Source organism: Vidua chalybeata, chromosome 9 (assembly GCF_026979565.1).
Source record: "Vidua chalybeata isolate OUT-0048 chromosome 9, bVidCha1 merged haplotype, whole genome shotgun sequence".
Lineage (NCBI taxonomy): Eukaryota > Metazoa > Chordata > Aves > Passeriformes > Viduidae > Vidua > Vidua chalybeata.
Genome location: NC_071538.1, coordinates 21,891,368 through 22,035,546, shown reverse-complemented (window position 1 = coordinate 22,035,546; position 144,179 = coordinate 21,891,368). Strand labels below are relative to the sequence as shown.

At 38.6% G+C, this 144,179-nt stretch overlaps 4 protein-coding genes and 1 long non-coding RNA gene across 6 annotated transcripts in view; 2 read left to right on the top strand and 3 right to left on the bottom strand.

Annotated features, from left to right (window-relative positions):
- Positions 1–1,562, top strand: part of CNN3 (calponin 3) — a 23,750-nt gene extending 22,188 nt beyond the window's left edge. The window contains exon 7 of the mRNA XM_053950919.1: positions 454–1,562. Within this exon, the coding sequence (XP_053806894.1) occupies positions 454–801 (348 nt within the window). The 3' untranslated portion in view covers positions 802–1,562. The remainder of the gene's footprint in view (positions 1–453) is intronic.
- Positions 1,563–5,167: 3,605 nt separating this feature from the next.
- On the bottom strand, positions 5,168–45,765 carry SLC44A3 (solute carrier family 44 member 3). The gene is made up of 16 exons (XM_053950545.1): positions 45,646–45,765; positions 45,435–45,542; positions 42,797–42,939; positions 42,231–42,367; positions 40,718–40,811; positions 39,177–39,346; positions 38,608–38,697; positions 37,853–37,977; positions 35,973–36,159; positions 27,657–27,822; positions 21,556–21,712; positions 19,223–19,300; positions 9,083–9,220; positions 8,383–8,619; positions 6,496–6,591; positions 5,168–5,422 (listed from the first exon to the last, which is right to left on the bottom strand). Exons 1-16 carry the CDS (start codon positions 45,763–45,765, stop codon positions 5,417–5,419), a joined length of 2,052 nt encoding a protein of 683 aa, XP_053806520.1. The 3' UTR covers positions 5,168–5,416.
- Positions 45,766–89,805: 44,040 nt separating this feature from the next.
- On the bottom strand, positions 89,806–99,956 carry LOC128792528 (uncharacterized). The gene is made up of 3 exons (XR_008432440.1): positions 99,872–99,956; positions 99,374–99,485; positions 89,806–89,898 (listed from the first exon to the last, which is right to left on the bottom strand). It is a non-coding gene; the product is annotated as an uncharacterized LOC128792528 (long non-coding RNA).
- F3 (coagulation factor III, tissue factor) lies at positions 99,880–107,283 on the top strand. The gene is made up of 6 exons (XM_053951006.1): positions 99,880–100,085; positions 101,020–101,134; positions 103,170–103,354; positions 103,751–103,932; positions 104,044–104,203; positions 105,315–107,283. The coding sequence occupies exons 1-6, from the start codon at positions 99,980–99,982 to the stop codon at positions 105,461–105,463; spliced, it is 897 nt and encodes a 298-aa protein (XP_053806981.1). The 5' UTR covers positions 99,880–99,979; the 3' UTR covers positions 105,464–107,283.
- An 8,027-nt stretch (positions 107,284–115,310) lies between these two features.
- ABCD3 (ATP binding cassette subfamily D member 3) lies at positions 115,311–143,919 on the bottom strand. Of its 2 annotated transcripts, none has more exons than XM_053950870.1 (23): positions 143,382–143,919; positions 133,494–133,530; positions 131,323–131,424; positions 129,788–129,876; positions 128,848–128,917; positions 127,979–128,076; positions 127,288–127,411; positions 126,278–126,334; positions 125,003–125,145; positions 124,601–124,670; positions 124,106–124,175; positions 123,885–123,982; positions 123,715–123,806; positions 123,169–123,257; positions 123,021–123,093; positions 121,977–122,040; positions 121,526–121,603; positions 121,368–121,433; positions 121,184–121,273; positions 120,878–120,997; positions 120,329–120,433; positions 118,895–118,951; positions 115,311–118,155 (listed from the first exon to the last, which is right to left on the bottom strand). In XM_053950870.1, exons 1-23 carry the CDS (start codon positions 143,492–143,494, stop codon positions 118,078–118,080), a joined length of 1,983 nt encoding a protein of 660 aa, XP_053806845.1. In that variant the 5' UTR covers positions 143,495–143,919; the 3' UTR covers positions 115,311–118,077. The 2 variants fall into 2 exon arrangements, with proteins under 2 accessions (XP_053806845.1, XP_053806846.1); XM_053950871.1 differs by having other exon boundaries at positions 131,323–131,421.
- Positions 143,920–144,179: the final 260 nt, after the last annotated feature.

The window sequence follows — 144,179 nt, the reverse complement described above, 5'->3', positions numbered from 1 at the left end:
AGTGAGTGGGTACAGTTCAGCTCTGCTCTTACGCAGTAATTGAGGAACTTGAATCTCTTATCTTAACCAGTGTGTTCTGTGCTGAGAGTCTTAAGGCATAAAAATGTCCCAGTGCTTCTAGAATTTCCTGCTGGCAGTGTTATCCCAGGAGAAAACAGTAACTTGATTATAAGTATTAACTAAACAGAGGCAAAAAAGAAATTGCTTACTGGCACTACCTTAGTCAGAATACTTAGAATATTCTTCCCAAAGAGGAACATAAACTGGACCTTTCTGCGAGGACTTTCTTCTGTGACTCACCTACTAGTGAGCAGATGTTACTGCGCTGATGTTTTGTTACATTTTAATTCCTACTTTTCAGCACTTTCAGTGAGGCATACTAGTTGAAATCATAAATCTAGTAATCACAGCTCTTGACCTTCTTACTGAACCTCTACAATCCTGTTTTATTAGGCTGGTATGCTGGCACCAGGTACCAGGAGAGACATCTACGATCAGAAGCACATATTACAGCCTGTGGATAACTCAACTATTTCGTTACAAATGGGTACCAACAAAGTAGCTTCACAGAAGGGAATGAGTGTGTATGGGCTTGGACGGCAAGTGTATGACCCCAAGTACTGTGCTGCACCCACAGAACCGGTCATTCATAACGGCAGCCAAGGAACAGGAACTAACGGGTCAGAAATCAGCGATAGCGATTATCAGGCAGAGTACCCAGATGACTACCACGGAGAGTACCAAGATGACTATCAAAGAGATTACCATGGTCAGTACAGTGACCAGGGCATTGATTACTAGCTTTGCATCGAAAGTTCAGTATTAGTCGATTATTTTATTCAGTAAGAACGAAACTAGCCTTGTGGAATTGTTACCTGTCTTTCCTACACACTACGCTTAATGTACCTAAAGAAATACTGCCTTACATACATTCCTTTCTCCTTTCTCTGCCCTTTCCCTGTCTAGTTGCCTTTAGTGCTGTAACAGTTGTAGTCTACAGCATAAACAATAACTGCATATGAAGTAAAAGGAATACTGTGAAAGGGGGAGTGCTCTCATACAGCCAGGTTGTTTCGTAAGGAGCTATGCATTCTCACAATCTCTACTTAAGTAGGTTTTTACATACCAAGTTAAGCCTTCATTTTACATATTTACAGCTTTTCTCCAGAGGAGATAAAAGAATCTCATGCTTAAAGTTACATGTGGTCTTTGCCAATTAAATTTAAGATATCTCATTAGTGATTTAATATCATTGCTATGTTTTTAAGGTGTTGTTTGCGAATGTTAAGTCCTGCATTAGACATAAGTGTGCATTCGTGATTGTGTATTCATTCCATTATCAACACTGACCAAACTTAGAAATAGTTGTCTTACTAAAAAGGGAGCTTGTACAAAGTCTTGAGCCAACAGAAGTTCCATGATTGATGGTGCATTTACCTTTTATTGTGCCATAATATATCCATGTAGAAATGCTTTTTTCTTCCTTGAACTGTATTTATTGCCACACTTCTGAAACTGATCCCATTGTATTTTTATAAATAAATATTTTTTTCTTAAAGGTACATAGGTGATCTTGTCTCATTTGTTATGCTACCAGTCTTAAAGATGAGATGTCATAAGAATTACTCCCAGATAAGCATCACCTTTGCCTATTTTAAGGGTAATTTAGAACTCTGTTCTGTTGCAGTTTGGGTTCATTTTTTTCCATGGGATTTAATCTAACAATCTTTTAAAAATCTCTCAGGAATGAGTGTCACTGACTTAATAGGAGAGGAATGTAGGTCCTTCACAGCTGGGTTCACTTCCCCTCTTCATGACTCTGAGGTTATGACTAGAGATCCTTAGCTGTTCACTAAATCCCTGCCATTTTCTTAAGGCAAACAAGGATCACAGATATTTATTGTTGCTTCTGCTCCAGCCTGTTGCCTTCATACCATCACTTGGAGAATGCAAAACACTTTTGCTTTAGATTATGTAAAGACACACACAGTCTGTGCCTGCTGAGTACCTGCAATCCTAGGTACTCAGTTACTGATAGCAGAGCTTTATTCCTAAATGGAGGATGCTTTCTTCCTCAGCATGGAGTGCAGAGAAGCTACACTAATCTACCTGCACTGTTTTTAAAAGGAGAAAAAAGAGCATGTGTCGATGGGGGCCAATGTTGCAGTTTCTAACTTAAGTAAAATAATTCAAGGTTATCTTAAAAGTGTTCCCTGCAGTTTAAACTTATTACATTCACATATTAAATGTTTTACATTTGCAAGTTCTGGATTTATGAAGGATTTTTTCCTCAAGACTGGAAATTATTTATGCGTGCTCCATTAGTTTCTGTCGTCTTTGAATGTGATGTGGTGATCTGACTTTCAGCTGACCTATTTGTTGTGTAAGTCTTAAGCTTATTTATTTTAGAGAATTTAAATTAGAAAGGCTCTCTAAGAGGTCACTGGTCCAAGCCCTGCATCTGAGGCAAGAGAATTATTAGCAACAGATCTGTTAAGACCCGTTCTTCCTGAATGATACTGTTTCTTCCCCTTCAAAATAATAGTTTTTAATTATTTAGAACTGTTGTATTGAATGCTGAAAAGCAGTTCTACAATCAACAGCAAAAGCTTTTTTGTTTTTATAGTTTGGGTGAAAGCAATCTGTTTTTGAAAGCCTGACCATGCCCTCCTTCCTTCTGAATCCAAAACTTAGGCTTTAAACTACTTTCCCCTTACTGTGTTCTTAAACAGAAGAAACAAACAACACACAAGCTGTTGTTGGTATGCATATTTCATCCAGAGAGATCCAGTGGAATCACAACTGAATTCAGAGTTTGAAGTAGACACCAAGCAAGACTAAAATCGAGCTGCTTTGCTTAAAACAATAGGCTGCAATACTTAGCCATTTTCTGGTTAGCAGACACCAGTAGTCCCTGTCTCCTGTTTTTAAGGAACATAGTTATAAAAGTACCTTTCATTCTGCTGAATCTAATCTTCCATAGCTGCAGGAAAGAGGAGTCCACACTTACTGGGCTGCAGGGCAGATGTCAAATTATTGGAAGTAGCTTAGCCCACCCTCAGAACCAGCTGTGTTCCCAGGAGCTGTGCCTCCATACAGCCTCCTTTACTACCTGACTAGAGTACCCTGCAGGGGAAGGCAGCCCTGAGAAGCAAGCACTAAATAGCATCAGCTTCTGTACGAGTGTCTTATCCCTCTAACTCAGGTGGAGGCTCCTGCCACACAGGAATGCTACAGTTGACACACTTGCCAGTGCAATATATATATAAGATTGGGAGGTCTTGAGTTGTAAATGAAAGCTATAAAGCTATGCTTTCTGTACAAATGTAATTAAAAGCTATATGTTTGGAAGTCTTCTCTAAAAATAGACACAGTTCTCAAAACTTATTTTACAATGTAATTTCTGGACTAATGACAATACAGTATTCCTTTAACAGAATACACTCAAATACAGCTTAACTGGCATTTTCCAGTACTTTCTTTCTTTAAAAGCTAACTCAGAATTTGTAGGAAGTGTATGAATCCTTTCTCCACTCTGGAGCTGCAGTGAAGGCAATGACACTGCATCATAATTGCAATGAGCAGAACCACAGAGCTGTTGAGATTTGAAGGGACCTCTGAAGGTCATCTAGGGATTTTCTAAAAACAAGGACATGCTTAGATAAAAATTTCCCTCCCTTTTTTCCATCAGAGTTCCTGAGTCAAAGGCCAAACTTGCAGTGTGAGTACCAAATACAAACAGGAAAAAAAAACCTGAATGTGTAATAAGAACTGGGTTTTTTTTTAACTTCAAAGCAAACCTCTTACGCTTTGTAAATTGGTAAATATGTTTACATTGTGAAGACACTGCTTCTTGGAAGCAATCTTGGCAAACCCATGGCAGAGGAAAAGTTTTGCCCCTTTGTAAGTACCATATCTGCACACTTCCTCAGGGTTAGAGAGCTATTGCTTATTCAGGACTTTTCAGAAGTTCCCACAGTATCCACAAGCTGAGCACAAAAAGTATCCAAGGGTACAGATTTAAATAAGGAGAGGTGGTGAGTTACAGCCAGTACATTATCATCTTCACCTGCCAGGCAGAAAGTAATTAATCTATTTCTTTCCCTTTTCATCATTTATCCTATATTCCACAACTTCTTGAAGTGGCTCATATTAAAGTAGACTGAAGTTAATTAACTGATGGATAAAAAGCAAGTATTTCTTGGTATCTCTAGGTAACTAGTTTCCTTTCAACAACAGGAGACCAGATACAGTATTTAAATGAAATGGATTTCTTATTCAGGCATCAATGAGCTTTTCTGTACATCATTTCCAAGCTGTGACTAATCAAGGGTTTATCAATCTATTCATTAAGACAGTTCTGAGTCACTTACCTGCAGTGATGTCTCACTTCCTGTATTGATACTTTACTGAAATCCTTGGCTGGCATCATTTTCCCACCACAAACCTCTCCTCAAATAAAATTTGAACAAAGAGAATAAAATGTGCCACCGAGTAAAATCTGAAACTACTCCATACTCAGAACAAGGTGGAGACTAAAAAGTGTATTACAGTCAGGATCCAGGTAGAAAGTTTAAACAAGCTTTAAAATTGCCCACAAGAAAGTGCTGGCAGACTGTTACCAAGTTAATTTTTTATAAAGTGCCTACACTCGTGTTCCTCTTCTGACTAGAGCCCTGACAGTTGCTCCATTTCCTCCATGATGTATTTCACACCAATGCTACAGCTAACATTTCTATAAAGTATTATTTATAACATTTTTATCTCTGTCATCTGCTACTTTGCCAAGCTCTAAATAGAGATGCAAATTTTTCTGCTTCATCTTTTCAATTGCAGAAAGAAGGAAGGAAGGAAGGAAGGACTATTCCTCATCTGCCCTTTGGAGAGGAGCTGGACAGTTTATGATACGAACTTATCTTGACTAATTATCTTGACTACAGAGAATTTCTATCAAGGGTAATTTCCATCAGTGAGCTTAGTCTGTTCCTTAATTGGCTGTTCAGGTATGCAGAATGAATCAGGACACAGTCATCTCAGAGTGCCTCCTCTACAAATGTTTCTGCATTTACTGTTCTAGGGATGACTGGCACAGCATTCCCAGAGAAGCCTGAAAAAATCGTGTTAACTCCATGACCTTTTTGACTTACTAATTTAGTCTGACAACATAGAAATTTACAAAGAGTGAGTTTATTATCAACTTTCAGACCATCATAACAAATGTAGTAATAAAAATTAGATGTGATGACACACAAAATATTTTATTCATACAAACAGATTGTGTGTCATTTTACCAGTGCAGAAGATACAACAGATTTAGAGAGCTAATACTTAGTCCTGGGCTATTTGGTAACCTTTACTGATAAGACAATTTTTGCTATTGCTGCTCTGCTTCCACTCTTCCTGGTGTACTTCACATTCAAGTCTACAAAGAGAGAAAAAAGGAGTCAAATAATGTTTCTGCATTTAAATGTCGTAAGAGTAAACTGGGAAAATGATTAAGGTTCTTTTGTATTTCAAATCCACAATGTTCTTGCAGGGAATAACACCCACCCAGCCTCTGGTTTCTGTGCTCAGCAAAAAATTACTGAAGAATGCAATAACAGACCCAAACAATGAAAATATTTAGTACTATCCCTCACTGTAGTAATAAACTGGAGGAGTGCTCTGCCTGTAGCAGAATGTCCACAGGATTGAGTGAGAGGTCACTAGAGCCTGGTACCTTTTGAAGAAGAAAAATCACCAAGGTCTGTTATTACACTTGTGTAAGTAGCTGTGACAGCAGAGGACTTGTGATAGTACCCAGCAAGCGTGGGTGCCAGAGGAGCTGTTCCTGCAGAATCTTCCTCTAGCAGCCCTAGCTTGTCTCCCACAATAAACTTGCTGGGGCAGCTTCGCAGGCCGGGCAATTTGCAGTATTTTTTCAGATGTCAGTGAGTGAGTGTTGACTCTGAGGACTTTCCCAAGCCTGGGTGTGGGGAAACACTCCCTTCTGGCATGTCAGCTTTGTTACCCCATCATAAAACAGAATAAATAAATATATATACTGATAAAAAAGGAAGAGAGGAGAAGAGGAGAGAAGAGAAAGGGAGTGAGGGGGAGAGGAAAAGACTCTAAGCTCTGGTCTTAAAGGTCTGGAACTTTAGCAGTTCTGGCATGAAATTAAGCAGCCTACCACTCTTCTGAATTTGATACAGCAGGCAGGTGAAAGACTATCTGAATATGTTTTATCTCCCACCCCTCTGGCACTGTCCAAATTTTCTTTTCTTCTTCTGGGCACAATGGGGAATGTGAAGAAAAAAGAGAATTATTATTTGATCCATCCATTTTGTACTAGCAGAGGGTTTCCTGAGGAGGGAAAGCAATAGAAGAACAGGATACAGGGTACAGCATGTTGGTTGGTGTGAGATGTCAGGAGACACGTGCTAACCTCCATCCCTTCTTGGAACATAAAGGCAAACACATTAGCTGGCAGGTAAATACATATCCCACACTCACCATAGGCTGGAGCTCTGTCCCGTCATTATCATGGAATGGTCTTGTGTTTCTGTGTTTTCGCCCCTCTGTTAACTTGTTACTCTGACTCACAAAGGTCTACAAGCAAAAACCAGGGTAAGATAGTTTGTAAAAGGAAACTATTATGCTAATAAAAATACCTGGTGAAGGAAGATGGTTAACCCAGGGCTAAGAAACTGTAGCTGGTTCCTGGCTGCGTGACAGTGATACTGCGAGGGACTGCAGAGGCAGCAAAAGTGATGAATGCAACTGAGAAAGATGAATTAAAAATCTCTGTTATGTCTCCTACTGCAGGATGAGGTTTCCAGCTGTATGAAATCCCTCCCCCAGCTCTCCGCCCACTGCTGCCTATTGTCCTGAGGGCCACAGAACCTCCCTTCCACCCCCGGGATGTTTGTAACCTGATTGTAGAACAGACAAGTCAAATGCCTTCATGTGTTGGGAAACTCCAAATTCTTGTCTGTATTAGCAAACTTACTCTTGATCATACAATGAGGAGGAGTTTGGATGTGCTGCCCACAGTTTTTCCATAGAAGGGTACAGAGCCTGTCCTGCTTGGAAGACTCCTTGTCCCTGTGGGAAATCCTCTCTTCACCCACAGCTCTAGGGCATGGCTAATTACACAGAATTAAGAGCAGAGTTAAAGAGAAACTACCACAAAGTTTGGAAGTGGAGAAAGGAGAGACTCTGTTTCATGAAGGAAAATTGGCTTAAGAAGTATTTTAGAATTTGGCAAAGCAGAGAGGGAAGAACAGAGGTCAAGGCTCCAGAGTTTTCCATTCGGTTTTATATTCCTAGCCAGGCGATGTGCTTAAGTACTATTCTGAACCAAAGCCAAAGAATATATGTATCTGGTTTCTTCTGTACAAAGGGTTAAGCCTGTCTTTAGGCTGCCTTTTTGTCTTTTTGTTGTGCTGTTGTTGTTCTCAACAAAATTCTATGAATATTACAGAAACTCTTAACAGCAGCATTAAAAAAATAAATAAAATCCAAAACTCCAAAACAGTTCTGACATTGTCCTGAAGAAAGCCATCCAGAACATTTGTGTCATATGAGCTACTCTGGCTGCTGGTTATTAGTTTTCATGGATTGCTAAGATTTTCTCTGTTGTGTAGTTTGTGAAGGAAAAGACAGAAGTGTCAAAAATAGCACAAAAGGAAAAAAATATCTGCATCTTCAGATATTCTCTTAATCAGAAAGGGGTGACACATATATATTCAAAGGCTCCAGTTACAGCACTACATCACTATTAGCTAAGTACTGAAGGTAATACAATACAGTAATTACAAGGGTAAAGATGCAGAACAACCTGTCCAGAGGCAGAAGAGTTTAATCAGGAGATAGAAGACAAGGTTTTGGCAAAAGAATTTGTAAAGGTATGAAGAAGAGCAACTCGGATTTGCATTAAATACGTTTAGAACTACAGCATCTGTAGGATGTGGAATGGATCCCTGAACCTGCTGCTTGTTAATTTTTTCTCATCAGTGTACAGTCAGTCACAAGAAATATAAGCATTAATCTTAGGGCACCCCATGGATCAATTTCTGCAGCTAGCTCACCTATTTATTTATATCTTTTAATTACGAACAATATATTGAAGATATATCTAATTAGGCCTAAATAGCCATTACTTACAGAATATGATCTAAAAGAAGGCAGCAGGTCATAGCTAAGACACAGGAGTCAGAGGAAGCCATTTAGTTCAGTTTATAAATTAAGGTGCTTGTATCCCTGAGTCCATCCTGTTCTAAGGTGTTGGAAAGGAAATAGCATGGGTTGTGGGTTCAGATTACTAGGTCTTGGGGAAAGAAAAAGTGCTTAAAAGCTTAGAATGTCTCAAATATCTTTGCTGTAATCAGGGGGATTTACCAGCAGCTCCGGATCCACAAAGTATGGCTTCTCTGCAGTTCCATCATTTGTTTCCATATCAATAGCAAAGCAAAGGAACATGGCATCTGCTGTCACTTCAAACACAGACAGAAAGCTGTGGGACATCAGGTAGGCAAAAAATCCAACCAGCATCAGAGGAACTACCCAAGCTTGCAACTCCCGGTGGTAGTTAAATGCCATCAATCCTCCAAAAACAGTAAAGCATACAACAAACACCTGCAAAGGGCAGTGAGAGAGAAGTGCAGAATTAATCATGCAGAAATGTTTCCCATAAAAAAAACAATCCCCTCCAAACCCTGAGGCAAATATATTACAGCCAGTATTTTAAGAGTACATCTCATCTGGGAGATAGCTAAGCAATTTCCAGCATCACGTAGTTGTGCCACTTTGTGTTCAATTCCATGTGTAAATACCACAGGGCAGAGGAAACCTCTTGCCACGTATTTACCAAAGACTTGATGCAACTGGAGCTGCCAGAGTGGGTCCAAGGACACTGCTATCTTACAACAAAATAACTCTGCAAAGTTCAGTTCCTCAGACATTCTCTCCCAAGCTTTACTGAATTGACAACACTGAATTTAATGAAGACAAACTTTATTTACTTTAGGTATATGAAAAGATAATCAAACCTGATTTTTCACTTCATTTTTACAGAACAAATATTTTTATTTACTCTTACCTTTCCTAGAAATAGGAGAAAATCTCCAAAGCAGCTAATGGATGCAAGTTTAGCAGAATTCCTTGCCAAAATACTGACAGCATCCTTTGCTGATGTACAAAAATTTGTCCCATTTATGGCTGTAGTTGTGTATGCATGCTGAAATGACATAAGATAATAATACAGTGAGAGAGGAAACTCATAATCTAGATTTCACTTCAGCAAAACACAAAGCCTTAAACTCTATTTGGAATTACTGACTTTATGAATATAAAGAGTTATTTTGCATAATATGGCAATTTTATTTTAACTTACTATAATAGTCATGCTTCTAAATTCAAAGAGATTTTCAACATAATTTCCACCATTAGCAAATATTACAATAGTAACTAAATAAATTCTGAAACCACATTTATCCAGTTTATTTTAAAACACTGAAGTTCTCTACCCCAAAATTTGTGAATGAATACGGCACAATTATCAGACAACACCTGGAGTCTCGCTGTCCAAACTTACTGGCTATCTTCAACATTGCTGGCCAACTATGTAAGGGGAAAAATGAAGTTATGTATTTACTGGGTCATTAAAGGTTGATTATTAAAAAGCTTTTATACATGGCTCTTTCAAACACTTTAGTGAAATTCAAGCTTATAGTCACAGACATAAAACAAACCTTTTTTTGAAGGATTCTGGACTAGACCAGTGACTGCATCACGTGCCCCACCCCATTCAGAACAACAGATAATTGGGGCACTCCCAGTTTTTCGCTGTATTGAGAATTTTACATTATATCACTTAGTGGAAACTTGCCTGGACAGGTGGGGAGGACAGAATAATTACCTTCAAGGATTTGATTATTTTTGCACTTCTGCATAAATTAACATGTATGTCCCATTTATGGAAGTCCTCAGCAAGGTTTTGAAACTATGTCCAAAATATCAGCTAAGAAAAGCAGCACTCATGATACATTAATTACTGGGCATTACAGCAATTCTTACGAGTAGTTTCCCTTTACTCAAACAATTAGAAGGCAGATTACACCACAAAAGCTTTAGTCACATCTGATATGGTCAGTAAGAGCTGCAGTGTGCAAGGGATTACTGTTCTAAAGGAATTTATAAACCCAAACACATACATGGTGGTTACAATTGCTTTCTGCTTCACCTGGAAATGAAAAAGAACCAACTCATAAGGGGTTTGCTGAAAGTGAATTATACTGGCCTACTGAAAACCCATCCTGTTAAAAAATCTGGTTTTTTTCTTACTTAAAATTCAAAATATAAAACAATTTCAGGTATCTGAAGCAAAGAAAATTTATTTCTGTATAGTTCAGTTTTACCTCTGAACAATTTCTGTAGCGTAGAAAAGTTACAGAAAGGGAAGGGGGGGAAGGGAAGGAAATGAAGGAAGGAAGTAAAGGAAATGAAGGAAGGAAAGGAGGGAGGGAGGAAGGAAGGAAAGGAAGGGAAGGGAAGAAAGGGAAGGGAAGGGAAGGGAAGGGAAGGGAAGGGAAGGGAAGGGAAGGGAAGGGAAGGGGAGGAAGGGAGGGAGGGAGGAAGGAAGGAAGGGAGGAAGGGAGGGAGGGAGGGAGGGAGGGAGGGAGGAAGGAAGGGAAGGAAGGAAGGAAGGAAGGAAGGAAGGAAGGAAGGAAGGAAGGAAGGAGGAAGGAAGGAAGGAAGGAAGGAAGGAAGGAAGGAAGGAAGGAAGGAAGGAAGGAAGGAAGGAAGGAAGGAAGGAAGGAAGGAAGGAAGGAAGGAAGGAAGGAAGGAAGGAAGGAAGGAAGGAAGGAAGGAAGGAAGGAAGGAAGGAAGGAAGGAAGGAAGGAAGGAAGGAAGGAAGGAAGGAAGGAAGGAAGGAAGGAAGGAAGGAAGGAAGGAAGGAAGGAAGGAAGGAAGGAAGGAAGGAAGGAAGGAAGGAAGGAAGGAAGGAAGGGAAGGAAGGAAGGAAGGGAAGGAAGGAAGGAAGGAAGGAAGGAAGGAAGGAAGGAAGGAAGGAAGGAAGGAAGGAAGGAAGGAAGGAAGGAAGGAAGGAAGGAAGGAAGGAAGGAAGGAAGGAAGGAAGGAAGGAAGGAAGGAAGGAAGGGAAGGAAGGAAGGAAGGAAGGAAGGAAGGAAGGAAGGAAGGAAGGAAGGAAGGAAGGAAGGAAGGGAAGGAAGGAAGGAAGGAAGGAAGGAAGGAAGGAAGGAAGGAAGGAAGGAAGGAAGGAAGGAAGGAAGGAAGGAAGGAGTTTTTGCCTCTTTATTGTGGATATTATTTATATAAAAATAGGGTTTTTTTACTATGATAGTAAGAAAAAAACCAGTGACATTATGTAAATACTGTACTGTACATATTAACAAACACATCCATAGATGTAAAAAGTATACATAAAGACCATGGATTTATTGCCTACTCTATGAAAACATGAGAGACACCAATGAACTCTACAGAAACTCAAAGAGTATCTGCATAAAAATATGTTTAAACAAGCAAGTTCACTTAATTCCTAAATAGGAAAGAATGCTTTCTGTTCTAACTTTCATTTATCCTGAGGGTGTTCCCTTCCTGGCAGGGTGCCATTACACCAGAGCATCCCAGGATGCGGTGGCAGGAGAGCTGCCAGTGCCAGCCCTGCTGGCCCAGGACACAGGCAGAGATGGCCTCACATCACACTCCCTGCCTGCCATCCATAGCTGTCACTGCATATTTCAGAAATGGGCAGATTTCTCTTTATAACATGCTGTGAGTTCAGTCTGTTTCATCATTCCCAGGGAACTGAGACACAAAGTAGAAAAGTGATTTCTAAGTTTATTTTTGTCCTTTAAGAGCTAAATTCACAGAGCAGATCCTGATCTGGTGAGGTCAGTATAAATTTTGCCAATAAATTAAACAGAAATTCTGTATTCATTATAAATTGCAAAAAATGTGTTTTAAAAATAAAGAAGAATGTTGAAAAAGCACGTGAGCTTGTACAAACATTGTTTCCAAACTTAAAATAAACACCCATTTACTTGCACTCTCAAAATAACCACTTTGGTATTCAAAGAATGTGCAATGAAAAGAATTTCTGATATTTATTAACTAGAATGGTTACCTTGGAAAGACTGAAAATGACACTGGAGACAGTACACTATCTGAACAGGCATTTGTTGTGTTACAAACCAGCTGATAAAAAATTACATTTATAGCAATTACAACTTAAACAAATAATGTAAGTATTACCTAATGAGAATACTCAAGAAATAAAGGCAACCAGGTAATAATCTAACATTCTAGAATGAATAGAAGACAGAAATTAATGAACTGCTGAAGGCTACAACTAGTCAGACATATGTGAAGCAAGAATATTACCAGCACAATTGGAAGATTTAGCCAAGTGATCTCTACCTTTTAGCAAAAAAATACATTTCTGAGGAAAAAAAATACTTGAAGGGTTTCTTGTTCAGCCTAGAATCTTTTTCCATACACTTGCCTCACAATTCTCAAGTTTCTCATACAGACCCCATGCCCTGATCCCATCCAGACACATAGAAATCTACAATCTCACTAACAAAACACATCAAACATTTAAGCTAACCTACATTTCCATGAAACTCAGCATTGCATGGGAATGAGCTCAAGTGATTTTTTATTCTTACTCATCAAGGAATACCTAACACACACAAGTTATTACCTATATTTACAAATAATTTTGGACTTTGAACTAAAAAGCTTATATAACCCATTAATTTTAAAATTGCAGGATATGTGCAATAATCCAAAGCCTTTCAAATTAAAGATTGTTGTGAAGGCTAAGATGGTAGACCATGGCCAGTTAAGAACCTGCTAACATTTAGAAACAGGTTATTTACATATGTGTTTCTACAGACTATATTTTTCCATGCACAAAAGCTTTAGCGGACTTGAAAATGTTTGAGAGAAGAGCAGCAGGAGTGATCCAAAAGGCATGGAATGTCTTCTGTCTGGGGAACGTGAGGCTCTTCTGTCTGGAAGAGACATGACTGAAGGAGGATGCAGCAAGAGGGCTGTGGACTCATGAGAAATGCAGAGAGGCTGTGTAGGGTTAGATGGCTCACTGTTTCTTCCAGAACAAAGGCCAGGCAGGGGCAGCACAGTATGAAGTAGTAGGAGACAAATTTGAAAACAGACTGTATTCCTTCTCACCATAAAGCTGTAAACTCTGAACTGCTGGGCAAAGGATGCTTTAGCTGCTAAAAGTTCACATGAGCTCAACCGAGACAGGGAATTTCAGGGAAGAGGAATCTGTTGAGAGTTGTTAAACACATAGAAAACACACAGCTCAATAAGTCCCTAGGTTGAAAACAGATTCAGAAACAGCACAGAGGCAGGGAAATACCCTTTTGTTCTAGCTTAGGATTTACTCACAGTCACTAATGAAGATGGGATACTGAGCTAGAAAGAGATTCAGTCTGATCCTTATATACCCATTATAACTCGTATATTTTTATCTTTGCCTAATGAATTGATCTTTTACAATGGTAGTCTCTGCTCTGATGACAAGCAAGTAATGATGGCATTGATAACATAGAAAGCACAGGGGATAGTGGATTGGAATCAGCATTTATCCTTGCACCAGCAAGTTGATCTCATATCACCACCTCTCTGAAGAACACAAGCCTCTTCTGGCTTGGGGCCTGGGAACTAGACACTGATTTCTCAGTGTCACGATGAATAAATAGGGAATGTGAATGTTTACATATTTCCAAATACCACAGTATGCAAAAAAAAATCTATTTAAAGAATATATCCTTCTGTGCCTCACAACACAGAATGTCAAAGGTCTTGGAAAAAGTGACCTGGTAGTTTCATGAGAAAGGCGCTGTGGCTCGGATCCAGGCTGTAAGTTCCCCGATTGTTGAGAATAATTGCTACTTTGTGTAACAGCTGAATTCAGTCCTCCATTCTAGGGCTTGCTTTCATAAAATGAGCTTTGGGAAGAGAAAATTGCCATAGCAACAAAATCTTCTTAAAAAGGAAGAAGGAGACATACTGATCTCTCATCCTGGTTCAGCTTTTTCTGCTCTGCTGGTGTTTTCATCCCAATCTGATTTTATTGCTGCCAACTCTCTTAGGGGCTGCCCTGGTCAGCTACCCCCAGTGCAGTGCAGTGCAGCTCAGGCTGGGCCTTAAAGTGTCTTAGCCTGCAAGTGTCACTGATGCCAGTGGAAGCCCTTCAGAAAACAAAATCCAGTGGTAGCAAGAGGCAATGTGTGGCTGCTGTGCAGCACTTAGTGGTCTGATGAGAGAGCTGTATCATGACTCTCAGATGGTGGGAAATGAGAGCAAGATGGGCCTTGTGAGGCCCCACTGAAGAGATGAGGACATACAAGACTGGAAGGGACTTTCAGCCACTCCAGTGCCTATTTCAGATTAACATATTATGCAAATTTTCTCTTAAGTGGAAAACCCCTTCTTTAAATCACTTAGGACTTCCCCTCTCCTGTGCCCTACATTTGGAGCTGCTCCAGACCGTTGTCCCGCTGGTCCTTAGAAACCTTCTTCCAACTTCCAGATGACATTTATTCATGAACAATTTATATCTACTCATTTTTCTGCTGATCTTGTCAGGTTTTTACCTCTCCCTGCTGTCTCATAGATGGCTAATGGGCTTGCTCTTACCCTTCATTTGTCACAGGATATTCCAGTCCCCTCCATGAGATAAGCCCGAGCACAAAACCAACAACTTGTACAATGGCATTTATCCCCTTCTTTCCAATGCAAGTGTTTCATCTCGTAGATTCCAGGACTGACTCTGTGCTTCCTGCAGCCTTGTTAGAAAAAGACTATTGTCCTGTGGCTGACAAATACATGGAGAATATTTGTCTCCTCCACTTCTAATCAATAAGCACACAGCTAATACAGAAATGGTTATTTTTGCTCCTAGGCTAATTGCTATCTATAAGAAACCTTCAATAACCTCCCAAATTTTCCCAAGCAGTCCAAAAAGCACAACTTTCATTTATTTCAATTTCACCTTATATTTTCAATCTGGAGTTATTGGAGAAAATTTTCAGGTTTCCTTGCTTCCTTCTCTCTGTGTTATCTACTCCCTCCATGGCTGTCATCCAGTGGGTAGGACCAACACAGCTTTCTTCTTGGAGGGTAGTTGGGTGTCCTCTCCTGCTGCATCACAGTGTTACATGTGGGCTCCATTTCCATGATAGGGTTGGATCAAAAGGATCCTGCTTTATGTGTGCACTGCATGATGATTACATCGTTACTGGGGTTGCTTTCAGTGCTTCTGCACTTAATGAGAAAGTGTTCTTATTTGGGATTTCTGAAATAAATAAAACTGAAGATTTCCAGAGAGTTGTTAATAAATTTCTCTCCTTAAAAGCACAGAATTACCTGTCACTTGCTTAATTGCCTTGCATTTTCTCTCTCTCTTTTTTCCTCCTATTGTTTTTTCTTTATAGGATAGGGAAGAAGAGAAAAGTATCAAAGCAAGAATTAGTCAATTTTGTTCAACTCTATTCCCTACATGGTTCATCCTACAGAATGAGTTCAAGATATAAAGATTTTTGTTTCCTATTATCATATACATAAAGTCTGTAGAGGGGAGATAAACTTAATTAAAATATTATTTCACTGCAGAAGAACATTTTATCCTTGTATTTTCAAGAGGGTTGAAAAATTAGCTCTATATCTAGAAGCAACATTGCCAGTAACATTAAAATGCATTATTGTTTTTGGGAGGAAAAAGAAGTACTTGATGGGGTGAGGCACAATGTGTTTGGCGTGGAGAGAATTGTGCTTTACAATAGCATGCATGAATTTTGGTTTTATCTAGGTGAATTCTCCACAAGGCATTTAACTGAAACCTCCTGATAGGCTTCCATCCAAAGTTTAAGATTCAACCAACTGCTCTGGATATACAGCCATTAGACAGACTTGCTTTTGGTTTATTACACTGGATGATTGCTGGCTTTCAGTCCCCAGGGAGGGTCTCTGTCCCAGGAAATGGGCTCACACCCTGCTGAATTCACTGACAGCCCAGGAGGCTGCACTGCAGCAACCATGCTGATGAACACAGAAACCACACCCTGCTCAGCAACCCCTTTGGAAACCCAGGCACTGTACTTTGGAGAAGTCACTTTGCCAACTGGCTGCAGATGGACCTAAAGCAGACACAGAAAAGCAAAACTGTCCAGTTGTATTGTTTTTAAAAAGTCACTGCAATAAGGCTGTAAAAGGGAGAACATGTGAGCACTTCGATGTATCTGAAGTTAAGGCTGCCATTACAACTTAAGAAAGCAGGAGAGACACAGACCTCATAATTCCCAAATCACATTAAAGGCCAGTATATTTTTTACAGAAGAAAAGATTCAATCTCCTATTTGAGATGATTGGATATGTTTATCTGGAACATACTGAAACCATCAGAGCCAGATGAAAAATCTGGTAATTCTGACAAGTGTTGGCAAACAGAACTGTCAAGTAAGGATAGTGATTTTATATTCAGAAAGCACTTTTCAGCCACAGAACCCTGAGTGCTTTACAATTGTTGCTAATGGATTATACACACACATGAATCACTTTGCCCATGACTGAAGTGGAACAGTTTAAGGAGTGAACTGTTTTACAGCACATAGCAACACTACACCACAGCTTAGCACAGGATCCAGTTGCAAATCCAAGAGAAATTTAGGAAGGCTGAATGTAATTGTCTATATTGCAATCTGCACAGGACACTGGGCTTACCTTACCCCTCCTCCAACAACCCCCCCTGCAAATATGACAATTGCCAGCATCTAGCACAGCACTCTGTCATGATGGGAAGATGACAGGGTAACTCTGGCTTGTTCCACTTAAATTCCAGGAGAGCTGAACAAAACATAACTGAGCCTGCAGAGAATGAGTCACTTCAGGGATGCTTGCAATTATTAAAGTCAGTATTAAATATCACATGCAGGGTGGTACTGCAGCCCAAAAAGTACCCTTAGATAACATAATAGAGCACTTGGTTGATTCTGCATGAGAAGAAAGAAGCTTGCATTCTTTCACCAGGGTTACTTTCCTCAGCACCTGTTTCTCATCTGCCAAGTTCTCAGAGGGAAAACAAAGTATTTTGTTTAATCCTGATTAAACTTGTGAATGAAGGAACAGAAAGAATTTCAATTACCTAAGCAGTTTAACAACAGGTTGAAGAAAATAGTGCAGAAGTTATTGGATCTTCTATTTGCTTTTTTTTAGGGCTTCAGGTAATTATATGCTTTTCATTATAGTGAAAATAATGCTGGAATAAAAAGCAAAAGAATAGGAAATAGTAAGGAATGCTAATGTACACAATGATCTTTGGACCAACTTTTACAACAGCTGTTCCACATTTAGGTTACAAAAAAAAAATCAAAATCTGAACTTAAAGAATACTTCTTTAAGAAAATATTAGAAACACAGGTACAATTTTTTAACCCCTCCCAAGTCCTACTCTCAGGTCTGTGTTCAACATATGTGGGAAATTTCTACGTTGCTCCCAGCAGCTTCCACCAATCTCAGTAGGAGCTCTTAAGAGCTCACTACTTCTGTTAATCAAGAAATATGTCAAAGCTGCTTAAAACTGCAGACATTTTTTCCTTCTTTTTTTCCTTTTCTCTTCTACATATGGCCACAGATTTTACAGAATCAAAGACTATGACTTTCAATCATAGTCAAATATTTTTTTAAATAGCCTTGAACAGATTAGTTATAGGGGGGAAAATGAAATAAATAATTAGACCCACAAATTACTCTATGAAATGCAATAACTCAAAAACAATGTTTAAATTTGGTACAGATAGAAGTTCTATTAAAATCTTGCAGCCTGTTCTTCCTTTTTTTCTTCTCTAATTGTTCCCCAAATTGCCCTGGATTTGGAACATGTGTACTACCATTACCTTTGCTAAAAATCTATTTAAAAAACAAAACAAAGTGAACACTTTATTATGATCATTAGATTAAAAATCACAACTCATATAAACCCAGAAATTTGCCAACAATAGAATAGGAAACAGGAACTCTTTAAAGGGGAAAAGAGCTACAATACAGCCTTCTGAAACAAAAGGAAGAACATTACAGTAATTAATTCTTTTAACAAACACATAGCAGAAAACAGCTGGAGAAAGTAAACACTAGGATGCTGGATATCTCTTTGAAAGGCAGGAAGCCAAGCCAAGCCAAGGGGAAAGGGTGACCACAAATGGAAAGCCTGGAAGCAAAATGAACTCTGATATTCCTCACCAAGTCACTGACTATAAGACCTACCTAGAAAATGTAAGCCTTGAAAATTCAGAAATTTTACTGCACAAGTATTTAATCTAGGCTGAACTAAATGGAAAACTTTCTCTTCATAACTGTCCAAGATTAAACCTAATTTATGCACCTACTCAAGAGAAGAAGTCAGACCCTTTATCAGAATTATCTTGTTTAGTTCACTACTACCCTCAGCAATGAGAACGAAGAATTCAGCAGAGGGTGGAATCAGCATGAACATATGATTCCCTTTCACATTAGGAATACCACAGTTCCCAGAGATAGAACAAGGCAATGACAAAGACAAAAACTAACTATTTACAATTATATATGTAACTCTGGAACGCATCTGGAGAAAAGAATTGTGAAGGTAAAAAGAGGTGTCAAGTATCTGTAAATCTGCTGTATGTCAGAAATCATCCATTTCCAATTAAAACATCTTTTAAACAAGACTGCTATCATCATGGTTTGTATTTCCAGATCTACTGATACTGGCAATCACTAGGAATTTAAGTTTCTTTATTCAGGACTTCCAGTGGGAAAACACTGTAACTAGTTAATGTCACATCTCCAGGTATGTTTCCTAATTCTTCATTGCTTCCTCCTACCTGGACTCTCTGTGTTTCAGAAGTCTGTCTGGCACAACTCAACAAAATGTTAAGTCTTCTTACCTACAGAAATAGGAAGCGGCCCTCTGAAAGAGCTGACCGGCTCAAGGTGTATTTACAAGTTTTCTAAAATCTAGTACCTTGCATATTTATCAGTTCCCTGTTTCTTCCCACCGAGCACTTGGAGGCTTTTTTGTTTATTTAATTTAGGTGGCCAGCAGGAAACTTTGGCCTGCATGCCATGCTAAGCCATTTTTAGCCATGGTTGGTCAGGCACCAACCACGGTATCCAGACTAGGCTGAGGGACAGAGATGACAGAGCATACCTGGTTAAAGCATCTTAAGCAACTTTTCTGGAAGCAAACCCAGCAGAAACAGCAGTTGAACAGGTGCTTTGCATTCTTCTGCAACAAAATGAGATGCTTGGTTATTGGGCACATAATTAGCCTCAAACAAAACCACCGTTCTAAAAAAACTTGTTTTACAGGTGACTGACTCTTCTAATAAAATCTTCACTTAGGCAGCAGATACTTCCATTAGGATTTTAGGAATTGTTTTTAATTCAGACTGTTCAATATTAATGACTGCAGCGCTGTGCATTTTTTTTTCTTCCTATGGATTGAAGATTCTTCTGTGGGAAAAAAAAAAATAAGTGCTGCAAGCAGCTTTGTGAGCTAATAGCTGCTGTGGGAGAAAAACAGGCAGGCAAGTCAGTAATCCTTAAAGCACTTCATAGTGATCAGGGAGTACAGAGACAGATTTTTAACTTGATTATTAAAAACCATTCACAGTTCTGAAATGACTGGTATCCTACTGAACAAAAATAAAAGAATGGGTAGAAGGGCTTATATGAACATACATGTGTTTTGATTCAAAGCATTACATTCATTTTTCAGGTCAGGAAGAAAAATCTTGTATTAGAACAGGTTATTTATAGACTACTGAGCTATATTAATTCCATAACAAAAACTTAGGAGTAAAGCTTAAGGTTTGTTCCATGCTCCCCCATCACATCATGAGCTCAGAACACCTCAGCACGGACATGATGCAAGATAAGAACAAGACATCTTGGTATGCACAGTAGCCTTCCAAAATTAAGTGCCTGTTTTTCTCAACAAAAGGAAATTCAGTTCAGGGATACTTGGTCTTTTTAATCTTATTTTTCCAGAGGTCAGAATGTTTTTATCTTGTTTGGGAAAGCAGAAATCTTCCAGTCCCTATAGAAAACTCAAGTCCCAACAACTACTATTGTTCAAGCAGAAACCACAAACCTCACAACTTTTTCCAAAAAGGTTAATGAAAATATTCTAGGAATAACTCCTTCAAAGCAGTGACTGTAGATGCAAACTCCTGACAGAGAATAATTTACTCTTGCTATGTATTGCTGGAGAGATGATTTTACTAAAGCTATGTTACCTCAGTAAGGACTGTTTGCTAAAAGCCTAGAGCAAGGGATCTCACCTACAATCTCCTCTCTGATTCTGCTTGAAGACTGCAGTGTAGAAAACATCTGTAAATTTACCTGCAAGCTTGCAGGCCCCTGACTTCTTCTCTGTTCATAGAGAAAGCAACATTTTTTGCAAGGGTGGGGAAATCTTTGTGAGCTCTGCAGGAATGCAGGGTCACTTCTCCATCCTTTAGTCCAACTACTCTGGCCCTCAGTGAAAGGGGCCATAGCCTGTCCTCTCTGCCATGTGAAGGAGCAAGGTTACTCTTGAAGGGATCTTTCCAAGGACTGAGCACAGGAGCTGGCCAGAGCACTTTCAAGTCTCCTTAGCAGCAGTTACAGCTGTGGGCCATGTCACTGAATGCTTGGGAACTGGACCAAAAGGAGCCTGAAGCACAGGACTGCAGACACAAATAATCTTTCTTTGCTAATTAAATCTACAGTCATTCAGATTATAAGACCATGTAAGAAGCAAGCCCACTTATCCTGCTTTCTCTAAAGGCAGAAAATATTCTAACTCATCCTACCTACTGTCTTTATACAATGTTCTTAGTTAACACAACTCACCAAGTTTTATAACCAAAACTTTCATATGAAAGCAACATAAATCCTGACCACACCTTTCAAGTGTTTTATTACAAGGATTTTTTATTTAAGCATTCATAACCTATACCCAACACATGCCTCATAGCAAATACCCTGTCAATGTAAATGTAAATACCCTGTCATAACTATACATATCATGCTTCAAGGCCAATGTAAACCCTAGAGGAAAAGACCTGCATTTAAAACCTTTTCTTAAATCTTCTCCTAAAATCAGAACTCTGCATTCCTAACAGTCCTCCCTCCTTGCAAAGTGCCAGAATTTCCTACAGTGGTGTGCTTCCAGCAGAAGATAATATGTGGAGATGCATGAAAGGAAAAAAGAAGGCAATAAATATTCAAAACAGCCCAGATCTATGGTTTATGTGTCTTAAAAGATGTTGGATACTACACAACTCCCAGGAACAGCTCTTATTCCATATATTCTTTCTTTAGAAGCATATTACAAGGCAGTGATAAAATATAAAATCCATCTATTAATAATAGACAGTAATAATCAGTAATAGTAATACCATCTATTTTTAAGCAAGAATATATTCTTTACTTCTTTGCCCCATGATCTCATCTTTAAACTACTATTTTTATAGTGTTACAGAAGTATTTACCTACCTTTTGGTTTAGGATATTGTAAAGGTACAAAAGAACAATCCTTGGTATTCTCAGTATTGTGATTATAAATGAGCCTTTAACAGCAGTTCCTAGATGATAGCAGAAAAGAACTGATATGGAAGACAGGACTGGGTGAGGTGGTGGGTTATTTTTATTTCTAGAAAGAGAAACAAACAATTTAAAAAATTGTTTAGCACCTTATTTAAGAAGATAAGTCTTTTCAATATTTGGAAATTTTAAGACTTAAGTTGTTATCTCCTTTCCCAATTGAACTATTCCAGTTTTTCTACTGACTTCATCTGAATGTTCACCTTAGTCCAAAGAAAAGCAGCCAAATTTATAACTTCTGGGCTAGTTTAATTCTTAAGAAACTACTGTTTTCTGTATTGGAAAAATATCTAGGGAAAAAACTACAATGGAAAATAGAAGAAGTAAGTGAACAATATCTGAGAATACTCCTTGAACACCTCTTCCCAGTTTCTGTCACTTCTCTTATTCTCTGCAATCTTTTATTTAGCTCTTGGTTCTGCAAGATTTTAGTCTGAGGGAATGAATCCACTATTTCTTCTTCAGTGGTAAAATTAAAACTAGAAAATAAAATAAGTTCTCACATACAAAATTGGGAGCTACCATCTACTTTTATAATTGCAATTTGGCCAAATTTGGTTTAAAATTATTAATTTTTTTCTATAGAGTAGGTTTTCTTTTAAAATGGAATAAAGCAAAAAGGAATCTCATACTATATGTTTAGGATTATAATCTGAACTAAAAAACTTGCAGTTCTAGTGCACACTAACCTGTATTGTTTTGGAAAAATAATGTCTGCCAAAATCAGAAAGCAAAGACAAAAAAACATTGCCTAAATACAAGTTTTATTACTTTGCTTCCTTTATAAAGGTCAGTTTAATGTCAGTCATTTACAGACAGTAATATGACACAGCTCTCAAGAATTTATATAAACCTCAGGAAATCAGCTTAAAGACACTCCCTCACCCCTTGTCAAATGCCGAAAAAAAATCAACTAGATTAACAATCTAAGTACATTTAAAAATGTTTCATAGGAAAAAAAACCCATACGGATCAATAGTCATAATTAGACCTTCCATAAAGTAACTCTTAAGCAACTGGCCCAACCCTGAAATATTTAGTTAGGCAACAGAACCAGCAGCAGTTTGACTAAGTAGCAACATAAAGATCAGATATAATATCACAAATAAGAAGCCCTGTTTTAAGAATTGATTTCTTCAAAACCTCTGTTATCTTGAAAAATCAGTAGTTTGCACAAGAAATTAAAAAAGACAAAGACACCCATAAGAGAGTGACTGGTTTGGGCTAAGAAGCTCTAAAAATATAATTTTATTAAATCCTCACTTCAGCAAGGATTTAAATCATACACACTATATTCAGGAGTGGGACTATAGTTCTGCAAGAATCCTGAAAGTATCACTGCAGTTCATTCAAAACACAAAAAACTTTGCACTGGAGAAGTTGTATTTAAATATGTGGATATACCACATTATTTGAAATAGGAAATTCCAGCAAAGCAGTTGCTACATTTATTATTTTTGTCTTATAACCAGGGGAACAGCTTGGGGGATAGTGGAATTTTATACTGAATAAGGCAGTTTGGGGTTTTTTTAGAGTCATCAGGTTTCTGTGTTAAAAACATATGCATTGTAGTGTGGATGAATTATTCTATTCATATTGAGCCATTGTTTTTTTTTTGTCCCCAAAACACTTCCTTACATATGACAGTGTCAGCTTGATCTCAGAACACAAATTATTAAGTTTCTGCAAGTTAAAGGTTAACTAGTAATAAGAAACACAGAAAGGAAAAAGTTTATTCCTGTGCTAATAATGTACTTGTTACTGAAGAGAAAAATGAAGAAGGGTTTTAATATTTTTAACATGACTAAACAATGACCAGGAATGTAAAAAAAAAAAAAAAAACAAAAACAAACCACAAACTAAAGTTTAAAACTTAGTTTAGATAATTTTTTACATATTTGGATGTTTTTCCACACCTCCTTTTCCCAGCAAAGGAATTAGCACAAGAACAGGGTCTGACAAGGATTTTGCTTTGCCTCCAAATAGATTAGAAAAAGAACAGATTTTCCTTGTAAATCTGGTTCAGAGGGGAAACAAGAAAGAAACTAAACACAGCAACAGGTGATGGTTATGAGTGTAAACAAGCTCAAGACTGGCTCAAACCTACTCCCATTGCTGAAGTTCCCCTACTTCCCAAGGCTGAAGGTTCACCCACCTTTGTGCATTATGTGGCTGCAATCCTGAAGTGGCTTTAGCACAAGCATACAATCATTATGCAGTGGATTCTGTGCATGTGAACTCCACTGCATGTGCTCAAGATATCAGGGAAATCTGGGAATCTGCCTGATTGGTTATAAGACTGAATAGAGCCACAGCTTGCTTTTCCTCTTTGGTATTTCTGTTTTATATTATCACAAGATTGTTTGATTTACATACAACACTACTATTCCAAACTCCTGTGGACCTCTATTCAATACCACATTATCTTTTGATAATTTTATTTCTTCACTACTGTCAATTGCCTTAATTTACTTGTGAGCTCTGTGACACTCAGTATCTTTCTTTTAACATTAAGTTCCTTGAATCAAATCATCACACATGCATCTTTGTTTTCCTTTGAAAAACATTTTTTGTGAGAAGAAAAAAATGTCATCTTGACACACTCAACAGACATAGACATTTGAATGGGAGAAAAGGGTATTTCTTAATTTCTTTAAAATTCTCTTCTCTTATGAGCTATGCTTACAGTTTTCTTCACTCATGTCCCACCAATTTCAAAGACTGTCTAAAAATAAATTTAGTATAAAATACTTCAGAAATGTTAAGGAATGAATCTTCTATTCTTCAAGTAAATATGAATCTCAGTTTTTAAACAAACCCAATAAATTACAAGATTTGTAACAAAACAGACATTATGAGACTAACAGAGACCACACAAACTGTACTGCCCTTTTATCTTATCTCAAAGCCACATGGAACAGGTCTGACTATGTACATGCTGGTGGCTCTTTTAGGTCAAGTACATAAGTAGGGCAAAGGATGTCCATAAATATTGCAGATACATTTGAAGAGGAAGCCTTTAAAAGTTTGTTCTAGTTCATCTCTCAATGACTTTGGTGCACATCCATAAACCTTCATTTTTGACTTACAGGTAGAGATATGTATTTCACTTCTCTTGGAAACTGTGGTACTCAACACCTTAGTCAGGTAGATAACCCCAGTCCTTAATTTCAAATCTGTGCAGTGATATATGTGCACTGGAGCTACTAAAGAAGCTCAGACATGGACAGAACCGTGATGCTTGTGACAAATCGAGTTACCATATCACCTTCCTTAACTCCCAGAGAGGGGGAAAGGCTCATCTCCCTGCAAAGGTGAATAAATACATAACACCTAAGCATATCAAGGTGAGAATAAACCCTCATGTAAAACACCAATTATAACAAAGAAGGTTTTTTAAAAGACCAAGCCCTTTCCACAAGTTGTAAAATGTAATCATTAAGCAAGAAAATCTACTTATTTTTATTAAATTAATGAAATCTTTTGTGTATTCATATTTCATCTAAAAAAAAGAAGGCCAAATCCATTTTCAGTCATGGTATTACAGGCCAAATATACATAACCTGTAAAGCTAATCCAGGTAGAATGACCCCCTGCCCACCCCATTTGCAGCTCAGCCATGGTTGCTGGCTGTGCAGCGCATTGCTGAGTGTGCTGTGGAAGGAGATTTCCGCATGGGACGGCCGTGCCATTTCCTCGGAGCACTTACAGGACAAGAAGAAAGCCTGTCTGTAAGATCCCATAAACAAACTCTTGTGACATGCCTTTATGATGCAGCCCCAGGGAATACATTAAAAACACACAGCAGACAAGCTCAGAGTTGCTGGAACAGCTCGAGATAACCCTTGCCCTTGCTGGTGTGGCTGCTCCTGCAGCTAACCACCCTCTCCCCATTCCTGCACTGCTCTGCATCTCCGTGGATCTGTGCTGACAGCCTAAAGGCCAGAACAAGGAATTACCCCCACTGAAAAGTTGCATTTCCCCTTGCAAACACAACTCTCTCAACACAGTACAGGTCATCTGGCAAGCAAGAGGAGAGCTTAATGGTATTGTCCAAAATGATATCAATACAATTGGGAGCAGGAACCTTCTGTACTTGGCAGCCAGTTCCTGCAGCAGTAAAAAATAGCTGGAGAGCGGAAGCCCCTAGCAGAGCAGTAAATGTCATCACAGCAGTTTCTACAGGTGCTTCCCTGCTCTGCATGAACAAGATATGGACAGTGCCTTTGCCTTGGGGATTTACGTGGTGTACTGCACCAAAATGCACTGCAGCACACAGCCCAGGAACTCAGCAGAACTACTTTACTTCTCAGGAACTCAGCAGAACTACTTCACTTTCCTGTGCTTTCTCAAGCCAATTTAAATGAACCTTTAGTGCCTCAGCATTCAGTACTAAAATTGAGGTACATCAATGTGCTTACAAGAGAAGAGCAGCTCATTATCCACAGCAGCACAGCCAAGGGAGCTCCAGAGCTTCAGTAGGAAAAAAAAAATTACATCAGAAATGAGAGTTCCTCCCTTTCCAGGTCTTATTATAGCATGTAAAATAGAATGGTGAGACTATGTCACTCTTTCAAAACTATTTCAATGCTTTAAAAAGCAATATTTTAGGTTTTATTTGCTCTTACTTAAGCACCAGTTCAGTGGCACAGCTCTTGTGTTGTTAATCCTCTCAGGGACAGGCTCCTGATACACATGTTAAACCTTGTCCTGTCTTGGCTTTTTGGATGGGATGATAAAAGATTGCTTAAACCAGGGGTGGAAACTTGCTCTTCCTCGATCTTCCAGCCTTGCTGCTTTGGCTGGAACAGCACAGCTCCATTAGGTGCTGCAGGAAAACCCTATGGAGCCAGTCCTGCAAGCAGAGCCTGCGCTGGTGTCTCTGCTGGGCACTGGGGAGCACACCATTTGGAGACCTTCCAGCAGCAGCCTCTTGATCACTGAGTGAAACACCCAAGGACACATCCTGGAGACGATCCACAGAACCCTGCTTTCTAAGTTTTGGAGAAGGCTAGAGCCATCCTTCCCAGCTGCCCTAGCCATATGGCCCTAGGCAGCAGCACCCCCACTCCAAGGGCCCCAGGCTCTCTCCACCCAGGCTCCCCATCTCAATCTCATGTCACCTTCCTCAAGGGTTAATTTTCCAACAAATTGAGGTTATCATTATATTCTTCTAATACAAAATGAAGAAATGCCTTAAAATGCCATAGTTTTTCACAGAGCAGAAAATTCTCATCACTGGCCATAGAAGAACAGAGCACTGAAGATGAGATAGCTGATAAAATACTCATGAGGAAAAATTTTAATCAGGAAAATGCTCTCTTCATTGTCCAAAATCTCAACAACATATTGTGAGATTTAAATCTTCCCCTGCAATGAGTGTATCAACCCAATTTTATTTCATTTTACTTTTCCTTGTTTCATCTACATTTGCATTCCAGGGTATATAATAGCCAAGGAAGTTTGTTTGCATATATCTAAACCTTTACCATCTTAAAGCATTTATAGTTAACTGAAAATATCTGCACAGAATGAAAAAAAAATATTAGACCAGCAGTTATGCAGGCAGAACAAATGGAAACCCGAAGCAGGGATGAACACTTACAAAGAGGTCAAACTGCCCATGAATACATGAAATTACCAAGGAACAATATATTGCTTCTCATTAGGAGCTAATGCAGTCTCCTGGAAAAGGGTGCAATGCAACCTGTGCCTTCCAAATGGTAATTCCCCTAGAACCAACAGAGCTCCAATGGCTTATATCAAGGCCCAGTTTGGCCCAGCATCTCTAGGAGCAGGGGTGAGTCACATTAATATCATGCACTTTGTAAAATCTTACTCAAGATCTTGCAACAAGCAACATTATTCTATATTAAATTGGATTCCTGATATCGACATAAATTGCATTCTAATTAAGACTATTTTGCCTAGAAAAAGATTGAAAGTAAATGCTGGAAAATCCCCCAAACTATCAGGGGCAACTCTGCACTCACCTGTTGAAATAACAAGCAACCACTGCCCCAGCAATCACCATTTGCTGACAGGCAAGAATGAATTCACTAGTCCAGATAAGGCCAACGAAATGATACCATGCCATGTAGCAAATTCCAGACAGAGCTCTGTATTCTACTTGTCCTCCCGAAGTGGACTGTGCAGTACCTGAAGTTGGGATCACACCACTGTGTTATTATAACATGCCAGACAAGGGGGGAAAGGAAAAAGGGAGACAGGGACAAAGAAGTACATGGAAGTGCTTCTGTGCATGTTCTCTTAACTTCTCTTCAGTAAAGTTAAAAAAAAAAAACCTAATTTGATGCTATTTAATTCTGTCTATTCTAACAAAGTTAGAGAAACAACATTTTATAATTCAACTTGGATTTTGAAAAATAAAATCTCATGAAAAGCAAAAGACTGTGTTTAAATTGGGATTGAGACACAGCTACCAACAAAGGAAAGAGGAAAGGTACATATTAGTAAAGATATCAGAGAACACATTACTCAAGAATTGAGTAATCAAATAAGTCAGAAGTAAATGAAACCCCGATTTTCATTATTCAAATTTGAAATAACTGCATAATTATGAAATGCTTTAGTGGTTTTTTTGTAAGAAGCAGAAAGAAAGACTGCAGAAAAATATTAAGGATACAAAACATAACGTTGCAGCAAAACAAACCAAATATTTTAATTGCTATTACTAATCAGATCCATGGCCATTAGTTTTCTGTTCTCTATACTTTGCAGTTGCTATGCAAAACACAGGCAGATAAACGTAGGTTTTCTGTCGGGGAAAAAAGCAGACATCTGTATGGTAGTACATGCTCCAATGCTACTACTGTATCTAGGAGCATGGATAAATTAACTTATCCAAGCTAAAAACATTCCTTCCACTTCTGTTACCAACAAAGAATTTGTTCCGTATTCATAGATGGCTTTTCACAAAAGGTGGGGGCAACTCAGATTCCTCAACAATCAGACCTTTTTTCTGTGCAATCCTTTTGTGGCACTTGACTCTGGAGGGTAGTCAGGGGATAATGGCATTAGGACAACTTGGTCCTAGTAAAAGGTCTCTAGGTTCCCAACATGTTATTTTAAAAAATATTTTATTTTACCAAGATTTAAGTCTACTAACCTTAAAGAGAAACATGTTCACCAAATAAAACAATCTCTGGAGGTGAGTAGTTTCTTATTCCAACTCCATGAAGGAATAACAAAGTGAGACAGAATTGGCTACTACTGCTCAAACAGCAATATAACTTAAGCTTCAATACTTCATGTATTCATTTTGTGGACTTGGCAGTGTTAGGTTTACAGCTGGACTTGATGATCTTAAAGGTCTTTCCAAGCTAAATGATTCTTTGACTCTGTGTTCTCCTACAGGACAACACATCACATTCAAGTTCAAAACCACCACATATACAAAGCTATCTAGGAAATGGTTCCTTTCTGGCCTGTTTTTCCACAGCCACAGACTTCTTACTCAAGAATAACTAAAAGTAGAAACAGTAAAGATTTGTTTCAGCAATACCATCAGGTTTAAACAAGCTTTTTTTAAGTTTTCAGAAGCAAGGTCTTTTAGCCTGTAAATTAAGAAAAATATCCATCTACCCCACAGTAGCACTGCAACATTATTGTAAAGTTCTTTGAAAGATAAAAAAATGCTGTATGGATATATAAATACAGACATATGTTCTAGATATTTTCTTTTCAGAGAGGTTAACAATATTGGCTGAACAGTGCTCTATGGCTGGCCATTCATAGAAATACTGTTGTGCCTCCAATATATTCAAACAAATTTTAAGTCTGTGAAGATATTTGATGGTTTGAAAAAGCTACTACTCAGATCTCTTCTCACAAACTCTCCCTCATTCCTCCCCATCCTGTGCTTCACTGGTTTTAAGTTTGCAAAAGTGAGGATTTTTTAAGGGGAGTTTTTGAAGATATAATCATTTACTTAAGTCATTAAAACAAGTGAGGCACCATATAATTCTGAATTCAAGAGATTTTTCATTTCCCATATTTCTTCCACTGGCTCTAGACTGCCTTTTCCTGAGGCACTCACAACTAGCCAAATACACTCATTATCCACAGCCTGCAGCCTTCACTAAGGGAACTTAGGCAAAGAAGATGTCAGTGAGACACAAGGTGTCCTACCTCTCCATTTTCATGCAGAGACATTACACCATTTGGTAGCAGAATTAAGGACATTTTCCACCATACAATCCACCTGAACATTTCTTTTTCCAAAATAGACCTGTTCAGGCTTTGTTTCAGTGGTGTTGTCATGAAGACTGATAAATGCTCATATGGCAAGCTAATCCTGTTTGCTTTTTACCAGCCTACTGAAATAACCACCTGCAGTAATAACAGTAATGGCTTTGTATTTCCTGGATAACCTTGTACTTGTACATGTGCATGGTGCTGTGCTCAGCTGCACAGAAATCAGGCAGAGCCACCTGTGACTTGACCTTCGATCACTTTGCTGGTCAGGTAGGGTAAACTAGTTTTGTTATTTCACAAAAATCTGTTTAATTATATAAACATCTCTGTTTGATTTCCTGTCTTCTGGGCCAACCAGACATAGCTGATTTTGTCAACAGAACTACATGCAAGGCTATTTTTCTATATCAGTATTTCAGATAAATTTTAAAGCTATCCTCAATAACCTGTCAAGAAAAGTATATGCCATTTTCCTCATCACTGTACTATGATCCATCTGTTGATACAAACAAACTTTTTCAACACAGCCCTGAAATATAGTTTAGTCTGTCAAAAGAATATTTTTCACCAACTACACAATCACGAATCTTCCCAGCGTACCATACACTGTTAGCGATGATATTAACAACTCAATAAAGAACTGAAGTCCCTACATCTGACTCACCAAATCTGGAAGCCTTTGATCAGTGTAAGTGTTGATCTGCTGCCAATACTTCAAAAGAAGTGATGTTAACAATGCAAACAGGCCAAGTGTTTGCAGCAGAACCCAGGAGAATTTCTCTGTGGGACTCGCAGCCCAGCGCTGCTCTGGCAGCCAGCACAGCAGTGCATTGGGACCCCAGTCAGTGGTGGGTGTGTGCGGTACCTTCAGCTACATTTTGGGACTGACAGACTCAGGTCAGATGTCCTTGTTCAGCAGCTGCTGCTCTGAGGTTTTGCTGATGCCTGCAGCAACAGGCTGTTGTAAGAGACAAAAATTCCTGGGAAGTCTAGTCCAGCAATTTCCTTATCACAAACAAAGAGCCACTGACAAGAAAATACTGAGAGCCTGTTTATCAGTTCCTGTTAACATGAAAATATGCTGTGCCCCTCCCACTGTGAGGAAAGGTTCTGGAATCAAACACTGGATCTTAGGGCTTCCTGCAATACAATCTATTGTGTTATCTTATTTTGTGCTTTTTCATGTAAAGGTATTTACAGGTAAGCTACCTGACTGTAATTGGAATGTCAAGGCCCCTGCAGGAAATACATTTTTATTGCTCATATTGCTGTTGCATGGCTTTATGTGGCAGCTTTGCTGCTCACTTGCCTCACAATGCACCTTCATTACACAAAAAAAAAAAAAAAAAATCACACCACCTTCTCATCCTACATTCACAGTATTTACACCATGTGGACTTCACAGCCCCTGCACTCTGGCAAGTGCAAACAATAAAACTCAATAACCCTAGGACATATCAGCTTTTCCAAAGAACAGCTGAATTCCATTCCTAGCCAGCTAATGGTTCTAACTGGTGCCACTGCTTGTGCTACCTAAAGTCTCATGAAGTCTTGGCATTTCTCCTAGTTTTCTAGGTCTGGAATTCACTGAGTCTCTGCTGCTCTTACAGATTCTGAATTACCAAGGTACTTAGGCAGGTGCCTACCCTAAAATGCATAAGTAGTCCCACTGATTTTAATAGGATTATTCATGTGTTTCAAATTAGTCATGTGCATAAGTACCTTTCCAGTGTGGGCTATAGCTTTCAATAGCTCCCAAGAAGTTAGGTTTGTGGTTTTTTTTTTTCTCTCACAGTAACACTAACTTTTGGAGGAGATGTAAATAAGGTGACTGCATGGTCGCATAATGATCAGGTGTGCCACAGCTGAAGCAAGGATCAAGTGCTCCATAGCTGTTAAGATGCAGTGACACCATAAATATTATATAACTAGTGCAGATTCAAAGAAAATGTTAAGAACAGGTGCAGCACAGCAGCAAGCCAATTTCATTTACCCATCTTTCTGTATTAGACAAAAGACTAGTGTCTCTGTAAGCATTTTATTTTTTCAGCTTTCTTGGTATATTTGCATTTAAAATACAGCCTGCACAGCCCCAGAAAATATATTTGTGAGAAGAAAATGTCCAAGTGTCAAACCCAAGAAAATCACCACCTATATTTTACAAGCTGAATCCTAGACAGGCAGCTATTTCTCAATAAGAAATATTACAAATTGCTCTGTAAGAGAAAGCATCTCTTTGGAGATCTTCAGAGAAGTACTCTCAAGTGGTGGAAAAAGTCCCCAAAACTCAAAATAAAACATACAATCAAAATAAAAAGAAATGTCTTCCACTTACAGGACAATTGTAGAAAACTAATAAATAATCCAAAGGTGTCCTGTCACTACATTATTAACCGGACGGTACTGGGTGTATTTGTCATTATATGTGGCTATGCCATCCTAGAACAGCAGAACCACCCCCAGCTTATCGGATGGTGAGCTGCTTTAACAGACAGCATTTCAGAGGACTCATACTTGGGCTGAAAATTTGAGCTATAGCCTAACGGAATATTCTTAATACCAAATCTCGTTTAGTGCTCGTCGTCCAAGATTTGAATCACAGAACACATCTGAGGCAGCGTAAGGGACTGGAAATGCAAACAGCAATCCTGCTGACACGGAGCTGTCCGTGCGCTCAGCCCGCGGGCCAGGTCAGGCGCGGCGCTGCCCGTCCCCGGAGCACGGCGGGCCGGCTCAGGCGCGGCGCTGCCCGTCCCGGAGCACGGCGGGCGGCTCAGGCGCGGCGCTGGCCGAGCCCTGGAGCACGGCGGGCGGCTCAGGCGCGGCGCTGGCCGCTCCCGGAGCACGGCGGGCCGGCTCAGGCGCGGCGCTGGCCGCTCCCGGAGCACGGCGGGCCGGCTCAGGCGCGGCGCTGCCCGTCCCGGAGCACGGCGGGCCGGCTCAGGCGCGGCGCTGCCCGTCCCCGGAGCACGGCGGGCCGGCTCAGGCGCGGCGCTGCCCGTCCCCGGAGCACGGCGGGCCAGGTCAGGCGCGGCGCTGGCCGCTCCCGGAGCACGGCGGGCCGGCTCAGGCGCGGCGCTGCCCGTCCCCGGAGCACGGCGGGCCAGGTCAGGCGCGGCGCTGGCCGCTCCCGGAGCACGGCGGGCCGAGCCGCCCTTTGTTCCCCCCGGCTCCCGGGAGCGGCTCCCCCGCCGGGCGGGCCTGAGGCGCTCCCCGCGGGCTGCGGCGCCCCCTGGCGGGTGCGGGCGCTGCTGCGGGGACAGCGGCAGACGGCGAGCGCCCGACCGCTCCCGAAACTGCGTCCATGGGCACGGCCGGGACACAGCGCCCAGCCACGCAGAGACACAACCCGGCACAGAGCGGCGTCTTCCCATCTGCATTCAGCTCGGGTTTTAACGGAGAAGTGATTTGGGTTATTTATCAAATGCACACGTACTCTTCTAAACATGAACATGCTACTAACAGGAAGATCTTATAAGGACTGACATCTGCACTAAAAATACCCTGCCAAAATACCTCCGTCAAAATCTATGTTTTACTAGGTTGCTCATAAAAGCAATATATTGACCTTCCCTTCTTATGCAAAGTCTGAGAAAAGTCAATTCTTTCAAAACTGAAACTTTATCCTCACTCTGCTGTGCAGTAAGTTTATGCTGTCCTCTATACAGTTTATATCACTTGCTGGAAATATCAGCATTCCTTTTAAGCTAGAGAGAAGACAAAAAATACCTTTGAGTCAGGAGTTGTGTGCTGCACTATGAATGTAACAGCAGGTCATAAACTGTTTGAATCCTACTCTCCAAGCAGACAGAGGAAAAAGAAAAAAAGTTGAATGAAAATGCCTAGCAAGAAACACAGAACATAACCAATGAAGGAAAATGGCACAACATGAAAAAAGCATAAAAAGCATCTCAAAAGTAGTTTTCATTGGGTTTTATTCCCTTGTGAATATATGTGGAATTTGCTTTTGGATATAATGTGCAAGTCACTATTTTCCTGCAAAGTCTGTAAAAGCATCCAGAAAATACCAAATGGTTTCCTATCCTGCTCTTATAATCTCTTAGAAGTTTCTTCTGTTAAATGAGCTAAAATATTTCTACCTTTCTAATGACTGCTTCATTTCCAAAAGCTTTTGAATATAACAGACTCAGCTGGCATTTTCTAAATGTAGATATAATAAGGGCAAGATTTACATCCTTATGTGTGCATATTAAGATCAAGTCAGCTTGATTTAACACCAAGGATGTAATATTTGCTCTCATAGTTCTTGTTAATTATATATTTAGAAAATCCATGTGTTATAATTAATTCTATTGTCCTATTACTAAATTTACTACAGTTAATGTTTACCTTAAATTGTATCTGATCCAAGCAGGTACATGAAATTAACAGTTGGTTGATAGCTCAGGAGATGCTCCTTTCTATAAAGCCTGGTCTGAAGCAGGGATAACGTATCCCATAAGGCCAGTTTCAAAATTAGTGCTGCCTGGCTGATCCATACATAAATGGCATAAAGATTTTGCAGAAAAACAAACACAGAACTGTGTTCAGCACACAATGCTGCTTCTATATTGGGAAAATCTAACTCAAAGCAGTGTGGAGAAGGAATATGCATGACATCTAAAGCAAAGGGCACCAGCTTGACTGTTTAATGAGGAGGAACAATTCACAAAGAGACTGCAGCTCAGATATTTGGCCATGCTAGATCTGATCCTTTTGCAGGAGAAGCAGGTCAGCAGCTGCTCCAAGCAGCCATTCCTAACAGACATGAGCTACTCCAGGCAGCAGAAACAGGGACTGGGAAATCTGCACAACTCTCCAATGAAAGCTGGAGGGAAACAGATGCCAGACTAGCCTAAGCAATGGGTGTGATTTGCAATGCCAGCATGGACTCAGACAGCTTCTCATGTTAGAAGTGAAGTGGGTCCTGTAAAGAGCCAGAATCAACTGAGATGGAAGCATTTATGATGGAAGAGGAATGAAGTATCTGATCCATAGAGGTAGGGAATACATCCAGCTTTGCCAAATGGGATCAGCTATGGCAAGGCTGGAGGCTTTCCTGGCCTAGTAGGGATCTGTAAGCCTGTCCTAAGGAGTTACTGCAGCCACGGTCTCAAGCAGTGGTGGAAACACAAAGTAAAACAGTAACACCCAAGCATTTGAAGAATTACACTGCATTTGGTTTTCCACACAGAAATCACTGCCAAGTTTGTGAAAAGAGAAAACCCATAAACAATGGTCTCTGTTGACATTAATTCTACATCAGCTTTGACCCAAAAGATAGCAATTGGCTCCTAACAGTGGCCCTAGAAATTTAAAATGAAAAAATACCAGCCCCCACATCCTAATTCTTTTCATGGACAGGGGCTGATGTGTATATGAGGAGTTACACCCAGAGCTACAGAGAGTTTAGCTTCACTTCTTTGAGTGCTGTTCCACAGAAGGACAACCTGTCTTTCACTTGGATGGCATGGTGCTGGGCCAAGGAACAGCATCCAAATTACCCTGGTTCAATCAGTGACAGATCTTACAGTGATATATCCCTCAGTAACACCATTTCCATACTAAAAACCTGTTCTGCCAGATCTTTTATAGTGCTTGACTCTTTCCACAGAGCACCTCCTCTGCAGCTGCAAGAACCACTGGATTAATCCAAGTACTGTTGCACTAGTCCAAATAATAGCAATTGTCACTGAACTACTGCTCCAAAGTAATGTTCTGCCTCTGTGACAATTCAACATTGTTTATAGTCAGAGGAGATGAACATCCTCATTTTGTAACATTTGCACTAGAAGCTGTCTCTTCCTTCCTGTTACTTTCTTCATTTAAGTACACCAAACATACACTGTACCTACAACCATCTATTAACAAGTAAATGAGGAAGAACAAAACTCAAGTCAACATCTGGAAACAAAAGGCCAAGGAAAAAGACTCCAACAAGTGGAAAATAAAACAAAACAAAAACATGTATCTCAGCTGTGTAACAATGCTAGCCCACATTTTGTACATCAGCACCAGGAGGTCCCACATTTAAAAAGAGAACTTAGGAAATGGATAGCACTCAGTCAAAAACATGAAAAGCATATACTTACCTGCAGTTCCTAAGCTAAGCAGTACAGCAACCCAAAATACCCAGAACACAATGAGAATCAGAAAGGTCCAGAGTGGTTGGAACAGGAGGAAAGGAATTCTGCCAATGATTTTACCAACAATTCGAAAGAGCTGTACAGAGAACGGAAGCCTCTTTCTTAGTACAAATATAAGGCAGAGCAGAACAACCTGTTTCAGGAAATAAAAAGACAAATTGTTAGGGGTTTTACCTCAAGAAAATTATCAGAGTTGTCAAATGTAGGATCAGAGGATACAGATTTCACAAAGACATGACAACAAAGCAATTTATACATCTTCCATGTCAAACCACGACAACTACACATTAGAAAGTCCTTCCAAGACATTGCCTATGTTCTCAAAGAGCCTGTGCATTAAAATCTATTTTCCTACAATAATTGTTGCTGATTTTTTTTGAACAAAATAGGATTCATAAGACTTTAATTCATCTAATGGAAACTGTCTGTTTTGCTTTATAGCAAACATAAACGTACGTTATACACTACACATTGCTTTCACATACCCTGCATGTCATGAAATTTTAAACTTTCTACTCAGGCCAGCTTGCCACTGTTCACTTTCACAATGGTAGGAGAACCAGTCCTTTCCTGCAGTCCACAACCAAACTAATTTTTGAGCTATGTGTGTATAGGAGCAAAGCAGACATAAAATGAAAACTTATTTAAATAAATTATTATCTTCCCAAAGTAAAAAACCCAACCTGCCAATAACAAAACCCCAAGTCAAAAATCCCAAAATTTCCCCAATTCTTTGTATGTGACAAAGAACTATGAACAGCAATTAAAAGAGAGGTTGGAATCTTTAAAACAATAAATACAATCAGTGGCAGTTTCTTCACTGGTTTTCTTGCCTGCTCTGGAAAGAAGCCACCAGCTCTGACGAGAAGCATAACCTGCAGCAGTGGGTGTTCCCACAGTTCTGCAAACAAGAGTAAGTTGTACTGGAACACACAAGCATTCAAAGAAACTTTTTCTTACCTCTTTAGTATCAGCAGATGTAAAAAGGTCATAACTTATAGAGGATATAAAAAAAAATCTGATCTGTGACACATTTATATTTGTCACTGTAAACTGCCAGATTGTTCAGATCTGGCAAATTCCATATGGATCTTACTCATCTCTAAGACAACAGGACAACTGCTTTCACAAATGTCTCATGAAGTACAAATTGACTGTAGCCTCAAATTGAGCAATGGCTCCTTTTAACATTGCAACATCAGAGTGAAAAAATCACTTCAGAAGTTGCCAGCCACACTCTGATTTTCTGTTGTAAAACAAGGTCAATGAGAGAAAAACTGGATTTTACCCCATAACTTGAGGACTAGACACTGCTGCCTGCGTTTCACTATCCCTTTCATTGTCTCAAAGAGCTGCCACCCCTTTCTCCTGCTGACAGGGTGGGGTGAATCCACAGATCTCATGTCCATACTCAGCCAGTGCCCCTGTGTATATTCAGCATGATTCTCCACTGAACTGATGCAGCACAAAATGGGGATGGAACACAATTCTTGCATTTTTACACCAACAACACTAACACAGTTTTATAGGTTTGAAGTATGGCAAGGCTGACAAACAAGTTTCACAATGAATTTATAAAATTATTTTTGTAATTGTGATGGGGGCCTAAAAATCTAGTTGGAACTAGGGACTTTTAAAGTCCCTTCAAACCCAAGCCATTCTATTAGTTTATGATTATATGTGAATGAGTGTAAGATGATCTCAGAATTTATTCTCATTTTCCAATTTGAAAATAATTAGGAGTTATTTTTATTGTTGCAGAACCACTGTAGTTCAAGTGTTCAAATTACAGCCTCTGCCATTGCTTAGGGCAAAATGCTACTTACAGTGACAATTGTTGAGAAGATGGCATATCCAAGAAGGAACTTTACATTTTCCTTTTCTGTTTCCAGTTCAGTGCTGGGGTCATTCCTGTAGTCATAATGGAGCCACCAGAGAACACCTGAGACAACTGAGCAGAGCAGAGCAGCGTGAGGGCAGGCAGGGCACGCTGTTGCTGGCAGGCTCACGCCTGCCTGGCCTCCCTTCCCATCCCCTGCCCTCCCCACCATCCCACAGGGCTTGGGAATGCTGCCAGTTAGCAAAGTGAGGCACAGGATCAGTGAGCACAGAGAATCTTCCCATAATGGCCTGTCAGTCTGAGGTAAAACCGCAGCAGAACATTTGGATTGCTTGCACTTATCCTAAGGCTCAGGCATGTAATTTCATTGTGGAGATACAATGCTAACTTTGATGGAATGACAAGCTTTAGCCAGACACATTCCTATGGTTCTGCCTTCCTAAAGCAGGCAGTGTAAGAGTTCACTGAGCGTTCTTTGAAACAGTAGCATTTTCATAACTGCATTCATCTGCCAAAAGAAATGTTGTTTCTAGGCATCTATAAAAACAATAAACATCACCATCATCCTAACACTCAGCAGCTGGAACAGCATAGCCAGACCTTGGCACCAAAAGGCAAGCAGGCCTCAGCTTGGAAATGACCATGGTAAGCTGAAGGTTACTGAGATGGCCACGGAAATAAAGGATAGCTGTTTGTTCAGCTGCTAATCCTTCAGTACAGTGAAACAGTAAATATACTTACACAACAACCCGAATACAACCAGTGCAATCAGAGTATGGATGAGGAGGGTCTGAATGAATCTGAAGGCTAAAACCACTATCAAAGAGAAGGCTGAAAAATACATAAAGTTTGAGTGTTACAACCCTTTTTATTTTAAATATAAATAGCAACAGCATTTAGTAAAGCTGGCAACCTTTTTAACATTTAAAGCACACAGTTACCTCTAACTTAAATAATAAGAAACTTATAGCTGATATATTTCACCATGGGAAATACTACCTTTTATGTAACATTTTATGTAAGAGTTAAGTTCAAGTATTCATGCTGATGTCATCTTTTTCATCAACAATTTCTTACAGTCCCCCAAAATGAGGTATATAACCATGTAATGGAACACAGAATCTGATAGAGATCTGCATTTCACCAATCTATGAAATGCCTCCGATAAAATCTGATCACTCTCCCTTAAAAAATAACTGTGCCCAGAAAATATGAAAAAAGTCCACTTTTGAATTAAACATATAGAGTTATAAGAAACATTTTAACCTTTTAATTGAATATCATTATTCACTTTTTACTTATAACCTTACCTAGTGCAAGGACACTCAGTCCTATCACAGTATCTCTTCTTGCCAATATTCCACTCAGAATTCGATGAAAAACATCCATTTCATTAACCATTCTTATTAGGACAGATGCATATTTGGAATAGCATTCAGGATTTTGTGGAACACAGCGATGAAATAATGGAAAGGATTTACTGAAAGGTTGAAAACAAAAGTGGTAAAAAGTATTAATTACTGGACAGTTTAAAATCCACAGAGATCCATGCTGCCATTCTCCACAGAGAGCACTCTGCTATAAAGAGTAGTTTTATGTGTCATCTGCAAAATAAACTCCTAATAGTGTCAAGCCTGTATCACTATACCAGAACAGATCCATTCAAGATCAGCCTGGGGAAAGAAAAACAACTCTCTCATTAACTATCACCATCAGCACATAGCTCCTATTCCCATCCTAGTCTGGCTTCACCTGCTTTGCTCCCATGTGTTTATGTAAAAATGAAGTTCATGCTAACATAGCTGTAACCTATGCTGTTGTAGATAATTCTAGATCATAAATACTTTGTATTGTTTTTATGATATTTAAGCACTCTAAAAGCCACACCAAAACAATGTTTGCAAGGTACAATTAACAGCACCAAATATTTATACAAAATTATTTGGCACTCCCAGCCAAGCTTCTTGCATATATTTATTGTACCACTTTGGCAGTGCTGCCCTACAACAGTCAATGGCAAAGTCATACCTGAAAATAAGAGGTTTTTTTATCAACAGCTAAAAATGTCACTAACTCACTTGGCTTCTACCATGTAATATTACTATGCAAGATGAATAACTTTGCTGAATTCCTTGACAAACCAAAAAAGGCCTAGAAAGTTGAGGAAATAAGTGAAACATGCCATATTTTTTCATCAATTTACACACTGTCCTTTGATCCACTGTATGTAATGTTTTTACATGTCTCCTGCTCTTTTCTCATCACTTTGTCCTTCTATTTTCTGCTGTTCAGAGCAGATGAATTAGCTCTGCAAACACAGAGATTCCAATTCTTTGCTGTATTTTCATTACACAATGGAACTTAAAATCATGGCTTTAAGAATTTTGACTCACAAATGCCAGATTTGACAAAGACAGCAACATCCACAGATCCATCCTTCAAGCCATCTGGCTATAAAATTATTCTGATGGAAATTTCTGGGCTCAGGAGAAGAAGCAAGGCCAAAGACCACATCCTTGGCATTGAGGGAGAAAGCAAAATCTGTGCAGGAGCTAAGTTGTTCCTCATATGGAATGCTTTTTCCTAATTTGGAAAAGGAAGAGGAATGGAAGGGTAGAGGAATAAAGAGTAGAGGAATGGAAGGAATGCAGTCCTTGTTTATTCTGTGGGACAGGACACTGGCATGTTCACAGGCACATAAAAGAACTTGTAAGGATACATGGACAAAAATAAATAAAGCAAAACCCTCCTGACTGTGAAGCATCAAGTCAAATACAAAATGTGAGAAAGTAACAATCTGTAAGAAGCTGTTTGGACTGAAGGAGGTTGTAAAGCACCCAGTCATTCTTACCTTGGTGGAACTGGCAGTGTGGGACACAGCTGAGCTGCCTTTGGATTTAGTGTGTAACTGGAAATATTCAGGTTGTAAACACAAAGAAAAGAACCTAAAAAAAAAACCAAAAAAAGTGACATAAGATTAGTAAAAATTTGAGAGAAAAAACAGCTAAGTTTTGTTTGCACTTCTGGTTTGATCCCTTACCAGGCCATTTTCATCCCTGATATTCCAGTGGGAATGTGAATAGCAAATTAGGTAGTTGAGTAAATCTAAACCAATCTCTGAAGAATATTTTGCCTTCTCAATTTAACTACAGCTACCACTTATGTTCCTGGAGGGCAAGCACACTGTTTACTCCACAGTGCCATTCCTGGCTATTAATCCTTGCTCACTAGGACTAGAGAAAAACTTGAAATGATGGAAGCTACAACAGAACTAGGTCCTCCTGAGTTAGAATAGACTATATCTGTATCCAGAACATGTGGTGGGATCTAGGTGAAATATTTCCAGGTACTCTGCTAACAACACTGCTCCATTAGATAGCACTTCTGGGAAAGAAAGGCTGGGTACCTCCAAGCCACTCAAAATGCAAGACTTCTCCCTGCCTTGACATAAACATGCAAGCAGTTTTAGCTGGAATTTGAGGCAATTATGTTTAGTTAGACTGAAAATACTTCTATAATCTCACATGTGTTTACAGCTTTCTGCAGATACAAAATTATGTCAAACTACCTCAAAATTAAATTAAAACAAATATTGCCTATTTAAATAGCAATCCCTGCCAAATAAAACAGCAAAACAAAAATAGAATGGGATACTGGCCTCCAGCAATAATAGCCATTAATATTCATATGGTCTGAAGTATATATACCCCATGAAATAAGGCTTAGGCTACAGATTATTTTATTTAAATGTTGGACATGAATAAATGGGAGCTTCTTTCACACAACAGCTACTTCTGACAGCATTTCATCTTGGACACCAGAATCAAATAAAATTTCAAGGTGTGTCCTGGTTTTGCTGGGGAGTGAGTGGCTGTGGGGTACTTAGTTGCCATCAGGGGTTAAACTAAACAAAATGGAAAAACAAACATTGGGATCTGATGCCTAGAGGGATAAATCCACTTGTGTCTTCATGGAATTAATAATTCCACCATAGTTTTAATTACATTTAAAGGAACCAGTTGGACAAGAGTCACAAGCAACATATGAACTCTGGTCACCTACTGGCACCCCTACCAAACTTCACTAGTTCATTAGCAACAGTCAGTTTTCTGCTACATAATCTCAGCACTCTGCAGGAATTAATGAACAACTTTCTAATTTACATAAGAGAGCTGTAACATTTCTGGAAACTATGGTTCTGAAATAAAGCAGAAACAAGACATTTTATTTTCTGTTACCATGAATGTTCAGAAAATCAATGGTAAGATATGCTTCCCTAGTGTAAGAGTCATAACTAAAACAAAGTGGGAGCTGCTCAACTGTTCTACAGATACACTGAGGTACTCATATTCCCTGTGGCACACCATTATTCCTTGCAAAACTCTGTAGATCTTCCAAAGAGTTGAGTTGCTGTTGTGGACAACTTGACACGCACAAGGAAAGTGGAGTGACTTTGAGGCTTTGTATTTCCAGGCTGCATGAATTCAGAAAGAACACATACCTAGAAAGAAAAAAAGATCCTCTTCTGAAAAAACAAGCTTTCTTGTTTTTTCATAAGTTTAAATTCTGATCCTTTTTTAAAAGTGCTACAAAGCAAGTGACACTTTTTCCAAATGAGTCAGTGGAATGACTGAGAACTTCAACGTGCAACACCTTAAGTAGAAAGATTTGCCATATAGAATGACTGCCTTTTTGGCTGATATCCCATTTAAGATCCTCTTTAAGAAGGCAGCTGCATAAAGCATAACAATGCAGCATATTTTCAAATTCTCTCTTAGCTTTTTAATTTCACTCACTCTTCTGCACTTTTTTTGCCTTTCAATACAACAGTGTATAGATTCACAGATGTATATGACTGACAACTAGAAGATGTGTATTTTACTAAGTTCTCAAACAGTTGATTTATTTAGACATTATCTGATGCACTTACTTTTTATTAGTCATGTCCAATCCAGAAAGATTTGCCCCTTCTACAGGAGTGTTCTTCCGACCACATATGTTCCCAAAACTGTCATATCCAAGCACAAGTCTTTCTGCAGCACCAGCCACCACAGCATAGCCACTTATAAACATCTGTTAAAATATTTTTTTAAATGTGAAAGCATGCTACTATGGCTTTTCCTTCCCATTCAATAAATATTTCTTTTAAGTCATACATTTTTGCCTGCTGGTTGCAAACATTTAAATCTAAAATTCACCCCTCTGCACAAGGCCAGAGCAAGTCACATGGGCAACTTTAGACCTATTGCTTCCTTAGAGTTTCCCTTCATCTATTGTTGAAAGTATATAAATTAAGCAGAATAACACAGGAGAAGAAAGAGGTCCTGATTAAAATAAGAGGAAAGCATTACTAAGGTACTAAACACTGTCCCTAGTGATGTTCATGTGTGTCACTAGGCAAGATCACTCAAATGGTAATTTTTCATGTGCTCACTGCATCTCATGTTACAGGCTGACCTTCAAGACACACTTGGATAACAGAACTGCTGCCATGATGGGCCCTTGAAGCTGCTAGTGAATTTAATCAGAGGTATTTCTAAACACAAAATACATTTAAAATGGAGATTACCTGAAATTTCAGGAAGGAGCACTCTTTAACACATGTGAAATACCTGGAGAAAGTCACACTGTGCACTTAGGTGACACTGCCCTGACCTTTTAGTTCTGCTGCTGGATCAAAGTTCCAGTAGATCATCTTCTTCTAAACCCAAGAGGGAGCTAAGTGCTTCTGCTGGCCAAGTAGCAGCAATCTTTAGTTAAAATGAAACACCTTGTCCAGCAATGCAGCTTAAACCCTCCCGTATATCGTGAGGGCCAAAACAATCATTGGAAAGAACATTTGCAAGTGCCAAGAAGCAGGAGTTCTTCTGTGAAAATGAAGTTCTGAGTACTGCTTTACCCAAGGCTTATCTCCCCATCACTCCAGCTACTGAAGAACTCAGTGATGCAAGCCTCTCCTCTGTCCCATGGGGTGCAAGTCACATTTCACACACACCAAGGACAATCACTGAGCTCTGTGGCTATGTGCCAACTGCTGGCTGCAGAAAGGCTTCCCAGTCCCACATGAAGCACTGCTGCTCTGAATGAATACAGCTGAGTATCAGCTGTGCTTGAGACATTGCACAGACCAGCACAACTGCCTTCTAACTTCAGCTTTGGAGCCTTTATCTGTTTTTCTATTTTTAGTACTTGTGACTAAAGATTGGATCTGGGCAAAAACATGTCTCATACACAAACATGTACCAATGTGCTTCTTAGTTCTGAGAGCAATCTCATTTTTGCTTATAGTAGACTCTTATTTTGCAGTCTTAACTAGTTCAGATTTTTTAAAAAATTATGATGGCATGCTAATGCTGTCTCAATGTGGACATCTTTGTAGAGATTCCTCAATTCAAGCTAACATGTGATGTTAGTGGATATTTGTGGACGTGATTTGTTACAATAACAAAATATATCCAGATCCAGTTTGTTTACTGAGCAAGTATTTTTTAATAATTAAAATGTTCTCAGAAGGAAAACAAGAAATAAACTGGCACTGTAACTCAACTGAAAAAGGCTTTTAGAAAAATTCTGGTTCAAGGTGAAATGCCCTCTAAATATGGGCATTACAGGTCTACTGTGTAGGTGACTTTTTTTTTTAATGCGGAATGCTGGATAAAAGCAATAAATATTGTTGAGTAACAGAGTAATAGCTGCAGGGGCACATGGCCATGATACCCATATCCACAGAGCTGTTAAGGTGATTCCAATTTTTTTCACTATGTGAACAGATTAATGTCATTATATTTTTTTAAACATTTTTCAAAATAGGATCAAATACAAGAAAACAAATACAAGCATGCGATAAGCTATTTCATAGAAAGTGAGCAATAAAAGCAGTGAGAGAAACAAAAAAAAAAATCCTAAATCCTTACCATTTGACTGGTTTCATTTGTGGCATCCCCTCCACTGATCAAAGCAGTAAGCATTAGACAGCAGGTAAAAACCCCCTATCCTGCTCACAAAGTTCACCTTCCATTTATGCAGTACGCAAAATATGTAGGTAGGTAATATTCTGCATTAGCTTCCATTTAAAAAGTTATTATGCATGGAATTAAAAAGTGTATTTATGAGACTCCTGAGTAGACTGAGGCATATCATTAAAAAACCCATTCCTTCTTCAGAAAGACAAAGCCTTCTCCCAAAAGCTTGCATACTGCTCTAAAATAGTGACTTAATGTAGCATCAGATGGACACATGTTGCAAGATATCAAGGCTACAATGAATAAGTAGGGAAAAAAAGCCCAGTCAGAGCCTGGAGTGATTTACAAAAAAAAAAAAAAAAAAAAGCGAATTCTAAATAACGGAGCCCTGTGTATACATGGTATTTAAAGCACATGGGCAGAACTTAGAAGTGTGACTGAGACCACAGTAAAGCACTGCGCCACCACAAAGGTAAGAGCTATCCCTGGGCAAACCTGGGGACCTGTACCCGTGACAATTTCAGTTTAGATTTAGTGTAACACTATGCAGAGCCCCGCTAACTTCGGATCTGTCCTTCCAGGAAGCAAACAAACATGCGTGCTTACCAAACCAGCCCAGAAAAGACAGAAGAGGAGCAGCCAGAGAGTGTCCGTGCACTTTCTGTAAACGGCTGGTCGCCATTCCCGTAGCTCAGAAACACCATCTCCAGAGTCCTAAATAGAAAAAAAAAGCTCAAGAAAACAACAGACCAAACTTCCTGCGAAATTAACTCAAGTTCCAAGGGGAGGAGATTTCAGCAATCGCGTAGCTTCGCACCCTCAGTGAGAACACCTGGCAGCCGTGCCGTAGCGAGGTGCGCTGCCCCCCGCTCTGTGCCGCCGCCCCCGCCGCTGTCCCTGCCGCGCTCCCCTGCGGCCGGCCCCCGCGCCGCTCCATGGCCGCGCTCGCCGCGCCGCGCCGGGCCGTGCTCCGCGGGGGCGGCGGGCGGGCCCGGGGCGCAGCCGGCTCGGCGGGGCGAGGCTGCCCGGGGCTCGGCTCCAGCGCCGCGGGGCCGGGCCGGGCGGTGGCACCTCCGGCAGCTCCGCCCGCCGCTGTGGCCGGGCTCCGGCCGGAGCCGCGGGGCCGCTGCGCCGGCGGGAGGGAGAGAGCGACATTGCTGCCCCGGGGCGCTCCGCTCCCGGGACCGGCGCTCGGGGGTTCCGGCAGCTCCTCCGCAGCCGCAGGTTTATACAGGGCCCCCGGCCAGGATGGGAGGTTTATATTTCACCCTTCATTAGCTTATTTCTGGGAATAGCTGAAGATTTGTTACTGCCGGCGCAAATAAAGCCCACTGACGCTGGTACCCGTTTGGCTGCTCCAGCTGTGTTACCGATATACAGTCAGTCATAGATCCTTTTCAGCTTCTCTTTGGCTGTTGTTTGTACAGATACATCACGCTGACGTGCTGTATTATGCTATACATACTCTCATCTATGTCCATAGGCATTTTGTATGCACAGGAATAACGTGCAACAACAGGAATAACACCGAATTAGGTCAATCCCTGTAACTCAGATGACTGAGAAATGTGGGAATTATTAGCCACTTTTAATAGCATGCTTTCTCTCTGCTGTCCCTGTTGCCAATCTATTTTTATATTCACTAAATTCAGCTCAATAATTTAGAGAAAATTGCAAATTGGAAGGATGTTAAAAGTATGATTTTGTCATCTTCCTGACAGTCAGTGGAACAAATAAGTATCCTCTTTAAGAAGTAACACAACATCTGCAACTGAAATAAAATTGAATTAAATGGAAGCTGTTTTGCGAAACTTTTTAAGAATTGGTCCATCTTGTATAGGAGACAGAACTAAGCTAGTCTTGTCTAGAAAAAGAAAGCAAAACAAAGCCAATGTATTCCAGTTCTCTGGAGAAAATGCAGCATGAAACCTTGGTGACAAACTAGCATAGATGGAAGTAAATAGGTAAAATCAGAAACTGGGCTTTTATAAGAAAGAATGAATCTCTGCCCCAGAACATTTCAGAGTCCTTCTAAGCTGACTGGAAATAACTACATTTTTCCAAAAGGGTAAGTCATAAAATGTTTCTGAAATTGACATTTTAACTGTTTTGACAGAACCTGCTACAATTCTGATTTAAATTTACATGCACCCCACCCCCACCACCTCCCAAGAACTGGTTCTGAAGAAACACCGCAGGAAAGATTTCTAAAAACTGCCTTACAAAGGATTTATTAAACCAGCCAGCTCATAGTTGTCTTTATCAGCATTCTATCTTTTAATGCTCATTATCCATCAGTTTTGGGGGGTTTTCAGAATTTGGGTGAAAATTAAAATAAAATTCTAAAACTGAAAGAGTAGTTTTGTGCTTATAAAACCTAAATAGAGAAAATAGATTTTCCTTCACTCTGTGCTGTTGCACTTCAAAAATATGTGGGAAAAGTAATTTTTCCTTGAAATGCAAATGTGAAATTTCATATGAAACTTAATCTTTTTTTATAAGTTCAATTTTTTACTATATCAAGAAAACTAACCAAAATTATTAATAACCTTTAACCTAGACAAAAAGTATTCTGAGAAAGAATCATTATCTGATTAAGAAAAATCATCTTTAAGAACAATGCCAGTGATGAAGGCCTATATTAGAATCTGATGACTTGCTATCATCACATGCTAATATTTTGTTGTTAGTCTGGCACTTTTTGAAGGATCCTCTTTAAGTTTTGTGTTCCATTCTTACTGTGAATAGAGGAAAACAGCAAGTGGAACAAATATTTTTTTAATAAACTCCAGAATCCAGGTAACTGAAGTTCATGTAAAAAAATTGGAATCAGCAGTATAGGCCTGATTTTATTGAGCAATATCAATCAAAATTCTTTTATTTCTTCAGCTAGCCTAGAAGCAATTATCTCAGAAATGCTAGAAAATAACTCACAATTAGAATAGGATTTAAAAAAAAATATTGTAAATGAAATATTTTAATTGTACTAAGTTTTTTTCCTGAATTTCAAACATGATCAAATAAAACATTTATTCTACTTAGTAGCAGCTGAGTGCTTTTATCATGTGTCACTAGGTGGGGCTCGGCTCCCAGTTTCGAGATTTCTCAGCATTTGAGATGGGTGCACAGAACCTCACACCACGACGAGCCAGTATGAAATGAGGATCCTCATCCTACAGTTGAAGAAAATACCAGGAAGCAAGGCTCAGATGGATAACAGATTTAAACACCCACATCCAAAGTGTAATACCAAAAACTCTCGCTTGTTATTTGTCCAATCCTGCCAAAAATTGCCCAAAAGATCAATTTTGGATTTTCTGTCTTACCACTTTCACAGGATAGAGCCTGGTTCTGCAGCTGAGTCGTTTGAGCACTCAGTGAGGAGCAGAGAGCTTTAGAAGTGATATTTTGTAGTGTTGAAACAGAAAGGAGATGAAAATGAATTCTGGAGAAAGAGTATCAGATTAGAGAACTGTTCCTTCTTTGTGAGCACTAATGACTTGGCCAGAGTGGTATCCACTGCCTTGTGCTCTCTCTCTCTCTCTGATGAGAAGCCCATGTTGGAGCCTTTGGTCTCAGTCCCCTGGTCTACATGGACAAGATGCTGACTTTATAAAATAAATATCTTCATTTCAATCTTGTATCCAACTACAGCCACTTCCATGGGAGATTAGTATAATGAGGATCCACATTCTCTCATAAGTCTGCACTGATCTCTCAAGAATGTAACATTTCTTGTAAAGGAAAAGAAAATATTTACAGTCTTGGAGTACCTAGGAACTCACAGTGATTTATTTGAGTTTTAAGACATTTTTAAATTTTCTTACCATTCATCCTGCTTGGTGTGTTGCAGTGGGGGAACCACAACAAGGGAGATTAACATTTACACTTCTGAGACTACTTGTCGTTTTTAAAGGATGTTTTACATGTTAACCATCTTCAGACATGTTTATCAGTATCAGCAACAGAGATGAGCAGCAGTGTAAATTCATGGGCATTTTTCAACTCTCTGTTTTTCATGAAGTCACATAGAATATACAGAAAAAACCAAACATGAAATCAAGCTTCCTGACTCCAAGCTTTAATAACAAAGTTCTAATTATTTCTTATGAGCGTAGTTTATTGACTGAGAATGAGTCCTGGTGCTGCCTGCACTTAGGGCTCAACTTTCTTACCAAGAAACTTACCTGATGAAAACTGGAGCAGGAATGTGGACTGGGAGAGGAAGGTGCTAAATGAAAACAGTTCCTTGCTAGACTGGTTAAGCGAGATGACTATCCCTATCTGTATCCCCTTCTGGGTCAGACAAGGAACAGAGACCAATTACTTTAATAACAGGACACAGCAACTGAGAAACTCAGCTTAAAAGCAAACATTTTCTGCCTAATTAGAGAAGGTGCAGCTGAGCATAATTTCCATTGCTCTCAAATATCTTGCTTATGTACAATAGCTTAGCAGGCAGGCACTGTTCTCTGTAGGTAGCTGTGCTTGGAAAATCCTGAACTGTAACACCCAGAAACTGAACATAATGCCTCCTATTATGCTCAAGCTGCTGGTCAGGTTTGTATTCTAAGACCAGGTGTTTATGACCTTGTCTCACTTGAACCATTCAGTATGAAACTTCTCATGGCAGATGCTGAAGATTTTTGGAAAACATCAGCACATATTATTCACTCACTTTTAAGAATGAAATTAAAGAACCAGCCAATATGGTATCCCTTCTTGGAAAGTACTAAAGAAATTCTTACACATTATTTGGATTAGAGATTTTTAATGGACAAGGAGAAAGAAATGCTTCTAGCTTTTTCTCATATTTGAAAAAATTCATCCATATTTACCCAAACCACTTTGATAAATCATGGTGTATGCTCAGTCAACTTGATGAGCTTCATAGCTAAGGGATCTGTAGGCTGTGCTTGCATGGTGCACCCAGGGCTGGCTGAGACAGTCTGGGCAACTCTGAAATGTGCTTCTGACCTGTCATGTATTTTAACTGTTTTGCCTTCACATCAGTGATTGTCCTGAAGGAGAGCAGGCACAATGGACAAAGACTGGTCCTGAGATGAATGTAAAGAAAAAGGAGAACTGGGTATAGCTGCTAAATAGGTTCCTGGAGTTGATAAGGAATACTTTGCTTGATAAGGAAAGCAGGACCTAGCAGCTCTCTGAGAAGGATTAGGGATTCCAAAAGTGAGTATCATGAAAGCATTAACCTAAGGCTGTAGACAGTGGGCCATTATGCCTCTTTTGAGCCACAGTAACAGACTGAAAGCCAGGACTGGCTAGGCAAAGACACCAGAAACAGAAGTAAAATGGAAGTCTGGGACAGTGGGGGAATGGCTGCCAGAGAGAGGAGGTAGAGGGAGGACTGGCATGCAAGGGACAGCATGCAGGATTTGAGGGAAGGGTGGGGCTGGATGTGAATGAGACTGAGAGACAGGAGGAAATGGCTGAAAAAAGGAGGCCAAGATTGAAAAAAGTAGGAACCTGAGAGCTAAGGGAGGCTTGAACTAGTATAGGGAGGCATAAAACTGGCCAGGGAAGAAGAGGGTAGATAGTGAAAGCTGTGTGGACATAAACAAGCCATAGCACAAATCTTGAAGGTACTTAAAAGATTAAGACTGTGGGGAGTGATCAAAAGAATCTGGGTCTGCCACCACTCCCTTTCACAAGCAGAGTATCACCTTTCCTCTCCTGTCAGCAAATATCCTGTGTTGGCCTGAGAATGCCCCAGCAGTCTCAGGCCTGGCTAACAACCCAAAGCAGTCAGCCAGATTTCTGATCAGCCTGCCAGTTCTGTCGCTGCTCCACTGGATCCACTGGCAGGCTTCTGTCCTATGCATCTAAAGAGTCCCATCCTTCTGATGACTTGAGTGAGTTTCTTTATGATGCTCCATGTTTGCTTTTCTGTTTGCTCATCTAGAAAACGCCACCTGATCATATATTTACAGCTGGACTTTCTAAATACTCTATTATAAATATAATGATGAAAATGCACAAAAGATAAAATAAACAATATTTTTTCTAGTAATTTGATGATTATTGAAGTGTTTCATTTCTCATCCTTCTCACTTGAATTTAACAAATTAATTGCCAAATTAATTAACCAAATTCTTCTGGATATTTCCAATGCATTGAGAAGGTCTATTTTTATTTCAGGATAATGATTATTGAGTAGATTAGCCAGTGGTCTAGAAGAATGGAGTGTGCCCATCTTACTGCCTCTATAGTTATAGATTACTGCTACAAACTACCATCCCTCCTGTGATTTATATGAAACATATGAATCATTCAAGGAATGAGTATAATACCACAAAGTTAATTTGTTCCACTTGCCACAGAAGCATGCAGAGATTTGCACAAAGAGCCCTTTCATTCCCATCAATACACAAGCTAGAGTGCAGCCTGACCCTAGAAAAGTGTTTGCTGAGTTGAACTTGATAATAAACTTTACAGGTGACTCATTTCAAGGTTTGAGAACAAAGCAAGAGAATCAGTGTTTCAGGATCACATGGTACATTACCTACCAAGCCAGACAAGGCTGGAGCTGTACCTTTATGGGAAATTAGAATTATGATGTGCCCAGGGTTCTGACTGGTAAATGGCGTGGGTAGCATAAGATGAAAGAGCTTGAACTGGAACAGCTTCTGTGTTTCAGGGCTGTTAATGTCCCTCTCTGGTCCAAAGAGCAGACATGCCAGTACATCTGAGTGTTTCAATACAGAGAACAGGCAAGTAACACTGCTATTCAAAACATCCCCTCAAAAATCCAGGGAAGGGAATTGCTCGAGTTTCAGAGGAATTGAGAAGTGAAAGCTGTGGATTTGTAAGGTTGGGAAAGGATGGCTTGTTCTGTAAATTATGTAAAATGGAAGGAAGGATGAGCAGCACAGAGAATGGAATAACCTAGGATAAACCCAAATCAAACAGGATTGAAAAAGGCTTTCAAACCACATGGAGTCTGCAGAAATATCTGTGACCTGCAGAGTCAGGTCTAGTTCTGAATGAAAACAATGAGATCTTTTCATTAGTTGGGTGGAGACCAGGGAAATGTGTTTTTTATCAACACTAAGATAAGTAGCAGAATCTTTACAAAGACTAGAGGGAAGTCTCTTTTGAAAGCACAAGATACCTCACTGATAATTTAGTTCTTGTAAGGACAATTTACATTAATGGAATCAGCTACTGGGTGTTTGCCAGCGAAAAATGATCGTGTTGAATCCAGAGAGACAGCTTGGACTGTAGGGCCTTCCAAGTGCCGCGAGTGCAGAAGGAGCGCTGCCCCGTGCATCTCCCACTGGATGTCACTCTCGGGCAGCTCTGTCACTGCGCTTTGCCGCAGCAGCGCCTTACAGCTCCTCACGGCAAACCCAGCCAGAGCGCATTGCTTTGCTACAGTGTCTGCTAGGAGGCTTAAGCGCCATTTGTTGTTGCTTTTAGTTTTGGACTTTGCAAGCAGTGGTTCTATTTCACCCTAAACAGGGTAAAGGATTGGCCTGAAGGCAAAAGCACACGAGCTGCACTGCGGGGCTGAGAGACAGGAACTCAGCCTTAGACCTGATGCAATTTTTGACATTAACTTTCTTTAGATGGAGAAAATTCCTAACCAGAGTCATATGGTCTAACTACATTTTCTGGCCTTTAACAAAGATGGACTGTGAAAGCAAGTAGTTGTATTGCTGTTATTTTTTACAGAGAGCCTTCTCCACAAGTCCTAGTGCCTGGAAGAGCTTTCCTGAACCAGTGCTTTTCACTGGCTCCTCTAGTGGAAACGTCAGCCTAATTTAATGGATTTACTGTGTCTAGGTGTCTATTGTACAGAGGTTTGACAGCATGTACAATTATCTCTGTGTTAATTAGTTGTCTTTTTAAAACAAAGCCTGCCAGTGTCTAGTGAGGCTTGGGTAGCAGCGTATATTATTCTGCTTTTTCTTCCTCAAAATAACACAGGTTTTATTTAGAGAAGGCATTAGACCATCTAGGTTATTCAAACCTATGCTCCCAACGACAGCACAGGCAGCCAGCACAGAATCTATTCAAGTCAATAGTCCATTTGTAGATTTCATTGTATTGACCACACAGTGTGGCCAATTACTGCAATTACTTTACATGAGAATAATAATTATTTTAGTCAGGAGTTCCAGGGAAAGGGTCTTCATGAGTAATAATGTGTTTTTGCATAAATTTTATACAACTAGACAGGATCCAAAGTTCCATTGCAATGCACGTAAAAAGACTTAAATATCATCATTGCCTGAAAAGGGAATACTGAACACCCTGCTTTGCATAGCCTGTTGAGAGCAGGAGGAAAGGTGATTATCTATTTACTTAGTGCCAATAGGCTCCCTTGTCAAAGAATAATCACTCTGCTCTCCAAACACTGATGTTTGAGCAGCACATCTATAAAATCTATAAAAGTATGTGGCCAATCATCTTGAGTCAGATAATGGCCCACAGATGTCTGTTCTTTATCTGACCTACTCTTTATACTACCTTTGCTTTACCTTCATTTTTTTTACAGAGACTTCTCATAAATTACCTGCTCAATTTATGTTTTGTCTTAATTTATGTTTTGTCTTAATTTGTCATGAGAAGAAAAATCAACAGCGAGTGGAATGCAGTCATGGACCCAGCAGCCACTGGTGGTGTTACAGACTATGCGATGGCATGACTTACGTAAAAGTTTATTCATCTTCATTAAAGTTATATTGAATCAGCACTCTCTCAGATGAGTAGCTCTAACTCACAGAAATCCTGCAGTCATTCTTAGAAGCATACCTATTTATAGGGTAAGAATGCAATAGCTGAAATATTTGCTAATAATTGTGGTTCAGTTCTGCAAAACCTAATTAAATGTGAAATAGCTAGAGAAATAATTCCTACTCTATTAAGAATTCTTGGAATCTAATATTCTAAATAACTTTTCCAAAGAGAGGGATCCTGAAATCTAAAGTCCTTCCCATGATGTTTAAATTTTCCCCATTATCTGAAAAGATACAGCATATTGTTACATGTTATGTATCAAACTCTCTTACAAAATTTTATCCTGCACACATGCATGAAGTTCAGCTAGGCAGAGCAGCTGGATTCTAAAATCAGAAGCATGGCGCTCCATGTCATTGCCCAGCCCTACTCTGCTTTCATCCATTGCCTGCTGGTACTTCCAGCATCAATATATAGCTTGATACAATATGTAATCACTTTGTGTCAATGTTTCCATCAATCATTTAAAGTGAAAGAAGAAACAGTTTTTCTTTAATAGTAGGAAGATCAATATTAACTAATCTTGTAGCACTGTCACTAGAGTTAACATTTTTTCCATTACTAAGATTAAAGAACTGCATTCTTTTGAGATTTCTTTTCAAGTAACAATTCTGCTTCTGCAATAACAACTCATCACTCTGTTCATAATGCTTGTTATAAGCAATCTTATTGTGTAAAGTGCTTTTGTGGTGTTGGGTAAAATGAGATACAGTCTTACACTGAGACCTATGTAAAGCAAAATGTACATAAATGTCTAGATATTGTTGCAGTTTTGATTTATTTTAATCTTTGTATACAAACCAAGGGCTGTTACTCATCTGTTGTGATTAAACCACAGAAAACACTATTCCTAGTCTGTCACATTATGGGTAAAGTCATGGAATAGCTACTGTGCTTTGATAGCATTCATGCAGTAAAAAAGAGCTAGCATTCTAATAGCTGTTCCCAACATTTGTCCTAGTAACAGTGTATCATTACAGTGGAGAAAACTATTAGGCAATGTTTGATACAAAAACACTCACTGGAAGGTAAAATTTTCTTCTTTGAGCAGCTATTTGAGGAAGCAACATTTTGCAGCAATCATTGCATGTTTAAAAATGGAAGGAGATTTTGAAAAAAGGATGTTGACCCTCTTTCTAGTGACTAAAATTTGAAGTTGTCAAACTGACATGAGTAATGGCAGTATAACAATTTCCTGTCCACGTAACATATTTGCACAACATAATGTTGCTGATAACACTAACTAGGAAAGTGCATAACCCAAAGGATGTGGATGCGTCTGGGAATTCCCATGGCCCTTCCTGTGTACCAGTAAAGGAATAAGACAAAACAAACATCTATAGGCTAATCATGCAAACTCTTATTCATAGAGTTTGCTTCTCTTCACCTTGTTGACGTGAAATTTACGCTTCAGTTTCCCTGTTTAGAGTCAATTAAAAGTAATCCAGCTTTCTGTCAACACTTGGCTCAGAAAATAAATGTCATATAAAAAACTATTTAGAAATTGATTGCTTTGGGTATGTAACTGTTCTAGGAAAGTTAGAGGCAAAAGGTGATTCTGGTCTCTTTTTGGCTTTCTCTTTGAACCCATAGAAACCCATGGATTGTAGTGGTCTGGCTGGCATGGCTCAAAATGGACTATTTGAAAGCTCACCAGACACACCAGAAACCTGCACTCACACTAGGCCCCATATGATTACTCATTTGTAGAAATTTGGTTGCTCATTCTTTCAGGCAGAATTTACATAAGGTTTGGGTTAAATGTAGGGATATGTCCTTTAGGTAGTACTCCCTTTCTACTGTGCCTTTCTGCTTTCCAGCAAGTATTTTCAGCCCTCCCTACCTCAGTCCTGCCTCTTGCTTGGTAAACTGGCAGCAGCTGTGTTTATCTGATCTCCTAAAGCACCCTCCAATCTATGTATAAAAGCATGCTGGCTTTGCCACAAATGGCTTTGTTTATTGTATTAATCTGATTGTGGTCTGCTGTGCATCACCCTCAGTGTAAGGAGAAAAATACATATATTGCATATAAGTTGTTACTTTGATGGTACTCATGTAACAAGACTATTGTAATTTTAAAATGAGTGTCCAGTGTATATTTCCACCTGATTTATTAAAAAAAAAAAATATTCCATTTTTACTGGGGTAGTAGTCACCAAAACCAAAGTATTTTTATTTTTGATAATGTAATCTTAATAAAAACATTCAACTGTGATATGTTTCCCTCAGGAACCAGCTATCTGCAAAGAAGTATCAACATCCACATCATCAGGAGTCACAGCTGGATCCAGAATTCCTTGAATTATTTTGAAAATCAGCAATAAACACAATAGATTTTTATGGCATCTTTCCATAGAATAATGCAATTTCCATTCTCACTGGTCCCAGAGACGTATATATTCAAAGCATAAAAGAAGAAAAGGCATAAGCCACAGAATTTTAGCATGTGTGGTCTGCATTACTTATCACTCTTCTTCTAAGAGGGTTATGAAACAAATACTGGGGGCCAAAGTAAATAGTGTTTCAGCCATCATATAACAGCACATGCCATGGAGGTAGCCTGTTAAACAGATCTGTTGGAAGTAGCTGTAAGTTTTCTTATCCATATTAACAAGCTGTATTCTGTGTTTCAGTTTTTGTTGCTGTGGAATGCTGTGAAACCTTTAATTAAAACTGGAAGTATAAGGATACTTAATTTCCAAACATGATATTGTGTTCCTTTATATCTTATTTTAAAAACTCTTCTGCAAATCTGTTTGTAAACTGAGCCACTAGTCACATCTTTCATGTTGCAACTTGCTTTTCAGGCTTTTCCATGAGAACCCAATGCTGGTATTTCATTATTCTACATCAATTTGGATTTTTGTAAGTATCTGTAACTTTGGTAACTGGAAGGAAGTTCCTCCTTGCTCATAGTCAAGTTTGTTGCAAGTTATTAACATTTAGAAATCCCCATGTGTAAATCTCACTTCCTGTCTACTAGTGATCAGTGAAGTAGCTTTTTAATAGTGGCTAAAGAGGCTAATCTTTTATGTCCATTTTGCTTTAGATTCCATCTCTGTATATCATGTGGCAAAGAGTGCTAGGTGTAGTACAGAAAATTTAGTGAGACAGAGAAAACAAAACAACCGATGTCTCAAAAGTTCCATGGCCAGAAGCAAAAGCTCCTGCAACAGAAAAGTTAAGGAGGGAGAGAGAAGAGAGATGTGCATCAGGACAATGATACTGAGTGCATGAGCCATCAGGGAGAAAACAGACTTTAGAAGTGTAGATAGCAAAGTTTCTCAGACAATCTCCTGTGATTTTTCTTTGTTCTTACTTAAGTAAGAATGAATATTATAGACAGAATGAATTCAGAAATCTCATGAGTCTCACTCCTAGTGGCAAAGTATGGAAATGGACTAAATCCTCCCTGTCTATTAAAAAAACATTCAGAAGGATAAGGAAATATTAAACAATGGAACAGGAAGGTTTGGGGACAAAACCAAAAGCAGGTATTGAATATGATTCTCATCTGTCATTTCTCATTGTGATAAAGGAGAAAGGGAGATGTAGAACATACTCTAATTGCTAATATTTGCTGCCCTTCCTGATGTCTCAACAAATTAATTCTGCAGCTGTCACACCTCATGCCTGGACCTCTCCAGGGATGTAAAGAGAGAGTCGGTGTCCCTGTTTTCTGTGGTTTGTGCCTATTTATTAATGGATTTTGAATCAGCCATGCTGTTAGTTACTGATGCCACGCGGGCTTTCATGTTCTCAGAGCACAGAACACACAATAACAGCTGCTGAGACACTCACCCTCTGTTAGTTACTGCATGTGCATTTTCCTCCTAAAATGAAACTAATTGAATAATGATTCCTATGACTGATTCAGCTCTTTCTTCTGTTTATGAAATGACACTGGCTAATTTCTATTTTAATTTTTATGTTGTCTTTTTCAACTAATATTTTTTTTAAAACTTTTTCCCCTTCACTAATGACCAGGTCTAATAGTTAAAAATAGTTTAAAATAGTTGAATAACTGATAGTTAAAAACTATATTAAACCTAATAACTGATGACTAGATTTATTTTGACTCAGGCCTACCCACTCGCCAGCATCTTTTCCAGGGATATATAGGCCTGGATATATAGGCCAGGGATATATATACCAGCATGCTGGGACCATACATTTAACCTGAAAGTAATGGCTCTGTGAGGATACAGGTGACCAGATATTTAGAGTTACAGGGCATTCCTGAAGGCAAACATGACAAACCAGTTGGTTACCAGATGGCTATATGGCCACATGTACCTTGTACAGTTCTCTAAACTGAAATATGGATTGTTAGATCACAGTATTGTGAACCTTCAGCATGAATGTGAACATCTAAAGAGGAGGGGTGGAGGGATATGAGCAGACAATGCAAAATTATCCATCTGTGTTTTGATTCACAGAAATGAGTGGCCCAGGCACAATGAAAGATGGACAGAGTCATTACTTGGTTTCATTCTGAAAGGAAGCAATATAAGGAAGACAGAAAATAGGATATGCAACACCTTCTTTTTTTATCTCTAATATTCTCCTTTTGTTGTTTTAGTTATTTCTTTAGCCCATTACACCAATATTGAAAAACAGAAAACAAATTAAAAGTAGATAAAGGAAAAATGAGTGATAGAGACCTACTCACTCTGATTCACAGCCCTATCTGCTTCACAGCCCCATCAAATGGGGCTTGCAGAGTTCAGGTGGTCTAAATTGGAGTAGTCCTGTAGTTACAGCTTATTGGACAGACAGAAAATGTCTCTGGAACTGCCAGGCTTGAATTTTTATAAAAATTAAAATTGACTGAAACCTGTTGTAATAAGAGTTGAAGTGGACAAATATAAGGAGTAAAGTATTAAAAATAAATCTTGTGTGTATGCCTGTACTTCCAGTTGAACCCTAGGCAGGCAGTAATCAGCCTGTTACTGAGAGGCATCACTGCAGATCAGCAAGGCAACAGAATTCAAAATGCAAAATTCCTGCAAAAAGGTTATTCCTCTGTCCATCTCATACGTACATAGCAGCATGTGCAGTCAGCAGAGTTGTGTCAGTGCTTCCTAGCAGACACAGACTGCCCACAGGCTCCTACAGGCTCTAAAGTCATATTATGTCTATATTCCTTGTATTTTTCATTAATACACATAAAACAGCTAAGCTGTAATGCTGTAAAGCAATAAATAACAGTGTGCTTATCCAAACAATTAGAATTTATTTATCTTCCCTTGAAATACCAAATAGCAGTGGGTTGCATAATGATTTTTCCCCATTGCAGTCAAGCAGCCACCTTACCAGAAAAGGCAGCCAACACCAATCTGGACTAAATAGTGCGTTCATCCCTGCAGTGGTGGGGCACAGCACAAGACCAATGTTTGCTGTGCTGCAAGAGTCCTTATGAGACAGAGAAGGGGCCCCAGAATATATTCCAGGACCTGACTTTTTCTCAGGAAGGGAACAGAAAGATACATCATGCTCCAGTTCCTCTAAGCCATTGTGCTTTGAAAATGTAGCATCTGGTCCAAAATCTAGTAACTCTTGGTAATCTAACTGAGCATACATTTCTCAAACTGTACAAAATGTATTTGCTGTGCTAATTGTTCTGTTCTAAGGCTTTAAGAGGATGCCAGACATGAACAGTTGAATGTGGGTCAGTGTTGACCAAGGTGATCTGATCAAGGATTTGGCACTTTTGCAGAATTCTCTTTGGTATTAAAAATGTTACTCTGTCATTATACTGTGGATTATTTATGGTCCATAGAGTTGGCCTACCGATCATTTTCTTTGTTATTCTACTATTTGCTGTTACAGTGTTATTCCATTCCCAGAATTGTCAGTAATCATCTTTCTCTGTCAGTTAGCTGTTGACTGATGTAGAAAACAGTGTAAAAATTTCTGAAGTCAATGGAGCTGAAAGTTTGTAAACAATGCAGGAAGGAGCTATGCAGTATCTTTGCATTACAAAATATTTACTTAACAATCATCTCTAAAGTGTATACTTTAGGGAGCAGCTGCTCCAAACAGTCTTCCCTGATGATGGCTTAAAATTAACATAAAGTAAACCCATAAAATTCCACAAAAGTGGAAACAAGAGACATCATTAATTCTCCTTCATTTATACTACAGAGTCCAGCCATTTTCAATTTAATGAAAGTGTTTATTCCTCTGAGGAGACCATGACTGCCAAAAATAACAATTTGATGAATGATTAGTAACAGTAAATACACAATATTTATGTCACATAACGTGTGGAGCCTTGAAAAAGTCGTAGCAATCATTGACTTGACTAACTTAACCAGACATAGAAGATGTCTCAGATGGGGAGGTGGTGCTAACACAGGAGGTGGCCTCTTTTCAGACACACACTAAGGATGATCACAACCAATATCTGCTTTGCCATTTGCAGGACATTGCGATCTGAACACAGTATGAGAAGCGAGGCTTGAGGAAGCATATGTAAGTAATGCTGGCTTCTGAGAGGTTGTATTTATCTTGCAAAGGCAAAATGTCTTTCCAAACTAATAACACATGTTTATAACCAGTCCTGATGGCACTCAGTTCACTGCAGATGCTGCAGATTCATCCCTGGCATCAGAGTCGGTCCTGTTTTCTGCAGGATGCAACTGATGAAACTTGCAAAGGATGATGCCCTTTGAAATCTTTGTGCTGCATTTTAATAAGTTTTTTTACTGAAATGTTTTACTAGACAATGCAGGAAATGGGGGCATGAAAACTCCTCAAACTTCATCTCCCTGAAGACATTGAAAGAAATAGTGATCATACTGAGTCAATTTGAAATGTAAGCAAATGGATATTAGTATTTTAGAATAATGAATATTTCAATGTGGGGAATTTTTTCTGATGGTGTCAAAATGCAGTACTTTGGCATTCTGGTTCTTATTTTTTCCAGAACTCTATGAGAATGCCAATATTCCATTGTGATGAAAATGTATTTCAGTGATAGTGTTCTCCATTCTGATTTTTGCATTACTGGTTGAGTCGACATGGATCTAGATTGTTTTAATATGTCTGAAGCCCAAGTATTATAAGAGTTAAATGTTCATTAAATACTTTTCTTAATAAGAAAATGTTCTCAATGCACTAATGAAACACTATAAGTAAAATTGAAATTTTCACTCCAGGTATATTCTTGTAAAATAAAGATATATTCTTTACTCTCTTTCCAAGTCTATATAGTCTAAGTCTTAACTGAAACTGCCAACTGAGTCTCAGAGTTTGAAGGAGATGCGGATTTGCATCTGATATTTAAGACTCTAACTGTAGCTATTTATTAAGAAAGATCCAGACACCACTGGAACTGCACTTCAGACCCTAATAATTGATTTGGCAATCCTAATTTTAAATAAGTAATTTAAAGTAACATTGATGAGATCCTATTGCCAGAAATAAAGATGTTTTTGTTTTCTTCTCATGATCAAAACATATGTGCTTAGATAGTATATGAGAACTCTCTTGGTTATGATGTCAAATCTGAAACTAGAAAGGACTTCATTCTTCACACTTTCACTTACTTAAGCAGACAGGAAAAAAGGAAAGAAAATAAGGAAAAATATGTCAAATTTACTTAATGACATAATGATAGGAAGAACTTCAGAAAGATTAACTATTGTAGCTTTAGAGTTTTTGTAGCTTAGGAATAATGATAACCACAATTCTCAGTGGATTCAGTCTAAGTCTAAGAAGATCAGGCTATAAAAAGTAAAATTTGGAAAACATTTAATCATGTGAAGTTAGCTACAGAAGCTATATAGAGTGAGTCACAGCAGGTCTGTGCAGAGATCTGCCATCCCAGGAACCATCTGAGCATTGCAATACTGGAAATCTTCTCCTCCATTTCAGTGCACGCCTATCTGACAGATTAACAAGTAGATTTCTACACTCAGTAAAGCATAAACTCAGTGTTCATCTTAAGAGAATAAACCACAAACTAGTGAGGTTAGACAGTATCTGTGCTGAGTTTTTTATGTGCCAACAAGCATAGTGAAACAGGACAGTGGGACTGAGCTCACAGTTTGTGGAAAGGGAGACAGGAGACACGGAATCTGGAGTGCTGGTAGGAGTGTGGTACAAGTGTGGGTGCAGCACAGAGCTTCAGGGCCCCGGGCTGAGAGAGGCAGCAGGACAGGCAGGACAGCACTCAGGAGCTGTGACCTCGCGCTGTTTTGGAAGCAGAGTGAGTATGGTGGCATAAAGCTTAGGGGCTGGGAGGATGATTTGAACCAGATGCGGTAAGAAGCCAGCTGGCAGGGCAGGGTTCCAGGGGCCAGGCAGGGACGAAGCAGTGAGACCTGAGGCAAGGGAGGAACATGGGAATGAACCTTGAGCATAATGAGGTGGTGCAGCTCATGGCACCACCTCAGATGTGGGGCAGGCATGGAGATGTGGGGCTTGGAGCTGAGGAGAACCATCAGGATGGGCCAGAATTCCAGCAAGTCCCTGGCAGGGCTACAGAGAAGCCATTCCCCAGCAATGCTCCTGCTGCACAGGCACTGGCTGAGCTCGAAGGATGGCTGCCAGGCCCAGCAATGCCGATGGCCAGGGACAGGACCGGCACAGGCGTGGGGCCAGGGCGTGGTGAGAACATGGAACAGTGCAGCCGAGAGGCTACGGAATGTCGAAATGCCCAGACCTTGGTTCTGTGCCCACACAATGATAAAGAGGAAGGAGAAAGCAAGAACTCACCCAGAGCAAGCAGTAACATGCTCTGTCCCATGATCCTCCATGGAAACACTTGGCAAAACATGGTTGCTGTCTACAGTGATTTGTGTCAAGAGGCAACAACATGTCTGAAGGTCCAAAAACTGTCTTCAGCGCACCACGGAGCAAAGCAGGAGACTGCAGCCTGATAATATTTTTTTTTATGGAAAAGTTGATTGAGCAACTTGTCATTCTTTCCTTTTCCCCTTTTCCATCTGCTTAGCTGAAGCGCTGCTTTTAATAGCTCATCTGCCATGGGACAAATTACATTTCTAAATTATTTTCAACTACAGAAGTGAAAGAGTTCACAGCATCATTATTGTTGCTTTCATTACTATTATGCCTTTTCTTTCTCCAAAAGATATCCTTTCCCTAATTTAAAAAATAAAAATTAATTATATACTCCCTATGACAAGCTAAAATTTAGCATCTAAAACCTCCAGAGAAATGAAAGAGTTGACTCCAACATATGAAATTTGCTGAGTAATGCTATCCCTTAAAATATTTTACTCCGACTCATGCTAACCACATCCTTTATAAACAGACCTTTCTACTCCATGTTGCATAATGTCTGTGGCAGTTGTGCTCATTATCAGCTTTATTAGCACTTAATAACTACACAAATATTTTCCAGTTCTTTTGCTTGTTATGTCTGTGTATGGTTATACTAAATGCTGTGTCAGAAATTGCTACGAATAGGACTGTTACATTCCTTAGCACTGAGCAGTAATTCTTCTTTAGAAAGAAGAGGTAATTCCTAACTGACCTTTTTCCCTTGGGTGGTGCATGCATATTTACACATTCACATATGGATGTGGCAAGTATATGTATACACAGATATAGATATAGATAATACAGATATAGATATACATAAATTTCAATACATATACACACTGCTCTATACATGACCCAGAATATGATATTTCTGAATGTTACAGTTCATATGTCCTATAACGTGCATATAACATCTTAAAAATAAAGGATTGTACAACCAAACAGCATTAAAACCACATTTTATTGTTTAATGCCTATAGATAAGAAGACAGAAATAAACACCAAAAGAGTTAACTTTGTGTCATGGAAAATAAAACTTTATGCAGAAAAATAACAGTGAAATCAAAAGGGAGAAGCTGCTCTCTATCTATCTTACTAAAAACATACCATATCTTACTTCTGCATTCCTTGTTAACCTTAGATTCCTATCCAAGTTGATAAAGCACAGTAAAGTGAAAGTTGGGATTTAAAAAATTTATTCATACAGATTTGTGAATGACTACTGACATGACCACATCATTTATTTTAGGACACTAGAACAGAGAGATGATAGCATGTTTACTTCAGAAACAGATCTTACTGTAACAAAAAGAATTTCTACAATCAGTGATCTTCCAGGTCTTATTTCTTGTGTTGGTTAAACAGTTTAATGACTAAAGATGTCCAGAAACACAGTAAGATGTGGAGTCTATGGGTCACATACTACCTAATACATAACCTCTAAACATACTGGAATGGGTTTATAAAAATATGAACCTAATTTTCTAACATTTATTAAAAAATGTATTGAAATCTCAAGTCTTAGAATATGAAACAGCAGCTAAATCTGGGATGTATTCAGCTGTGAAAATAAGAGAACACAGTTTTGTATTTTAATAGAGGAACTTTTCAAGTAATATAACATTTACCTACTGTCTCTTATGCAAGAGAAACTCTCTCTAATCTCCCCATCAACATATATTTGTTGATTTCAATCCCTTTGCCAAAGGCTGTTCTCCACTGACCCAGAAGTTTTGCTTATTATGCACATGACTTTATGCCATTTGCTTTGAAGTGTCATTACATTCAATCAAATAGTATTTCTATTTCATGGGACATTTTACACAATTGTGAGAAAAGATCATATCTCTCACAGCTACTTTTGAGCTGAGCTAATATGGAAATGAATATGACTTATCCTTACAGCAATATAAAGATATATGTGTTTGTACATATAAACAAAAGCATCATAGCTGTCAGCAGGGCTGACAGATAAAGTTTGCAGGTGCTTTTGACCAAGGCACTTAACTCCCCATCACCCAGTTTCCTCATCTGAGAAAGAAAGACAGTACCACCTAGACTTCTACCTGCTTTTGATAGTGTTTTTCAATTGAAAAAAAAGATAGTCTTGTTAGTATAATTATTTTGGTTTGCTTTCTCCAAAATACCTTGAAATCTAAGAGCAAATATAAACACATGCTCCTAATAAGTGGTCTGGTAGTGGGGAAAGAATACTGAATACCCTTACATCTATCCTTTCCTACTGTACACTACCACAGGGAGGAAGTCCTTTATGGAATATTATCAATAATCACTACAGTGCTGAACTACTTGAAGATCATTAGTTTGTGTTCAGAGGCAGGGACAGCTAAAAACTTTAAATTTGGGGATGGTTTTAAATGCAGAGTAGGTATTTAATGGGATCTTTAAACTCTTGGAGACTACCAAGATTTTGAAATCCTGATGATCTCTTTGTGAAAAGTGATTATTGTCCCCAAAGCATTTCTGACAGTCATATTTGCTTTTACTTGCAATAGAAATAACACAAGCACAGTATTTCTCAAAGAATTTCAATGCCTTGGATTTCGATGCTGGTCAGAAGTCCTAAGTTTCTGGCATAGGCTGTTAAATCCTTTTTGTAGCATATGCAAATATGGTATGAGATAGTACAACTAACACAATATTAATATGGATTAGTTTTGCACAGTCATGGCCTCTTGAAATTGAGATTGCAATATTTCAAGTACTCTTTCCTAAGCTACAGAATTTTAAAACAATGATGGTGTAAGATATGTCCGTTTGCCTGATGATGCAAACCATAAAGAATGCATAGTGTTTATTCTCTTTGTTAATTTCTGAGCATTTTTCCAGGTAGTGCTTGAGACTATCTACATGCTAGACATTCTGGAGCCTGACTACTTACAGGATATCTATCTTCATGCAGTATTGTGATAATTGGAATCATCCAGCACATTTTGCCAATGAAAATGTCATAGATACAGAGAACTCTCAGCTTGGAGGTTTCTTTTGAAAAGGTCTAGTCTTGTTGACTTTGAAGGCATGAATCTGTTTTTGTGGGCTTTTGCAAAGGGTTTGTTGGTGGGAATTATGTTGACTTCTCCTGAAGTGGCATCTGTTATTTAAAAAAAGTTATCCACATTCAGACTACACTTTGACAGCTTTGCTTATATAGTGGTTTAAACATGAGTGAGTCTTTATAACTAAACTGTGTATCCAGACTCCCTGAACACAAGCACAGCTATGAATGTTCAGCCCATGCCTACACCTTGCAGCATTGTCAGCTGCCAGCCAGGGTGCTATGCTGTTCCACAATTTAATCTTTCACACACAAGTGCCTGACCAGAAGGAAATGTTACCAAATCTGTCATAAGCAATGCAGGTACCTAGAGCACTTCAGGCCGTGGCTTGCCTGGACTTGGGACTTGTATTTCCTTCAGCATAATAAAAGTAGGCTATACACCAAAGCAAGGTTAGAGAGTTGTTTCATACATGTTCCCAAATAAATAAATAAAGAAGAGATCTTTCTGTATAAATACATCACAACTTTTATAACAGACTTTGTTTTGAAATTTGTTATTTCCAAATACTCTGGAAGAATCAGAAATTCAGTATTTAATGTCTTCCTGTAGGGTCTCGGAACAGACTGTTGGAGTGGGAGGCCCCTGGCAGAGTTCTGAGTACACAGGAATCACACATTGAGAGCAAAGTTCCTATGAGTTTGGAAAGATTTTCAGCCATATATTTGACTTTAAAAACATCTGTCTTCATTCATTTCCAGCATGTTTATTTAATTTGAGACAGATGTCTCTCATTAGCCTGTTGGTGGGGCTTGGCTCCCTGAGGCAGTGTCATGCTCTCCACTGCTCGCTGTTGCTTTTTGAGTTTCTGAAAGAAGAGCTTTCAGAGTTCTTCATTAAAACAGAAACAGGCATAACAGGTCAGAAACCTCACTATTTTTTTCTGCAGTAGAGTTTATCAGTCCACTTACCTATTTACAAGTCTGTATTTGGATGACATTTTTAAGAAATTGAAAAATATATCACTGGATCCTAAACCCCTCCTTTTTCAAAAGTTTCTGCTAGTGCACTTTCTCCTCATTACTTATCTGGTTTCTTTTTGCAATGAAGCTGCAATAGATCAGTACATTCCTGGTACCAGTTGAGTCTACCTAACTCTGGTTGGACTAGCTGGGTTTCTCAGAAACTAACAAGCTGAAGTGCTGGCCCTATAGCCAGCAGAAGAAGGGATCAAATTGCTTTGTTCAGCTTTCTTTTATCCAAACACTTACTGTATTAAGGGAATATTAGGGGAAACACATTCTGCCATAATAATTTGTCTGTAATTAAGCTTTTGCTTTCACCAGTGTGGGAAAAGAAACTTTCATCTGGCTTCAGTGCTGGCCCCTCAAGTCTGATGCAAGGGAGTAATTAAGAGTTACTTTTTTTTTTTAAACTGGAATTCTGTGTGCTAGGGAATAGGAAAAAAATAATTAAATGTCTCATTTGTGCTTAAAATCTATGCCAAGAAAATGACTAGAAAGTTATTAAAATAAAATTCATATTTACAGAAAGAAAATATCTTTGTATCAAAAATTATATGATGTTTGCTTTCTGGTAGTTGTACATTTTCAATCCACAAACTAGCCATTTATTTTCAGAGATTAAAAGACTATTATTTTTTAAATTCAGAATCTTTCATTACATCATTCAGTTCTCAAATGCTTTTTATTTCTCTGCTCCATGAATCTGGAAAAGATTGATACAAAAGTGGGAGGCTATGGAAAAGGAAGAACATCTGACTCACACAATTAGAAATTGTGGCCAAACCATTCTGCAAGGAGGAGGTAGAATGTCCTGGGAAAACTGAAAACTATTTTTTGGAAACAAGAAATGCCAGCTGTGTTCAATGGGTCTGTGTGAATCTTTGTATTTTGTGTACTGCTCTAAACATGTACTCACCTACACACACTAAAAATTAACACAAGTAACAACTAAATTAACGAAACCAATTAATATAATTGCACATTTACTAAGGCCTCTTTTTGAAAGAATTGTTTGGAGATTTACATATTAAATTATGTGTATATATGTAAATATTAATATGACTGATAATTAAATGAACAAAATAGAATTTTTCTTTTTACTAAAAAAACATTTTTATGCTCAAAATGAGGCAACCAGTTGTTTAATTTAAAGTTTGTACTCAAAGACAACTCTATTTTGGAAAAGAAGGAACCCCTTTTTGATATTTGGAACTGTTACAGCAGAGTGCAGTTATGCATGTGACTTGAGCCATCGATCATAATTTTTTATTACTATATAGTTTTTATTGCTTATTGCCTATGTAGTATATATGGGAGACCTGTCTTTAACAAGCAAAAGTTTATATAGTGATGTCCACTATTAAATGTATTAACACTTGAAATCTCAAAATATTTCCTTCGCACATGAAAAGTTAAGTAACCAGAGCACTGTAACTATGAGAATTTCAGCAGGGAATATGGGACCTCTCTAAATGTGACAGAGTGGAGAGTGTGATGGCACAGGAGTTGTACAGAGACACTGTCAAAAGCTGGCTAAGGTCTCAGTCCTCAGGGACGGCCACCGTCACCTATAGCAGTAGCAGTGCAAGAGGTGCTGGATACAGGGGCAGGTACTGAGGCTTATTCCCTCCTTATTAGATCCCAAACTGGCCTAAGATTATTTACTTTTTTCATGCAGCCAGCTGAATCACTTCATTCTTTCTGATCTGACTAGCAAAAAGGGCAGAAAGGTTTTCTGTTGGAGCTGTGACAAACTTTGCTTGGGCTGGGTAACCTTACTGAAGTGGAAAACAGGAACAACTCGGCTGTGGGAACACATGGATCCTGAGAGGTGGTAAAGGGGAAGCAATGTATCTTTGATACAGAACTTGGACCCACTAGAGGTTTGTATTTCAGCTACAAAAGGCAAAATATCTGATGAAAAATTACTTGAAAATGGTACTGGGCTACGAACTGAGAGTTGGGAGAGCAAAGCATCTTGTAGAGTGCAAACCCAAATGTTAATGTTTTTTAGCACAGTTTGGCTTAAGTTATACTAAGTGTTGCCAGACAACATGAAGACTTACCAGTTTCAAGAGGAACATGGATGAAAAGAGAGGTCTTTTTTTGTCTTGTTATCAGGAGATGACAAAATCAGGGGCTGCCTCTTTGTGCAGCATTTCATTCTGTATTTCAGAGCCTAGGGGAGATCCACCAGATAATGCTGTTTGTCATGTCTGTGTATGTTGGCTGCCCCTGTGATGATGTACATTTCTAGCCTATGCATAGGAAGACAAGCAAGGTATTAACTGTGACTAAGCAACTGTGGTACCCAGTAATATAGACCTTAGTCTGGGCTGCATGGGCCTGGCTCCTGAAAAGAGTCTTGGAACATTCAATGGAAAAATACTGTCCTTCTGACCCTCATTTGTTGATCTTTAGCCAGTATCCTGCTGAAAACAGGAGGGAGAGACAGCAGGGAGATGTTTGTAGCCCAAAGGAACCTGAAGGGATGAATAAAAGCCTTGGAGTGCAGTGTAATACCAAAGCCCTGGGGAAATATCTTGGAAAGCAGACCACTCCTGCAAGCCCTCTGTGACTGTGTATGACTCTCTGGAATCAAGAGAGATTTTGTCCAAGGTCAGAAAACCTTGTGTTTTGCACATGCTGTTCAGCAGATGGTTGGTTGGATTCCTTTATTTTGAGGTTTCCTGGGGATGAAAATCCCCGACACAGTGGACAGGGAATTGAAAGCACCCAAAAAGAAACAATATGTTCTTTGGGCTTTTCACCATTTGAATGACTGTGTGGAAGGCAGCCCAACAAAATACTGCAGTATTCCTTCTGGGAAATTGATCAGAGGGTCTGTTTGTTCTTTTGTCTTTGGTAGTAAATGCAGCATCCAGATCTAATGTTTACTCAACCTCCTGGATGGATGAAACACTAGAGAGGTCCAGGAAGACATGACATTATATAAACACAATGACACCAGCAGACAGCATGGATGCCAGAATTCAGAGCTACTTGCTGCACGATCTAGCCCTGACAGGTTCCTTCTCCTGTTAGAGAGAGTCACAGTAATATTTTAGAAACAGATTTCTAAGCAGGTGATACACCTTGACAGTCTTTAACAACAATTTCATGGGCAGAGCAGAGCTTCTGCAGAATGTGCAAACTGCCCAGGAGTCTCCATGTCAACTTGGCTAAATGTCAAGTCAGGCATGAATAGACAAAACACAAGAGGTAAAGCCTGAAAAATTAAACTGCATTTCATCAAGAATTAAGATAAGCCCTCTTTAGGTCAGGTAAGATTTTCACTGGAATCTCCTGTTCTATTAAGCCACAAAGGAAATTTTTGGGATGGTTTCAATGAACATGAAACCATTACGTGATTTGCCCACAATGCGAAAGCAGACACTGACACTGCAGTGTAGAGAACACCTGTCTAGATGAACTTGCTAATTATAGAGCATTTAGAGTTTACTCTATAGGTAGGTACTTCTAAATGTTCTTACTCCTGAGGGATTTTGTGTGCTACTTTAGCTGACATAATTAATTCCTCCTTTACTATATGTGTGTAATGCAGTCAGTATAAACTCACTGAGAAAAGCTTGTACATAATGCTTTCAAGAGATACTTGTACTTTCTTTGCCACAGGTAAAATTTACTTATTTTTTTTATTTCTTACATTCTATTGCTTTTTAATTTATTACTAAGCAGTTTTGAGTAGACTGTGGAGTTCAGTGGCACAATGTGAACTTATTCCTTATTCCAATGAATACATACATAATAGAACTGGGTTCTCTGGGAGTATTTTGGTTGGAATAGTGCTCAGAGGCCAGAAACAGAATTGGAATGCAACCCTGGCATTCTTTTCCTTCAGCATATTCTTGCAGATGATGATGATGATTAGAGTAATAAAATCTTCGATATTTATTGTGATAAGAAGGAAAGTAATACAGGTTTGTATAAAATTTCTGTGCAACAGAAATGCACATACAGGAGATGTTAACTTCATCTAACAGAGCTGCTTAGAGTTTCTAGAGGGCTTAGGGCAAAAGATTTTAACATTTTCATTGCAAAACATATTTCATGAAGTAATAAATGTCAACCTTTCAAAGGAAGAACCTGAAAGCAAACTAATTTCTGCCCTTTTTTTGAGACACAGAGTTATACCCATGCTAAAACACAAAGTCCATCTTATTGTTCTAATCTGTTTCATGATACAAAAATACAGGAATTTTGCTATAAAACCTGTCTAGCTGTTTAAATGGAACTGTTTTAAATGAGTAAAATAAAAGTGCATCTTTTGTCTACAAGCTTTACTTTTTTGTCTAAGTAGAATTTGAACTCCATCTACACCATCTAGAATTCAAAAGCAAGAGAAAAGAAATTAAGTGGAAAGAAAACTTTCTCTTCCTCCTCTTCCTCCTAATTTTGAGGGCTAAGCGTTGTGATTTGATGGATGTTCCTGCCATTTCTATTGTACACCTAAAAGAACCAAAGGAAAACAGAATACCCAGAAGAAATATTGGGGAGTGCATGCTGCTTTTATGATGGAGCAAACTAGAGTGCAGGGTTGGCTATGGTTTTTCACCCCTACGAAAGCATGATCAGCTGAGAAGTTGAGTCCCAGGGACCAGGACATACTTAGAACCACACCTGTGGGAGGAAGTTCATGTTGGGAACTAAAACCAGTAAGACATTCTTGGCAGTTTAGCAATCTCCAGTCCTGAAACAGATTGCAGATATTCCCTAGATGTGAAGTTGTGAAAGCCAAGGCTCCATAGCAGCAAACTGAAAAAGTTAGAAAGGAAGTAGACAAGGTTCTCCAGCAAGGTACTGCATGGTATTACAAGCCATTTAATTTTTTTTTTTATTATACATATGTATTCTTTGCCAATTAGACATTTAAATAAATCACAGTTTACTAGTGAAAACCTATCTGATAGAAAATTGACAACCATTCCTACTATAGCTTTTTTACAAGGCCTTCATTCAGAGTTGGAAGAAACATTATTTCTTACATAATTTGTTCCACTTGGCCTTTCAAAATAAAATCAACTAAAACTAAAAAGCTAAAGCAGTAAAAACCTAGTCAGATTAATGGAAAGGAATGGAAATCTCACATTCCATGTCTTCCTCCAGTGTTATGAAACTAAAATAATCAATTTTTTAGACTCTATTAATCTCTAATAGATTATTTCTAACAGGCACACATCAAGAGCTGCAACATCTATTGACTTGATGTTATAAATGCAAGGAATATCCCTCTAATATTAATTTGTGCTCTATTTTAAGAGCATATACAAATTCACTTGGTTCTAAACCTTTTTTAAAAGAAATAAGCCCCGTCCTCAAACTCTGTGCTGCCAGATAGACAAAACATCCTATGTGGATAGCAATCAAATAACATAATGTTCATTTCTGAAACAAAGCCTCATGCAGTTTTTAGGAAAGCAGCTCTTCTTTCTGGAAGGGATAGGCATGACCTGATGGCCTACAGATGTGTTCTGAAAACTGCATTTGGCCTCCTTCACAGAGCACCAGATGGTCTCACATCATGAGATTCCTTTCACATATGACTATTGCAGTCTTTATGCTGAGTCACTAGAGCTATAAATAGTCTAATTACTACTTTTTTTTTTTTAAACCAGCAAAATTTATCAGCCACTTTCAGAGGGAGATCTTCCTCAAGGAATTAGCAACAGCTTGAACACATGGCTGGTTCAAATAGCACTTGTTAAAACTTTAAAAAATGCAAGTATATAATGTAGTTCCCCAAAAAAAAAAAAAAAAAAAAAAAAAAAAAAGGATTTGCTGCCCTGAGTTCCCACAAAGAAATTTAGCTTTTAGTGGTTGGTGTGGGAGGTAATGTTAGGAAGGAGATGGTAACAATTTCTAGTCAAAGTTTCAGCCCTTTGGCAAGTCTATCTTCTTTTGGAACTCGCCACATGTATTCTTTATTGAAAAAATCTGTTAATAATTATAGTTCTGCAGAAAGCACTCTGGTTTCTGTATCAGATTCCCATGGATTCTGCTGAGAATGGCTCTTAAAACAGCAGAAAGGAGCCTCTCCTAACTCTGTGCTTACTGCATTATTCTCAGCGTGTCACCAATGATATCACATTTCTGTTATATTGTGGTTTTACCAGAAAACCGTGAAAAATTTCATAGTCAAAAGACCACAAAGTAGTCAGGTCTAAAGCTCATTGAAGAAATGATTGGAAAAAGACTAATGTTAACTTCAGAGGTTTCAAATTCCAGTGTTCTTTTCACCTTGTAGTGCATGATTCCTTCCTCTGTTTTCTGAGAAACTGTGAATTTGAAAGGGACTGAAACTTAAATTCCAGTCCCAAATTCTTTACATATTTTGGAGATGTACTAACCTGTGCAGCTGACCCCACACTAATGGCTGAATCAATCACCTCAGTTAATAGGCACCTTAAGGGTACAGGTTATTTGTGCCTTTTTAAAAGCTTAATCTATTTGATTGCCATACATATAATGCACTGAAGGAGGGGGGAGGGAACAGGTCACCTGTAAACTAAAAAGTTTAACCAATGGCTTGCCTGTAATTAAAAGCAGAAAATCCAAGTCAGTAACATTTCAATTCCGATTGACTAAACCAAAATTTGTTAGTATAGAACTATACATTATTTGGTTTCAATTTGTTTAAATGAAACAAAACCCTCAGGTTTAGAAAAAATCAGACATCTCTGAATTCCCTTTTTTTAAAGCAAGAAAAAATATTTTCCTAGACAGGTAGCATAACAAAATATCTGAATACATTTTGCTAATGTTTAAACATCAGTTTGAATTTTCTGTATGGTTTTTGGTTTTGCTACAAATGAAACTTGTAAAATAATCTTCATGGTGACAAAGAAATAACTCCATTTTTGGAGGGCAGTTTCTCTCAAATCCCTTTTAATTAAGAAGCAGCTCCTCTCCCATGGCATTGCAGATTTGACTCACATACTGTGATGATGAGTGGAAAGTGCTCTGTGCTCACAGCTGTATTCTGTGACACATGTTGGAACTGCTATGAAATGCCTTATAAGGTACTGCCCTGGCTGGGTCTTCAGCATATTTTTCTGAGATGGTTTTGCATGATTTGCACACAATAAAAAGTTAAGTAATCCGAAACCTGCAGATGTACAATGAGGAAAAGGCTTGCAGGGATTAAGTAATGTAGGGTTTTAAACATATGAACTAAAAAAACAGCTATCAGTAGTCTCCAGTGACATGGCTTAATTTGGTTTGCTATGAGAGATTCTTGAGTCTTTATCTTTTCACTTAATGAGAATAATAAAGATTTTTGAGAATAAACAGAGTCATAGAGAGGGGAGACAGCACTGCGGTCTTCAACACCCTCGTGGAGGGAAGCAGAGGGACGGACAGTGATCTCTTCACTCTCTTGGCCAGTGACAGAACCCAAGGCAAGGCAAGGGCCTGAAGTTGTGTCAGGGGAGGTTTAGGTTGGTATCAGGAAAAGGTTCTTCACCCCACGGGTGGCTGAGCACTGGAACAGACTCCCCAGGGCAGCGGTCACAGCTCCAGCCTGACAGAGCTCAAGAAGCGCCTGGACAGGGCGCTCTTAGGCACAAGAAGCTCTTAGGCACAGGGTGTGACTCTTGGGGAGCCCTGCCCAGGGCCAGGAGTTAAACTCGATGGTTGTAATGGGTCCCTTTCAACTCAGCAGATTCTGGGATTCTATGAAAGCTTCATTCTACTTTCTGCTTCATATTATGGTCAGAGTCCGCATAATCCAAGTAATAATACCCTTCAAACTGGGGAACAACCCCCATTTGAAGAAGCACAAATACATGGCTTATAGATCTTAGCTGTATGTACTAGTAACTATGGATAAAATGCAGAAGGTAAAAAAACTACTTTCACAAAGCCTGTATTTCCTAATATATTCTATATCAGTCATGTTGCTCTAGTACACTTTAATTATACTCGTATATAAGTCTATTTTTCTGTTGTTCTGAAGAGCTGCTTCATCCAGTCTATGGTGTGAAATATTGAAATATCATGGCAATATCTCATTGTAAATAACTGGTGGATAGCTAAAAATATCTTTATCTATACCATATACATACATAGGTTCATCTGATCATATGCTATCCCTCTCTGTATAATTTCTACATTTTTTTTCAAAATGCCTAATTATCCTAGTGAACACCAAGACCTTGGTGTGGTGTCTTCACACCAGCTGTAAAAAGATGCCTCAGCTATAAAAAGCTGTATAGATGAGACAGTGTGGAGGAAGGAGACACTTTCTCCACAGCAATATATAGGAACATGAGATAGAGGACAATGGTGGCCTTGTGTTTTGGACTTGGGTATACCTTATATGGAACACAGAAATATGCCAGAGTTCACAAATCCCCTTCAATGCTTAACAATTTTTCACATTTATACTCTGAATATTCTTGACCTTTTGCTGATTAGGGCTTTTCAGCTGGACTCCTGCTCATCTTCTCCCCTCTAGTCTCTGGGTTCTAGGATCATTCCCTCTGCCCTCCAGTCTCTCTTGTCCATTCCATTCAGTATTTCTTCTTCTCCTTTACTGTCTCCCCTTTTGAGTACTTCCCCTCTTAGTAGAATTTCATCCCTACTCCTAAGCATTCATGAGCCACCTCTCTCTTCCCCCTGACAGTCCTTGATTTCTCCCAGTCTTTTTTAACCTGCTCCCTTTTTCTCTTAATAGGAATCTACACAAAGCTGCTTCTAGAATGGCCTGATGTAACTACCAGGAAAACTTGTACTTCAAATACTTTCAGATTTAGTGCTGCAGTCCAAAGACCTCATACCTATTTTTCAGTTACCTTCAATGCTCCTGTTAAGAACAACCCTATGAAACTTTTATCAAAAAAAAAAAAAAAAAAAAAAAAAGCCAATATATGTTTCTACCCTGGTACCCTGGTTCCACAGTCAGAAAAAGCTGCTACACTTATAACATTCACTGGAGTTCTTCAGGGGAATGAAGACAGACAATGAGGAACATGAAATGTCTGTGGACTACACTGCTTTCAGGATCAGTTTTCAATGTAGTTGCACACAACTATCATTTGCAGAAAAGAGCTAGCAGGCACACCCTCTGGTAAATGAGACAGTCCTGACTAGGAATTTGAAAAGCAGGAAATTGCCCTTCCTGATGTGACAACACCTTAGTGTGAAAAAAGCCTTGTACCTGTGACAGTTTTAACTGTCACACTTTGCTATTGCCAGCATATTTTTTATGTTGCCAGGACACTTCTTGTGTCAACTGCTGTAGGCTTCAAAGCATTTTAATCCTGAAATTTTAAATGCTGAATTAGAAAGGAAAACTGTATCTTCATCAACGTTTCCATTTGTTTCAGTAAACAAGATAATGAGAATGTTATTATAGCATCTGAGATAGAAAGTCACTTAGGATTGAGGATGCCAGTGAGCCTAAATGACCCACTGGGGTCACTCATAACATCTCCTGACTTTATTTATTTCCTTGGATATAATCCAAATTATATACCCTATACCAGTTCTACTTTTGATCAGTCACTTCCTACCAGCATCAAAACTAAACTTTACAGAAGAGGCATATAACTTAAAGCTACAGTTTGGATCCTTGTCTTAAAGGATCCAACTGTGCAATCCTCTGTTTGTTCAATGTGCTTTTCTTCTCAGCTGCTCGCTCATTTCCCCAGATACAATGAAATATCCAAGTTGCCCAATAAATCCTCTGATATAATGTTATTTTATGGAAGCTTGTAGAAGAAAAGCCAGCAGCTTCTAACCTTGCAGGCTGACTAATTTCCAGTCCATTTCTTAGTCATTGCTCCCCACTGTTCTGCTTAGGGATGTTACCAAGCTAGTTTATGGTAATGCCATATTTTGGAAGACAGCTGTATAGGTCCCAAATCCCCCTTAATACGATAATGTTTTTGCAAAGAAGGCTCCATTATTCCCATTCCAGCCATGCCTAGACACAGGTGCATGCAAAATCACACATTTCCCCTTAACACTGGGGTATCTGCTGGCCATGCTTATGAACTATATTCAATGCCAAAAAGCTACCAGTGCTTCCAGGGCAGTAACATCTGAATTCTGGGTTCACTTAAGGAGAGGCATATCAAGCATTCTGTTAAACAAGTCCTGTGACCAGATGAAGAACAGCTGCCTATTAGCCTGGGAAAGGAGAGTATCCTGACAGCAACTGGGCACACTCAGAATGGAAAAGCTGCTGGGGTACAGCCTGGGGCAGCAAGAGGGAAACAGTAAATGAGAAACTGTGTAGACCAGGAGACTGCTGGGGAAGGGGATCAACCTGCTGCAGGGAGAAGCTCTAGAGCCAGTATGACCCATGAAGCATAGAAGGCAGCTTTAATAATGTGAGGTAGGAGCAAACCTGTTCAGTTGGTCCTGCAGACCAGATATCTACAGTGGTTTTACAGACAAGTTCTCGAGTAGTCCTGTGACCAAAAAGGCCAACTATAGTTGGGCAGATATGGAGTGTCCAGGAGCAAAACACAACGGTGTTTTCTATTATTACAGATTTACACTTTTCTGGTTTGTTATTTGTATAGCCAGTGATACACAATTCTATTGATGTACAACCTATTTTAAAGGAAAAGGCAGATGTGGCATGGAAGGGCCTCAGGTCCTCCTCACATTTCTGACTGACACAGCTCATTATTGTGTTTTCCTATTTTCTATACCCAGGGAGATGTTCTGTGGCTTACTGAAAAGATAAGACTACAGACTGTACCAGTCAAAGTGGATTTGTCAATCACCTGAAGAAGAGCCATCTTGTCCTTCCCTTAATGAACCAGTACCCCAGGAATTCTGAGCTGCTGCATATGTAACAATATTCAAGATAATTCCATTGCATTACTAAACTCACAAACATGAAAAAAATTGTTTTTAGTATTAATAATAAATTCCAGACCTTTTTTTGTGCAGTCAGCCTCTTACCATTCATTCTGCGATGCAATGATAAAAGAAGGAAATGAGAAATGGAAATTCTGGCACTAAAAGACAAGCTCATAGCAGAATGAAAAGGAAGTATCACTACGTACTGATCATTCAAGAGGTGTATTACAGGAAAGCAGTGTCAAAAATCTTCTCCATGAATTTATATCTGTGGATAAGAGAGTTTTCAGCTTGTATTCTTTGTAATAGCACAAGATGTGAACTAATTTATTTAATCAGAAAAATGCAAATTTTAGAAAAGTTTTGAAATCTCCATGTATTTATCTGATTTCATTTTTACAGTGAAGTAACTTTGGCTCTTTTACTATGGCTTTCTTTTAGATCTTGATCACTTTTGAAGAAAAGAGAAGCAAATTGTATTTCAGTTTGAAAGCCTTTGTCATCAGTAATACAAAACTTCATCAGCTGGACTGCTAACACCCAGATTTGGTCTCCTCCTAACACTGTGTCAGCTCTGAGCCTTGTTGCCCTCACATAGCCAATTTGATCACAGGAATACAAAAATTGATAGTTTGGGGGGTTTTGTTATAGTTGGTTATTTTCTCTTTTTTCCACCTTGTCATTGCACAGGCTACAGGAAGAAAAAAATAATTCCATCTATTTCTGCTTACTCTAATGAAGAACATTTGATCTTGGGAGAGATGTAGTAGCACAAATAACAACCACAATGAGTAATTTCAGCAGAAATTAAGTAATTGGAAGAGCTCCTTGTGAACAGGACACGTTGTGATACATTCACTGCAGAGATTTTCAACAGTGGAGTTACACAAAGATTTAATGTGGCCAAGGATAAGAAACTTGATCATGTCAAGAGGAGTGGCATTTACTATGTCAATACATGCATCAGTCATCAGTAGAGGAACCTGATACAGCAAACAACTTCAAATGCAGCTGGAACGTATAATCCATTGAAAAATGAACTGATGTGAGCTCACCTCTATGGGTAAACTAAACCCGTCAGAGGTCAAGGAGCATTCCACAGAAGCAGTTACGCAAAAGGAACAAAATGTACCCACTTATGAGAAGGCACAGAAACATGCACTGGGACATTTCCCAAAGTGTAGAGGAAAAATGAGCAGAAAGAAGGCAGCAAAGCATAATCAGGTCTTAAGCTCTCTCTTAAGGATGGTGCAAAGAAAAGATTTCCAATGATTTGTCCTTTCTCTTAGTTGGTGGGATTCAGGCTGCCCAAGGTTGAACAAATGATCCCCATTTAGAGAAGAATGAAACTCTGAGGAAAAAGAGGTACTTGTGAAAGCCTATAGCTTAATGGGCTTTATCACAGGAAACAGCTGGGATGCCATAGGACGTTACAACTCTAATTCACTAACTTGTTGAGCCATCTTAGCTCAGGAGTAAGCTTTTCCCACTTAGTCTTACTGATTAAAATAGACTAACTACTAAATTACACTTCCAAGATTTCCAAGTATTTGTCATGAAGCTTTCAACCACACAAGCTGTTCTTACAATCTGCCTTTCTACAACATTTTGAGTGATTTGCCCATAAACTGTGAAGCCTTGTTATTTGCATATGGCACCTCTGCCCAAATGACACAGGTGCACGGAGAAGATGCAAAGATGCATGATCAGATTTTTTTCATTTATCTGAGATTAACTTACATGAGAGGTGTCTCTAAAGCCATTTCTGTGAAGCAAGCAGCCCGGACCAGTCCTAGAGGTTTTAAACTTGCAGCTTAAGGAAGTGTCTGAGTAATAGCATCTGCATCTTAAAGATATTTTGCCATTTTGAATAATCTCAAACATTAAAAATCCCATAGTAATATTTAATGTTCTGGTTTGCAGTGGCCATTGAAAAATGGCATCTTATTACTGATCTCTAGATTGCGTAGCTTTAATTTTCAAGCACTATCTGGCATCATGAGTGCGTCTGTGACTTAAAAGAGTCACCTCTTCTGCAGGCAGTTTCTTTTAAGTTAGCAGCAGCTGTTTCTTATTCTTCATATCAACAAGTAAACAGGTAGAAGTTATTATCAATTAAAGTTACTATCAGGGAAGGCATAATTTTCTATTCCAAATTTTTCTTTTATTATACTAATTTATACTTATACTAATTTTTGTTATTACACTAAAAGGAAACAGTTACACTCTCCATTTATTGCTCATTGTTTCTAAAAGTGGCACTGGATAGTGACTAAAAACAATTGGGATAATTGTAAAACAATTGGAAGAGATCATAATTTTTCTGATTCTATGACTCAAATCAGTTCATCTGCCTAGCCAGGAAAGAGACAGAAGGAATTACAAAACATAATGCTTTGTTCTTTTTTCTTTTACTTTTTGGCTGGAAGGAAGGACTACAATTATTATACAAATAATCACTTGCATTAATTGTGCCTCTAGTGCAGTACCAAAATGTTTTAAATGTATGGTGGTACCATGCTCTGATCTATGGTGAGTCAACTCTAAGAGCTAAGCTAGTAGAAAATTACTATTTTATATTATCAATTTTCTGGCAGTTTATCTGTCAAAATTGTTACGCCAAGTGTCTATGTCAAAACATGTAAGTAAATAGGGCTGTGGCAAAACTAAATTAACTTGGCTGAAGTAATTCTGGAGCTGCAGTTTCACTGTAGGCTTGATCTGAGTCTAACATCTGCAAATGAAAGCATCTCTTTTGAATCTATTAACTCTATGCAACAAGAATGCCCTTGCAGATGACAATGATTTACGGTCTAGGTTCTTTCCAGAAAGACAAAGCCAGCAAACAGCTAGAGATGTGTGAGTTAACTCTAACCTTGCTTCTTGGTGTACTTGAAGCAGTGATGTTATAGAAACTAAAGAACTACATAGCATATTGGGAAAGTTTAAAACCTTAGAAAAAAGGCTAGGTCAAAATTATTCTTATGGCCTCAGAGGTGAAAAGCAACACTCAGCTTTGCAGTGGCAGAAAAGAAGATTCCAAGAATGAATATGTGAGGGGCTAGCCAAGTCTGAACAATCTTGGTGCAGTAAATGGGGTCTTTGGGGCATGCTAGTGGTTGCCACAGGGGTGACAAAGGTTGACAAAGCTTCTCCAGGAGAAGGAGGTTCAGATGTTGCCTTAGACTCACAATGAACTGTGTAACTGTAGAGGTGGCTGTGGTCTTATGACTGCATAAGGATTCCCACCCTACCTTGCTGCCTCACAGCATTTTCCTCATTCTCCTCCTCCTCTCCAGACCTCAATACAAGACCATCCCCCTGCCCAGCCTGCTGTCTTATCCTCCCCTGTCTCAGCACTGCAGCACTTCACTCCTTGGTGCCCCATGCCTGGCTCAGCTCTGCTGTGTTTCCTCCTCTGACTCCTTCCACTACTAACAGCATGTAAGACACTAAGGGAAGCAAGGAACTCTTCCAGCATTAAAGCTTGGGATTATATTAAAAATGGCTCTGTATGCAATGTACAGTGCAACGAGCTCAGAGAGGGGTCATACTCCAGTGGGAGAACAGGAGGGGCAGCACAGGCCCTGGGGTCCCTCTTGTGCCTCTTCAAAACCCCTCACCAGGCTCTCCTGCTCCCTTTCAGAGGCCTCCTGTCCTCACATGCCACATGTCAACTGCTGCTCAGCCCCGTGAAAGACCCAGGGACAGAAAACAGAACAGGGGCAATTTGGTTTAGTGTTCTTTTGTTTACAGTATTCTGTTCTAGTTTCTAAAAGCTCTGAGTGCCCAAGCCAGGGGAATTCTTGCAGCCCGAAAGAACCTTTGTAAGCTTCACAGAGAGATTATAGCCTCAACATAAATCACAGAAAAACAGGGAAAACCAAAACCAAGCTTGGCTGGCATTGGGTTTTTACTGACACAGTTTGGATTTCTGCCCAAACTATCCACTAAAGAAAATGTCATAAAATCTTTTTGCACAGAATTTGTATTTCATGTCAGACTGGACTTTGATCCAAACTAAACAAAATACTCACTACACAGCATTTGTACATCACACATCCCTTAATCTAGAACATTTATGGAACAGATCAAAGAAGTGGAAGGCTATAAGTGCTTAACATAATTAGTTTTTAACTGCTCCATTTAATATTCATCTGTTCACTCATAGGTAAATAGACTTATCTCTTTTAGTAAAATTCTCAGTGTTTTTATTTAAACATTTTTTAGTATTTTTCCTTATACGTTTATATTATGCATTTTGTTAATACATAATACCTTATGTATTAGCAGCAGTAATTACAAGTGTTTGAGACAGTTGGAAGGTCTAAAGAGAAATAATGGCCAATGTTTTAATAAAAAGAGCTTCAAAGGACTACACAACTACAGACCCATTTTAAAATTCTAGAGACATTTTAAATTTAAAATACTGAATTAAATTTTCAGCTTATGTGAAGTTGTATAACTACAGAATACAATGGAACTACCATGATTTTTTTTCATCTGGAGATCAAGATGATAATGATATGAGGAAATAACCAATTTAGATTTTATGTCATTTTTTGACTCTGGTGATGTTTTGAAATTAGGGAATTTAAAAAAAAACCCTGAAATTTCAAAATCTTGAAATATTTTTGTATACTTTGCTTTTATGTGACAGAATACTGCAAGAAAGTAAAAGATCGCTATTGAAATGATTTCTGAAGAAATTGTGCAATCTTCCCCATTTAGAAATCTATGTGTCAAACTGACAGTTCTTCTGTTTGGAGATGTGACTTCACTGATCTGGCCATCCCTGTCACATCATTTTCAGGAAAGCACATTATTCTCTTCAGTTTGGTCTTGGAAAACTAACCCCAGAAGAAGCACTCTCAATGCTCACAGGCAGTGTCATCATTGCCTTTGTATAACATATGCAGTTGCACAGTTTACACTTCATGTAAAAATCTACTTTCTAATTCTAAACAAAAGAATCTGAGAATCATTATATTCCTTCAGCAATATTACTGTTTTCAAGTGGAAAAATCAAAAAAATTGTATATCTATTTGTTTAGAAAATAACTTCTAAGGCCTCTGATTTTTTAATTAGAGGAAAAATTGATCAGTATTACAGGCATACTAACCTCTCGCAACAAGCCTCCTTCTCCCAGGGTTAGTAGAGTTTCAAAAAAAGATATCTTGACATTTTTAATTTAAATATTTGAACAGCTTTCTCTCTTTGTCACATTAAGTCACCAAAATAAAGTTAGTTGTCCAGTGTAAGCTGCAGGGTCACAGGTTCAGTAGCTAAGGAAGTTTTTGTGCAGTTGCTAAATCCCCTGGTTTTGTTTCCTCTGCTCTGATCCCACTGTGCTCACTAGACAGCAGCTGCGTGTGTCTTGCCATGCTTAACCCCAGTCCATTTAGCACATGTAGTCATATCCACAGCCCCATTTTTATTTCACTTCACTTTTCAGTACCACCCCTCTTTCTTAGCATATTCCAAGACTGAGGAGTCAGTGAAACTGTCTTCTGTGTCTCTCCTTATCATTAGACATTGAAGCATATCAGTCACAGTATAGTATTCACCACTTACAGTAGAGAATTCTGTCTACAACCAGTGCCCTTATAGCAGACTGCGTCTTGCAGCAAGTCTACCTAAGATGCTTGAAAAACAATTTCAATATTTCCACAGTGTTTTTCATAGCAGTAACTATTATCAGTTGACAGCATTAGTAAAAAAATCTTCTAGTGTGTGTTCCTCACTGCATGAAATGAAAAACTTCAGAATTAAACCAATTTCCCTGCAGAAGGACCACACTCATAGTGTCACGTCATCACAAGAAAAGCAAGAACTCTTTTCCGTGCAAACTTCCTGAAACTTCTTGCAGTTGTTTTATTTCCCTCATTTCTGAAGTGAGGTAATTTTCCCAGTGATGGCAGGTTGCAAATTGCAAATTCTAAGACTAAAGAACTTTATTCCGCTTTAGTTTCAAACACTTTCATGTTATGTTCTGTCTGCTCTCCAGGTAATTTCTAGAGACATTCTCCAGAATACCTAAGAGAGTAACAATAAATACTTCTCTAAGACAAATGCAACTCTAGCAATATAGTGATTGCTAGTGATAGACTGTGGTACATTGAGTATTGTTCCTCATATCCATCCTGATCCACTTCATTTTAAACACACATTTGTTCTTTATTTTTCATTCACTGTCAACACTGTATTTCAACAGCAATTGAAGATACCCAAATTAGATTAAAAAGGGTCACAGAGTTTTATATGTTCTGTATGTTGTAGTTACCTTGTCAGAAACACTGGCTTTTAACTCCAGAAATATTGTTCTGAGTTCAGGTAATGTATAGTAAGCAAGGTAAAAAAAATGTTCTGACAAAGCAATCTAATATATCTCACTTCTTTTTAAGAGTTTTAGCAAACCTATTGGGTTTTACTATAGTTTCACTATGTCTACATAAAATGGTAAATTGACAAGTACTTGCCATTAAGTCCCACTTTAATCTTTTGTATGGTTTTAGAGTAGACAAAAAAAAAAAAAGAAGTAAAAAACCACCTGTAACAATAAACAAACATAATCACCAACAGACATTTAATTATCCCTACCCCACCAAATGCCCAGTCTTTTGGGACACAAGAGGGCCTTGTTGGAAATAAACTGTAGGATGAAAAAGCCCTAGGACATTTACTAATCCCAGAATGGCAAGCAGACTCTAAGGCTCCCAGACTGTTCCAGTCTGGATGAGATATGTGTGACGCTGTGATGTATGAGAAGAGTTATTTCCAACAGAGAATTATCAGTGGCTTTGTGCAAGTCACCATCCACATTAATGCCAGTAGAGCTGAAGGTTCCACAGGTGCTAAACAGAGCTAATAGTCTGACCAGGGGATCAGAGATCCCAGCTGAGAGCAAAACCTCAGAGAGCTTACCTTGTTTAAAAGTAACACATGGAAACTCCCAAACTATGAACTCTGTGCCACGTGCACAGAGACAAAACAAACACAAGCTTACAAAAAAGCTATTCAGGTTAAAACCAAATTTGAGTACAAGAGCCAATGAGTACTAGGTGAGTATCAGTACTCTTAGGCTGATTCTCAAAGGAATTAAGTAACTATTAGTCACACTGTAGAACAGTCCTAGAGTGAGAAAAAAAGAAATTCCAAACTAAATGTTCCTCAAATAATTAAGCATTTTATGGAAGATTACATGATCTGGTATTCTGCAATAGTCACAAATTCCCACAGCCCTGTGTTCCAACTTTTCTTTGATATACATCCCAGCATACTAACACTGTATAACAGCATATTCATCACGAGCTCATAGTTACAGCAAGTATACTTACTGCTGCCTTATGTAAAAGCATTTAGGGAAAATATACATAGGATTAAAATTATATTTTGAATCAAGGCAAAAGTGGTGTTATAACAAAATTTCATTTGCTAGACTTCCAATATGTGCCTTTAAAGTGTTGCCATTAATAAACTTAAGTGTCTACAATCACAATTAGGCTATGCTGAAGAGCAGGGAATACTTGAATAACTGAAACTGAAAGGTAATTCATGAAGTACTGCAGACAAAGGCAGCATTAGGGATCAAATCAATAGCAGGATTACATTAAGTCCTTTCTTGTTACAATTAGTCTAGTTAAGTTTTGTATTGCTGATACAAAGCCCGTTTCAGGACAAGTTCAATTTAACTTAGTTGTAATTCCAGTGCTTCAGCGGTCATCAGATTCATTGGTTTTCCCTTTAACTCTTTTTCTATCTTTATCAGGCTCTCTCAGGTACTTCAAGGAAAGGTGAGATACTTAGATATTACATTTTTTTTTACTTGCTACCTGATTATTTGGTGTATAACAGGTGTGACTGCTTATGTTTACATACCATGATGAAGCTAACTAAATAGTATCTACTGTTAATCTGAGTTACCAATACTATAGACTATGTGTAAGAAAACCAATTGAAAGATAGACTTTTAAAGTCACAATATGGCTGTATCTCCTCCTCCCACCCTCATGCCAGTGGAAAAATCATTCTGGGGAAGGGTACACACATGACCAGCTACAGCAATTGCAATACATACAAGAAAAAATAAATAACAATACAGAGAAAAATTATACCACTAACTGTGGAGATCGGTGCCAAAGCAAGCAACAAAACACATTATTCTGAAGAAAGAGGCAAAGACATGCTGAGAGAGCTGCATGACAAACAAACCACCAGAAAATAAAATCTAAAAGGAACCTAAGTTATCAAATGCAGCCAGGCATTTTGGGCTAGACTGTACAATTTACATAGAGTCCTGTGTTGAGGGTGTGACTTTCCTGCATTTTATCAAGCAGCTGTCACCACACCATCAGTTGCATAGTCTTTTCAAGACTCTGAAATTAGCCCTTACTTCTCATCTTGTCCCCTAAGGTGAGGGAAGCTGGGGTAGTTGGATTTGACAAGCCCTAGTCTGTCTGGAGTACTTTATTATTTGTTCACTGGAAAAAAAAGGTTCTTCAGTCCCGTCCTTCGCTTTGCGACATGTCCTTGTGCGAGTCATGAAGCAAGCCTGGAGAGAGACTCGCTCCCTGTACCCACCCACACTTATCTCTGGAGTGTCTGTTGCAAGTTTTACTGAAGGGCAAGGTAGTACCTCTGAACAGATGCAGCAAACACACGTCATTAAGCAATAAATGCTACCTTGATCACTTTCTTTATTAGTGCCAAGAGCTTTAATCTCTTTAGTGGAAAGTATTTATTATAACAGTACACACCCAGAAGTGTCTCACTGGAGTTATGAATCCCAATCAGCATTACATTAAGTAAATATAATTTCTCTGTCTTACTAAGATGAAACATTTCCTATTGGTCTATTTGTCTTGCTGTGCAGGGAGACACAATCTCATTGTTTTGTCATACTGTTTTAGAATTTTATCTCAGGTGATCAGGAATTCCTTGGGCTTCAGCCTACTTTGATCACATGGGTCAATTGGCTGTGTCTTACTACAAACACACAATTTCTGTTAGAGTAATGAAAATTTTTGTTTTCAATTTTATCAACATGTCAAGACTGGAACTACAAATGTCACTCAAGAAGCAAATTACCCTACATAACATTTAGATTTATTAGAAGTAGTCAAAAGCCTTATAACTGCAGTATTGGCTGAAGCTATTTCCTTATACTGTAAAGTACTTGAAATTGCCATTCAATTTAAGTTTGTGTCATTTTACTCAGTAAGGAAAGAAAATTCTACTGATGTGACTGATCCCTAATATTTTAACAGTTAATTGAGGGTGAAGAGAGTGCTAATGGATATTATAGGATAGGCATTCTTTACAAAAAAAAAAAAAAACCAACCAAACAAAAAAAGAAAAATGTTAAATGCAGTGCAGATTTGGAGCTAAGAAAATTTGCCAGTGATGTGAAGTCCTACAGTATGCCACAGCAGTAGGAATGCTGAGAAAGAGCAGTCAGCAGTCAGCAAAAGATGCGTCAGATCCATCATTCCATTTGCACACAAGATGCTCCTTTCATGGCTTCTGCAGTTTGCATGTCATGCCTTAAGATTCCTAGAAAATCTATGGGAACAAGTGTTCAGCAAGGGAAAATGTGATGCTCATTTTAAGGCAAGTCTTGCTTCCTGTAAAGGCTTGCTGTAATTGCAAAAGCATGTCCCTGCTGATTTCATATAATATTAAAATTAATTATTTGGGCAGATTATATTCTGAAATTACTTGCACATTTCTCAGTTTAATGTTTTTTTTTTTTTTTTAATAAGGGGGTCATATTCCTCAGTTAAAATTCTCAGTGATGGTATTCTCCTTTGAGTTTTTTTTGTCTCATCTTGAAGTTTGTTCTTCAAAACTGTATGCTATAATAATAGCTGAATTAATGGGTTGAGTTTTACAAGTCATATTACATAAAGATTTTTAAGCTCTTATAAATGAATATACTTAGCTCAGTGATTTAAAAACAAAATTTGTCTCAAAATCAAGAATTCTTAGCAGAAGAACTTCTGAAAAATGGCTGGTTTCCCTGTATCCCTTGTACTGTAGGTACAGACCTAGTCAGTCATGAGCTCAGCTTCCAGGTTTTGAAGGCCCTGTGCTAATGACATTGTTAGTTGAGCATGAGTCTGGAGAAGAGTGCAAGACCAAAAGCAGTGGGATAAATACAATGACATGAACCATATCACTAAAAGCATTTTCTTTGTTTTTATCAAATCAGAATTCAAGCAAGAGGACAGAAGCCCTTAGCTGTGTATTCACAAAGCTACTAAAAGGAAAATTACTAGTTTGGTCTTGGCAGTCTTAAACTAAATAATACTGATCACACATATGGATAACGTCAGTTTTGTATATATTCCTGGGAATTCATGCCTTTGAATTGTATCCGTTTATTTTTATGTCTAGAAATACCCATATAAATCAAGATGTTATTCATGAGGAGCCCCCCCCTTTTTTGTCTTTTAACAACTGCCTTTTTAAGAAAAGAGAAAAAGGACTACTAGTAGTAAACAGAAGTAAAAATAAGGAAGGAATAAAATCATGCCTCAAATAAATGACTTTCACCAACATAACACATACAAAAAATTCCTGTGACTTCATGGCTGCTTCTATTCCTCGTCATAGAAAAGCAAAAAATAAAATAGTTCAAGCTGAATCAGCTAGATACACTTTTTTGCTAATTTTCACAGCCATTTCTTCTATGTCTCACTGCTTGTAGAGCCATTTATACATTAAAAAGCAGGTGATGACACCACAGAATCAAAATCATAAATTTCATGATTAAAACTTAGGAACAGGCAGTTTGCATATGCACTACTGTTTCTGAGAGCATGTTGATTACAAAAGGGAATGGTAACAGGCATAGCATAAATCAGGTTAAATTAGGATCCAGCATTGCATTAAGGCATGACAAAGAATGTCTTAATGTGCTGAAAAGCTACAATTTCCAAACTTCCCTTTTTCTGATGTCACATCCTCTTCTTCAGAAATCCTGTCTCTGTCTCTCATGTACTTTTCACCTGCTACTGCACATGAGGAAGTACATCAAGCAACACTGCAGCTCTAAAAAGGGCACAGAAAGGAAAAGTTCACTTGGCCTCAAACAGAGATCAAATGGCAAGCAAAAACTATCAGAGTTTTGAGACAAAACCCTATTACACAGTTCTGGCATTGATTACTGGTGTTGGCTAGAATCTGAGAAGAATAAAGCAAGATAATTTGATTCTTCAAATACATTAAAATATGTGCTGTAAGATTTCAGAGTATCAATATCAGAACATTTGAAATGGATGTTCTGCACGAAGTTCCTCTGTCAAGCTGAAAGTGGTACTTAGCAATATCTCAGTGCAATCTATGTTAATATAGGTACCCACTTGGGAAACGGAAAAGAGCTGATCCTTGGGTCAGGTTCTATCCCAAAGTAAATGCAGATTCATAATTAAGCCCAGAATAAATGAGAACAAAAGTTTCCTTCCTTTTCACTTGTAGCAGTGCATCCTTACTGGTAGTAGCAAATATGAAAATGCACAAGCAGGTTTGTGTATTTTTGTGTAATCACAGAGGCACACAAGACAACATGAGGCTTGGAAAGTCTGCAAGATACAGACTGTGCTGTGTGGTCATACCCTGCCACCCCACAAGGGTTAACAGTTGTGAGTGCAGCTATTTCCTGCATGGAAATGATCATGCTCTAATATATTAACTGTAGATATAAGTAGAAAAGTTTTGTTGGCAAATTTAAAGCAATATTGATGTGATATCCACTGAGCTGGCTATCAGAAGATAACATTACTGATGATCCCCTGACGCAGAGGTACTGGTCTTGAGAAGGAAACAAAACCTATGTATGTCTGCTTTAAGCCTGCTAACATGGCAGATACTATTGCTGACAAATGCAGGTCTTACATCTAAATCTCATACACTTTGAACTTGATTTTCCTCTCCTTTCTATCATCAAATTAAATCCATAAAGCTCAAACTACTATACAGACAGTGTAAACAAGACTTTTAATAGAGTTGCACAACTACACAAAGATTACAAATAAATGCATGTTAATTAGAACTAAATGATCTAAACGTTCCAGGTTCTACAGGTTCAGACTTGTTATGAACTACATACCATCAAATTATAAATCTAGGTTATAATTGAAAAATCTTCTGGCAACTTCTGTCAGATCTAGAGAGAATTAATGTTTTTTTACTAATGGAAGGTAGTTTTTGATCTGCCCCAGCAGTAAACAGTTTGCATTCAGCCAGCTGTGTAAAGTAAAAATTAGTAAAGGCTTGGGTCATTCATCTTCAAATCAAAGACACTTAAAAGAAAATAAAACAAAAAAAACCAAAAAAGACCATTATACATTGCAGAATAATTCAAAGACAGACATACTTACAAAGTTGGAGTTGGGTCTCTGGGTATATCCAATTCAAATATATTTTTTGCAATTAAAAAATGTTGTTAAGAGAAAATGAAACCTAAGAACAGAAAAATATTTTGACTGTGAAGCTGGATTTATGTTGAAAATTTTTGTAAGCCTGTGTAATTAAAACCTGTGTAATTTTCTTGGTCAAAGGACTTCTGTATAGTTCTCTGCATACTCCAGCCATATTGCTGTTACAGGTCAGTTCACTTATCTGGCACGAGTAAGCTATACAGGAAAAAAAAAACCAAGTTAAAAACATATGTAATAAATATATATTTGGCATATTTTTTCCTGTAGTAATTACCCCTGTCTCTGAAAGCAAGTGCTTATAAAGCATTTCACCTGGGCCTACTCTTCTGAAGGATAAATGAAGAATACAAAAATAACATAATGTTAACAATATCTCCATTGCACTTAACAGTCTCTGTTACTTGCCCCTTTGCTACTGACACAGATAGAACTGGGAGGGTTGGTGGAACAAACCTGAAAGGAGATGGAGAACCTAGCTGGGTGAAGGCAATTAAAACCCACAACTAGTAGGGGAATTAGTTGCTGGGCAACAACTATGGAAAAGTGGGAAACATGCTGTATTTGTCAAATTATCAAGGCAAAATATGGAGCTGTTATGGACACCAACTAGAGTGACAGTTTAGCTTAAGAGCATTTCTAGCTGCAATTTTCCTTCTTAAAAACAGAGTGTTCCTTCAGAATTAAATTAGATGAAGTTATAAATGTAAGTTACAGGAGACAGTGACAGGGGAGGTAGCAAAAGAGACTAATAAAAGCTAGTCCCCTGCCTCCCTTTCTCAAAAGGGAGGCTACACTGCTGATTGCTGGCAAAATATCCAAAGAGGCAGAACAAAACTTGCCTGTTTCTTTCCTGGCAGCAAGAAAATATGTTTCCCTGCATACTTCTCTTAGTTGCTTTTGACTTTGAATTTCTCCTGTGTCATCAAGGCTTAGTCCAAAAAAGTGTCTGACCCCATTCTTCCTTTCAAGTAGCACATAAAAGCCTTTGTGAGTCTAGTATTTTTTGTTTCTCAGATTCCTTGTTCAAGTGAATCACTGAGCAATGCATTAGTCAATTCATGGGCAAAGCAGGCGTATTTATATTCTAAAAGTGTCTGAGTTCCAGTTCTTAGTGCTCCCACTCTTCTTTCACAGAGAATGGAAGTAGCATAATCTTTATCGTAAAAAAAGCTTAGTAATTAGCACAATCAATGAAAGAAAATTCTCAGTGCATGGATTCAAAAACCTAGCTAAGAATCAAAACTGTTAGTTATGTATTTTGCACACCACTACACATGAATTCCCAATTAATTCATCCAGTCTTTTCAAACAAGTAACAAAAATAAACACTGAACTTTAAACAAGTTTGGGGTTTGGACAAGAATTTATAAAGTATTCAGAAATATTGAAGCCAGAAGAACAGAAGAATTGGATGCAATCTTTCAGATTCTGGTGACATAGCTTTGGATTCAAGACAAAGATAGCAAAGTCTGGATTTAAGCAGAATTGTGCAGTAAGAGTTTAAATACTATATTAAAAGAGTTTGGAAGCTGAAATTCAGCCAATTCTGGCCTCTAACGCTGGAATTCCACCTCCCCCACTAAATGTCTGTCTCTGCCTGGCAGTACTACATGTTTGAAAAGGTAACACCTTGAGTTCAAATTCCTCTTGAGATTTTAAAATTCCAAGGTGATACAATCTCAGCTGAAGCCTCTGCTGTTTGTCAAGAGGTGCCTATGTCAAGCCTGCTTCTCAGAATAAGAAGAGAGAGGGAGGGAAAGCATCCTGTGAAACATCTGAAAAACAAGCTCAAGGTTTTGTTTGCCTAGCGAGGCTTCAGGTTTAATTGAAATACTTCGAAGATCTTAAAGCTCCAACAAAGTTATTAACAAAATTAAGTAATATTTATGACTGAAATTGGGTAATCTAGATGATAGTACAGGCTTCTTTTTTCTAAAGCATTTCAGGAAATTTATCAGGGCTGATCATGAAACAAAAAATGCAGGAAAATTGAAACACTAACAAGGACTGCACCAGTGGGTCCAAAGATTTTTTACTATTATTGGGGCTGCTAATTAATCAGTACACTGTTATCTGCCTTCAGTGTTTTGCAATATTGCACAATATTGTATCTGATAAAAGAAAAGATCAGCACAGGTACTACAGATTATTCACAAACAAGGGCAAAGCTACCTATATCTAGCTAAATCTTTGCAAATCTTTCTATATCTTTCAAAAACAAATGTGCTGCCTGCACAGGGAGTTGTGATTGAGTTGAGACCCAGTGCACACCCTGACGCTTATCTGCACAAAGACATCTTCTATGCAGAAACAATGCAAGTTGTGCAGTCAGTTTTTTCCCCTGCATCTAGGACTTGCACTAGAAAATGGGAACTACCTCCAACAAGATTAACTCCTGGACATGCAGGTATGTGATTCAGCATGAGGCACACTGCACTGTGTCTATATGCCTGAGTGAATGTACATATGCTTCTGCATTATTATCAGACTCAGCCTTGTTATATTTACTTCCCCCTTCTTGTGTCCCTCTGCCAAAAGACAAAGTGAAAACAATTGCACTGATTAACAGGGGAAGTATATCCCTGCTTTGCATACTTTTTGAACATTAGCATTATTGGTTTCCTGAGAAGTTAGAAAAGGAGACATACAAGTCTAGCAGTCCTATTTGTGTTTTGTAAATCATGTTCTACTAAAAAGAAAAGAAAAAGAATGAATGAAAGGCATAGCAAGGAGGAGCCTGAGTAAAAGCAGAGAATAGAAGACTGCTGAGAAGATCAGAAATTAATTTAAGGCCAATTCTCCAACTGATTTAATTTTTTTTTCCCTAGGGACCTAAATGAACTCTTCAAGTTTACTGCAGCCCATGAAAGATTGTGGGGAAAAGCATGAATAATGCTAGAGGACAGGACTGTGTTTTGTAGGAAAGAATGAATGGACAACTTTAATCTAAAAAGAATTTTCATTTTTCTTATGTCTTATGCTACATTTTCCTATTTTAAAAGTGTATCATTCTGATTTTTGTCTAAATGCAAGTTAGCTTTGAGTTTATAAAACCCCTTAAAGTGCTAAAGTATGCAGCATTTGGAAAAGCAATAGTACTTCAGAGTTTGCACTAACCTGGGTACCTGGTAGAGTAGACCAGGAGACAAACTTCTTACTACTGCTTCACCAAAGCACCAAGGAGCCTAAGTTTGTAACTGGAATCTTACAGGAGGATGGCTTTGAATTTCTATATGTCTTAGATTGTAAAGAAGTATTTACTCTTTATTTGAAAAGTACTTTTCCTTCTGTTCTAACAACTGTTGTACCAATCAGATACCAACCACACTGTTTGGAACCAAATCTGGATGTTGGGGGAAGAGATACATAGTCCAAGATGTTCCTGTGGGTATCAGCAGGAGTCAGTGTGGTTTAGATAATAGAGACAGATACCAGGAAACAAAAACTGGGCTGATGTTATTTTGAAGTTAAATATCATGGGGAAAGAACAAGATAACTGGACTAAAATAAAATCAGTTTTTCAAACTTAAAATCCTAGACTATCTAGCTGTTAATAAAATAAGCTGAAAGTATACATTCTGATAATAATTGATCAGTGTTATTAATTTGTAGTTTTTCTTTGTTCTAAGGAAAACACTCAATGTAAGAACATATTTCCTCTATGTACTTAACATTCTTTTCAAATACAAAGCTCTAAGCACTGCTAATCCATCAGCTACATGTTCAAAGGCAGCAGTTTGGAATGCCAGCATTCAAGCTTTACAAGAGACCCTAAGTTGACTCCTAACACACCAAAATACAAAATATAATGACACTGTTGTTTTTAAATCTTTGAGACTTTCAGGGTTCAACATTCAGCCCTTTGCTACAAACCACACAGCTTTTCTAGCTAAATGCTGGTTACTGGATGTTTCTCCTCAGCCCTTTTTACTAACTCCTAAATCGATTCACAGAGTCACCAGAAGTGCAGTCTTTGCTGTCTGTGCCGCTGATACGGTGAAAGAATGCATTTGGTGCTGGCTGCTATGGGAGGATTGCTCCACACACAGGAATGTAATGCCTTAGCTAGCACCAGTTTATGCTGCAGTCATCTTGCCCTTAAACTGGCTGAGTTAAAATTGTTCTTGCAATCAAAGACAGAGAATGAGTATTGTCTGTAAAAAACAGTGTAGAGATATTTGAGAAAACTCCTTCAGACCTTGTTAAATCAGATCTAAGATATTTCTTTCCCTTTGTACTGGACAGATAGGAAACTGATTAGCAGCAGTAATACCCCTTTACATGTATTTTTTTGTCTGAGCTAAAATTTTAAGTTGCTTACACTGATTTATGATTTGAGTTGACAAGTAGCACAAAGTGGCAGAAAATATCTAGTAAGTGATATGGTCTCTGCCAGTATTTTGTCAACACTGGCACCAAAGGACAGCAAGAATCAAATCCCTCTTTATTTCACAGTAAAATGCTTCACATTTTACAGTGAAGTAAAATTCACTCTTTCTTGTAATGATAATGAACTCAGCTAAAATCTTGCTGCATTAGCTTTTTATGTATTTTAATATTTGCTTTCTTCCTTGAAAATAAAATTTCAAGTCTGACACTGGGGGCACAAGTATACTGATTTCAGTAGATACTATGTCTTGTTTACATTGTTGTATAATTTTTTTTAAATGTCACTTCACAGAGATATTTAATTATTCAGTAAGCTGTGAGCAATTATGTCAAGTTAGATAATTCTTGTAGCATTTGGATAGTGTTCTATTGGTGTAGTAGGCCGATTATGTCCCATTATCAAATCCAGAATTATTCTCCAATAGCTAATCTGATCCATTTTTCAATTACCTCTAATCTACTGACTCCCACCACAGCAAAAAAGGCAGCATCAACAAAGTAATGTAATGTCAAAGAACAGAGATGCAGGATATTAAAGAAAGTCAATTTAATTTTGCTGGTTAGTACAGAACGGGGTTTTTGTTGTATCAATTTTCTCCAAAAGAGAAAGCCATTTTACATGAAGATTAAACATTCCAATAGCAAAGTCAAATGGACTGATGTTTACCTTTTCCTCTCTCACCGTTCCTAAGAATAGGTTTAGTGACAGCCTAGAGACCACATTTGTTAAACTGAAGCTTTGTTTACTCTACCCATGGAATTGCCTAACCTTCAAGGTGTGCTCATACCAAATATTTTTAAAGAACACTGAATTTGACTAGCACTACCTTCACTGAGACATTTTATATACCACATCTAATATTAAGTCCATATTTTTAACAATCTATAAGAAAGGGGAGTAAGTTTTACTAAACATTATAAATAACTGTCTAGTAAAATGGATTTATTTCAGTCCTGAAATTTAAAGAGTCATGAGCTGAGACTGGATTCAATATGAAAAGAAAGGAGGCTACTCTTGCCTCTTTTAAAATAAGTTTCATTTATTTTTATTTAATATTTATGTTGCTTTTTTTTTTTTTTTTTTTTTTTTTTTTTTTTTCAGTTTGGTCTGTTCCTCACAAACTCAGGCATGAGAAGAAAGCCTAAATAAATAAGGTCTGGTAGTTGCACTTGTGTCTAACAACACTTGGGAAAAATAAATCTTATGAGGGAGATGCATAGGAACTGCAAGATTAATTTATGTCATTTAGATATCACAGGGTAAGCTAAATACCCCAAGAGGATATTTCACAGTTGGGATGGAACACCTGGAATAAAGGGAAGATGGTGTCAAACAACAGATTCAATCTTGTAACACTTTGGTTTGGCTAAAGTAAAGCCTTTGGGCACAGAAGGAACCAACACAATTTAGTGTCTCTATCTCCATAGTTTCTGTTGTGCTCCAGCGACATTTATTACTACTTTTGTAATTACTTGTCCTCTAGCAGGAGAGCCTCACCAGTAAACACACACAGCTGTTCACAGCACTCAAGCAGCACCCTGGCACTCCTCACAGCACAGCTGTGCTATTGCTGTAGCCGCTCGCTTTCGGAAATCCTCCATGCACCAAATCAACCAAAGCGTGGTTTAAATTTTCATTTACATGATCTTATTTACCCCAAGGCATTGCTAAAGATCAGAGAAATAAAATGCACCAAATACGTTGGTCAAATTCTTTATCATGAAATAGTGCTGCAAAACAAGATTTTGAAAAGGATAATAAACGCATCACACATCATTCTGTGAGTGAGAAACAGGAATTTGCAGCTAACACCAAAGCAATGTTGAGAGGAATTTTCAGAGTGGAAAAGGCTCAAAGCCTCACTCCCTGGGATGCCTGTCCTGCCTCCCAAGCAGGCATCATTTCCCATCCACAGAGCCCATCCAGACCCAAAAACTCCTAGAAGATTTGTTCCTGAGCTAGTGTCTCTTTCTAACATATTCATATGATAAATGAGGAGATGTGTGTATGGCCAGTGTGGTAACAACGCAAATTTTGAAAGCAGAATATCAGAAAAGCATACAAAATATTCACTTCAGGATTTCTACTATAACAACAAATTCATATTGTACCTGTGATTCTCCTGTAAGAAATATCTTTTGCTGATTTCAATTTTTCTATCAATTTTGTTTATTCATTACTTTTTTTCAACAAGTGAAAGGAAGATTCACTAATGTCAGAACTGGATTTTAATTTTTAACTAGTTCTATCCCAGTGAAACTGTACTGTTTTCTATTAAGCTACATGTGATTTTATAAAATCACAAGGTAGCTTTAGAATCACAGAATAATTTATAATAGTTTAGATAATAAGAAAATCAGGAATTCACAAGGAATTCACTATATTGAGACTTTCATTGGTATAGAGATTTTCAGGCATAAACACAGCTACTTTTAGGAATAAAATTGATTCTTCACTCTATTACACTGGTCCAAAGGGACACTATACTAACTGAGTTTCTGTGCATCAAAAAGGGAACTTAGTAACTAATTTTGCAACATTATACAATTCCTCTTATTTACAAATATTTTTCTCAGTGATATTTGTGAGTTTGTGTATGCATTTATAACAGTATTTGATAAAGCAGGTCTGCAAGAGAAATGCTAAGATATTTATGGAAGCAGATACCAAATTACAGGTTGTTACCTAAACTTCTGGGGTTTCTAATGAAATATAATTCATTATATAATTACATTATTTACCCAATCATATGGGTCACTAAGACAAATTAAACAAAGATTTACATTTAAGATAAAATAAGGAGCATTTTTTCATTGGAAAAATAAGGAGCAATTTCATTGGAAAAAGTTCCCAGTGGTTTCAAATCCTGCTCACACAAGTAAATTTTACACTACTGGATATGATAATATTGCTGACTTTGATGTTAGCACGAAGTGATGAACATTTGATAGCACTACAAAATTTCAAAACATTAATAACTATTACAAAATTTTACTTACAGTCTTGCAAAACCACCAGCGTAAAGAAACCAATCTGTCACTGATGTCACCTGAGGCATTCCACTTCAATAATTATATATGACTGTACAGAAAACATGATGTGGCAATTGCTTTGCTAAGCAAAGAATTATTTGTAGCTCTCTCTAAGCAAACCAATTTAGAGACTTGGCAGGTCATACAGAAAAATAAATGCATGCACCTCTTTAAAAAAGAATGGAGTTTCACAGATTTAGTTTTGCTTTCCTCCTCACTTTTCCCATAATCAATTGGTTCCATAGCTTGCATATCAAGGAAATAAAATCTGTAGAACCTGCTTGCATTCTGGCAAACCTTCCAAATGGGTAACAACCATGATTCCACCCAGTTCACCAGACTGAAGATGTCACAGAGTGGAAGAGGTCATCTAAACTAAATTGTGCAGCCAGGCTTGTGCTCTTGCATGTCTCCCACATATTCTAAACAGTCCCAGCAAGATATTCTCCATCAATAGAAAGGTTCCATTTATTTCAACACTGAAATAGATTCATTTGACTTGCTTTAGGTGCCTATACTAGGCAAAGATGTACTTTACCTTAGGAATTAATTTTTTCTCAGCTGCTTGTAAATGAGCACAGGATGACTAAATGGGCTAGAGACATGTAGAGAGATGATGCCTACATTTTGGCATTCCACTCTGGGAGCCAAATACTTAGTTTCTAGACAAATTGCCAGAGCTCTACGTCAGCAGAAGGCTCGCCTGCATGTAGCAACGTATGTTTGAAAAAAGGCACAATTTTTCTGTGTTAAATGAGCTGTTGAAATACCATAAAGTGGGCAGGAAATGTGACCAGAATGTCACAGTCAAGTCACTGGCTGCTGAGCAGACTTCAGAGGCTTCAGCCCATGTCAAGCTGTGTGAGGTTCCTCTCCTCTCCCACGCTGGTTGGTGCCTGGAGCCAGGCAGGGATGAGCAGTTCTCATTCTGTGGTCAAATCTGCTCTTGGCCAAAGAAGAGAAAGAAGAGCAGAGGTGGCAGCAGCAGCTCCTCACCTCAGTGCTTCTCCCTTTTCCATCACGCCCTTGCCATGCCAACCTGATCAACTCTGGAAAACTGGTGTCCTCCTTCTCTCATGCTGCAGCAAGAAGAACATCTAAGAGCCTAGTGTTAGTCAACACTGAAATACCTTGCTGGAAACTGGAATAAAGTAGCAATGGTCACACTGGTTAGTCTGGACAAGGTCTGGTTGGTTCCCCACCTCTCTCAAGTGTGGGAGCTCTTGACAGAAGAGATAAGAATAAGGAGGAATGGGCAGGAGAAGGGGACCCCAAGATTTCCCGCATAAAAACTGGAAACAACTGCAGAACCACTTTCCATCTTTTGTGACTGAACTACAGGAAATTAAGTGGAATTAAAGCCTAAAGGTGATTTTAAAGTTTTATATAAGCATCTCTTTCTTTAAACATGTACATTTTGTTTCTCTTTTTAAAGTCCTTTGAAAATCAACTGTGATCTTATAAGGTCACCATCTTGAAAAGCTAGACACACAAGATCTGTATTCTACACCAAGTTAAAAGCAGGCAATATTTTTGGCATACAGCTACATACAGATAGTGCTGAAATTTTATCAAAAACAAAGCAGGAAAATGAGAAGGTGTATGGCTGGATTTTAACAAAGACATGCCAACAACTTAAAAATCAAGGGTTTAGGTGCGCCTTAGAATTATATGAATTCTGATGCAGACTCTGGTTGAATGGATACTGCGATTTGTTCCATATGCATTTATTTTGCATTACGAGAGAGAGCTGGTTGCTTGCAGACAAGTATGTGTCAGTCATGAAAATTAAAGGTAATTAAATATTCAACTTCTACATTAGTCTTCTTCTCTTACCTACATGTTCCACGTACCTTGTACCAAGTCAGCATCAAAATAAAAAGAGTCAGTCTACAACTGTAAATGCGTATGTCCCCCTGCCTTATGACACAGGTTCTACCGCAAGGTCTTGTTTCCCACCTTCCAGCGGCAGAGTGCTGAGCTCCCGCGAGCACAGCTCCCTCTAGAGCTTGAGCATTTCACAGAGCCACAACCCCCGCCTGGGTAAAGGCCGCAGGGGACACCGCCACGGCCCCGCACAGCCCAGGAGCCTGAGGCTCAGCAAAGGCTGACATTCGGAACACCTTCTGTCAGAAACAGATTCCCTGCTTCTCTGCAAATGGCATACCTTTCCAATGTGACCTTACAGGAAAAGGGTTAACAGCCCCTGGCTTATAGGAGAGGTGAGGTACTAAGCCCTGAAATTTACCTGAAAATTACTGTCTAGTGTGACCGATGAGCCTTGACAGGGTTCGCTACGCACGGTGTGAGGGGATAGAAGATGTGATCTAGCTGAGCAGTTGTTTCCAATGGCCTGTGTGCTGAGGGAAGGACACATATTTAGCCTTTCAGAATGTACAGGACCAAAGACGCAACATCACTTCTGCATGACCAGCTACCCCACAGAGCAGTGACTTCCGAGCTCGGGTGTCCCTCGACAGCCAGCTAAAGGTTTGCAGAGGATGAAGCTGGCTATTCAGCGGTGTCCAGTTTCACCAGTATTCCAAGAAGAGAAGGCAGGGTTGTACAAGGGCGTGATGACACCAAACAGGCAGAGGGACACGGACCGCAGGCATGTCCAGGTGTGCCCTCACGTCCAGCTCGACCTGCGCCGGAGGATGCGGTGGCGGGGCTGGAGCCCGCGGGCCACGTCCATTCCTCAGCGCCCCTCCCCTCCCTTTCCTCGAAGATCCCCCACAGCACTTACTCAACCCGGCGGTGCCCGAGCGCTTCCGCCGCGCTCCGTCCCCTCGCCCCCGCTGGGCGGCCCCGGGGCGAGGCCTCGGTCCCGCCTCTGCTCTGCCCTGCTCCATATATGCCGGCGGCCGCCCTCCGCAGCTCGCAAACCGCGTCCGGGATGCTGCGCGCCGCCCCGCCACAGGCGCTGCTGCTCAGCGCGCTGCTGTGGCACCTGGCCGCCGGTGAGTGACGGCCCGCGGGACGGGCGGACGGGGCGGGATGGGAGGGATCGTTCCCTCGGAGCCCCGGGACGCGGTGTCCCTGAGGGAGTCCGAGGAGAACCGCCCCGCGCTGGCGGGAAGGGAACAGCGGCACTGGCCCTCGCGCTCCGGGCCGACCCTGCACCAGCGCTCCGCCGCCCGGGCTGCCGAGGGCTGCTCGCCACCGCGGGTTCCTCACTGGCCGCGGCCTTGCGGGGAGAGGGGATGGCCTAGGGGGTGGGCAGTTACAGTGAAGTCGTAAGATTTCCTCCCGTTGTTCCCAGCTTCCAGCTTGTCGAAGAGGTAGAGGAGGTAAACGGTGAGGGGTTCACTTCCAGCGTTGTGAGTGGTTTTCCCATCCGGCTTCGTCCTAGGCATTTCCCCGAAGCAGCTGTGGCTGGCCAAAAATGTGCTTGAGGGGGACACGAACTCATCGCGGGGTGGCCTCTCTCAGATACTGTAGGTGTGTAGGGTAACCAGAGATTTATAAAGAGACTTTATCTTTCCAAAATATGTAAATGGGAATCCAGGAGCTAACGCTTTCTGCAGCAGATACAACTAGGGATGATTCTGAACTATGCCTCATTTGTTCAGTGCTTGAACATTCTCAAGCTTTTATACCTTCTGCAGAAGTCTTGGATCAAAAAGGGAGGATTAAACAGAACTCCAAATTAACTCATCAATTTCAGAGTTACAAGACAGAAAAGAATTGTTTTCTTATTCTTCACTTCTGCCAGGACGCATTCCTCTAGTAACATAAGCAGTCCTTTCTTAAGGGCAGGACTGAGCCTTTTTCCCCAAGAAAACGTTTCCAAGTTGCAATTAATGGCAACTGCTTCATGTAACTGAACAATGACTGCAGGGAAACAGGAATTATATATAATATGACTGATGGCACTCTTTTCTGTATTTAAAGGCTATGAAGACCTACCAACAGCAGTCAATATAACTTGGTCTTCAATCAATTTTAAAACTATACTACAGTGGCAACCAAAACCATCAGGCTACCTCTATACTGTAGAAATACATGGGTAAGTAGATAACACCGTGATATGTTCATTAATGGCAATTGAAGAAAATGAAAAGAGCGTGTTTGAATATTTCTGAAAGTGAATGTAACAGGAAAAGTGCCCAAATGGTAGGATTTAGGAAAACTGCCAACTCAGGTGTTAATACTTTTTAGTGTCCAACTATAAAAATATCAGGTTTAGACTTCTGGTTTTGCCCACTTCAGAAATGGAGAGATGAGCTTTACATCAGTATTTCAGTTCTGCTGCTCGAGAGAGCCAGCCAGGATACTTTGAAGGAGTTAATTTGACGTACCACGTATTAGACAGAACTTCACCTTTTTATGTCTTTCAAGGTGTCTGGACTTGTGTCTTCAGTGTTGGGAAGTGTCTAATAAATGAGTCTGCATTTTATTCTAATCAGTGAATCACAGTAATTAATAATTTTGTCTTGCTGGGTAATACTAAAAATTACCTTTGTTCATCTACCTCTGTCAAGATATCGTGTTTTATGTAAGCTGTAAAATATTGTGGACATAAAATGTAGCCAGCTTATATGAAGTACCTAATGCCTCTTTCAGAACTGCACAAAACTTTCTATGAAGTTCAGTAATAAATCTGTGCTGGTTTTAGCTCCCATTTTAATACATAGAGCATTATTAATCGTGCCCTAAAGGGAAAACATATTATCCAACTTCCTACATATTAATGAAAAAGTGGTACTGTAGTATCTACTGTCTCTAAAAGTGGCATAAAAATGAGTGTTCTCTCATGACTAACAAGTGAAATACCAGTGTAATGGCTTAATGTGCTTTTTCATTCTTTAAGAGTGATTAGATTAATGGGCTTAAAAACACACACTTAGCAGAACAAGTTTTATGAAATTTTTGAATCTGGAGTTTCTTTCCAGACATTTTGCTTGCAAAAATTTGAAATCTGTTTGCCCAAGATTCAGTATAGAATCAGGTGTAGTTCTGCAGCAGAGGCACCTCTTTTGACTGAAGTTGCTGTTATGGAGGAAGTGGGATTAAATGTTTGCTTTCTTGTGGATATATATTTACAGAGTACATTTGTTTCATCAAAAAGGTCAAACCTCTATCCCTTTTCAGTGCATTTCTTGTCACACTGTCCCTAACTGATCTGTGACAAAAGAAATCTGATGAAATGAGAAGGCAGTTCAGCTGACTCTAAAAAATGAAACTTGATCTACTTTGCAAAAAACCTCTTTGTTAATATTCAAACAGTCAGCACTCGCTCTTCCGGCTGAGATCACACAATTTTTGTTCTCCCTAATTCACCAGCAAAAAGAGGGAATAGAACTGAAGGAGTAATATCTAATCTGTTTTTTCATTTCTTCTTGTGAGGAAATAAAATGAGAAATTAACACTTTTTTTCATAGTCTCATTGCTATTTTGCAAGTAAATGAATCTGCTTTCTATCATTTAAAAGTCAAGAGAAGTGCATGGGTCATGCTTTTTGTCCATGTTTTTAAATTGTAATTCTGCATTGAAATTTGCTGCTACTGTTTGGTTCTTAGTGGCGTTTGCATAGATGCAAAACCAAATTACATCTACATGGAAACATTGTTGTCACATTAAACAATCAGTGTCAATAAAGCTTCCTATAACAACTGGTATTTCTTAAGGCAATAGTTTTCAAATGCATCAAGGATTACACCTTCAAAGTGATTTATGCATCTTATATATTTTTAAATACATTCTGCAACTGCAGAAAAATGCAAAATCAGAACTAGTTATGGTTTCGATTCAATTCATATAGAAGACTGATTTTTTAATACATATATATGTCCTATAGCACATTTCTGTAATTAATATCAATCATACTTGATTTACTTAATTCTGCTTTGAATTGTAAAATATAACTGTACAGGATAGTGGCTTTTGAGGTTTTCTCTTCTCCTTTTAGCCTGTAAGGCTATTCTACTGGATGAGGGAAATCTATACAGTTTGAGGGAAGAAACGTTTTTTAACATATCTAAATATATAATACATATATGTCTGGTTCAAGAGTGTTGACACTTCTTTCTTCCTCTTTTCAGACAGACATCTGACATGAAGAGAAAATGCATACTGACATCAGAAACAGAGTGTGATGTTACTGATGTGCTCAGGAATGTAAAGGAGACATATACAGCACACATACTGTCTGTAAAGCCTGTGGGGATGGATAACTTTGAAGAGCCACCTTTTGCAGTCTCTGAAAAATTTACACCTTATACCCAGAGTAAGTAGGATTTCCAATTAAATCTTACTATAAGTTTATTTTCAAGATTACTTCTGTTGATTTAAATAAGGTTTAGATTGAGCTTAAAGGTTTTTTCTATAGATTCCTACAGTAACCCTGCTGATATTGGAAAAGAAGATATTCAGGCATAAAGCTTTCCCTGTTGTAGGGGAGGGTGAAAGATTTTGGTTACCGTTTCTTTCTCACTGCACTGAGTACACCATTTAGTTAGTATTATGTACTGGTGAAGATACTTGTTTACAATCTAGGCCTTGACTCGCTTTGTAAACTTGTAATAGATTTGAGGAGGGAAGGTAATGGAGGGCAGAAGGAAAGAAGAGCATGTCCTATATAAATGATGATGTCAGTTTTTTAATTCTAAAAATCTTTGTTTAGCTGTTATTGGAAAACCAGAGATAAAGGATTATTCACAAAAAGGTTCCAAACTGAATGTCGTGTTCAAAGATCCACTTACACCATATATGTTTTCTAATGGAAGCTTTCTGAGTATTCAAGATATTTTCCAGCATGACCTGGAATACAAACTCTATTACTGGAAAGATCAAAGTTCTGGAAAGGTAAGGTTTAACTCTAGTGTTTGTTCTGTAATAATTGTTATATTCTGTATAGTTACACAATTTCTGTGTTACATTCAAAGTTGACACTTGGAATATTTTTTTCCTTTACAGAAAGATGTGACAACAAAAAGCCATAATTTTGAAGTAAGCGTTGACAGTGGAAAGAATTATTGCTTCTATGTCCAGGGAATCATTCCCTCTCGCAGAGAAAATCGTAATGGCCAAGAAAGCGTGGTGCTCTGTACCAGTGTAGGAAGGAATATCTTAGATGGTAAGTATCAAGTGAGATTTGTCACTCAGTCTTTAATATTCTAACAAAAAAGAACACATCTTTAAATTCTGGTGCCTGCAATGAAATAAACTGTTTACTGTGTAAGTTAGAATACACAGTTAGAACATGGATACTCATGGGAAGAGCTCACTTTAAGTAGGAGTCCACCATCTTTAGTTAGTTGGAGCTGGTTTTAGGGTTTTGCCCAGCTGTTTTGGTGAAATTGTCTGAGTTGATGACTGGTGTCTGAGTTTCCAGATTTCATCACTAGCCTTCAGCTACATTTTTGTTTCCAGTTGTTTTCCTTGGATCCTTCCAATAGCAGGTGCCATAATAAGTGCTTGAAGGATTAGCTCTAAAACATAGAAGTGCTGTAAACCTGCATATCCATTTACGTGTAGTATGAACTGACCTTTAGTTATTCCAAAAGCAGATGATGAGAATAAGACTTTCTTTCCTGTTCCAAGGTCAGAGTTTGGCAGATAGACTTCTTTACTGGTAAATAATTTAGCAAGTGTAGGTGAATCAGCCAGCCATTTCAGATTAGCCATTTGGATATCACTTTCTTCAATATACAGTCATCAACATTACTTAAATAATATCACATTGCTGTACTATAGCTTTCTTCTCCCCAGGTAAGAATATTTGCACTCTAGAAAAACTCTTCTAAAATAGCAAATGATCTCAAATTAGCTTTCTTATACAGAGAATTTACCATAAAAGTGACAAATGGCAATTTCATTAAAATTTAAATAGAAAAATCTTCTTGGTGTTTTCTAGCTTGTAACCTAGAATAGATTTTCACTTGGACAGAAATAATGTACGGGCAGAGGGAATGGTTTGACTTATTCTTACAGTATTAGCATGGTACTTTAGTGCACTAAATAAACTAGATTAAAACCTAGAGTGAATCAGATGAAATAAAGCTTTACTTCAGTTTAACAAATTCATGTTAAAATGTATTCAATTCACACTGAAGTGGTGACTCCACTTCTGTGAGACTAACATGTAGAAAGCATTTTTTCATTCAGTGGAATGAGTGCTAAGAGTTTGTAGCACTGTGACATTGTGGGTTCTGGTAACTGAATCTTGGATTTTTTTTCTCCTACAGAATACGGAACAGAAGTCTTTATCATCCTAGCAGTGATAGCAGTTGTAGTCATCACTCTTGCCATTGTCCTTCCAGTGGTTCTGTGTAAACGCAAGAAAGCAAAGAAAGCAAGAGCTGTGAGAGAAAAGGAGCTGCTTAATGGTGTCTAAGGAAAAAATATTGCAGACACTAGTAGCAGAGCCAAAGCAGAAAAAAACCCAACAACAAAAAAAAACCTAAATTGGGTAATTGACTGGAGCCTTTTAGGCTCTCTGGAACAGGAATTCTGAAACCCAAACTTTATGTGGATTAAAAGATCCAGACAGTACAGACAGAAATTCCAGATATAAGGAAGCCCTGTGTCATTAGTGGCCAGAGGCTTGAAGAGCATTCTGGTGATCTGTTACAATCACAGAATGTGCTGAGTTGGAAGGGACCCATCAGGATCATCGAGTCCAACTCCTGGCCTTGCATGGGACCCCTCCACAAGTCACACCCTGTGCCTGACAGTGCTGTCAAACAGCTTCTTGACCTCTGCCAGGCTGCTGCGTGACCACTTCCCTGGGGAGCCTGTTCCAGTGCCCAGACATCCTCTGGGTGAAAATCTTTCCCTGATACCCAACCAAAACCTTCCCTGACTCAGCTTCATGCTGGTTTTTTGAGTCCTGTCACTGGTCATGAGAGTGAAGAGATTGGCATTGCCCCTCTGCTTCCTTTGGCGAGGTTGTTGAAGTGTCTTCCCTCAGTCTCCTTTTTTCCATGCTGACAGACCAAGTGACCTCAGCCACTCCTCATACAGTTTCCTTTCTGGAGCCTTCACCATCCTTGTTGCCCTCCTTTGGACCCTCTCTAACAGCTCAATGTCTTTTTTCTATCGTGGCACCCAGAACTGCCCCCAGCACTTGAGGTGAGGCCACCCCAGCTCAGAGCAGAGTGGGACTATCCCCTCCCTTGCCTGGCTGGCCATGCTGTCCCTGATGTCCCCAGGACAGGGACGTCCCTCCTGCCAGGCCACTGCTGGCTCATGTTCAACTTTCCCTTGACCAGGTCCCCCAGGCCCCTTTCTGTGGCCCTTTCTGCTGTCCAGCCTCTCATTCCCCAGTCTGTCTGTACATCCAGGGTTGCCCCATCCCAGGTGCTGAGCCCAGCACTTTCCCTTGTAGAACTTCCTATGGCTGGTGATTGCCCGTCTCTAAATTGCCAAGGTCTCTTTGCAGAGATATTTTTCCTAGACTGTTCCCAAGCCCCTTCTATTGTCCTGTCAAACATGATTCTGAACTAGAGGTACTTTTAATTTGATCAGTACGGCCTTATTGAGCCAGAAGATTTACGGTACTTGTGAGGGGAAAAAAACACTACTTTTGAAAAATAGGTGTCCTTTACCTAACTAAAAGGAATATTTTTCTGTTTCTATGAAACAAACCCTGTATTTATCTGCCTTTTAACAATATTAACTGATGAAATAATCTGTTAGTTCAGATGTGACAAAATTGCTACTATTATTTCTGCACTTCTTGGATAAAGTTAACTTGGTCTGTTTATCTTTGGATGTAGACAAAGGTAAACAAACTGAAACAACTGCACTGGCAACTTGTAAGAAACACTATTGAAGCAGGTACTTGCTATTTATCTGGAAAGTATATCCAGTTACACTACACCTAGAGTTATATAGACAGAGGAGTCTGATAGTTCCAACTAAGTGTTAGAACAAATACTTTGCAGGCTTTGAGTCAGCAGTAACTCACTTCAGCAAGCACTGAATAGGTAGCAGTATTTACTGCATTTTGAACATCGTTTTTAATTAACAGTTGAAGAATGTTTTCTGTCGTGTAGATTCAAATCATCTTGGTGATGGGATTTGGAGATACCTGTTGCTTTGACTTTTAGTATTTATTTTATAAATGAGAATCTAATTTTTATACTGGTGTTATCTCTATTTATGATGGTAATTTATACTTTTCTAGTGAAATAAAGGTGACTGGAAACATAAGTTTTTCTTTTCCTTTTCAAAACAACATACAGTATTCATTCCAGAACTAAATTAAATACACATTTAGGAAACTTATTTTGAGACAGCAGTGTAGGCAAGCTGCCACAATCTAACAAGTGTATAAAGCAGATTACCAGGACACCTGCAAGGATAAAACTAGGAGAAGTCACAGTTCACAAATTGGAGGTTTTGAAGAGTCCTGAGTCACATTTCTGCTGTCCACTTACATGAGCAATTAGTCAGGATTTGCATTCACAGCTTCTCCTTCCATTCCCACACTGCTGCTTGTACTTGTGCTGCTGATGTTCATTCAAAGCATTATGGGGCCTGCCCCAGAGATGAGAACTGCTAATGGTGGTGGTCAGCATACACAAACACTAAAGCTCAAGAGAACAGAAAAAAATCATCTTGTAGTTGGAACTAATTGGCTATGGATCTCAACACTTAATACATGTCTTAAAAGAAGATACTCATTGTATTCATGGGAAGGAATACCTTACAAAGTTAATATCCCAGTCTAACAATTTGTACAGAATTGTATTTTTATTTTTCATCCCTGCTGTGCTATAGTTACCATCTGTGTATGGGTTAAAACTCCTGGGAATGTGTAAGTGTGGTTTATAGGGGGTTTTCTTGGGTCTTTAATTCCTCTTTTTACAGAGGGAAGAAATACACCAGAATTCCCCCCCCCAAAACCCTTTTTACTTCATGTTGAGCAATAAATGCTTAATGCATTTTCTGCTGATGCAAAAGCCTTGTATGGAGAAGGAATCTTACAACAGCAATCAAAAACATGAGAGCTCGTGGGAGTCAATTTGAAAACATTCCAAAGTTGTCATCATTACTTCCCTTCCCCAAGGCACTCTGCTTCCTCAGCTTCATTCAGTGCCAGACTCACAAAAAGGAAGAGCTAATAGGAAAAGGAAAGCCTCTAATTACAGCATAACATTTATTAAATTAGACTATGCAGTTGCTTGTCATAAACTACACAGAATGACGCTATGGATCATACTTCATTACTTAGAGATTCTGGGTTTGTTCTGAATATGGGGAGAGGGAAGGAGGAGAGAAGAGACATGCACGGAAATGCAAACAAGTGCCTTAAATGGCAAAAGAGAGACCCCTGACTGCAGGAGCTCTGGAAGCCTGAAGCACTTCTGTTTCCTAGCTGCAGTACGTTATCATCCAGCAATGCTGAGTAACCAGAGTCACAGGGCTCACAGATCCTATTTCAAATAGGGTGTTTTCTGTTTGTGGAGACAGTTGAGAAAGGGGCTTCTTAATTGCAAACTTCTGTAAGTTCTATCCCTTGGGCTGAACCCACACAAAATGTTTTATGCAGAGACTTTCTCAGAGAATTGGGCTGAGTAGAAATTGTTATACCAATAAAGGCGTCGCTAGGAAGAAAGACTAGGCCCACACATGTGGCCACTTCAGCACTGTATGGATTTAAGATTAAGCCAGACACACAGGGAATGGATATGAGAAAGAGAAGGCTTTTCCTATGCACCTAAGTTCCCTGGCTCCTCTTCTAAGCAGGTTTCTGTAAGCAAGCATGTTCCTAATGATGCTCCCTATTCCCCTGTTCCACTTAGCTCTATCTGAAAAAGGTATCCAACTATTTCAAGTGGATAAATACATTTGCATAGTTCCCTCACACAGTATTTGTGTCCTCTCCTTGTGCAAGTGAATGTGTAATACTGCACACTTTAACAAGCCTGCTTTAAAACCACATTCTTCTTCACACAAGCAAATAAAGGCTGATGCTGTTCTGCTGCTTTTCTGTCAGCCCTAACAGCAATACAGACAATAAAATTACTGCCATTACTTAAAATGAACAACTGTAGAGGACTTCATAAGCGTATGATAGATATGGCAGCAAACAGCTTAGCTATTTCTAGCAGACTCAGCTTTCCAGTGTGAGAAGGCTGCTGCTGAGAGGCATGTAATGATAAGAACGTGATTATGAGCTTAACTTGGATCACTAGTTATGTGGCAACTCAGGACAAAGAGTTTTCTGCATGAAGTGAGAATAAACAGCTGTGATAGATTACCCTGTCGGTTCAGTTTTGTTAAGCTAATTATTTTGCAGGTTAGTAGTGATTGCCACATTTCGGAACCTTGTAACACACTTTATCCGACCCAAGAGTCAATTGAATAATCTTTTAATTACACAGATTTTATCCACATACAACTAACAATGCTTTCTATAGTCTATGTTTGTCCTGGTGTTCCTGTTTGAGAATGACAGGAAAAGAACAACCTGCTGGACAGGGCAGAAGCAGAAACTGGTCAGCTGAAAATCTTTCCACCACCCTTAGGTGTGGTGTTACTCGCCATGGCATATGCTCCCTAACAGACTATGCCCAGTCAAGTCCCTTACAAACTGCCACAGAGAGCTGCCCTTCCCTTATTTGATGGTGTGTGTCCTCCAAGGCTCTACAGCAGAAATTTTAGCAAAGCTCAGGGCAGATGTGCTGCAGATCTCTTTCTTACAACATATAATGAGAAACCTTCCCACCAGTGAGATCCTTCTGCTTCTTCTGGCACAGGCTCTCATTCAACCCACAGAGCCTCTTACAGCACCCCCAAAGGACCCAGAAAGAACATCTTTCCCTGTAACTCCTCAGCCTCTAACTGTAGCTGAATTAGCCAAGTTCACAGCAAGATTTCCCTCAGGGGTGGTTTCCTCCAGTAAAACCTGCCAGTACCTGGCTATAAACATGCAGCCACCTTGACTGCCTCCAGGGTTTCACAGCCAGGCTGTCTCAGATGTCCTGTTTGCAGAGGTTGTGCCTGTTTCTCATCTTGTCAAAAGTGACATATTTGTGTCACCGGTTCCTGTAAGACGCTCGAAATGCTTCTGCTCTTGACTTCCCCTGGCTCCTTTGTTGATGTTTCTCTTCCTCTCCTCCCTCCCCTACTCATTCCCATTACTTATTTTTCATGAGAGATGAACCCACTGCCTTATTTCTTCAGACAGGTAGGCAGGATCTCATTTTAATCAAGAGATAGGAGCTGAATAAATCCATATCCCTTAATCACAGTCAAAAACATATCAATAGCATGGAAGCATTATTTTTTTTTACCTTCTACAGCTCCCCTTGGTCAGTATTGTTGAGACAGTAACTTCCAGAACATTCACTGGCACTGCTCCAAGTACCTTACTGCACCTAATTACATTTATGTGTAATTTTTTTAGTGTCTTGTTTAAAATAGCAATGAAGTGATTAACATGAACTTTACAGTTCCAGATCTCATTTATACTCCTTGATGCATTTTCTTCTTTATTTTTACATTTTCTACCTTATTACTTCAAGAAATATTTAACTAACAAAGTACTGACATTGACAAATACAAAAAAATATTCATTAAAAAGAGGCTTAATTAAAACTCACCTTCCTTTCAACAGAGTAATATTTTCCCAGTGAGATCACATGGTAATTTTTTAATTAGTTATTCAGTAATTACACAACTCAATTAAACAGCTAGTGTATTAGAAGAGCTAGAGTGACAAGTGAGATTTTAAAACCTACTCCAATAGGAAGCGCTCATTATTCCAGGGAAAAATGTGGGTTTGTTAGTTGAGTTTTTTTATTTTAAAGAGTGCATCCTTGATTAACAAAAAAACCGCTTTCCCTCTCTTCCCTTCATACTTTACCATCCATTCACCCCAAATATGTACATCTCCACAGAGATAATGCTCAGTCTGATTTTCCAGCTTTCCACTTGATTCTTAACATGAACACTTGCTCGCAGAGAGCACCATGGGTGCCACCACAGCCGTGTGTCACTGGGGTGGGACCGCGCACACCGCACCCACTCCTCGCTCCCCTCGCAGCCATCCATGGGAGCAGCGGCCCTGCATGTACAGCTTCTACCGTAAGCCATCTGCACAGCAGGAATTCTGCAATCTGTGTCTCGTTTCTGTGCTTTGTGGCCTAGAAAAGGTGACACCAAGTGGTAAAAAAGGGCATAATCAATACATTAACAAGTCAAATGTTTCTAAGTTACTAACACGCTGAGATCCAGTTTGAATCCAGATTTCACCAAAATTTGGAGGAAAAGGGCACAAGAAATTTATTAGATCCTCTCTTTTCTAATAATGAAAATGAACGGAGAGACTGAACATCTCAATAAGATCTGATATTAAGGGCAGGAACAGCTCTCTTCTCCTGAACACTTCCCATATCCTATTCATTGCTTCCCTCTGATAGCTTCTCCAGGAATCTTGGACTGCAATATACCCTGTGTTGTCCAATATTCAAACATTGCTGGAAACAAGGCCCCAGTTAATATCATCAATACTTACCTATTGTTTGCATGTTGGTGTTGAAGCCTGCATAAAACCATACTCCTTTCTCCTGACAAACTTTAGTCTCAGAAACTCAGGAATAGCAGAGAATTAGATTTTCATGCTGACTGTTAAGCTTCTTACCAGACTTTCTTTCCTCAGTATCCTTCAAACAGAAAACAGAGCCCTCTTACTGCCCTTTTAACTCTTAGAGGAATGGACTAAGTACCTTACAGAAAGAACTGTAGTCTTCTAGAAGTACTGGAAAATGTTTTGTTACTGCTGCAGATGTCATAAATTGAGCTGTAGAAGCCCTGTGAATTATGCTGAAGTACAAGCTATGTTTGGAACTGTGATAACATGCTATCCAGTGGCAAGGAAAAGGAAGGCATGGGTAGGAATAGCTGTAAGGCAGCTGTGTTTGAAACTGGGGCTATTTTGGGCCGTATGTGCTTTGAGTTCTGCTGAGCCGGTCTTGAAAAAGCAACCCCAAAAACACCTTTTGAAAAAAATGACTTTCCACTCCACAGCCAGTAATAGGCACAAGAAGTCACAACAGGTCCCAGCTGAGAGGCTGCTCTTCTGTACCTGTCTCTCAAGCAGGTCCCTGAAGAACAAACTCAGAGCCAACAAAATACATGGTGCCTGCAGGAACTACTACTGTCTGTGAGACATGGCCCTACTCTGGCACCTTCCATGCCACCAGCATGAGGCACCCCAGGGCCTGAGGGGCAGTTTACAGAGGTAACACCCTAGGCATGAAGAGAATGTGCACATCTAACCTCAAGCAGCCTTTCTAAAACTCTCTGCATAGAACTATTGTAAATACAACTATTTTCTTAATTGAAAAAAACTGAAAGGTTTTTTTTTTTTTTCTTAATCTAGTTAGCATTGGTGGGCTGAGCTTTGACCTTGGCCCTTAATTCCCTATTATGCTCCAAAAAGTTTTTGCACATGGCTCCTGGCTTTTCAGAGAAGTCTTGTTGCAATATATAATATTGCATCCAAGTTTTAAGAAGCCTCTGGCACACATGCTTTCCTTTTTAATCATTATTTTTTCCCAATACATTAACCCCTCTACAGATATTGCATCTTTCAGTGTGTTACCATATCTATTCCATCAGTTGCTTCTGACATAGCTGTGTTTAGCTGTTGCTTTTGTGGCAACATATTCCTGCAGTAAAATACTACAATTAAGTAAATAAATAAACATTAGCTTATTTTGGGGAGCGCCTTTACACTTACCATGATTCACAGTGATTAAAAGTAGCCAATTGTTTTTTAGCACCTACTTGCACTAAACCACTCAGGATCAGGAGATTAAGGGTATATTTGGTTACATAGAATGCCTCTTCAATTGCACACATGGATTGTCTTTCAGAGCAGCCTCCCCCAGACTTTCAATAATCAACTTTAAAAAGTTAGCTTTGATTTCTGCCAAACTCTTAAGTCACTTTAGTGGAGAAAATTTCCTTAGTCACGTAGGTGGAGTTCCCCATTTCTGCCCAAGTAAACTAGTCTCAGCTTTTTTTTTTTTTTTTTTTTTTTTTTTTTTTTTTTTTTTTTTGTCTAGACAGAATTGACCTCATTTTTCCAGTTCTGTTCTATTTTGGTTCAGCATCATGTGTAGATGCCACTTGTTTCCTAAAATGAGGGATGGGTGGGAAATAAAGGATGTTGGTTTGTGGACAAGCAGAGCACAGGGCTGGGCATTAAAACAAATGTGCTCCTTTCACCAGTAAAAGCAATTGTGATGATCTTCATGGTTCAGACTTGCCAAAGGTCACTAAGAGAGAGGTTTCTAAGCAGTGTAAGAGAGATTGTGATTAAGCCTGGTTTGTGAAAGATCTATTCCACATAAGTAGAGTGTCCAAGTTTCCCTTCTTTCCCGTTTTAAAATGCCAACTGGATGTTTATTCTTGCATTGTAGCATTTATTGCAGGATTACTGGCAAAATGTCTTCAGTTTCCCAAGTCAATCCCCATGGACTTTGCTTAGACATATTATTCCTATTTAATCCCTGAATTTACTGTGTTTTCCAAATTACTCCCTTAAAACAGCTTCTGTCTGTGAAGTTACAGGCTGCTTGTCACCTGACTCTGCTTTCAAATTCAAGGAGAGAAAATGATGCAGAAGTTCAAAGAAGGCTTTGAAGATAACATTTTTTCTAAAGTTTTTAACATGAAAGACAAGCTGCTTTCATAATAATCTAACTTGGCTATATTTCTGTTTCAAGATGAATGATAGAATGGTTTGGGTTGAATAAAACCAGTTTCATCCTCTCTTTGAATACATGTGACAGGATGGATTTCATCAGAACATATAAACAAACATAGGAACCTGTAATGTGCACAGCCACGCTAAACTTCCCAGTGAAGTTTCAGGCATCACAATAAAAACCTGTGTCCAGACCACTGGCAAGAGCCTTGAACCACAACACGTGAAGGGAAAAGCAATGAACCTACCTCTTCCTTACACAGCTGTACATCCCTGATTAGTAAAATCAAGACAGGTCTTTCCATGCTCAGGAAAGAGACTGGCACAAACCATCTGGCTATGTACACCTAATAAAAAAGCAAATAGATTATACATAGAAATAACTGCTTTGACCAGCAGCCTTGTAAGCAGAAATTTGAACTTGCACACTGTCATTTTCTTGACAGATGAAAGTTGTGGTTTATTTTCTCTATAAAACCTAGCCAACCTTTTCACCCCACTATTTTTGCAGTGGGATTTCAGATGATCATTACCATGGATGTTTCTATGGACATCTCACGGTACCAAAACCAGTTAAATTTAAATTTTAATAATGGATTTCTAACTTCTACCTTAATGTATCTAAAAAATAAATTTATGTATTAAACATCCCCTCCACAACACAGAAATTCCTTTCTTTCCTCCTCTAACTCATCAACCTAATTGAACACTTTGATTTCTAAAACTGCATTCTTGGTTAAGACATTTTCCTTCAAAGGGAGCTCTGCCCTTTAAGAATGCTTTACAATACACTTGTTGCACAACTAATCTCAGTTAAGAAAAAAATCTGTACTAGTTAGCATTAGAAAACACTCATCACTTAAAAATCAGTCAATTCGAGCATATCTTGGCTGCACTTTTACACTACTGTGTTTCAAGTATCCTGATAGCTGGTATGCCTACCACAACAAAGGAAAACAATTGAAACTTACAAATACAATAAAGGTGGAAAAATATTAACTTATTATCCTCAAAGTACAAAGATTAAGGAGCACTCACAAGAATTACATACTGATGTTATGCTAATCCTATTCAGGCCCTTCTAAAATCAACAAAAGGAAAAGAAGTGGCCAGGAGACAAAGGAGAGAGAGGCCAGGATCACAGAATATTCTGAGCTGGAAGGGACTCACAAGGATCATGGAGTCCAGTTCTTAGGTCAATGGCTCGTACATTATTAGCACCACGCTACAGCCAACTGAGCCAATCTCAGTGCAGACTTCAGGCAGATTAATGCATCGATAATCCCACTGCTATAAGTACGTGTCTTCAAGAACTGAACTCACGTACTTGGTTAAGCCTAAACCAGATGGCATCACCTGGCTGATTCCACGGCAAATTTCAGACAGTACTGCAGATTTTCAAAGCTGAACACAAAGACAATTGGCTCATTGAGCAACTTGGCATTTTTTGCATATGCATTTACTGTATTATTACAGAATTCCTAATCACATCATTAAGAAACACGAAAAGCCTAGATATATTTTATCTTTAGGTTTTTTTATTATTATTATTTCAGAGGCACTTAATGTCTTACATTTACATAGCGCCATTTCCCCCTCCAAAACACTTTACAGTATTTACACACAGGAATGTTTCCCACCGTTGAAATGCAGCCATCTGACTATTTCCAGTACCATCTTCAAAGCACCAGCAATTTGAGACTGAAAGTATTCATCAGTATGTTGTCTATTAAGGTAGTTCAGAATTCCATTTCATGAACTTCCAACTTGTGCTATTAAAGAAACATCACTAAAATAAAGTATCACAGTGCAATTCTGCAACAGGACTGAGACTTTGAACATTTTCATTAGATTTTTTTACAATCTCTCATTAGATCAAGTCTATCTCAAACACTTTAATGTAAGGCCTTTTAAGAATATAATTCTGAAATATCATTCTTTTTTATATTTTCTTTATAAGCCTCCTTACAATCAAGCAGAGAAGAATATTTTTCTTTCCTTCCAGTATATTTAGAAACACCAAGTCCTGGCCCTAAGGAGACACCAGCATCCTCAGTTTCAACAAACTTCGTGGCACCTAAAAGCAAACCTATTCCTCCTTGGTTTTGGAGATGGATTTGTTTGTTTGCTTGTTGTTAGTTTTAAAAATAAATACAAGACTACACAAAATTCTGTTACATCCAGTAAAATTGTAAAGTACAATTGGGATTGGCTGCAGGGGGCAATGTAAGTGTGCTGTGTGTGGTTTTACTTGTTAGGATTAAAAACACATTAAAGTATCCCAAGTTTACTACTCCACTGCAAAAGACTGCCCCAATCACAAAGATCATAGCAACTTTCTCAGTTTCGAGAATTTTTTCTTTGTCTCTCTAAAAGGCTACTAAAACATCCCTTCCAAGAGAAGAAGCTGCATTTGTGCTGAGAACTTTGACAAAAAAATACCCCAAACCAAAAAACCATTCCACACCAACCTATCTGGCATCCCTATTTCCATGGTTGCACTTGGAAAAAGACTACGACCTCACGCAGAGCATGCTGCTACCTGCTATGTTATGGCTGATGTGAGAACCTGAACAAACAGGACCAAGAGATTAGTGAAATCAGGCACCTATCTGCCTTCCTGTAAAACAAGCACAAAAATTATTCTGGTACCTTATTCTCTTGAATATGCTGTACCTCAGAGAGAAGCTTTATGGTCTTCATTGATGCATTATACTCAGATTCTACTGTGGTCACTAGATTCTTGTACCAGGATAGCTGTTTGCATTTGAGTACTTTGAAAGAATACTGACAGATAGGGGCAAGAACTATGATAAAAGGAAAAAATTAACAGCTAGCAATTTCAACATGAAAGAAATTTACTAATCAAACTGGGTAAAAATTAACAAACAGCAGTGCATCCAAGTACATATTCATTTTATAAAAGGTAGGGGCTTTTTAAAATCGAAACCCTCGATAAAAGATCCACAAAGTACAGATGTATTGCATATTTTATGCATGCCTTCATGTAGTGCATTCCTATATTACATCTTACATGGAACATTAAAAAACTACTAGACCTTCACTGTACAACAGGTATTGTAATTTTTTTGTTTTAAAGCCTAAACAGCAATTCAGTTTGAATTATACCTTCCTATTCCCTGATCACAAAAAACACCTTGCTGCATTTATGCTTGTCAAAGTCAAATGACAATCACAGTAATCACTTGTATGGAAAAACAATTACAGTAAACTATTGTAAGAGTTTGGTTCCTTTGAGGGGATTTGGAAGCTGGAACAGGAAAACCAGCAAGGACTGGAGATCCTTACAAAACACAAAGAATCACTAGTAAACAATTTGTATCGGAAATCAAGAAACATTATGACAATAAAAGAATAAACGTGAAGAATGAAAGCATTGTTTCAGGCTTCACAGTCCAGAAGACCAAACAGAGAGTACCATTATCACTTGCCTTCAAATTTAGACGTGAAGGGCTGCTAAAACTGTAAGATCATCGCATTTTTTTGAAGAGGGAGAAAAGGAGGAACTTGGAAAAAGTAACTGCTGTGTTATAGGACTGAACACAGGACAACTGTCTGCTATTTCACAGATTAACATTTCTGAGCCCATTATAACCTCTACTGATTTGAGGAATGACTGGACCCACATTCTTTTCTCTGTTCCTTCTTGAGAGAGTAATTCATTTCTTCAGAGCTAAAAACATTCACAAGCTTCTTTGATACAGGGATCATCACTTTTTTTTTTAATCACCAGAAGGAATTATTTTTGTCTTTTAGTTTCAGTTCATCCTTTTTCAGCAAGGGCACATTGGCTACATCACAAGGTTTGGACAAGGAAAAGGCTCTTTCATTGAACAGGGCACAGGTCTGAAGATGGGACAATGTCCTGCACTGTGTGAGATCTCTCTGAAACATGCATAGAACAGAGCAAAAATCCAGGACTGCTTTGCAGGAACATGAGAGGTAGCAACCCTAATTTTAACAGGGCTTTTCACCGAAGGGAAAGAAGGTCTACAAAAGTCAAATCAGCCGATTTCAAATGGTTTGCATCCCAGGATGAATCAGGTTACACTAATTTAAGCCCAATTTAATTTAGGCAGGTTTTTAAACCACAAGAATAAGGACATTCTTAGTACGTATCAATAATTACACCAACATATACACAATTAGCAATATCCTACATAATAGTAAATGCTTAACAAGCTGAGTAATTTTATGGTACATTGTCTGACATTCTACATATTTCCTGTAATCATTAATCTCTAGCAGTTCAGTTCATGACTTTAAGATCCAAATTCAACTGTGTCTTCAGTTATTTTCTTGAACTCATAGTTTCCTCGGCCATCCATATGCAAGTAGAACTGAAAAAAACCAACATATGTTATTAACTAAAAATTACTAGCTCTATAAAGACCTAAATAAATTATATATTGAAGTACTTTTTAAAATCTTTAATAAACATTTAAAAAGTTCTAGCAAAATCTTAAACTCAGAGGCTAAGCTGCTCCCACCTCACACGGCATTAAATTCACCTGCCTCTGTAAAAATGTCAAACTCTATTTTTGCATATCATACAGCAGTCTGCTAATAGCCACATCTACACTTAACACTGTTCTCTTGGGTTTTGTGTCATTATACTTAGGGCACAGATTCATCCCCGTGTATGAATTCAGTATTTTTATCCACAGGTACAGTCTGTCTGCATAAAAAGAACAGTAAAATCTTAGTTTGCAATAAGAAAGTCCATGTCTTAGAAACTTTTTTTTTAAAGTATAAATGTATTAGATATAATGAAAGCAAAAAAATCCATGCTGCTTACTGAATTCTAGTTCAAGGACTTTTCTGAGTCTATGAAAGACTTTAGCAAGCCTCTCATATTTTATAGATACTTTTAAAATTTTTGGATAGCATTTCATAACTAAAAGCATAAGAATATTTCAAAAAGTAAAATGAGATTATGAAAAGTAAAACCTTATAAAAACCCAAACAGAACATGAGCTATTAGGATGTAAAATGATAACACCTCGAATCACCAAGTCAATTTCATACAGTCAGTCAATAAAACCCAGAAATATTCTTAATAAAGCTAAGATTACATACATCATGATGTTTCCAGAGTGATTTCCTGTGGGAAACAGTGAAGAGAGTGATGCCAACCTATAGGACAAAAATACCCACAAAACAGTTAATTCTTCTCATGGCTAAGGTGTTATTAGTTTTTCAGTATTGTATCAGATCTTAAATTCATAACCACAAACTTCCAGACTATTATTAACACTATACATATATAGCTTTTATTACATGATTTTGTGAGGCAGGGTTGGAGGGGGGAGCAATCAGGAGGGATTTATAATTTTTAATTTATTTCACTATCCTTTTGCTTCTAAAGATTTGTCAAACATAGAATTAACTGAGTGAAAGAGGCAAGGCAGGAGGCAGGTAAAACAATAAAGCTGGTGAATAAAGGAATTTTAACAACAACAAAAAAAAAATCCCAAATCCACAAAAGCAATAATCAATTACACACTTAGAGTGACAATTTAAAGTGAATAACCTTCCTTTGTTTCCTTTCAACCTAGCCAACTATTCATCCCCAACAGTAGGAGCAAGGACAAAATGACTCTGATGATAAAGCAAGATAACATTTTTTCTTTCTGCAAGGACAGCCTAATCAGGAATTCTATTTTTTCAGCAATATGCACTAGCCACTTGGCCACTTTGCACTAGCCACTTTGACAAGCACAAATGAATATTCATGTTAATAGAATAAGAAGCATATGAAAAATAGACTTTAAAAATTGTCAGGGTATTGATAGCAATGTGGTAAAATCAGTTCATGAAATAATGCTCTTTCTCCTGCAGAGTCCTCACCTAATGTCCATTCACTACTCCAGAGGGCTCCTTCAGTTTCAAGCACATATTTCAGTGGATGCACAGCTTTGCTCCGCTATCATTCTGGAATACTGCTACTCAGTAACTAATGTCATTTCAAGCCCTTTATTTCCCAGACTCAGGTGTGAAATTGAATCTTTTTGATTTCACATAGCACTATAGAGAATCTGAAATGGTGAGTTTTAGAGGACAAGGCAACACAAAGCTATATTTAACATCATTATATCTTCCTAGAGTGCTTGGCTTTTCGTATCTCAAAATAGATGGAAATGTTAACTTCCAACCTTTTACTTCTGTTGCCCTGGCCAAAAGAAGCCTTTTGAAGAAGAAAGCATTCTACAATTTTAGATTATTTGGTCCTAACTTGACATTCTACGACTCTATCTGGAAAAGTAAGGTTACTTAGCAATTAGTAAGAGACCTCTGTATATCATAGAGGCTAAATGTACACGTAAATTATCCTGGGACTACAAAATGATTAGTGAATTCTAGTGTGCATAAAATTGTATGCCCCTCTAAGCTTTTTTCCAGATTTTTAAAAAAACTTTTAGTGTGAATTAGGCATAAGGAAGAGTGAACCTTGTACCATTTTACATTTCTTGTTAATGTACAGAGAGATAATTCCAGAAACAAAGAGCTCACCTTTCGGCAGTGGCTGTAAATGTAGCCCTCTACATCCACACTAACAGCACTCGTGCACTCATCCAGAATTGCAAACTGGGGCTTGTGATAGAACAGCCTTGCCATCTGGAATGCAAGCCAAAAAAAGGGATACTGTGGATACAGAACTACCAGCAATGGTGCAGTGTTAGAAGTTAAACTAAGAATTAGTGTCCAAAAATCTACTATAGAAAAGCAATTAAGTTGGTACCCACTGAAACCTGAAAACATCCAAAAACTGCACATTATCTTATATATTTTTTTTTATTCAAGACTATTTTAGAAATTCTGTTTATACTATGAAAGCACAAGACATGGTGAAAGGATGTTTAAAAGCCAGTATTTACTTTTAAATTTTGAGTACAAAGCCCACTATTTTCAGTTGTTCTCTCAGTATTTAGGTATTTCATATTTTGGGAGTTTCTTCTAAGTCAAATACTAATATTTAATAAATAAAAATAGCTTACAGTTCAGATTTTATTTTTTACTTATGTTCTGCATTTGTTAAGCATTTATGCTTTTGAGACATACTGCCATTCTCTGTTTTTCTCCCCCGCTGAGTACATCCATCCAGTCCTGAACACTATCCCAGCCTCCTTCACGTTCCAAGATTTGACCCAACTGGACATTATCCAAGTACTCCTTCAGCACCTTTTATGGAAACAGGAATGACAAATAAAAAAAGCTATAAAGGATTATACCATAACATTATCAACCCTAGTAAATATTAAGAGTCCTATTAAATGCAGTGCTTTTCATAGCAGTTTCAGTATTTCTGAATTGGAAGCATTACTCATCCTGAGCAAGACAAAGGGTTAATGAACTAATTATCATTACCTGGTCAGAAATCCCTTTCTTTTTCTGATCTTCCAAAGTATCTGGATATATAACTTGATCTCTGAGCGTTCCAAGAGTCATGTATGGTCTCTGAGATACAATTAGAACCAAAAAGATATGTCAAATATTGCTACACCTAGTCAAAGTACAAAGAAAGAGATTACTGTCAAGTACTTGGTCTCACCTGAGGAACATAGAACAGTTTTCCTCTTACAGGTTTTGTTAAACGCCCACCAAACAAAGGCCACAACTGCAAAAGGAAAAAGATAAAAACTTGACAAAAAAGTCCAATCACAAACATGCTTTTTCTTCTCTCCTGTTTGTTTTATAAAGTTCCCTTACCTCACCAAGAACACGGAACAGGGAGCTCTTCCCACACCCATTTGGCCCACAAATCAGCACATTTGCACCAGATCTAACCTAAAATTGCAAAGCCAGCACATAAAATGGAAATGGCAGTGAGAAAGTATTGCTGAAAGTTTCTACAATCAATAAGACAATCTAGTATCATCATATGTTTCTACACAACTTTCTGACATTACAATGAGCAATTTCCAGCAAAAATTAGGTTTTTTCTCCAACTGGTTTAGCACCAACTACAGGTGGAAGAAAATGCACTTTAGTTTATTTATTAGATAAAAACTTTTTTGGATAAAATAGCTTATTGCCTTTTTTATAAACTAACATGACTATTTGTTTGCACTTTTCTTATAAATAGGATGACCTTTGAAGCTATCATCTTCCCTTGAAAATTTTTTATTACTATTGTTTACTATGATACTAAAAACCTTACCTCAAAGTTAAGGTCTTCAATCAAAACATCTCCATTAGGTGTCACCAATGGAACATGATCAAACCTGTATGTATTGCAAAGTTAAAAAAGAAAAGATAACAGTTGTCTAAAAGAAGCTAATACTGCATGTTTACTTGAGAGATTTAAGGCACTGGGAAACATCTCAGTACTTCATTCACTTTCCAACTATTAAGAGCTTAAGGAAGTTCTTGAAACCCTAGCTTTTAAACATCTACATCTACAGGCTTGGTTTTATCCCCTGTATTTGTTTTTTGAACCCTTTGGTCTCCAAAACATCTTGTGGATATAAACCTACATTTAAGGATGCATGGCCTCCTAGTAGTGAAGTATATCTCACTAGTTCTACAACATGCAATGAATGACTTCTCTGCTCACCTCCCCCTTGCCTTTTTTTTTAATGAATTAAAATAGCTATATCATCTCTTTTCCCCCTTCCTTCCTGTCTTTCCCCTCTATTTCCCGATCTGCTTTCCACATTGTCCAGATTGAGATTATTTGATCTTTTAACTGGCTGTATTGAATGCCTTTAAGTACTAGTGCTATGTCAGTGCCACATTCCTCAGACTGCAGAGAATGTAGGAACATCAAGTACAAGTACATAAACGAAATTTCTAAGCATGCAGAACTAAAAGCAAGTACCTTCTAAATGAGTAGAAACTTGCCCCTGATCTTTACAGTTGAATTATATAATGGAATAAAGTCCATAACTAACATATTTCTAAAGGAAACAAGATGGTCTGAGAAGTCATATTCTAAAGAACAGTAGGAATGTTACCGAAAACACCAAGCCCAGAGAGCAGAGTATGTCTTCTAATATGAGAGGATAAGGATTGGCTAACAGAACAGAAATGCTGAGTGGGTGTGAGGTGGAATTACTAATAAATAAATTAAAGTTCAACAGGAACTGCAAATTGTAATAATGGGTATTCAGACCTCTATTAATGGTTGCAGAGAGAAAGACTTAAAAAAAGTCTACATTAAAAATACTGAACTATTGAACTTGGGGAAACTTCGTAAACATACTTGATAAGGTTATCACTGTTGATAATTTCTCCAGATCCAGGTATCAAAGACAAAGGTTGCTTTTTATCTCCATCTTAAATAAAGAAAAATGTATTAGTGACTGAAATGCTACACAGAGATGACATGTTGCATATTATATCACATCTACCTTTTTCTTGTGATATCATTGTACGCTGATATTTGCCACTGTTCAAGTCCTTCAGAACCTGCATTAATTCCGTGATACGAGCTGTGAAACTTAAAAGAAAAAACATTCACAGAAGGTCTAATAAGAACTCTGTCAAACTGCTAAAATGACAAAGTTAGTTAACCCAGCACGGAAGCAGAATGTTTACTTTAGAGTTGCACCAGGTTGTCTAATAAGCACCATATTTTAAAAGCTACTTTTCCTTTTTCTGTAATAGCTAAATTTTACTTCTTACAATGTCTTACAATGTAAAAAAAAGTTTGGTAAATAATCAATACATAATTGATTTAAGAGCATTTGATAACACTCAAACTCCATGCTAGTACTATCAAGATGTGAAATTTCTAGTGGACGTAATTAGCACATCTTCAGATGTGTTTTCAGGATAAAATGTTTTTAATTGCTGAATTTTTAGCATGCTGCAAGGAACAAAGCCCATAAGCTAATTTTTATTCTACAATCAGTTTCTGAAATTGAGATGAGAAAGATTCTTACAATTAATCTTACCCAGCCAATCTTGTCATTTCACGGCCTGCTAGGACTATTCTGCCCAAAGCTTGAGACATTCTCAGTAGCATTCTTCCACTTTGGTAGTAATCCTAGAGTAGAAGAAAGTTTCTTTACGTGGACTAACAAAATTTAAAACCTAGAGGTTGTTTTAATTCTGGTCTATTTACCTCCAAAAGTTCTGCATGAGTGCTATTCTGATGACGGGGATCAGACAGGTTCAAAAATGGACGACTAACAACCAGGTAGCCAACCACAGTGGCAAGGTCTGCAGTTTAAGAATAAATATTACGCTGCACATTAATTGAAACAGTAAGGAAAAAGACATTTCTTATGTAAAAAGTTTGTTTTGTTATTTATAGGAATCCATTAGCACTTGACACACACTTACATTTGGCAATGATAGTATCAATGAAACCCATAGAGAACCGGAAGAGGATGAAATTATGCAAGTGTTCCACCTGGTAAGTTACAGAAGAAAGAAGTTCAAACTCTACCAGTACCTGTTTTACTATCTTTTATTAGACATTTGGTTCCAAACAGTTATGTTTCAGTACTTCAGATATATTAACATGCCTCTAAGTGTCTGTACAAGAGTCCCTGCTGGCAAAAACTTGCATTTGTGATCAAAACAACCTACACATGAAACTAAAGAGTGACAACAATAATTGTGGTGGGTGACAAGGAGGTAAGTGGCAAGAGAAAGGCCATTCACAGAAACTTCTGTTCTGCTTATAGCCTACCAACTAATTTTTTAATCAAATGAAAGTAGCAGCAAAAACAACAAGCCACTCTAAGTAAATTTTTATTAACACATGTCAAGAATCATCACTATAGAATTAATTAAGTTTTGCTTAAAATGTTTTAAGAAATAAAAGAGGCTTACCAGCTTACGGAAAGTCTTGTGAATAGTCTGTTTTTCTCTCAAGTTTCCATTATAAAAAGCAATTTCCTCACTAAAAAGAAACAAACAAAAATAATGCAACTTCATTTTGTTAAACACATTTTTTGAAGAAAGTCAGCCATAAAATATGAATATAGCACTTTCAGTTACTTTATGAAATAAGAGTTTGTACTTTTTCACAACAGTAGAACACAGAATTATTATACCCCACTCAGTCTTGACTATGGAATATAATGCACATACAAATTACTTTACAGTACATAAAGATGCAAACACTTGGCTCAGACCTGATAGCATCATACTTCCCAAGTATATTTTAACACACAAGTTCCATTTACCCCACAGTATAGTCACTTATATCTCAGCAGCCATGCAAGTGTATACCTGTTTGTAATGAGCCGGGAGTTGACATATCTGTACTCCCCTTCATACTTTTGTTCTATAATAGTCATCTTGCCAATTGGTCTCCTTAAACGTGTAAGGAAAAATCCTGAAATAATCAAGTACGCCATCATGCTAGCTGGACCCTGTGAATATCAAAAAAGAATAAAAGCTTAGGTGGTCTCAAATGACAGTATCTCTATCCAAAGTGCCCAGAAAGCATGAATCCCTTAGTTCTCACCTCCTGGGTACCTATGTTGCCAGTTCAATTACATTTGCAATTCTCATCATGTCACCTTCTTTGGTGCTGTAGATACTACTTTACTAATTTTATTAATTCTCTGTCCCTAGACGTCCTTCCCACCCCAGCCTTCTATTCAGGTTTTTATCATCACCCAGTGTGACCTGTCCCCTACTGTCCTAGTTTATTTCATTAATGATTTACTGGTACCCTCCCATTTTTTCTCCCTCCTTTCTGCCTACTTCTTTTTCTTTACATTTGCTGAAGTGTCACACAGCAGTCAATATTTCACTCCCACTGTCTGCTATACATGTTTCCTGTTCTCTCAAGCAGTCCTGGATCCTAAGTTCCCATAAACGACAGACAGATGACTAAATACCACTGAAGCATGGAATGGCATAAACTGAATTTGGCATCAACTGCACACAATAACTACTACAGAGAGCAGAACAAAGACATCTGAGACTGATAGTTACCAAGGTTCAGTTAAGCCTTACTGCAAGCCTGTCTCAACAAAACTTGCACCATGTGACCCACAGCTACTCCTTTTCAACTCTTGAACATTTTTGATAATGCATCATTTCACTGATTTGAAGAATTAATTCTGCAATTATTCAGCTTATCGAGTCTTACAGCTCAATGCAAGAAATGGTTCCCCCTCACAGAGGCTGCACAGAAACAGAAAACCTATTTTCACCTTTAAATGCAATTCATGCAAGACATAAACAGTTAAAAGGCTGTTGCACTAAATAGGATTTCCAAATAAGTACTAGAAGAAAATAAAAAACTTTCTTGGTCCTTCAAATTGTTGATCAAATGCCTGAAAATACTGGTTTTTATTTTGCTTGCCTCCAAATAGAGGGCACTAAAGCACACAAAACATTAGGTGTAAATGCCTATTTTCAGTATAGCCCTTCAAATGATGTAGGAATCCACAACTACCACCTAGAGTTTTCCTCAGATTCCAAACAGGTACAAGGCTATAACCAAAGAAGGGAAAATGTGCTTATAGTTCTATAAAAACCCACTCAATTTACCTGTGCTCCTATTGCACTTGTTAGCTTGAAGATGTACAGAACTATATCCAAGAAGGGCTGTAAGAAGCATAGGAAAAAAGCCTTAGAACACAAACACAAAACTAATATAAAACAGTCCAGAAGCCATGTACCACCCCAAGAACAGTTACAGCTCTGTACTAAAATACTGGCTAGTCTATTATACAAACTAGAAGCTAAGACAAAAGGATTCTCAGCCACATGACTTTTTCCTGAAAACATTGGCTCTAGAATTGAACATAAAACCATCATGATCATCAGGTAAATACATACCATATGAAAAGAGTATTTTGCTATTTTAGGTCTGTAATGACACTCTGCTCACTTATCAAAGGTGGACTAGAACCCATAAAAATTTAACTGAAGTAATTATGAGAAATATGGGATGAAAAGTTAATGCCATATATTTGGCTGCGTCCCTGATAGGAGGAACATTCCTAAGTTCTATAACCTCCCTCACTAAGCTAAAACAGCTGAACTACAGGTTTTGTAGTCAGAAGGTTTTGAACAAAGTAACTTGCAGTTTATTTATACTCAGCTTGCATGAAACACATAGCATGAAAAAAATTTAGTCTAAAAATGTCAACAGTATTCTTATTCACTACCCAATCACCTTAAAATTCACACCAGAAACAGGGAAAAGCTTATGCAACCACACCTCCCTACACACAGAAATATTTGTGTGTAACTGAGAGCTAGCCATTGCTTTTCTCCTGAAAACTATCTACCTGAGAGAGCAAAGTCATCACTGTTCATCTGCAAAAGAATGCTGTATGTTCTTTAAAGAAAATTTAATACAAATTATAACAACTTGCAACAGTGCTTTGGTCATGAAAGCCACAAAGAGTGTGAAACCATACAGCATCATAAACAATTTTTTTAGGATCATACTCCAAGCAATCCACATACAAATGCACCTAATTGTTGTGAGCTGACATCCCCACCCTAAATGGCTACAGCTACTACTCAAAGTTGTCTCTCATAAGACTTACCTTGCTAAGGTTTGAGTACAGGTCCACTACACTATTACAGAATTTTTCCACGTCCTGTGTAAGGAGTTGATCTGGATTAGCTATTCTGTTGTCCAGATTTCCCATTTTGTAGTACGTATAAGCTCTGAAACAAAACAACTGCTAAGTGGCAGGAAAAAAAAAAAAAATCATTACCTGGGATCTGAAATAACTGGGACACCTTTGCTTCATACAGCTGAGATGCTAAGTAAGGCAAATATTACTGTATGGAATCAACGTAGCTTGTGCTTTTACCTGACTAAATCCACTTTAAATGCTGCAGGATTGTTTAGGTATTTAAGCTTCAGGATGTCTGAGCTGAAGCTCAGGCTCATGCTGTGCTGCTACTGAACTTAGAAAACCCTCACAACACTCTACTATAGCACATCTGACAACCAAAATTCAGTACAGAAGGAGCTACTCAAGTTCAGGCATCCAATTCAGCCTTCACCATATGAAGGCACCTGAAGTACTTTGGAATCTGACCCAATCATGGAAGTGCATTTTTTCCCCCAACCGAGCCAACTTCACTACCTTTGTATCTATGGCATATACAACCTGGATAAGCCACTCACCCTCAACTGCAAGTTAATTGCAACCTTGCAACCTTCTTACTGTGTACTTAAAAGTACTTGAATCAACTTCTAAAATCTGTAGACAAGGTGTTACTTACTTAAGATATTCTTCATAGAGATATCTGGTAAGTCTTACTCGGAAGCAGAGTTTCAGCTCATTTAGACCATACTTCAGGAAGTTATTTACTAAAGAGATCTAAAATAAGAGACAATAACAAGAGCAAGACAAAACTAAGACAAAACTAACAAGAGCAAATAAACTTAGATCAATTTGCAGTGTAAATTGTGTAAACACTTTAAAACAGATCAATTCTCCCCTTAAAGTCAATAATGTTATAAACACACCTAAGACCAATCAGACAGTGTCTACTTAGGTTTCTGTCTCCAGGTCCCAGTGGATCTCACCACTTAAGATAAAATACATTTGTATTATATATTTTCAGCTCTTCTGATAAACTCTAGAAAAGAGCCACCACTTTACAATCACTGCCTTAAATCTGTCAACTAGTTTTAAAATTTATTGCAAACCAGATAGCAACAATTATTTCTATCTGGTGCAGCTCAGAGATGTCAATAAGCTGAAGCAAAGTTAAAGAGTGGAAGAAAGCATAACAGATCTGTGAAAAATGTAATAAATATAAAAATTAAATTCTAAAAAAAAAAATCTTCATCTTCAATGGTGCCAAAAGAATCCCAAACCTATAGTCAAAATTGCCATCGACAAAACTAACCCGAAAACCCAAACATAGCTGTTAAAAAAACAGCTGCTACCAATAAGGAAATATGCTGATAAAGTCTCCCACACACTGGAGGCAGAAAATTAAATATGTTTTCATACAGACCTGTATGTAAAACAACTAATTTCCATAGGTTTTAAGACACTCTTTGTTAGAGATCTTTTCTTCAAAATTTTAATTTACATTTAAAGTATGTTCTACTAATAGGTCAGCACAAGAAAGGCACTTACAGCAGGCATTGCAGCAATGAAGTTGAACAAGTATTTCTTGAAATCTTTTCTGCTGCGGCCAATGATAGCACTGTAAATGACCACCAGCTAAGAGTCAGTTACAAGAGAAATAACGAAGTACAAACTTGCATGTCTTAAGTGGATAAACTCTCAGGGGACCACATAGAGAAAAAAAAAATCATGGAAATCAGTAGCATAAGCTGTAGGATCCAGTCTGACACTCTCCTGTAAGCTAAGTGGCGAGTGGCAGACTGAGCAGTTATCTCCTGTCTGCTCCTCTATAACTGCCCACATTAAGGGATCAAAAATTCATGGTCACAGAATATCAGTTCTTTCCCTTCTCTGCTTTCACAGATTCTCACAAGAGAAACAAAGCAGCCTTTCCATTCTACAAAGCACAAATGTCTCTCCTCAAACACAGTATCATTTTGAATTCACAGTTCAAGACACATTGTGACTTGCTTCAATTAGCAACAAGATCAGCAAGAATAATTGGAGGTCTAGAAACCACTTTCTAACATATTAAGACTGAAAGCATTGTTTTTATCAATCTAAAGAGCAAGCAGCTCAGTGGGAAGAAATAAAAGTCCTAATATCCACACAACATGTCTTAGACTTAAGACATAAAACCACTATTATGAAGTACCTTCTTGGACATTCAGATCAACAAAATTTAGAGTCTTCAGTGTACAAAATGTTACCAAATGAATATTTAAAAATAGTTTAAAAATATTAATTTAATCAAATAATTTTATGGATTAACAAAAATAATTTAATATATTTACCAAAATATAGTGGTCCCTCCCCAAATTGCAACTACACCAGTTTTCCAGCAGTTTTAAACAAGCAAGCTATAAAATATCCGAATATGTATTCTGATAGACAAATTTCCCTGTTAAACACATGAGAGAATGTTTAAAAATAACAAATGCATAGGTACCTTTCAATGACTGTTCCATTTTGAATCATCCAAATATCACAGTAAGTTCGGACTACCAGCATCACAGCAATAAGCAGCAAATAACCTGTCTAGTACAACCACAGAAATATAACAGTTAAATAATGGCTAAAATTCACCATTTTTTCAGTAACTCATCCAACTGTATCTAACAGAAAAGTACTACCCTGCTGCCCTAGCTAATGTAGTATTTACTTACTTTGCTGGAAACGCATTCGTGTCCAATACCTTAAATAAAGTACTGACTACATTTTTATGGTGAAAGTTTGCCTTTTAAAAAGCCGTATTTGGTTGATACATATACTGGACACACATCATAAGATGGAGGATTGCAGAAATAATGAAGTTACTGCTATTCTGAGACACCTTTCTGCCATAAGGTTTCAAGAGACCTCTGAACATCATCTACTTCAACAGGGCTGCTAGTAACCAGTCTCCAGTCAGACCAACAGTGCAGACAGTTTTCCATGCACTTCACTGTCCACTCATTCAGCCAATTCAGTTTGGCTGTCAGGGTATTAAGGGAGACCTGATATCAAAGTATTCAATGTCCTCTGTTCTTCATTTATCCACACAGTCAGTTCTCTCATCACTGAAAGCAATCAGGTTAATAAGGCATGATCTATCATTGGTAAATCCAGGCTGCTTGCAATCACTTTTTTGCCCCTTGTGTGGCCAGAGTTAGCTTACAGGAAGTTTTGGTCACAGTCTTGCCAGGAATATGGTGAGGCTGACCAGTAAACTTGTTTCCAAATATGGGAGAAAGGTTTGAGTTTTTATGGGGTTATCCTAACCTCTTCTAATGGCCCTGACCTTTTGAAGCTGATAAAGGCTAGCTCTGTGAGCACCCTCACCAGGCATTCCCATCTATGCTTCTACCTTCTATGCACCTCCTTTTTGTAGTTGAGCTACTGAAGGTCCCTGTTCTACACTCTGGACATCACAATTCACTGCTCTTGTGCCTTATGTATGTTTAACTTCTTACATTTCATTGCTTAAGTTCCGAGATCAACTAATGCTTTGGATCTTTTTTCTTTTGAAAGTGCTCTGGAAAGCCTGAGAAGGATGGAGGTACTGATTTCTACAGTGCATAGCTTTCCTGAAATGATGCTGAAGAGAATTTTTGACAAATTCATTTTCTAATACAGGTCGGCCTAGATGTAAGTTACTAAATCAAAATAATGAATAAATTGCATCCTATTTAAAGACAGGAAGCACACAGAAGTGTATTGCCTTGTAAAAGACAAACCCAGATGTCTTTTAAAAGTTATGTTACAATAGTAGTTATCAGCTGACAATAAATGGCTTATCTTGTAATTGAAAACAGAACCTTTAGTGATGTCACAACTGAGCAGAACGTAGACTTTTATATTATTACATTGCTATTTTAAAATACATAGCACAATTTAGTCCTATTTACGTAATGTATATATGCAGTTGTTTAAATTCTGATGTAATTTCAAAAGAGACTTGACTCCAGCCTAATTTCTTTATTTATTACTGCAGGCAATGCTTACCTCTTTGCAAAGTGTTCTAGGGACCATTATTTTCAGGATTCGACATATTCGTGCAATAAACACTCTGTCCACCATTGCTCGCTCCTTCTTTCCCTCTTTCTGCTGCACACAGAACAAAACAAAAAAGTGAGAATTTTTTGTATTATTGAACTGTTGCTCGGAGATCTTCCCTACCCAAGTCATTTACAGCTACCGTCCTTCTGCAGAATTTGCAGTATTTCCCACCAACTTAAGACTTGTTCAGACAAGTTAAATAGGGAATTGGGAGCTATCAAAACAAACTGCAATAGGAATAACTGCTATGGTATAAAATACTTCTTATTTCAATTGTGTGTTAAGGATGATAAACAAACAATGCAGACCAAAGCACTAAAGTACATCCAAGTGCAATTTGTAATGCAAACATCTCTTAACATTGCTCGTCTCTAAAACAAGTATTTTTAAAGATGCCTTCCATTATTAGTCCAGACAATCAACGGTTTAAAGTCTTTGACTCTACAGCCCAAACTTGCTTCAAGTAAACCAGAACTTTTTATTGCTTTACTTCTATAAAATGGTGCAACACACTCCTACATAGGTATATCTACCAGTCTTAAAAACCCTCCCATGCTGTACCCAAACATCTTTTATTTGAGTCAGTTTCATTTGTTCACTCCATATAACCCTATCTTCTGTCCTGACTAACCTGAATACTTTTTAAAAGCTAATGGTCCGGGTTTCTTTTCTTTTCTTTCACATAAGGACATGACAGAAGAATTCAGTCCTGAAAACAGACCAAAAGGGCACATGTGTACTTTGAACAAGTCCCAGCTAATCAACATAATCGTGCTACCTTTGCTAGCCAAGGCTCATGTGAACCATGCTATCAATACCTATATCAATATTACAAGGAAGACAGGAAACCTGAAAAAGATCCACTCTGAATGCTCTGTGAAGAAGCCTACACCTGTTTTTCATAGCATGAAGTCAACAATAGTCCCATCCTTTTCAAAAATCTATGTGAACACAAACTACAAATAAAAATTCTAGCCATACAGGATGCTATGCAGTAGATGATTACAATACTTTAATTAAAAATTATTTAATTAAAAATCCATAAATAATGGAATTATTTAACAAAAATCCAAGCAATCCAAACAACTAAGACTACTGCCCAGTCTTAATGAAGCATGATCCTACATACATTATTGCTTTCCTGTAATAGAAATTACTAACCAAATGTCTGATGGCTACATTTCCAAATGACTAAACATATGTGAGTTGAACCTGTTCTTCCCCTTTATTCAGCCCCTCCCCATTTCTATACTTCCGTGTGGCACTTATACTCATTCCAGTATCTTCTTGCCTAGATGTTTTTTTCCCCTTAGGTTGTTAGTACCATTCAGCATAACTGCATTCAAGATGGGTAGGAATTAAAAAAAAAAAAAGATAGTTAAGGTTTTTTACAAATAGGTATAGCTATCCAAAAGATAATTATTTATGGTAGATAATACAGTCAAGGTGTGTTAGAAGCTAACATAATGCTTGCAATACACCCTTCTACTTATCCAGTGCAAGCCCTTTTTTCTAAGTTTTCAGCAAAGATGAAAGTACATGGAATCTATTCATACCATTGTAACACCAGAATCACAGACTCTGCCTTTTGGACTGTCATATTTTATTTGTCTATGAAACAAAAATCTTAGCTTAAAGGGATTTAGTATATCCCTTTCAAATAAATGAATTAACAGACACACAAAAGATCAGGGAAATGACAAACCTCCTACCAGATGTTCGAAGTAGTTTCTAATTTAGAAACTGTCAGTCAACATCTCGTTCCATACATTTTTCTTAGACATAGAAAATAAACACAAGTTATACCAAATCTACACACAGCTGTTAGTTTCTATGTATACAGAATATCTTACAATACTAGTCCTTAGAAATTCATAGGGCAATAAGAGATAAAAAAGGACATTGTGCACATCAAGAATCCATCATTATGGAATCAAATTTCAGCCTCTTGTGATTAACCTGATTCTTCTATTTGTTTCACCAATGCACATCTGAAAGTATTATTCAAACCACATTTGCTCCACAGCCAAGATTAAACTACAGTATTGGCCTTAAAGTTTTAAAAATCAGATTTATTTAAAATTATTAAAGAATATTTGACATGAAGAAAGAATTACCTCATTATTCTGCAACGCTTGTTTTCCACTTCTTTTACTGCAGAGAAAAGAAAAAAAGTATTTATTTGTTATTAACACACTTTTCTTTGTCTTGAACTCTACACACAAAAGACAGAGAGGAAATCTTGGGATTATATTCCTACCTGTTTCTTTCAAAGCAATACAGCAAGGCTACCTCCTGTGTCAAACCTACATGCTGCTTTTATACAGCATATGGAATTCCAGTGAAACCCTACTCATTCCAGCAACCAGTTTCACGTAGGAAAACCAAGTCTCACCCTTTCATCTCCAAGTTCTGCTTTACCTTGGCTCTTTATCATGAACTCCAAGGGTTTTTCTGTTTCTCACACATACTTTACAAGCATGGCTACATGCTACATTTGCTGACCACAAATGAAAACTACAAGAATGCAGATCCAGCAATCCAAGCAATCCAACTTTGATGTTTCACACTATCTACATAAGCTAACCAGATTTGTTTTGCATTGTATTTGACTTCAAAATAACACATTTACTACACAGAGAAATTATTTGTTCATAAACATGTGCTACAGGGGAAAAAAAGCCAGCTCCTGTGAAATCAAGTTCCTGCAAAGATAGCCATTAAAAGGGGAGTTAGTTTTTAGTCTATTTTCCTTCCCGTGCATTTAATAGAACAGTTAGTAGAAAAATATTTATCAACTAGTGTTAAACAAACATTCAAAAGCACAGTGCTCTTCTTTTGCCTCTAGTTTTAAGAAAGAAAAGCTGACCAGCAAGGCAGTTATAGTTTGTCTTTCTTCCTTTTGGAACCCTCAAGCATCAGACAAGTACATGAAGCTGTTTGGAGAATTTATGTAGTTTAGAAGTAGCCACCAACCATATTAAATCACAACTTTGTTAACCATGATATTAGAACACTGAGAGCAAGCAGGCTGCCTTAAAACTACAACACTCATACACTTTCAAGGCAGAACCTAGGACACTACAAGAAAGCAGAAACTATGAAAGGCATTGCCCCTTCGGTCTACAACACCAAAACAGGAGCAGACTGCCACACAACCAGCTATCCCACAACTTCATCAACAGCACCACTTGTGTTTTAAAGCTCTGCCAAGAAAATATCTAGAATGAAACTGTGCCTATTTTAATTTATGAAGATTAGAAAGATCTATGAATGTCACTGACCAATATAAAGAAATAACTTAATTACTATGAAAGGAAGAGGCAAGGTAGCAGAGGAATATGAGAAAAGAAGGGAAGGAGGAGATCATGAAAGCATGAAGGGAGATCCACCAGTTCAGCAAGAACTTAATTAAAGGTAACAGAGATGGAAGTCTGAGAGAAGATAAAAATCTTGTAAGACTACTTGTGCAAAACAAAGAATGAATATGAAGGGCAGCAGGGGCCAGATTGGGGCAGAAATAATAAAAGTTCAGAAAAGATATAACATTTAATCAGGCTGTGATGGTAGTACATATGTGGAAATGGTAACAGGATGTAAAGTCTAAGAAACAATCTAGTTAGTGATGCAAGAGCAATGTATTTCTGGAACAAGAAATACATTCTCACTACATCTTGTAATTTTACAAAGTAGAAAAGGTTGACTTATATTTTAAAAACTTGAATATGGATCAGCCCAATCACATTTGGTTTAGCAGTAGGAGTAAAGTAGTATTCTTAAGCATGAAGAAGTAGTGATCAAACTATGTGGTTATTTCTCTAGATGATTCATGACTTGCCATAATGTAAGATGAAAGGATGCTGCTCTTCCATACATGCCGTAATAATTCCTCTAAGTTTCACTGCTTCAAGTTCTGCCCATGTTTGAAGTCACAACACTTATAATACACAACTATTTCAGCTTGAAAAGGATTAGAAGTGAATATATTAATAAAGTAATCTATAAGAAAGATAAGGCCCAGAATTATTCTGGCACTTAGCTGAATATCTTTGATGTATTTATTGATACATTTTTCCTACAGTAGCTGTTGAGAGAAATTGAGCAGCTGAAATTACTGACTGAGATGAAACTGATTATCCATTAAAGAGAAAGGAGGATTGTTTGGAAATCAAGATCTTACATTTAATAATGAACTCACATTTAATTAGCATTTATATTTATAAGGTTTCAGATAAAAATTAAGCATTTGTAAATTTAAAATCTAATGAAAAAAAGAGCTTTAACAGTGTTCTGTTCTCTTTTTCCTAAAAAACGTTGTGCAAGCTCAAAACAAGACTAATACTTCAAAAAGAAGGGAAACAATCTTACGTATGAAGTCTAGAAAAAAAATATTAAATGTGCCTACACAGCTCTCATTTTATTTGCAAATAAAGACTCTACCATAGTTCTGCCTAGAATAAAACCTTTCCAGCCCAATACCTATTGGCACTACTCCAGACTCCATTGTACTACTGTAGAACTTTTTTGTGAGAATGGTGGTTGCATTCTCAATGAATTTAAAGACTAAATAACATTCTCAATTAGTCAGCAAGAATACAGCAAGACTATCTGGTTGCAGCAGAGAGCTCTAACACTTGGAATAGATTCAAGCTCTCCATTATTCCAGACCTCTCATTTACATAATGCTGGAGCATCACAAGCCTCAGTGGTGGAGGAAGGTAAGTGCTACATGCTGGCCAATTTCTCCATTGCAAGTAACTCCCCTGGTACAGAGCCATTATTCCTTTGTGCCCTCACAGACAAGGGGGGATGACAATGAAAAGGTTTTTGAAAAGAGTTATCTAGAAAATGTATAGAAAAAAAAAAAAAAAAAAAGAAAAAATACGGTGGTAAACCATTTCTAATAGTGAATCCAAAACAGTGGAACTTGTCACCATATATTTTCAATATCTAACTGCACAAAGCCTCAACAAAGCAGTCTGAATTCAATGTGTAACATTTTTTTTAGACCATAAAGAGTCTACAGGTATAATGGAACACACATCACCTGAGGAAGTTTAAGGAAAAGCAGCATTTCAGATGTAGCCTGCTACCCACTGTTTAACTGCATAGGGCTTTTACAGCAAACACAGATATAAAAAGCAGAGAAAGGTGTCAGCAGTATGTGGGATGGCACAACTACACCAAACTTGTCATTCATACATGCATGGTAACTGAATAGCAACTCTCTGAAGAGAAGTAAATAAGCAAGTAATTACCCGGTAGGCATGAGGCAATAAACAAAACACCTTTCTCCTACACTGAGAAACATGATCAGCCCATACCAGCAAGATGCTTTAAAGAAACTAATAGAGTTTTGGGACTCTGTACAGGCATTTGTCAGCTGATCCAACTTCAAGGGCAGTATGGTAGCCCATTGGGGAGGGAGAAATCATGAAATTCCAGTCTCCAAATAAGTATTGGTCAGAGCACTGGCTCTTTTGACTCTGTTTACATACTAGTGAGGCTATTCTCTTTAAAGAAACATGCAATAATACTGGTTACTCAAATAGAATCATTCTCAACACTACTGAAGAAAGTGATTTGAGAAACTGTGTAAAGCCTTCAAGAGCCCTGAGTCTTCTTACTGAAAAGTCTCATGCATACTAGTTCTGTGGTATTTACTAGCAAACAGGGAAAAGTTAAAGGATTACTGTCTTTAGAAATACCTGTCTCCATCCAGAACAAAGTTCAGAGGAAGCAATCTACACTGAGCTTAGCACAACAGGGAATTGCAGATGAAGAGAGTGATAAGCAAGACTTGCTGTTTAATGACACATTATAAGGAAGTAAGGGCTGCAAAATGTTACACTGTCCTTAACTGAAAAAACCCTACAAATTTCAAGTCATGCTACCTTCCTTCTGTAGAGTTAGGATGACTTGCCTCCGCTCAACAGAGTGCAAAGAAAGAGTATCTGGTTTAGGATTAAGCGTAGCATTTCAAAGAGTTGTTACCTCTAGGCAACCTTTTTATCCTGCAGACCTTATATGCTGGAATGGCGCCTTGCAGTTTTCACAGTTTCCAAAAATCACAAAATAAACAATTTTGCAATAGTTCATATTTATTTGTGCCGTTTTCAGGTTAGTTTTGGAGTCAAGATACTACTGAGACATTGTAAAGACAGAAAAAAATTCAAATGACTAAAGATGCAATGCAACAGTGAAGAAATAACAGCTATAGTGAGAAAAGTCTGATGCAGCTAACTGGCAGGAAGAGTTTCATAGTGCATATCTCACTCAGAGGGGTAGAGAGCAACAGTACAGTTATTTCAGGTGAAGGGCAGCAACCTTACTCAGAAGCCTGGGCACAGTCCAAAAGCATGCCCATTTACACAGTACACTCTGAGCACACACAGAAACCAAGAACAGAACTTTCTTGGCTCTAGATTGGTGGCTAGTTGCAGCATAACCAAAAATAATGTGAGAGGAATGCATTCAGGCAAGCAAGAAGGGGACTCAGAAGGTCACAGAGAGCTATGTTACTGCGAACAGGAGCTCTGCATTGCTAAAGCTCAAGAGGTTTCTACAAACCTTTGAAAAGAAGGTAACAAAGTAGAATTGTTGGAGAGGAAATTCAAAATTTCAGTAGAAGAATGCATCTGAATAACATATCTTACATATAAGAAAAACCTCAGCACTATTAATTTTATCTTAAGCTGTGCTTTTATCTTAAGCCTGAGCTGTGGCTGCAGCTGACCTCCCTCATGGATAACAGTGTAAAAAGATTTCTAGCTGGTTTCCTAAAAATTTTTTAAAATAATTTTTTAAAAAGTTATACACTGTTACACACACACTAGATCTTGCCTTAGACAGCAAGCATTTTATGCAACTTAATTAAGTGAGAAACCACTAATTAGCTAGCCAGGCTCCAAACAAAGGCAGTCTAAATGCTAGGATTAGGGCTGAGTCATCTAGTTTCTCCTGTCTCCATACCCTCCAGCTGAATTCAGGTTTCCTGAGCCCCAGGCAGGTTTTTCTACAAGACTGCATTTTCAATGTATTTTCTAGTAATCGTATATTTAGTAATTGTATATTTGCATATTTTGCCTTTGTTTTTTTTTTTTTCTCAACACTAGTGCACTTACTGCAAGCAGTAGACTGGACAGTCACATTCATGTCCTGGATAAATTTACTTCAATGTAGTTAGCATAGAGTTGGTTTTATTATCTGCCACCTTTCCTCCAAGTAACACAAGTTCCCTTTAAGGCTTTTACATATACAAAAAGCAGTCTATTAATTTGCACCAATATAATTTCATCCTTCCTGTCAAACAGCCATGACTCAGCCAGAACAGGTCCATCCATTTGAAGTACACCAATAAAGCCCACCCAAGCACATTCAGAATCTAGAGAAATTATGCAAACTAACAATAGAGAAGAATATTCTAAATATACACAAATGGAATAAAAATGCACCATCTGTTTCAAGCTACAACTACCACTTGCTATATTTAAACTCCTATTTTATGTTTGAAAGCACCTCCAAACCTTTGGACATGTCTCTGTCACCTCTGATTGCAATACTATCACTGTCACTGCATGTTCACAGGCTGTGCAGCCAAGGACACAAGCAGTGACATCTACTGAGTGAGTGACATCTGCCACTCTGTCAGCAGACAATGGCTGAGGAGCACAGTGACAGGCAGGAGCATAGGTTATGTGTCACCCAAGATGAATTGTGCAAAAACCTATTTGATATACACTGTCTGCACCTCAACCTCCCTCCTCCCAGCAAGCCTTCCCCCTCACTTTAGGCTTGCCTAACCTCTAAGGCCCCACGCACACACTATTCTTGCTTTATTCATTTTTTCCCCACAGGTGGGACGCCATCACAGGGGTTTCAGAAGAAATTGTGTCCACATCTTAGCATCTTCTTGGATTCTAATGAATGCAGCTAGGTGATAGGAAAGGCCCTACAAGCAGATTCTAAGATATTTTGTCACCTTCCCATATACTACAAATGCCCTCCTATTACTCTAAACTGTTTATTCCCTTTCCCTAATCTTGCAGTTTCAAACTCTTTACCCTAACTACCTTCTATTACTTCTTTCAGTCCCTCCTTCCAGTAGAAACTTGTATGAGTTAAATACCTTCTACAAGTAAGCCAAGCTCATTCTCTGCTTGTGTAAGTACTTTATTTTAAACTACATGGATACCCAGAAAAAATTCTTACTAGAGGGGTAATGAAAAATATCCAGCTCCTTTATGTAACACCCCTTAAGGTTTTAATTCTGAAGCAATCAAATCTTAAGCAAATAATCTGTAGCTTCTTGTTTGAGGCAAGAATAGGGAAACAGAATAAAGAGACTTTTTTTTCTGCACTATAAACCCAGGATAATTTAGCTTCTCAAAGAACTTCTCATTACTCTTAATAAACACAAATACTACAATTGAAGTCATAATTGCACTTTGATACCACAACTTCCCCCTTCCAAGAGGACATAAAGCTTTTGTAAGGAAACAGACTTTTTGAGAGCAACTTTGAAAAAGAATGGATGTATTTTTCTCCATGTTTTACTCCAAGGAAGTAAGATGGAAAACTAACAAGTTACTATAAGCAAACTTCTACATCACTCTATTTCGGAAGATTTCAGAAAAGTGTAGCAATAAGGCATTGTAAATTGCAAGTGACACCACCTTTCAGTTCTGTAAAATCAATGAGCAATGTAATACCTCTTACAGAACAACATCTGTGACTAATCCAGGCAGTACTAATTAAGTGATCTTTGACCTAGTAAGGCAGGTTGGCATAACACATACAACTTAATCATTCATACATTACTATGTGTTGGCATAACACATACAACTCAATTATTCATACATTACTACTTTATATGTACTGAACTTTGCCCCTATTGTTTGACAGCAGAAAAGTAGGCAAAAGTCGCTACCTCTCCTTCCTGCTATCATGCCTATAACTGGTTATTCTATATAAAAACACATACAACATGACAAGTCTATCACATAACTTTCTTGTTACACATTCAAACACATCTGATTTGCTAAAAGATTATTTTCTTTTTCTCAGTTCGTATGTTATTTTACTTTCCAAGTTCAACCAGCAGCAGACATATTGCTGACATTCCAGCAAAACCTAAAAAAGCACACAAAATCAAACAGAAAATTGGCAATTACTCCAGAAATACACGAAATAATAGGAAAACATGAAATGTTATTCTGAACACAAAGTATGTATAAGTATGTATTCTGAAACTATGTGAGGAAGGAAGAAGTTTTGCAGGTAAAGTTTACAGTTGCACTAGAACACTTCAATGATTCACCTGAATGTTAAGCCCAGCATTTTGCTGGTTATATTCAGGTCTGCAACATTTACCTTTGCCCTTACAAAGCTCAAAACTAGAATTTCACCTTCCAGAATTCAAGAAGTTGAAATTCACCTCACATAAACATGGCACAACATTTTAAGACATTATACACCAAGGTTAACAGAGGAATTCACACTCACAAAACTAAATCACCTCACAGATTTTAGTCAGTTAACCTCAAGCAGCAGATATGCTACCAGTCCTCTTCCAGACTATCTAGACTGCCAAGTGCAATTCTTCGCCCTAGGAATAAGTACAAAAATTTAGGACAGCCATGCCTTCCCAACTTCTTCCTCTTCCCAGACAGTCAGAGATATACAACACAGATGTTAAAGGATACACTAGGCCCTGCAGATTTCAAAGGTTGTGCACTTGTTACTATATGGCAGCATCATACACCAGAACAAGAATGCTGAAAATGTAAAGATTTGGCACGATGACAATCCTTTTTAAAAGTATTCTATAACTTACATCAGCAACAAAGCGTGAAGAAATGAATGATACATGAACTAATGAGACTAAAGGAGGATGAGGCAATGGTAATAACCAGATGCTTTTGTCTAGGCTGGTGATATAGGCAATGTAGCTTACCTACTGCCTAGTCTTGATAGGTAGCATTCTGTAAGGCTCTTGGCAAGGTTTGCCTCACAGGGAAACATGGAGAAAAGAACGAAGACCAGTGGGCAAAAACCATCCTCAAAATAGCATTCAAGCAGCAGCACAGCTATTATTGAAACAACCGAATGTTGGATGTTAGAGTTTGGAATCCATGGCCACAATACAGTACCAGCAGCAAATAAGACCTAAGCTGTGGAGGGACTCAGAAGTGTAAAACAATACGTACACACCAGCGAAAAATCAAGTTTGCAAGCATGGCACTTACTTGAGCAACTGCATTTCTAATAAATTCAAGAATGCAAAATGACTAAAGACATTAGAGAAGTAAAGGACAAGGCATCAGAAAGACTGCAGTACAGAGGAAAAGGGACAGCAGGCTCTCACAAGCCCACACATCTGTTGAATTAGCTGGAATGTAATTCGTAAGTTATCTCCCCTTCGCAATTCCCACTGATCTTGTAATAATGTTTGGTCCACCTTATATATACGAATACCTCAGATTTTTAACACTATACCTAGCAAAATTGAAGCTCCACACAGGAAAGACACATTCCAAAAAGTCTTCAGCATTTAGGCTAACACTTTCTATACACTAACCCTCAAGTTAATGCATGCATTGCCATTGTCAAGTCCCGCAGATCAACATCGTAAGACATGAAAGCAAAACAGTTTAATGGGGACAACCCAGGACCCACATAATATCTATTTCAGGTATAGGGAGATTACTCTGGACAGGTTCTAGCCTGCTTCTATCAAATGAATGCTACTAACAGTGGGAAAATATTAAATGCACTTCAAAACTACACTGGACCTGCATCTATGTTTGAAGATGTGCTCCAATCTGAATGTAACCTGGTTTGTGTGCTCCAAGATCATCCCTCAATGAAGACAGAGCAAGGTAGGTGTGGACAACTGAGATTCACTTTAAAAGGATATCCTTAGTCTGACTTAACACATAACTGCCCCTGGAACATCTGCATGGCCCAGTATTTCTTACAAATACCACTATATTAGGCATGAAAACCTGAGCTCATCATTTTTGTGCCCTTCCATATAGCTTTTCTGCTTTTTTAAAGTGGTATTTCACTAACTTAGGCAGAGATAATTGAAAAAAACACCCCTTCCTATGAGTTTGATAGAAGAGTAACTCACAGCCATAGCTCAGGATCTTGTTTTAACTCTCATGCAAAAAACAATGTAAGGTAGCAAACTTATCACTGGCATATCAATGTCTGCCATGTTGGGTGACAATTACCTAACTTCATGAAACTCCTACAGATATTGTGCATGAGTGGACCTAGGTAAAATCAAACTGGATCATTGCTTAATCTCAGGTATGTTATTACTTAAGTCTGTTGAGTAAGTCCATTTCAGTATAATTTTGTAGTGCCTACAAGACACCTGTAGGCACTGTAATATCGCAACATACCAGGTCTTACAATCACAAATACAGTAAAACCGTGAAAGGGCTGAGTCTGCAATACATTCTTCACCTGCCACACTTCGCAATACCAGTGCTTTGTAAGGCATTAACGAATACACACCCTAGAACCATATACCTCTAAGGCAACCTCACAGAGAACATCCCCTTTGAAATCGTTGCCCGTGCATCTTATTGTCACACGGCAGCATCCAAACAACAGCTGAGTCCATTAATTGCCTATGCAGACACGGTCATCCCTAGAAGTCAAGTGTCAATACTCGTTCCTAGTCCGGCAAATAGAAAAAGCCAATATAATTTAGGTAACAAGGCGGCGGTGGTTGGATGCTCGCAAGAGGGGCACCGACCTCACGCCGGGGAAGGCGTGAGGAGAAGCAGGCTGACCCCTGTGCCCAGGAGCCCCTCCCGGGCAGAGGGCGGCGGTGGCAGCGCTCAGCGTGTGGCACAGGGACGCGGCTGGCCCTCCGCCGGGCCCAGGGCGGTGAGGGCGAGCACAGCTCCCGCTGCTTCGGCCTCCCGGCGCCGGCCCCGCGGCTCGCCCGGCCCCTCCCGCCCCGCGGCCCGGCCCGGCCCCGCGCTCACCCGTGCTGCGCGGCCGCCCGCCGCTTGCTGAGCAGGCAGAGCAGCGCGCAGGCGGCGGCGGCCCCGGCGATGGCGGAGTGCCGCGCGGTGAGGAACTTGCTGTAGGCGGCCATGGCGAGAGCAGCGCGGAGCCGCCGACCGAGCGCAGCCGAGCCGAGCAGCCGAGCGAGGGATGCCGGGAGGGGGCGGCGCCGCCCGGCCCCGCGCCGCCGGCAGGACGGGCCGCGCCGCGCCGGGAGCGGGTTGTGCAACGCCGGGACGGCAATTACCGCTCCCTGGCAGCCCCTGGCAGCGGGCGGACCGACGGGGAGGGGAGGAAGGGGCGTTTCTCCCGCGCCGGCAGGGCCGGGCCTGTCGCCGGCCGCCCTCGCCCGGAGGTCGGGCTGAGCGGCTGAGGCCGAGCCTCCCCCGCGGCCCGCGGGTTAATTTTCCCAGGCACCTCCTCCTGCCGGGCGGGCTCCGGTCATCCACTCGCCCGGGGCTCTTTGTGTAGGGGTACAGTGTGATTCCTGAGTGTGTGCTAGAAATGGCTTGTAAATGTGGTAACGACGAAATAAAAATAAAATTTAAAAAAAATTAAAGCGTTTTAAAAAGTCAGAGAAACTTTGATGTAGGTTTCGCCACATCCTGTCTTTTCTCTTTTTCTTTGTTAGTGCCATGCGGGGAGCTGCCAAGACTGGCTGTCAGGCAGAGGGTGGAATGAGTCGTCACCCGTGTAAGCACAGGAAAATAATCCCTATAAAGAGTACGGCCATGCCGGGTACAGCAGGAGATACCAGCTGGCTTTGTCCCACAAAA

Excerpts from the sequence above, each read along its gene's own strand:
- ABCD3 (XM_053950870.1), bottom strand. The coding sequence starts at position 143,494 with ATGGCCGCCTACAGCAAGTTCCTCACCGCGCGGCACTCCGCCATCGCC. Across the intron at positions 129,877-131,322 it reads CTAGAACACTTTGCAAAGAG|ACAGGTTATTTGCTGCTTAT; the intron begins GTAAGCATTGCC and ends TGGTTGTACTAG. Across the intron at positions 122,041-123,020 it reads AACAGTGATAACCTTATCAA|GTTTGATCATGTTCCATTGG; the intron begins GTATGTTTACGA and ends CAATACATACAG.
- F3 (XM_053951006.1), top strand. The coding sequence starts at position 99,980 with ATGCCGGCGGCCGCCCTCCGCAGCTCGCAAACCGCGTCCGGGATGCTG. Across the intron at positions 100,086-101,019 it reads GCTGTGGCACCTGGCCGCCG|GCTATGAAGACCTACCAACA; the intron begins GTGAGTGACGGC and ends CTGTATTTAAAG. Across the intron at positions 103,355-103,750 it reads ATTTACACCTTATACCCAGA|CTGTTATTGGAAAACCAGAG; the intron begins GTAAGTAGGATT and ends ATCTTTGTTTAG.
- SLC44A3 (XM_053950545.1), bottom strand. The coding sequence starts at position 45,765 with ATGGAGCGGCGCGGGGGCCGGCCGCAGGGGAGCGCGGCAGGGACAGCG. Across the intron at positions 39,347-40,717 it reads ACACTGCCAGTTCCACCAAG|TAAATCCTTTCCATTATTTC; the intron begins GTAAGAATGACT and ends TCAACCTTTCAG. Across the intron at positions 37,978-38,607 it reads GGTTGTATTCGGGTTGTTGT|TTGTCTCAGGTGTTCTCTGG; the intron begins GTAAGTATATTT and ends TGCTCTGCTCAG.